The sequence below is a fragment of the Dermacentor silvarum genome, chromosome 8 (genome assembly GCF_013339745.2).
Source record: "Dermacentor silvarum isolate Dsil-2018 chromosome 8, BIME_Dsil_1.4, whole genome shotgun sequence".
Classification (NCBI taxonomy): Eukaryota; Metazoa; Arthropoda; class Arachnida; order Ixodida; family Ixodidae; genus Dermacentor; species Dermacentor silvarum.
The window spans coordinates 15119474-15242197 of NC_051161.1; the positions used below are offsets into that span (position 1 = coordinate 15119474).

Sequence of the window (122724 nt, forward strand, 5' to 3'; positions counted from 1 at the left end):
CGGTAGAAAAGAAGCCTCCGAGTGGGACACTCAGCTCCGAAGACGACTTTAAACCTCCGCTTCTGATGACAGTGAGAGCCCGGAGGCCATCCTTTAGCGATTTTCGCGAGAGCCACTTTCAGCTGTCAACGTAAAGAGGCAAGAGAAAAAAATTTAATGCAATGCGGTCGTACGGTCATCGAGGAAATAGCTCTTGAGAGGAGTGTAGGAAAGAATCCGGACGTCCCTCTACTTGAAAGGAGAAGATGAACTATCTGCGAAGTGTCTGGAAACGGGTCCTGCAGCCAAAGGACGTGGATTTCTACTTTTTTTTTTTTTTTTTTTCAGCATAGCCGGGGACTTTCGCGGGTTTTCCAGTAGTTTCGAAGCGGAATGACGGGTCAAAAAATGTGCTTCAAGACTTGCGAGTTTCGTGTGGTGAAACTCAGCTACAGGTGTCAAGTGCGAAACATTCACCTTGTTCCCGTTTCCCCCTCCCCAAGTGTAGGGTAGCCAACCGGGCACGTCCTTGGTTAACCTACCTACCTTTCCCGCTTCGTTTCTCTCTCTCTCTCGGCCTATATAACGCATTGATAGAGTCGGAGGCGACTATTCGGAAATTCCAGGACGGAAGCCTCGTTCGTTAACTATCTTCTGGTATATAAATCCAAGCAATGCACTACTGAACTACATACCTTAATTAACCAGATGATACACGGTGTTTAAGTGACAAAGTGAGAAGTTGAACGAACTCGGAACAAACAAACACACTCAAACATAAACACACATACACGCACACGCACGCACGCATGCGCACCGCCGCGCTCAAGCTTATTTTCAGGAGAAAGACAGGAAGGATGGGGAGGAACTATCTGTAAGAAATAATGTTTACTCTAAATATGTATACACCCGGAGCAGAAAGTCGGCAACGGATTGAATGCTATTTCACACGGAAAAATCGGTGAACAGAAGGCGCCAAGTTGTAGACGATGCGTCGACGACAAGGCGGGTAGGAGGACAAGGATCGTGACAGCGTCCACGTACAGACAGCTGGAAAAACAAAACAGAAATAGAACTCTGGGGAGGATTGAATGGAAGCATCTTGCACGAGCGTGACAGGGCGCTATGAATGCCCAGGCTATACGGAACCAAGGCAGAGTCTGCCGTGTTTCTGCGTCCATATTTATGCGAGGGGAGGAGCCGATAAAAGAAAAATGACTCGAGTGTGCGTGTCATAAACAGGGGCTCCGGCAAACGGCAGTCTGCGACGAAAGTGAACGGAACGGCATCGACGCTTCGAACTGAGACGCGTGAAGGCGAGCGACGTGGTAAAGTGGTTGCGGCTGCTTCCGCGAGTTTCCACGCTCTGCCGGCGCCGAAGCTATATAGCGTGGAACGAAGGGAGCCGAGGCGAAGGGAAAGAGTGTGTATTGAGCACCGCTCGATGGAATCGACTCGTGCTGAACGGATGCGGATGCCACGTCATGCAACCGCAGAGCCAGAGAAGATAAAGCCAAATACAAATGAGAGGAAAGAAAGACGCTGGCTAGAAAAAGGCACACTCGAGACTTTAAATCGATAAAATAGAAGTCAGGGCTGTCACTGGCCATATAGCCAGCATGCTGTCAGCGTTGGAATAACTTCTTGGAACGCGGGCGGTAATCAACGCGACATGTATACAGTACCTTTCACTTTCCTCGCGCCGCTGTCATTTATCCGCTCCTTTGACTTTTCTTTTCATGACCACGTGAGCGTGACGTTCTTCATACGTCGCCTGTCGAGTTTACCGGATTCGAAGCAGGCAAAAAAAAAAAAAAAAGAAAGCGTAATGAAGCTCCAGAACCAAGTTCACTCAAAAGAAATTTGTACGCACCCATCGCACGTATACTTTCTTAACGTGCCCGGATCCACCATACGGTGCATGAATACACCACGATGAAAGTAAGAACGAAAGCTGCGAGGCGACATCCCTTTATTTGATTTTTTTTTTCCTTAATAATGGAGTAAGTAGAAACTATTTCGTTGTTCACAGCTGAGAATGCAATTATCATCCGCAGCCTTACGGTGGTGCCGCAGTTTGACCAGCTCAGTCATTAATACATAGAGCCTCTTTCTAGGCAATGATTAACATTTTTATTTCAAAAACCCCAACTTCATCTAACCGCGCGTGACTGCCGCATCAGCTGCGGCGCCTGCGCAGTTGTGGTCGTAGCGACAGGTATCAGTGCGACAGACACAGGCAAAGTCAGTGTGCATGTGTGTTCGTGCGTGCTTCGATGACCTCATCACCATTCTTTGACCTCTCGGAGGTATTGCCGAAGCTTCGGGCGTGAAAGCCAGCTGCTTTGGACGCACAAATGATTGCTGCCCAGAGAATCCGAGTTAGTAATGAACGCCAAGCTGCAGTCAGTGTGCAGCTTCCTCTATATATAGCCTTAATTATCAAAAATATAGGTAATGCGACCGCGCTCTGAATTTTAAACGTGCGTCAACAATGGAACCACCCCGACACAAACTTTGTTTGCTGAACTCGGTCCACTTTCGTGCGACAATCCGCGGACGTACCAGGATTGGAAACGAAAACGGCTCGAAAAAGACAAGCTGCCTCCAAATTACGTGCTGTCAGCTTCTACTGCAATCGCCGTGGCAATTCAATCCATCTGTGACCACACAGAAAACGGAAACCATTGAAAGTTTGCGCAGTAAAGCCGAAGTTCTTGGAGCCGACCTGACTAGATCAGTGTGGCGTGCAGCTAGCAACTCTCGATATGCGACCCGCTAGCGCTGCAAGTGCATGCCGGTAAGGTTGTTAGTGTTTGACAACCGCATGGACATGTTTCTACACGTCGCGACTTTACTGACAACTTTCCTTTGATGCGAAAGCATCAAATGGCCCATTGAGCGAAAAAGCCGGCGTTTGCAGAAGCGAAACGGCTCCTAAATTCCCATTGGCTGCAACGCCACATCACGTGCGTGCCTCGACGGAGCAGAGCGGGCGAAAGGGAACACGCAAAGCCCCTCCATGAGCTCGAACACCTAGCTGTTACCGCACTGGCACACCAGGTGTAGCGTGAGGGGAGAGGGCATCACTGGCAACTAGAATGTACTCGACATACAGGTGATAAGCCCGCGAATACACGCAAAATTGCCGCGTGACTGGCCGCTCGAAGCACCTTGCGTGTGTTCGCAGGCTTCTTTCACGCTCGGAAAAAACGCTTTTATGTAGCACGTATTGAGCAACAGAAAGCTGTATCGGGAGTTTTTCATGGTGCTGTGCAATTTTCTTACTGACACTTTTCATCTAATTATAACATTTGAGAAGTTGATTAATTACTTAAGGTTAATTATGTAATTAGACATAATGCAAAAAAATAATCTCAGTATCTCCAAGCGACAGCAAACAACATTAGCTTCGTTCTGTCCAGCTACGTTGCACTTCAATATTTTTTAAATCTTGGTGCATGATAGTTGGGACACCCTGTACTTAGAAGTGAGTGAGTGAGTGAGTGAGTGAGTGAGTGAGTGAGTGAGTGAGTGAGTGAGTGAGTGAGTGAGTGAGTGAGTGAGTGAGTGAGTGAGTGAGTGAGTGAGTGAGTGAGTGAGTGAGTGAGTGAGTGAGTGAGTGATGAGGAGTGAGTGAGTGAGTGAGTGAGTGAGTGAGTGAGTGAGTGAGTGAGTGAGTGAGTGAGTGAGTGAGTGAGTGAGTGAGTGAGTGAGTGAGTGAGTGAGTGAGTGAGTGAGTGAGTGAGTGAGTGAGTGAGTGAGTGAGTGAGTGAGTGAGTGAGTGAGTGAGTGAGTGAGTGAGTGAGTGAGTGAGTGAGTGAGTGAGTGAGTGAGTGAGTGAGTGAGTGAGTGAGTGAGTGAGTGAGTGAGTGAGCGAGCGAGCGAGCGAGTCAGTGAGCGAGTCAGTGAGCGAGTCAGTGAGCGAGTCAGTGAGCGAGCGAAATAACTTTATTTAGGTCCAGAGAAGAGGCGTAAAGTGACACACATACACCGAGAAGGACGTTCGAATGGGGCGCGTCTTGTCTGTCCTTCTCTGCGTACACGTGCGTATACGCGCCCCTCTTCTGTAACAGCTTCGCTTGTTTGGTTTGCATTAAATACCTCGAGCAGCGCGCACGTAATCGCAGCCGCGTCACCAACTGCGTGGCTCGTTCGCTGAACTGTTCTCAAGTGTTGAAAAGTGCTCGGAACCTAATAACGAAACCCTGATTCGAGGTAAAAATTTGTAACCTCATTTACGCGTGTGTGCGCGGGTCGTGCGCTCGTGTACACACTCCCGATTTTCGTCACCGTCCGCCAAACACGCGTGGAAGTTACTCACAGCGCAATGTAGGGCAATGATTGAACGAAGCGAGGGCAACGGGTGTGTTTGCCGAGCTCGCAAGGTCGTAATTAGGTCCAAATATTGGCTCAAAATGAAGGCATAGGCACGGCCTAGCTGGTAAGGACCCGTGTTTTTAAGTCTGGGTCAAAAGGCAATGCGCCTTACGGAATTCCCGAACAATGACGGTGGAGCAAGCACACCGTAGAGCTAATAGAGAAAAAAAATGTCACCGTGTTTGGACGATAAATCGTGCCCTCTCTAAGCTCTCGAGATTTCATAAACACGTATAAAACAGCTCGTGTTTTTTTTTTTAATTATTTTCACTCTTATTTTTTCCTGAGTTATGTACACGACTTGTAGCTTGATGCATTCACTATACGCGACATGCAGACTTTTTTTTTTTTTTTTTGCTAGAATTCATGAAGGATGCAGCCTGCGATCGAAGGTTCATTGCGGCAAAGAATTTTGAAAAGCGAGAAAGGAAAAGTTGGCGCGATGTACTGCTTTGTCTGTATGAATTTTATTTTCCCTGTGCAGTTCTTATTAATGCGAAAGCATTATATGCCTCAATACGCGAAAATCCGGCGTCAGCGGCGTGACCGCGCGATGGTACAAAAAATGGCCGACGGCGCAAAAATCACGTCGAAAATTTCTCAGGGAGGTTCCTGTAAACACAGTAAATCAATGGCTTTGAAAAGAAAATGTGTACATCTTGGTCTGGGCGGGAATCGATCCCGCGCCTGCGGGATGCGAGACGAGCACGCTTTCCATATACGCCATGGCGGCTCTAGGGCTGCGACTGACTAAAGGTGTGCCTAGTGCGCGCGTGATTGCCACGTCACGTCGCAGCCATGTGGTATGGACTAGTGCGTGCGTCATTGGGCACGTGATGGCACAGCCAATGGGGAGGAAGTGGCGCCACGTCATGAGTGTATAACATGAGCGCGCTGCTCCCCGCGCGTGACTTAGTTGCTCTTCGGATTTCATCGGTGCTGTATCTACTGCGATGGACTCTGAAGCATCTACCTCAGCGGCAGCTCACAAAGCTGTGGCCAGCGTATACGCAAACATACACACACACCGAATCAGCAGGAAGAACTTTAATGCATGTCGAAAACATCAATCGAAAACATTTCACCATAATGCTTTCGCATTCCCATACGCAAGTAGTCTTCAGTGTCGCTGCCGAATTTATTTTTTAACCTCTGCGTTCGCCTCTCTGTCGAGACATCGCCACAGAGCGTGTGTTGTTACTCATCTTGGTGCAATGTATACGTAGTAGATCGATCGTCTTCGTTAATTTATTCTCCTTGTGATTGGCTTGCTCGAAAGCACGCAATTGAAATCCATTCTTGCTATCAAGTGTCTGTACTCGGAGTAACAGATATATTTATTTCAGATACAGAAGTGATGGCTGCTATCATGCCGGAATGAGACACGAATTGAACAGAGCCCGTGGATTTCGGTACTTGTTGCGCAATCTAACCGCGGCCGCGATAAACTTCTGGGTGCACGTTAAGTAACCTCAGGTGGTCAAAATTAACCCGGAGACGGCATGATTCATAATCAAATCGGGGTTCTGGCACGTAAAACCCCAGAATTTATTTATTATATTGCTACACGCGTGTGGTATTTGGTTGTTTGAACGATGCGCGCGGGCGCCATCACTCGAGAAAAGAAGAGGAAGAAGGAGCTGGGCACGCGCTGTGAGTCTAACCGGTCAGCGCTGCAACCGCTGTTGTAAATACAACCTGTAAATAGTTGGTTGTCTTACTGACTGACGTCATTCGCGTAACATTCTGGTGGAGGTGGAACGTTCCCCGTCCTCGCCACGGAGCTCCGAAGCGGCCGCACCGTCGTCTTCTCAGCCATGGCTTCCGATGGAAACACCTCGTCGCCACCTACTCATCTCATCGTTCAGTCGACCTTCAACGTCCTTGAGCGAAAACCGTGTCGTCGACGCGAAATCGTACACGATGCCCTTACTACACCAACCCGGCATCGTGTCGTACCTATACGTATGTAAACGCTCACGCAACAATTTTGATAGTCATCGTCCTTTTTATAAGCATTAGGAGGGATGACTCACCGAATTAAGTTGACTAAGCGATTAAAGTGGAAGACTCAGCAAAAAAAATATACGTCATGTGTCTGCCTTCATGCATCGCACTTGGGCTTTCGCCTTAAAGTCGTCTTAGGCACATAAGAGACCCTGCGAATTTATTTATTTATTTATTTATTTATTTATTTATTTATTTATTTATTTATTTATTTATTTATTTATTTATTTATTTATTTATTTATTTATTTATTTATTTATTTATTTATTTATTTATTAACTGCTCTGCATACGCACTTAAGCTATGAGGTACCAAATATTACGGAGAACGAAATATTAGTATATAGAGCATTTTCCCGCGTTCCATGTGCGTATAGCAAAACGCAGGCCGGGAATCAAACCCGCGACCTCATTTCCACACGGCTGAGTACTACAGCCATTGACCCTTCGCGGTGGCGCGAAACAGCTGTCATATAGCAAACTTGCGAACGTACTAACGGGAAAGGACTTTTCTGCGAACGGCCAGCTCGATCAGCGAAACACATGCGAACGCTCCGTCGTGGCTGAGTCCTGCGCAAAAACTTCGCTTACTCAAATCTCGGGGAAAATCTCGGGGAACTTATACTTTATACCAAAAGTAAAGACTGGTGCCAACACACATATCTGTACCTTGAAGTATCGCGCTTCTAAGAGAAAGCGCCTGCTACAAAACACGGGCAGAAATTCAATACGGACAGGTACTGGGATCGATACTCAGCACTTCTATATACCAAATATAAGGAGGTTTATTCTGAAAAACGATAACTCGTGAAAGGCACTGCTGTCAGCAAGTAACACGGACTTTCATGCAATCATGACACGGGACTTCTTCTTCTTCTTCAATGTGTCACGGAAAACATAGGGGTGCGACTGCTTCGTCACACTTCAAGTGAATGTCGTTAAGAAGGGCGCCTTGGTCTGTGCACAGACTCCAAACTCAGGGTCCACTGCATTCTTGAGAAGTGTATAACAGTGATGTAAAGATATGCAACTCAAGCAGAAACGTGAACGTTTACAGTGTATACCATGCCAGATTTTTTTCTGCGAAGTCCGAAGAAATACGAGACTTTTAAAGCAAGGAAAAAACATACGGAGCGCCTTCTATAGTGCCCTGTCCGTCGCGCGCGCACGGCAGAGTATAGTATATACGTGCTCGGCGCGGCAATTTCATGAAAGGGCTATACGGCAAAATCTCAGTTTCTTCAGCAAGCCCTGCATACAATATTCACGTCACGACACTTTGCATGGACACAGGTAGCCTCACGCAAGGAAAGCCGGAGAGCAACGCCACGACACTTACCGTGATTGAACCTTCCCAAGTCAAAGAGAAGAAAGCCAATCACGTTAATGCTTCACTGGAGCCACCACCTCTCTCTATCGAGCTGTTGGTGAATTCTTCTGGAGGCGGCAACAGTTATCAGCGCGAAGAAGGCGTATAGATAACGTAAAAGTACGGAGCGTAAAGTACACGACACGGCCGTGTTCACTGTTCTACAGAGCTGAGACAAGAGGTCACGATTTAGTGAAACACACTGCAACCCGACCGCAGACACGATTTTGCATGCACGGGCGCACGCTGAATGCACTCGCAGAGTCGTGGATTGCGAACGTGAGCCTCCTGGTGAGGCGCAACGGCAACTTCGACGGACATCTGACATTGTTCGATCGCATTACTACCCAGCCGATACAATAGAGCTACCCTGCGCTAAACTCGGTCTCATATTATATTTCACCGACCTTCTTCGCCGACCCCGGGAAAGCTTAGTAAAATGTGCAGGACTATTTGGTTTCCAGACCGAAGAAGACTACTGAAGTCAGAAGCACGTGATGAGCATTCTCAGTACACTTCAAAAGAGGATGGGTCAAATAGCGTGCCGCCACATGTATGAAACCAAAACGCCATGTAGCTGGGAGAGGATTTCATCTTGTATAACGACTATGACACTATAATCACTCGCGGTGTAAGAGTAGACCCCTCCGAGTCGTCATATCTGGTAGGGTGACTAGTGCCTCGAGCTGCGAAACGCCCTTGCCCTTACAGAAAGTATGCATGGTATTCAATTGCATATCAACAGATATGCTATTGAAGGCAACATAAAGTCAGTGGAAACTTAACAGCATATCTATAATGATATTCGTGAGGCTGGACCGGGAACTTTAGGTGCATGCCGCTTCTCCATAGGCACGGGATAATCAGCATTCGTATGTAAAATACGTGCAATACATTGAACATTAGCGTAAATGGTCGCCTATTCCTTCTTCGGAAGTTCAGTTCGGCCACATATGCCACTACAGTAGGACCATCAGTATAAACTGCAGCAATAAACTTCTCAGTAACCATGCCCTTGATTTCCTGCAGCATAATCTAGAATACTTTTAGCATAGTAAAAAAAAATTGTCGAAGGAACACGTCTCAACTTTTTCGGAAGCCTGCCTTAACACACAATACAAGGATAACAAGCGCAAGTATACAAGCAGATTTGTTTCGTTAAAGAAGTCCTGTAAAGAACTGTAGAATAGTCTGAATCGTGCGAGATCAAGTGGATGTCCAAGGCGAAGGCCTGCCGAACAGAAGTGGCGAAGGCGGGCTCGATGAGGTCGTTGACAAATCCACGGCAAGTGCGTCACATTCACGTTTACGATAGAGCTGTTGCGGAGAACGAGCTCGAAGGAGCACATGGGCCAAGCTATCGTCGTGACCGGAAGGCGCTCACAGCCGGCACTTGCGTAGAGTTTACACACAGTTCAAGGACGCGCATTGCACAACACAGCATGTACAGGTTAGGGTGAAAGAACGAATATTGGACTGATAACGCATTAGCCTTCGCGGCATCTGGGTCCCGAATAACGAAACGTTCTGTTTCTCAGTTTTTTTTTTTCTTTTTTTTTTCTTTTTTGCCGTACTTCAGGACATCGCTAGGATTATTGAATATTTAAGCAGAAAACTTAAATATTCATTCAAGTTACGCGTGATAAAGAACAAAGATAAAACATCGAAGCAGCTTCTTGTGTGAATCCACGATAATTAAAATTGATTAACGACATTTCTTTTACGAAAGAGGAGTTGCGTAATTATCGCGTATACACTCGAACACCTTTAACGAGCCTAGCCTTTTAAGCTCTCAATGCGTTCCGCAATTCCATGGATTCTTAAATATGCAGAGCGCCTGGTGGTGCCACCAATAATTGAAGGCCGGGCAGCCGGAAAGGCAACACAAAGGCAAGACGCCGGCCATGCTCCGTCGAAAAGCATTAAACGACCTGTCGCGCCGCACTCCGGCCACAATGCGTCACTCCGGCGCACGCGAAGATCCTTTGGACGGAGAACGCGGGTACACGCGCGAAACTTCGCTCCTCTCACTTCGTTCAGCGGTCCACTCTGAAGCGATCGCAGAAGCCATTTATATTTGCTACGCCCTCGCGCGCTTGCGAAGCGTCCCCCATATAGTCACCGGCAATTTAACCGCGCCCAGTGCCCGAGAAACGGTCGACTATAGCACGGAGCTCGAACTGGACACTTGGCCCGTTTCCTTGTGTCTTGGGTCCCCGCTTATTCCGCACCGCTTTTCTTTCCTGTTCCCTTTTTTTTTTTTTTTTTTTTTTTTTTTTTTTTTTTTTCAAGCGCGCCGGTGCTTCTTTTCTAGCAATCCATTAATCATGTCGAGCGTCCGGCTTGGTCACTAAAGAGAATGAATCCTATTTCCCCTTCAGCTTACTTTTCTTTCTTTTTTTTTTTTCTTTTTGACAATTCAAAAGATAGTCGTTGCGATGCATCGCGGAAGGCGATCAGAAGGAAAATAAGGAGGGGGAATCTGGCGTGAATGCTGAAATCCGAAGCGCCGCGATTGTCACGTATCGCCAGATAGACAGCCCGTAGCCAGAAGGCGATGGTAAAAGCTGAAGAAAATTAATGTGGCACGGAGCGGGGATTGAACGATCTAAAGAACGGAACCAATAGAATTCGTAAAAGACGAAAAGAACGCAAGGAAGAAATCGCGGAAGTAGCGACGTAAAATTGTGGGTCCGTGCTGGTGAAGTGCCAACTTAAGCGCCACGTGGAAGAGTCCATCAGCGATCGTGTCGATCACTCATGCAAGTGGCATGATTGATTGACGTGGCCTTGTTCGGCATAATGCACGTCAGCTTAACGCGATTCTGTACGGCTAAACGATCTCGGATTTCCTTTAATGAAACAAAGAAGAAGAAAATGACGAAATCATTTACAATACCGCAGTCCCAATTCCCCAGCAACCCTTCTGTATTCTCCCACCTTTATTATTATTATTATTATTATTATTATTATTATTATTATTATTATTATTATTATTATTATTATTATTATTATTATTATTATTATTATTCAAGAATATGTTAGTGCCAGCACGTGGCGCTGCAGCGATTCTTCTCTGATATGATAATTGTGCTCAAAGTTATGATCCTAATAGAAGCCATGCACGATCAGGAAAAAAAATACTTGACATCATTCCTTAACTTCGCGTAAAAAAGCGAGCATTCAATCATATTTAAAGTTCACGTAGAGAACAAATGCTCCCAGGCGTTCAAGTAATACGAGTGTTCATGGGCACGTGTAAGTGAGATCCATCTTGAGTGCCACATTCCAAGCACAACACATCGCGACCACGGACACTCAATACACGAAGGCACAAGCGAACACTGAAACAAGCATACATGTGCAATTCCAACATGTCCAAACTGTCCCTTTCCAGTGAGAGGACCACGTGCCTACCGCTTACTATGCACGTACCCAGGCATGTAAGCGGAACGCTTCCGTCTCCTACTGCAAGCTAGCCTTCGCTACAGTGCCGTAACCAGCTGTGATCGCTGGGTTGTTGTGCAACCCAGCGTGCAAACATGCAAAGATGTTAGCATGTAGACGGCTCCAATATCATATTTGAGCCCTTGTAAAATACCACATGTAAATTTGTATATAAAAACCCCGTTTTCTGATCTCACTGGACCTCTTCTTCTCCCGGTACCTGGCACGGCACCATCTATATATGGAACCTTCGTGGCCGCTCGGACCCTCGGACTTTCCAACAGGGTATATGACAAAACACATACCCCAAAATACTGCTTCAATTCATATGCAACACATGCCTTACAGCACAACTATAATGCATACCATACATTACGTCTCAAGAGGTCAAGTATACGTCAAAATAAAATCGAAACTTCCAGAAGAACATGAAGAGCTATAGAAGAACAAGAATGCGATGAAGTGTACCATAACCAGATGTAACTTTACGGCGAAGCATTTTTGTGCCTCTTCCTTCGAATTTTCCGCTACTGCTCTGTTTCCGAATAGCTTATACCCAAGAACGGCACTCCTACGTCCCTTGTCGTGACGCCGTCATTCCATCGTTGTCATGTCGTGATGTCGTCATGCCGTCGTTTTCGCACTGTCGTCGACATACATGCGTCGTCGTCCTTCTAGCGCCATGACACCTTTGTCGCCGCGCTGTCGTCGTTGTATTATTGTTATCCCTGCAGGCTACAGTCTTGCACGATTGGTACCGGACATAGTGGCAAACAAACTCCGGATACAATGCAAATCGAGGCGGCCCGTGGCAGCAGGTGGTGCACGTAAGCGCGAACGTGATCTCCAACAACCGTCGTTGTCACGTACGCCGTGGTCGTCACTTCATCGCCTTAATTCGGGCCGTTGTAATCATTCCTTCGTGGTCACGCCATCGCCATCATTCCGCAGTCTTCACTGTGGCGCCATCACTGCTTTGTCGTATCGTCATCATATCACGCCACCATCCGCGAGCCGTCGTCGTCATATCATCAGTTCGTCGTCGTCATTCCATTGCTGTCATGTCATTTTTGTCACATTGTCGCCGTTGTGCCGTAGTGGTCGTTCCATCTTCTTCATTCTGTCGTACGGATTCCACTGACGTCATTCCGTCATTCCACCTTGGTAATCCCGTCATGACGTCGTCGATACGCCGTCGTTACAGTACAGCCGTCGTTACAGTACAGCCGTCGTCATTGTCGTTGTGCTGACGTCGTCATACCATCATTCTAATCATTTTATCGTCGTCGTGCATCTCATTGACATGACAACGTCGTCATACCATCGGCATCATTCCAGCATCTGCATCAAATTGTCGTCACGCCGTCGTAGTCACGCCGCCGTCGTCACTCCAGCATGGTCATCCCCTGGTCGTCATTCCGTCGTCGTCACGTGTGGTGTGTGCATGATCGAGCACCTCAAGCTTATGTTAAGCGAAATGTGTACAATGAAAATGTGGCCAACTCGGTCGTGTGGTCTCTACTTGCTAAGCAGCAACAGCATTCTTTACAAACTCAAATGAAAGCTTGAAAACCGATTCCTACTGCGCACAATTACTATCACAAATAAAAACCGGGAAGTAAACTGCACAGTGCCCACCTGTTGTCTTTAGGGATGCGGTAGAATTTCACGTCGCATGGCTCACTCCGTCTTGATGTGTTCGCACGCCATCGAACCACACACGAACAGCGACAGCTGCGAGAAATTGCGGGGAAAAGCCGACAAACGTGCAACGGTAGGGTAGTCCAGTGTGGTCCAGACGGACCACACTGCTAGCGCGGAAGGCGAAAGCCGCAAAACTGACCGCATAATGCCAGAAAAAAAAAAAAATTGCTGCCGTTTTTGCCGTTATCAGCACGGCCGACAACGAGCGCGGGCCGCGCCAGACGCGCCGCTGATAGTTGAAGGCGAGAGAGGAACGACAAAGTTGAGAGAGGGTTGACAAGGAAAAAAAAAAAAAAAGGAAAAGCGATTTTGGTTTCGCGTCCATCTCATGGATGGCGCTGCAATTCGCATGGACAAAAAACCAGCGGAGTTTCCGAGGCCTGGCAGCACCACTAAATGGCGCACAGTGTCCAGGCGGAAGCGTGAGACAGGTGCCCGGTTGCCGCATGACGCGTTTCTCAGTTGTCGCACGCACCGGCGCGCCACGCATTTCGAATGCCACCCCGGGCTTCGCGGCGCCGCCGCTAGATAGCGCCTAGTGTTCTTAGGGAATAGAGTCACTGGAAAATTTTTTCACGTGACTCTATTAGGGAACCGCGAAAGTTGAGTCCCACTGAAGTACACGCCTCATACATAACTCCTGTCGACGGTGGCAATACCTTGTGTCGCTATATTAATTCAATGCTAACGCATTACCGTCGACAGTAATCGCGAGATGGGTTCTGCCAACACCAGAACAAGACCTCCGATCTATGACGTCATGCTACCTGGCCCGACTGCCATAGAATCTAATGGGGATGCTCCCGCGTAAGCAACAGTGATTTTGACGTCACCGCTTTCGTCACGCCAGCCTTGGCAATGGAAATTACGAGCCAGGTAGCATGGCGCCATAGATCAGCGTGCGTAGGCCTTTGGTTCTGCAGAATTGTTTTTCAAATGCGAATAGCATTATTGGGATTGTCAGACCAGTTTTCTTTCTTGCTATCTATCTAAACAAAAATATGGGCCGATCCAGAATGTAGTCTAGCTTAAAAATATAGGCCGATCCTGAAGGTAGTGCAGTCTAAAAATGGGTAGTCTCAATGCACCTAGTAGGTGGGGACAAACACCTCTTTCCAAGCGCTAATGTCCCGTAATGGCCGAGCACCTGGCCTGGAGCGCGCGTGTACCTATTTTACCGGTATGTACCTGGCGGCAGCTCTACTCTGCCTCCCGGTGGATGCTCTTCTACAAGGCCGTCTGTGGTTGGACAAGGCGCGCCCAGTGACCACGCACATAATCTCTATAGGCACCTTTTCGAGATGCGAACCCCCGCAAGTAGCCGAGAACCAAGCCGGGGAACATCTCTACCCATTAGAAAACGGCTGGGTTTCCGGCGGCACTGGGATTATGAACCCAGTACCTCCCGCATGCGAGGCGGATGCTCTACCAGTAGGTGATACTACTAAGCCATCACTGCTCGAGTGGCGGCCTGATGCAGAGCGCACGTAGGAGACTGTCGCTTAGAGTGGCATTCCAGGGCTGTGGTCACCGCTAAAAGCATATAGAAGGGTGATGGTTTGGGCTAGTTAGTTGTCTATATAGTTGAGTAGTGCAGCGCGAAGCAGGACAAAGGGACATAGAAATAACAAAGACGAGCGCTTCTAAAAGCATCTCATGCGAGCGGAGCTGGATGACCTCCCTTTACAGTTTGCACAGGTCACCCACGCGGGAGGTGTGTCGACTCTCCAAGTGAGCTAGAAGAGCCTTTCCGTCCGGTGCATGGGCCAGCCTGTCGATGTGAAGGAAGAGAAGTGGATATTTGCAGTAACGAACAGTGGTTGAATAAGGGCAGGAGCCAACGTATTGACAAGGAGACTTGCCTTCGTCAGGACAACAAATGCTCTACTTGGCAGCCATTTATATAGTACCTCACTCATCCCCAACTTTCAATGTGGGAGCAGAATAAGCGGGTGCATAAAATAGCATGAACCCGCTTGTTCTCCTCCCCCATTGTGGATGGAGGAGAGTGAGCGAGTTTTGTAAGCGCTGCCAATGACAGCAACCGTTGCCTTGACAAAGACACGTCGAAGCGTTGGCTTGAGCTCTTGTTTGACCGCTGTTCATCACTGCAAGCCGAAACAATAGAAGCAGTGCCGATCAGTCTCGGCCTCCAGGGCCTTAAATGAATCCACCAGTGCGCCAAACGCCCTATAGATCTCGCTTAATTGCTTGTGAAACTTCGATAGTGAGCCATACATCGCCCTCTTCCCCTTACCCAGTTCACCAAACAGTTCTCGAGACATGATATAAGTATATTATCTCTCCCTATGCGTGTGTTTTGGAAGTCAATTTTCCCGTAAACATGACGTCAAGCTGCTGGAGTTGCTTCTATAGAAACGCGATATACTGCAATGTGCTCACGGTTGCGAATAGCGCAATTTCATTCGTCGTTTCATTTCATCGCCTCATTCTACTACATCATATCGCATCATTCTCTTTTACTTTGTTCTTCTACATATAGGCGATACTTCATTATTTCGACCACTATAATTCATTCGTTGGCATCTTAATCTGCTCGATAGTCAACAAAGCACTAACGCCGCTACCACCTCTGCTATGTGCTTCTGATACCTTCTAGCAACAGGATAGGATAGGTAAACTTAATTAGAAGAATAATCAGAGTTTCTGAGGGGCATCGCTAATGGTCGGGGCCCCTGGTCCAGGGAACCGCTGGCTCTTGGTATCTTCTCCGCTCTCTGGATCAGCTTGAGCTGATCGTCGAGGGCCGAGCTGGACAGCGGTGCCTCCCATTGCTCCCTCGTGGTGTTCGTGTCGTGGTGTTCTATGTTGTGTAGCGTGCACTCCCACGTAATGTGGTATAGGGTTGGTGTGGCCCCGCACCACGGGCATTCGTCCCTGTAGGCTGTGGGGTGTATGCGATGGAATATGTGTAGATTCGTGTAAGTACTGTACCTGTCTGGAGCCTACGCCAGGCAGCGGCATCCTCCGTCTATAGTTTTCGATGGGGTGCAAGCAGTCGCATATACCATTTCTTCCTTCCCACACTACCGATTCAAGCATGCTCTGACTAGCTCAGATCTACACGATCGACTATGGGCAATCCAGTGGGCCCGGGCAGCGGTGGAAAGGCTATGCCTCACCGCAAATAATGCCCGGTTGGCCTAAGCCCGCGCCGGCAACCTCGCACGTACTTTTATCAATAAAGTTTTTTTCCGTCCGTCGTTGAACGTTCAAGCATGGATTTAAACCTGTTCGAACTTCGCGCCTAGACCTGCGCCGCGGGAATGTTTTTTTAATTTAGTTTTAATAACGTGTTTATACTAACAAAGTTGTCATAAAACTAAGTTTAAATTTAGCAATTTCTTATGTTTTGCTGATTTTATTTTTAGTTTTTGTTTTTGTAATGTAAATAGTTGAGTAAGTGCGGTTCAGTTATTGTTTACCGTCACCTCCAAAAATGGCGTCCGCGGGTTGCAAAAAACTGAAGTATAGTATTCACAAATGCTCAAGTTACACGGGATCTTACTTACCAGAGTAAGTACGCTTTTATAAGTACTCTAGTAACTTTCGGCGTCGTTGTAAAGGCAATGACGCTTGATTTGCAGTGTTGACATTCGTGTAGCAATTCATTCAAACTTGGCTGGTGTCGTTCATTCACTGCAGGATGGAAGCCACCGTTTACAAGCAAGCATTACCATCTGCATTTTATTTCACTTTTGCATTTAACTGACGTACCTTTGCCTCTGACTTACCCTTAGAGCACACTATGCAACGTTACGGTGGCGACCAGTGTTTCAGTCGGCTGCGCGTTTGTATTGGGTTCAACTGTCTTACCTCCACTTCATGTTACCTTTTAGAAACATACTCGTCGACAAGCCAGGTGACCAGTATTCAAGATGGTCTTCCGATTCCAATTACCCTCCCCAGGTCAGTGAACTGATTATTTCAAACCGCCCGCTTTCTGTCTCAATGTTTATTTTCAAAAGTTTCGCGCTGCATCCCTTGCCTGCGCGCTGTGTGTTTAAACCTGAAACGAAAGATGGAACCCCGCATATTTTCAATGTTATGCACGTACTATCGTAAGCGCTTTTCGAATGACCTGAAATAAGCTGCTGTCTTCGTACGTCCTGCAATTCAGTTGATGACTGAGTGTAAAAAAGAAATAATCAACTTTGCTGTCTTTATCAGAACACGTCCGTTTTTTTTTCATTTGCTAAGGTCCGCTGCGGACTACATGTGATGTCTTGTAATATCGTCGTATAAGCAAATTTGTTTGCTAAAGTGATCAGGCATAGTAATACAAGACGTATCTTTCGTTGTAGCGAGGAAGCTGCGGATCACCGTCGCCCTTTATATATATACAAAAGTTTATACGTTGCTCGAGAAACTAGAGAATTTTGAACTTTAGCCGGAATGGTGTAGCTTGAGTAATATATAACTTTAGTCATGCATTAAAGACAACACCGAATCTTTGACTCCAATGTGAACAAGGGCCATGGGGGACAGCGATTTCCTTTGCTGGTCGTCAGTGTTCAAAAATATAATGAATGACATTGCACGTTGGCTTGCATGCTGATTCATTCTTTTAGTGCTTCTATGCCAAAGTCTTTGTACTTAAGGCAGTGTTGGGTGTCATTTCAGTTGTACATTTCAAAAGGCCCAATAAGAATGCTATGCAACGAACTACAGGGCTACCTGGCCGTTAGTGAATTTGCTAGTCTTAATTTATATGCTATTTTAAAGTTTGTAGCAGTCTCAGACCATGCTGCAGTTTGTGCCAGATGACAGGATGGGGCCAGTTTTGAAGTAACACTCCTTCATTTTATATCTGCACAATTTTTGTCGCAGTTTCTGATCCTGAAGCTGGAGCGGCCTGCAATAGTTCATACGATAACTTTTGGCAAGTATGAGAAAACGCACGTGTGCAACATGAAGAAGTTCAAGATCTACGGCGGGCTGACTGATGAGCACATGTTGGAGCTTCTTGACAGGTATGGATCTCCCCTTCCAGTGTCATGTCCTATGTTGATATGTGTCCTATGCAGTTACTGCATCTCTCTTTTTCTCACTTGCCAGCGGACTCAAGAATGATCACCTGACGGAAACATTCACCCTTAAGCACACCATCAATGGCAACCAGTTCCCTTCACGTTACATCAAAATTGGTAATGAGAACATTTTTTGCTGACCGTTTGTATGTTTGGAATCCACCCAGAATTGACACCAAATGTAACTGATTATTTGTCAAGTATCATGGTTGTGCCTCCTGCATGTATTATAAGCACATTCAAACAAGTTAATCAAGACTGGGCTTTATCATGTTGTGTTGTTGTGTTGATTATGCTGGGCTTTATTATGTATTATGCCGGCACTGTATTAGTGGAAAAGCACTGAGGAATTTCTGATGCTGGTTTCTTGCATTATGTTCTTATTAACAGTAATCACCACTTTAACAATGTTTCTTGGGGCAAAAGTCCAACTCTTATGATCTGCTTCTCACATCCTTTAAGTAACAGGCACATCAGAAGGCTCTGATTGTTTGCAAGCTAATAATTTTAGAAGCTGCCGGGAGAGTCTACTTAAATTTGAGTTGTACATTGTGCAGTGATGACTGCAAATAAAATACTTTCAAGGCTGCTTATTATAAACAAAACAATTTGCATGCCCACTGTTGCATTGTTAAGTGCTATAGCTGCATTATGTATCTCAGTAGTTGGCATCCTGATATCTTATCACAGAGTTGCATAATAGCTTGGCCTTTACAAGTTGCCACACTGCAGAGAGCGTGTTTCAGTTCTAGCTATTGACAGATTCCTGTAATGTCTGAAACCTGCTGAGGTGACTTATTTATTTATTTATTATTACTACAATCCCTTCTAGGGAATTTTGCAGAGTGGTTCACAAAAATACAATAGTAAACAAAATTTAATCGACGAAACAATAGAAGTTGTAAGCAAGCATGATAGCATGACAAAATGCCTAAAGTAGTTAACCTAAACTAGATGTAACTAGACACTGAAACAGCTGAGATGGAACACGGTGCATAAAACAAACATATTGCAGTGCCCATCCAGTCTTGGGGCCCCAGTTTCAACTTCAGCATATGGCATGTCGAGCTCCAAGGAAATGAAGACAGGGACCTGGTGATGTCTTCTCTACGATGGTTCAGCACAGTAAGTTTCTTCTTCCCTATTTTAATACACAGTGGATAGCACCTGCTAGCGAAAGTTAAAAACGTGTTCATCATGCAATCATCTTGTTCAGTCCAATGTTTGGGCAAACAGTGCACAGAAGCATTCACAGGAACAAACAAATTCACAAAATTCACAGCCGAGTTTCAGAAAGATTTAAAAGCTGTCACAGGATGCCCATAGTAATTTTATGGCACTTATGTCATTGATTCAAACAAGATGAAAGGCTCATGCGAAGATGGAGACAAAAGTGATTATCAATAATTTGTTGGGTTTACCGTCCCGGAAGTGCACTGTGTGTTGTGAGAGATGCCATATTGGCGGGCTTCGGATTAATTTCAACCACCTAGGATTCTTTACCGTGTGACAAAATCAAAGTGCACGAGCATTTTTGCATTTCGCCCCCATTGATATGTGGCCGCCGGATAGCCGGGTATCCAACTTGCGACTTCATGCTTGGCAGCTCAACACCAATTGATGCAGTTGATGACATTAATATTTTAACATTTAGTAAGGTTGCCTCTGGCATTTCGATGGAACAAGCAGTGGCAATGCAGAAATGTATTTACACGAGTCTCACAAGGTCAAGCTTGGCCTAGCTGTGCTACCAATTAACATGTGTGCATGCATCTTTGTGAGGCTTGACACTTACATTGGTTGTGTATGTGTTTCAGTACCGGGAGAAAGAGGCCATCCGCCTGTGCCTCAAGCACTTCCGGCAGAAGAACTACTCAGAGGCCTTTGAGTCCTTACAGAAGAGGACCAAGGTGCAGCTGGAGGACGCACTACTGACGAAGTTGCATGATCTCTTGGTATGCTGGGTCCACACAGCAGACATGTTGTTCCTTGCACTGCTCTTAGCATTGTAGTGAAAGGTTCAGCAACTGTTTCTGACATTAGTGTGTCAGGGAAACTAACAACAGCAGTCGTTGATAAAAGTGGGTGTTATTTGCTGTTTGAAAACCCGAACAAGGTTCCTAGTTCATATGAATGAAGTGCATTCATATGTCAGCCTTAATTGCAACTGCATATCAATAGACAATATGCAAAAGTCTGTAAGCAGGCTTTCCCACGGAGCCAACTCACATGCTACCAGCGTGTGAGTTACCAACCCGCATGTTGATACTTCAGTAAAGATTCTAGCCCGAGGTCCGTCATCTTGGTTGCGTCAAAGAAGATGTGTGGTGAAGCACACTTGCAGGTTTTTTATTAATGGCTACAAAAGGCCTGTAATGGCTGCCGATTCACTGTCAAGATCCATGGAGAGTTACAGATGGGAAAAGGCATAGTGATTATGTTCAAACGTAAAAAACAGTTAAAGATGAAAGTTAACAATAATCTCTGGTTACAGTTTTGCAAAGCTTTTGCAGTCAAATATTACTGTAATTATGGTAGGTAGGGGTTAATTGTTCTTCCTCCATTCTTCTTTGAGATGATCTAGTCAACTTAATTGTACATTACTTTATTGTAATTGTCAACAGAGTGTGCTATTTATTATTATTATTTATACACGGTGTCACCCATAGTCAATTCCGAAAGCTTGTGGGACACAGGTTCCAAAAAAAAAAAAAGCGTAATTTTTAGGTAGTTTGGAAATACAATGTATAAGCATGCATGGTACCACAGGTGCCATCTGCTAATATACAGTCTGCAGCTATGAATTCTAGTCTGGATTTTCAAACTTTCCAGAAATATTGCTTTTTTAAGGTATTCACCATCCTAAACTTTTGGATCCTCTGGTGCTTGTTGGATTGCAGTGTAGTTCGGTTTAAGCTGGATTCTGACAGCATATTTTGTAAAACAAAATAAAAAGCATACAAGAAATTCTACATGGAAGAAAAAGAAGGGATGTCCCCTGCTGCTTTCATTCATGCAACATTAATAGACATGTGGTTTAACACAGCCAATGTGTATGCCACGGTCACATGCTACTCGAAGTTATTAGAGATTGAATATTACTGTCCCACACTGCATATGCTTATTCTAGCTTTGAAATGGTCAAGTGTGTTATGCAGTAGTCGAATCTGGATACTATATTGAACTTGGGTATATCGAATTATTGCATGCACCAAACAGTTGCAACATCCCCTGTACTGTTAGAACATAGCACTGTTCTACGCGTATATGACCATCACATTTGCTATATCGAACCCTGAGCCCCTGCAAGCGCGCTTCTAACGAGACTGTTATCACGTCTCACGTCATCAGAAATATATGTTGACAAAGCAGCAGTTTTGGCTGATGTTGTCAAGGCATTGAATATTGAAGGCATTACATGCCATGGAAGAAAAATTAGCAAGGTGTGTGCCTCAAAATACAGAGGGCTCTTGCAGCAAGGGTCTTATTTGCATTCCATAGTTCCGGGTTTGCTTTAGTAATCTTCACCGCATCACAGCAGTGTAATCTGGTGAAGCATACTAACAGTGGAAAGAACAGAAAGAACTAACTGCCGTGCGGTGAAGTATGCTACCGGCCGCTGTTCATTGTTGGAAAGAGGATTGCCACGCTGGTTCAAGAATTAAAAAGGCCTCGTAGTCCAATACACACACTCCACAAAAACTGGATGGCACTCAATCATTTCATTGAGTGGTTCTGGGCATGGAATCGGTTAATTCCCGCTTTTCACGTTCTCAGTAGGGGTGTGCGAATATCAAAATTTTCTAATACAAATACTTAGCTTCAAATATCAAATCGAATAATGATATGCACATGCATTTACTAGCAAGTTGGGTTAATTTATTATGTTGGAACATTGAAATTACATTGGTAATGTTAAAAAGCTAGACTAGTAAGGTCGTTATACTAAAACATTGTGTATTTGGCTCATGTTAACTTGGAAAATTTAATAATTCCCACTAGCTGTCCTTGCCAGCCTGTGCCTTATTATACCGCATCAAATGTCCGTAAACTCGGAGGAATTTGACCCTGTGCCAGTCATCACTCATTGCACTTGCTGTCAAGCAATGAGCTCAAAATTGGAAGTAGTGCTGCAAAAATAAAAAAAAATAAAAATAAAAAAGTTTACTCTCATTTCCAGCAAACCCGTGCTCCTTGCTACTGAGAGGCTGGCTTTCCCGCGAAGTTTATTTGTTTAGTGGCTAAGTGTTCTTTACTGGCAAAATGGTGCTAGCAGCACGAAATAACAAAATTCGACAAAAGATCGCCCCAATATTGTTAGATTAGATAGAAACAAATTCTAAGAACCGTGTTTGCTCCCGCACAGCCAGCAATATATTCGATTTGATACGAATATTCGTATCCAACCGAATATTCGAACATTTTAAATATTTTTTTAATCGAATACAAATATTAAAAATATAATATTCAATAAGATTTGAACTTTTCAAATATTCGCACACCCCTAGTTCTCGGGAGACTGTCTGAGACATACGGAGTTTTCAGATTGACAAAGGGATATCTTAGTTTTTGAATTATCGATATATGAGCTGTTCTGCAATCCCCTTCAAATTTGATATGTCTGGGTTCGGCTGTGCTACTAGCAGACATAGGGAACAAAATGGGATGGGAGATGTTTAAGATCGTTATATAGTCATGCACTTAGTGTTGTTGGTTAGCTAGAGTGGCTGGGGACTATTTGACCTCCCCATTTCTAATGGTTACAGGTGCAGAAAGGTGACTTTGCTGCCTGTGAACAGCTTCTGGAAAAGGCAGCAAACGGTAAGCAAAGTGCATTACACGCTGTCAGTGTTTGATTTACTTCCATGTTTAGGTGGGAATCTTTCATTAGCTGCCTTCAGCCAAGCCAACTTAAGTCAGAGGTTTTATTTTTCCAGCTTTCTGTCAACAACCAGAGCTTCCCACAATAACATATGACAAATATCCTGTTTCTTTCTGGCATGAATGCTTCGTTCATTTATGCTTCCCAACATAGCTGTCGGTCCCTCAACTACACAAGCGTAACATAGACTATTATACTGTAATTCTGCACATATAAGCAAACATAGAAGGTATATTAGAAATTAATAAGACTCTGGACAGTTTCTGAAATGCAATGATAATAATTTGATTGGAAAGAGGAAGAAAAGAATTTTCGAAATGGTGGTGTATTTCGTGCCTTTAATTCACAGGTGACCTATTTATTTCTTTAAATGCTCTTGCTTTTACTGCAAGTGCACAGAAATATGGACATGAATTTGAAAACATGCTAACTAAATATAGTGTATTTGAGTACAGTGAAGAAGAAAAGACGGGACAAAGTGAGGCGAGACGTACAGGACAAGTGCTACTGTCAACTGTGAACGTTAATTGGAAAAAATTTCCTGCAGCAAGAGAATGCATACATGCGCCCAAGACACCCTGAAATCAGCAACATGCAGAGCAGGCACAGAAACTAAGAGATACGGCAAAAAACTTTCTAGCCTGTGTACAATCTATTCATGACATGTGATAAATGAGAAGCATGAGTACTCTGTAAAATCCGCATAACATGCACAGGAGGTATAACAAACTAGAGGCATAAAAAAACAAAACGAAAGCAGAAGTAACGAACCAGCTTAGCTGTGGCTACCCATGAGTCGCGTTTCTTTGTGTAGAAGTGCCACCAAAGCAACGCTAACGCACTTATCAGATCCAGAATGTTCTATTAACGCTGCTTCCAAAAGTTGCTTTTTCCACGGCCTACCACTTCCATATACCTCAACGGTGGATTGCAACCACAGCTTTTGCAGTGTAGAGCAAGAGTCGACCCTTCTCCCGATTTCCAACACCTGTAGTGTTGTCGCAACGGTCGTTCAGGCACTGGCCGGCCTGTCCCAAGTAAAGACGACCGCAGAAGTGACGCATGGATCCATACTTATACATGTGTTTTGTAGTACAGCAAATTCTTTCCATACTACCCGTGACATGTTTGCATAGTTGTGGCAACTTGCATGGTGCAGAGAACACAAGATCCACTCTGTACTTCCCTGCAACTTTCCTTAAGTTGTGCGAAACCTTGTGCACATATGACACAACCTTGAATAAACGCCTGTTCTGCGGAGTACCTACAGCGTCTACCGCTAGCTCTTCAAGGAGCCAGCGGTAAACGTCTTGAAAGAGCAGACACGGGAAACCGGCCTGCTGTAATCTTTCTACTTAGTCTCCGAAGCTTTCCGTTATCCTGTGTGGGCAGGACTTCAAGAAACCGACCTGAAACATGATTTTGCGGTTCCCCTTTTACAGTAGAACCTCATTGATACGATTCCACGTAATACGTTTTTTGGCATGATACGTTTTTTTTTTTTCCTCCCGATAATACGATTTGGTTAGATAATACGTTGAATGATATGATTTTCGGATGATACGCTTTATTTTCCAGTTCCCATGAAGATCGTATCAAAGAGGTTCCACTGTAATGAGTTTCGAACATGAGGAATCGAAGGGTAGAATGGCTTTCTTTGATCTTGGCATGCAAGTCCAGAAGATGTGGTCACTTTCATTAAAAAGTATACGAAGGTCTAAGAACTGAATGGGATGAGTTAGCTGGAGCTCATATGTGAACTTCAGCGAGGAAGAATATACACAGGGTATAAATTCAGCTTCTAGTATTAGGCTTTAGATGCCTTACATGTAGCTTGCAATTTGCCTCTGATGAGAGTGATGTTACACGCTCCAACCAATGCAAATATCAGGTGTAACAATTGAACGCAGTCAAAGTTGCAAGTCTGCTTCAACATCAGCTCAGCTTGTTCTTTTCAGTTAAATGTGGGTTAACATGCAGAATCAGCTTGGCAGGATACAGTGCTGTGATTCCTTCGTCAGGTGGCACACTTGCTTTTTTGATGAAGGGCCTTATTCTATGCGGTTGCCTAAACCTGGACGAACTAATGGGATGGTGTTAAGTAATCTTCATGTAAATATAATGTTGTTGTTGGGACCTCAATGTATGACATGTTAATAAACTTCTCTTACCTTTCCTTGAACTGCCCGTAGATTGTTTGTTCAAAACTGAAGTGCTTTTTGGTGCGCTGTTGTAGTTTCCCATCATACCAGCTAGCCCAGTCACCAACAGTTTCATTGGGTTCGTGTCTGACAAGTCATGGGCAACTTGTTGCAAAATAACTTTTGACAGCTTGCAGCATGCCTTGCGCATGACATGCTTAACGGCATATTTCTTGTTTCAGAGGGCGTCTTTAATGAATACCTGAAGAACGAGGAGTACAGGCCCAAGTGGACACCGATCCTTTGCACCGACAAACGTATGTCTACATACATGACTTATTAAAAGTGCCGAGCATTTGAGGGGTGGACTCCACCTGAGAGCGTGCTGCAAGACAGCAAGAAAGCATAACATTGCAGGAAAGAACAGTTTATAGTCTTAGCATTTCCATAGTGGTTGCTTTGTTTTCTGCCTGTGTCGCTTTGCTTACACTAATTAACAGTGGCTGAAAAAGGGAAGCCTTAGGCTTGAGCCGTTTTGGCAAAAGGACTTGTCTTTGTCGAAGATGAGTCCTCTTATTAGAACTTTGATTTCAGCGTGAGGCTTCCCTTGTTCACCCACACTTCTCCATCTTCCAGTGAACCTCTGTTTGTTTAGATTTGCTTACACAGAGTTATTTCAAAGTTTTCTGCAAGTCGCGTCTCCTTACGAGCTGCAATTTTATAAGATTCGCAGTGTTGTTGCAAGTACTTGATACAGTTAAACTTTTGTCTAACAAAGCTGAGTGAGGCATTAGTTGGGGGAGGGGGGCCATGCTATATTTTTATTTCCTTTATACCCGTGAAAAATTGGGTGCACGGGTTAAAATCGGGTAAATATGTTAACTCTGGGAAACTTTATTATATAGCTCTCCTTTTAGTATTCTGATCAGGAAATCCATAAAGTTAGGCCCTGTGCCAAGATTTGGGAGTAATTGTGAAGTCTCTTGGTCTGTCACATTCAGGTTTACCAAAGGCAATAGATCTCAGAAACCATAGGTTCTTTAGTTGAGAGCAAACGACTAGCGTAGAAAAGACCTGGAAACTGGGCTGGTTTTCATGTTCTTTCAACTTGTTACGACTGTAGACAATGTGCTGAACTTCTTCGGCCTGGAAGTGATACTGCTGTATTTTCCGGTGCATAAGATGCTTTTTATTTAATGCAAAGCATTTCTTGGCAAACATTTGCTACTTTGACAGTATCTATCTATCTATCTATCTATCTATCTATCTATCTAGCCGCCTATGTCTTTGTGCTCTCATAGTCATTTCGTTAACTTCGTATGTACCAAAATTGGCATACTATGACAAGAGTATATGACGAACATAAATGGTATGTCATGACATGAATGCCAGGACATGTGTGTCATGTAGGTCATGAAACAGCCGCCTACGTCTTGGTGCTCTCATGGTCGTTTCGTCAACTTGGTAGGCTCCCCGCACTCTGCTTCGCATAACATCGATTCCCACAGGGCGTGGGATCTGCCGGCTTTTTTTCCTTCATGATAGTTGATGAGTCTTATACAATGGTGCGTCATATATATATATACAGTGGAATCTCGATGATACGAATCTCACGGGGTCATGAAAAATATTCGTATTAGCCGAAATTCTTATCATCGAAACACAATTAAAACTAACAAAATTATGGGGGGATCAGGGGATCAGATCGCGAAAATCGCGAGAAAAATTGATTTTTGAAAACCACGCGTTTCGGTATCTGCGCCTAATCTATGCTGTAGCAAAATGGTTTGGCTGAAAACGCACTAAAAGTGGCCGAAAAAGATTTATTCGTCAGTGCGCAGGGCGAGAAAACAGCTTTAAATCGCGCCAGATCACCGCAATTCACGGAAACATATCTCGTATTTCCCGCCACCGAGCGCCGCCATCTTGGTATCGTTCGAAAGCTCAAAGTTTCGCCGTTCCGCTTCTCAATTCGTCCGTCGTCGCCATCTTGTAACAAATGCGCAAACTCAAAAGAAGCGCGGGTCTGCGAAAGGTAGTCACACGGGCCCTCCGATGAAAGCGGGCCTCCGATTGGCTGCCGTGCTGAAAGGCGTCTCTCCATTGGTTGCTGCTGTGGCAGGGGCAAGATGGCAACCGCAGTTGTCTACTTCGTAAACCACGCCGGCGTCTTCACTTGACACGCGGAATTGTGGTTAGTGATGGATCGTCGCTCGTTGGAGAAGAAAGGCCAATGTATTGAGCCTATTTTGTGAGTGTAATGCAATTTGATTTGCATGTAGACATTTTGTGCCCTCTTTTATGGTGTCTCGATTCTCTCAATATATGCTGTTGTATTTTTGGTTTCAGCGGAAGGCAAGAATCGTCCTGGAATGCGTGGTGGCCATCAGATGTGCATTGATGTGCAAACAGGTAACGTAATTCTCAACACAATTTTTCTTCACATTTTCCTATGTCATCCACCAGTAGCGCACCCAGGATCTCTGCCGGGGGGGGGGGGGGGGGGGGGAGCAAGCCCTTTGCATAATATGCAATTTCCTTGCTTTAGCCAGAGGAATCCAACAGCAAATAAAATGCCTAATAAATATAATAATGACACCAAGGATGATGACGATGTTTATTTCTTCTGCGTTTTACTCAGAGTAATTTAAGAATGAATGAATAAATACAAGCCAGTGATAGAGCGTTTTTGTTAGCAGGCAAATTAGACCTCAAGCCACCTCCTGAATTGTAATGACAATGTGAACAGAGCGCTGAAGGTACACGTTGGGCTGGACGCTGGGGGGGGGGTTACAACACCCGAGACCCCCCCCCCCGTCGGTGCGCCACTGTCATCCACATATGTGCATCTTGCTAAGTTGAGGCATTCCTGTGTGTTGAGTATTTTTATTTAGTACTTAATTGGTGTATCGTACCCCCACTGTCAAAAGCTCTGCCTACCCCCCCCCCCCCCCCTCCTCCCGCCCTCCTTTTTGAAAGTGTGCATTGTCGGTGGCTCACTGACAAATCCAACAACACAATAACTGAGGCCATATTTTCTTTCTGAATATAGTGTCCAAATAAATAATACTTATCTTTATTATGTATTTCCTGCTTGGGCAGCAAGGTTTGTCTTTCGTCCCTTGCCACAACGCACTATAGCAGACGACGCACAGGATGCGCCACGCATGCCCTCATTGCGGAGAAAGCTGGCGCTGGGCAGTTCCAGCCATAACAAGTTAAAGCTCATGCTGCCTGCATCGTCATTGGGGCCATCTAACTACATTTGAAAGCACAATCAACATTGCTGTGTTTAACCTAAAGTGGAAAGGATGGGTCCAGGTAAAGGAGAACAGTAAACCCTTGTTAACTCGAACTCTTGTATTCGAAATATCGGTCAAGTCAAATTTTTTACAGCCATGGTGTCAGCCTATGCGTTTTATATTTTTTTCACCTCTTATCTTAATGTTTTTGCGCTGGACTCCGGATATCTTGACATGTTGACTTCGAAAATAACAGGGAAATGGCAACGGGTCAGCTCGCTAGTTGATCCAGATGCAGCGCTGAGCCGCTTATCTTTCCCTTTTCTTTCTGTCTGTCACCGCTCACGCTCGCTTGCTCAGCTGCTTGCTGCCACTTTGTTGTGGGTCCATGCAGCAGTGGCGAGCTGGGAGTCGAAATCTCTCTCTTTTAGATGTCATTCCAAGGAATAAATTCAAATAATTTGCGGCTCCCCAATGATTCACCATGTAGGATTGATGATCAGTTACGTTAACTATAAGAATACCGTATTTAGTTGCATAATGAACGCACTTTTTTTCACGAAAAATATGCGCAAAGTTGGGGGGGGGGAGGGAGGGTGTTCATAATGCGAAGTAAAATTTTGTGCGTTTTTTTTCTTTCCGCTGCCACCTCTAATTAAGTCGCAGTTTCCCCCGATAGGCGAACCATCAGTTGTGATAGCAAATGCGTAGACAGCTACACGAAGTAAGAATAATACAGTGGAATCTCGATGATACGATCACGGCTTATACGAATTTTTCTGAGGTCCCGGCCGAGCCTCATTACTTTGCAACGTGCTAGAGAACGTTTGATACGAATCAATTTTCGACCCGGATCGGTTGATACGAATAAACGCCGCCCCACCGACTGCCGCGAAAGAGAACATCGCGCAGTAACGCGCATTTCCCTTTCTCTTTTGGTGTGGAGGCGCGGTTGCGGCGCCGGACAGCGCGGAAGCCGCGACTGGGCGCGAGGAGTTAGAAGCGGTGGCGCTTTTGTTGCTTTTCTTTTTGTCTCTTCGCTCGCTGCGGCGGCCGCGCTTCCCCACGCGCAGCCGCCGCAGCAAGCAAAGGTTCGTGCGGTCTATCACTTCAACGGAAACAGAGTGGCGTAAGCACAGCGCATACAAAGGTCAGAGCCGTGTGGAGATCGCTTTCAAGATACGGTGCGCGCGACAACACCGACAGCCTGCACAGGCGCCGCTACCCCCCCCCCTCTCCCTCCCTCCCGCACTACCTTCCCGCTTTGCTCCTTTCGCGTGGGGAGATTGCGTTGCCAGTTACCCTTGCGCTCGGTTGCAAGATACTGGCGCCGCAGCACAGCGTCGCCCCCCTCCCTCCCTCCCTCCCTCCCATACCCCCACGGCCTTTTGCGCAACGGAAGTCGCGTTTGCTTTCCGCTGTACGTGCGTTCGCTGTCCGTGAAGGCGCGCATCCCCCTCACGTTTTCACTCGCACATACGGCGCGCGGTGACGACTTTATCGCTCTTGGACTCTTGCTCCACATCTCATGCTCCTCCTCCGCATCGCCCTCGTTGATCTCCTCTCCCATCGGTGGGCGCACCTCGTGCTCGCTACCGCCCTTGTCGGCGAGATTTTCCCGCGGAAGCAGCAAATTCGTCTCACGTGGCTGCACTGTAAGCGGTATGCGTATACATGGAGTTCTATGAGAGGGTAAACGGGAGTCGGAAAAGGCCGCGTTGTAGCCAGTTCTGCACTATAAACGGTTACGTTATAAGTGGACTATACTGTAAATGCTTTTTATGTACGTGTGCCTGAGTGAGTTCACCTCTCGACTCTTTAATTTAGCTAGTATTAATTGTGTTTCGATGATACGAAATTCGGCTAATACAATTTTTTTTCGTGACCCCGTGAGATTCGTATCATCGAGATTCCACTGTAGTTTTATCGGCCGTATAAGCTTGCAGACATTCGCTAACTATGTAAATTAACAAGCATGGTGTCAGCGCGCAAAGGCAAACATGAACCCATCACACTCAATGACTGCGGACACTCACTGTCAAAACGTTGGCGTGAGGAAGTGCGGCAGCAACAACGAGCAAAGTGACCTTCATGCTGTGTATCGCTTCAACGCAAACTGAGAAGCGAGAACTGAGCACGCACAAAGGTATAAGCCGCTGTCACACCTAGACTCAGCCCCCGACGCAAATCGCTTTCAAGATAAGGCACGCGCTGCTGTGCAATGCACAGTGGCTGCGCCGCCCACCTCCCTGCCCTCTCCCCGGCATCATGTGTGCGACAGCATACACCGCGTTTCCTCCCCGCTTTCCTTCCTCGAACACGGGAGATTGAGGCACGATCGTCAGTGCACACGGGAAAAATGCACCTGGAGTGTCCATATAATTGCTATCGCAATAAAAGTAAGAGACACAGTACGATTCGGCGTCCAATACGGCGTCTGACACCATAGCACCCGCCAGACACCATATCAGACGCCGAATCGTACCGTGTCTCTCCTACTTCATGGCAGCAAGTTCATTATGCGAGTAAATACGGTAACTGTCACTGACATTTTATCAGCATCCTTCTCTTAATGCAGTAGTAATTCGCTATCTATATAGGCCCTTTCAGCCAGTTACTTCGCTCACTATAAACAGATGGCGCTTGAACCGTGCCTGTGCTGAGCCACAGACGTATCACTGATACAGATGTGTTTATTTTTAATGTAATATGCCTCCAATAATTTGTGTGCCAAAGCATCTTTGCATCTGCCGAGTATGCTGATGCTAAAAAGACTTGGCTTACACATGCAGGAGCCACAGTGCATAGGCAAATATGCAGTAAGCTTATTCTTGACAGAAAGTTAGTGCTCCCTTATCCTGTTATCATGTCATTCACGCAGTGGCCACTTTGGTCAATAGATACCTTACTGCAAATAAGCGGGATTTCGTACACCACGCAGGCATTATGTGGCCTAGCATGCTTTTGTCCTCACAGGGATGGCTTTTGCGGTACTGAAATGCATGGGCTTAAAGCAGCCAGCGTCTGTGGTGCCGATTCGTTTCGCATCTTATCACACTATAATAAGTGTGTTTCAATATTCACTTTGCCAAATGTCGTCCTTTTACATGCATGAAGCATGTGGTAACGATCGCAGGTGTGAATGGCCAAAGGCAAAAAAACCAAGATGTGGTTGGCACACAGCTGTTGCTTGTTCTTGCTCCCTCTGCAGAAACTCTGTACCTGTTTGGCGGGTGGGATGGCGTGCAGGACCTTGCAGACCTGTGGTCGTACCAGACATCGACAGGCGTGTGGACGTGCTTGTCTAGGGACACCGAAGCTGAGGTGGGTGCTGGCTAAATGCCGCTTGAAAGAGTGCTGCACTCTAAGTTTGCTGTAGAAGCAGCAAGAGAGAAGAGTGCCCTGTAAGAACCTACCCACAAGGCTCAGTTATGTACTGAAGGTTATGTAAATAGGAGCACCAGGTATACTGTTACTCTTCTAGCTAAACCGCTGGCTTATTCACACTCAGGTTTTGCACATAGCTTGCTTGTCATAGTGAGTTGAGTTCAATACCACATTGTGATGAAATGTAACGAGGTTTGGGCCCAGGACCACTCACCAAGGAACGCAGTCGACCACTCAAGTACACACAAACACAGAATCTATATTAACAACACAAAGTACAAGCTTGACGATGGACAGGTACTTAAAAGGTATGCTAACTAACACATGCAGTCTTGAAGCTGCTACTAGAGTGTCTGTTGTAGAATATAAAGTCTCTCGGCGTGTGTTCCCTTTGCGTGGAGCCCGTTGACGCGTAGAGGCCAATGTCGGTCTCGAAGGGTCGGCTGACGGCTGGACGACATCACCCATGGCATCATGGGATCTGCAGCTGCAGCAGCGACGGTAGCATACGCAGCCGTGGTAGCCGCGCAACAGCTCTCAGGAACACAGGCCTTTGAGGCTCCCTGAACGAGTTGCCCCTCTCGCCTGGCTCCTTGGACCAGTTGCCCAGCAGGAACACAGGTCCTTGCCGTCCGAGGACGGCGTGGTGGGCCGTCTGTGTTCTCTGGACCGGGCATCTAGCGAGAACTGGCTGGCCTTCACTGCCAAGCAGCTCATAACACCGGCACGCACCACGTGCCACGCGATCACACCACTTCGTCATCGCCCCCGCACGGCAAACACTACGCAATGGTTCTTTGTTTTTCGCATGCTTCTGTACATATCGTGACACACATTTTACTTGACTGTTTAATTCTCAATAAATCCTGAAATGCGAGTCCTCTGTGGCAGCACCGCTCAAAGAATACCCGTTTCGCTGCAGTGGAATGGTGGCACAATCTGTTAACGCTACTGTGAAACACGGTGCACACAACATCGGGCAGCATGTTTCGCTGTTGTTGTAACTGAGTTTTAGAGCAACACCATCAGGTAACCTCGTGTGCAGAAGTAACAGACCTTCAGTGCCGGTTTAAGAGTACACTTTTTGCCTCGACTAGCAAACCATTACTGTCATTTCTAACTGACACATTCAGGACACAGGACTACTGCATGAGCAGCAAGGAATGGCACCTGCACCAAGAGGTGATGCACAATCACAATCCAAAAGTTGGTTTCTGTTACTATTGCACCCTAGTGTACAGATGGTGCACTGTTAAAAAAATTTAACGCAGGAGTGCAAGGCATGTGTGAATTTCTTTCTCTGTCAAGCATTCAATCACCCAGCTTTACAGCAGATGACTTGTGGTTGGTAGTGCTGGCACCTTTCTAGACCACTGTGCAGTGTATTGGCGTTTTTAGATATCTCTAGTGTTACTGTTCTAAAGTCGTAATATTCTGAAGTGGAATTGATATTCTGAAGTATTGGCATACTTAGCTTCAGCTTACACTTGCAACCTATGCGCTAGCGAAGTGAGGGCTGCACATTGGCATGTTCTTTACCAGTGGGCCACTTTGTATGTTTTAAACGAGGAGCACATTGCTGGGGGGCAACTGTGCGTCCCACACCAGCCAAGTTATGCTCAATCATAATCTCCATTACGCTCTCTCTCTCTGTGTTGCGGTTGTGGTGCAGGGTGGCCCCAGCGCACGTTCCTGCCACAAGATGTGCCTGGATCCAGAGCGCAAGAAGATCTTCACGCTGGGCCGCTACCTTGACTCCTCTGCGAGAAGCACAGACTGCCTCAAGGTGGGTGAAATATTTTAAGAAATTGAAACATTACCTTAAACTAACTTTAAGCTTGATTGTTTTGCTTTAAAATATTTTGTTTCTGTATGATTGTTCTTAAATGTATTGTCAACATTTAGCTAGTATTGTGCGTAGTAGTACATTCTGTTTTGATTATTTAATAGTGTTATTCTACACCTGTCCTGCTTGTTAATTCCAAGTATTTGTTTGCAGTGTACCTTTATATTTTAATTATATTTATCACTGACATTGACATTTATTGAAGAGATTCCACCTAGCCAGTGGTTGGGGATCCTGATGTGATGACACATTTATGTCTTGTAAAAACTCTAATGAATGAATTAAGAAATGAAATCACCACATCAATATTAATTGATGACATTGTGTGGACAGTGCAGAAAAAAAAAAAGAAAAACATAGTTCAGGTCGCAGAGCAAGAGATTAGGGCAGAACTTGCTGCTAAGTTTATGGTAGGGTTAATTGCAGGAGTCATGAGGGAGGTAGTGCCTGAGTACTGCACCAGGGAGGTCAATTCCTGTTCCGGTGAGGGAGTGAGTTTGTTGAAGCTTAGTGGGCCTTCCTAATTTGGTTGCACAGGGGCAATTAGAGATCGCAGGGCGATTGCCTTCGTTCTGCAGTGGACATAAATATAGGCTGATGATGATATTGTAGGGCTGAATGAATAAAGCGCAGTCTAGTTGTTTTCAACTTCACGATAATGAAGTTTTTGTATTGAATAACGCAGCATTTGAGCCAAATGACAGCTTTACAGATCTGGGTGGGATGCTTTTTGTAGGTTTCTGCATGACTAGTGGCTCTAAAATTTAGACTTAAGAGTCAGCTATTTTTAAATGTGCAATTTCGTTAAGGGGATCTCAGACAGCAGGACTCTTATGAAATATGTTCTTTGACCTTTTATCATGAACATAAAGAGCAGGGAACTAATGAGCATATCTCATGGTTGAGATAAACATGGGAACCTTCTTCAGATTGTAAGTAGCAATATCTTTGTACTGCCATGTTTTTTGCTATCATGAACACTACATAATGTTGGGATTCTTTCCGATTCTTCTCTTATCCAAGTCCTGAGCTTTGAATGGTAACACATCATTTTGAAGCACTCCTAGATTCTTTTTAAGACCAGTTCTGTTAAGGTGAATGCTCTTATAAGCTTAATAAATTAAGGGACATATGCTTAGCTTCCCTAGATTTATTGTACTTTTGTTAAGCAGAATTACTGGTTATAGGAGCAGATGTCTGAGAACCCTTTATGTTCATGTACACTTGAAAGCAAAGTGTTGTGCTGCAGTGACGATGTCGGTAATAAACATATGTAGCAAGCAGTATTTAACATCTTATAACCAGCTATGCTAATTTTCTTCTAATTTGTTCATGCAGCTGTTCTTGTTGAACATCCCGTAGGCTCATTGTGCCTCAGCTAACTAAACACCGACTAAACCACGATGTGAAAGCTTAGCAGCAGAGCATTTCTTACAACCTCTTGAACATTCACTGCCATGTGTGTGCATTAATGCTGAAGATGTTTTCAATGCAGAGTGACTTCTATGTGTACGACATCGAGAGGAACAAGTGGACGCTCATCACGGATGACACTGCGGCAATGGGTGGTCCAAAGCTCATCTTTGACCATCAGATGTGCATGGATGTGGAGAGAAACACCATATACGTCTTTGGGGGCAAGATCCTCACAAGGTGAACTAGAAAAAAATAATTATGCAGATCCCGTGTTATGGTGCCAACTTGGGCCACAGATACCACCGGTGGCAGGTGCAATGCTTTGTTATAGCACCCACCACCTGTAGAGCTTATTTGATTTAGATGCTCATGTTCCAAAGGTGTTGATATTCTATGATGGTTACATAATTTAGAAGCTGTGTTGATGTCTTGCATGTCATGGATTTGCTTGTGTTGAAAAAATTCAGGAGAATGGATTAAGTTGTAGCTTTTTTAAGTGTTGTGCCTAGCACTGCTTTGCACAATGATTAGCTTGGGGCCATATGTTCAGCCAGTGACTTTGAGCAACTGATTGGTTGAAACCAGCATCGGTGGGCAGTCTTCCCATGAATGTAATTTTCACAGCATATTATTTACAAGCGCCTCCGTTGCTAGGCGAAACTTGTCTCAGTGGAGCATGCGCTCGCAAAACTTGATGCGTCGTCACCTCCACAATGGAAGAAAAAAAATGTCCACTCCCAGCATTTTTCTCATCCAGCGCGTATTGGGTTTTCCGAACCCACGTGCTGCAGCGTCCGCTTTCAGCGCCTTGTCGTCTCCTAGCCTACTGTTCACACTGGCGTAAAGGATACATGGAAATCTAAGAATCCCCAGATTTCATAATAGTATTAATTCGTAGTACTGAGGCATTGTTAACATCACATGTAAACTGAATAACGATCGATATTCTGAAAAGTTCTGTATTCTGAAGTTTGTGGTACTGTATAACCAGATTTCACTGTATAACCTCAAAAGATGCTCTTGAGAGCCTGAAACCTGGCTTCTTAGCTGTAGCCTTCATGCATATCCTAAAGCTTGAAAATTTGCTCTTATTTAATGCATCATGTGATTTGCACAACCTGCCCTGGTAAAGTTAGCCGAGTAGCTGCCAGGTTTGGACACTGTTACAGTAGAACCTCGTTCATACGTTTTGGGGGGAAAAAAAACATGAGAAAAAATTTACTGAGAAAACCTACAATCCGATCTCCCTAAAACATTTGGCTGACTCAGCTGTAGTTGACATCTACGTAATTCGTTCAGCACAAGACGCTGGCGCGCATCGAGCTGGTAGGACTTGAGCGGCCTGAGACGCATCTTGTCGTTTTATATTGCATAGTGTTTTACAGCAATGGGAAACTGAAACGAAATGGAGCTGGTAGGCGAAGCCAAAATACAATCTGCCAGAATGAAACATAACTCTCACTTCGTGCACCTGCACCAGGGAGCGAAGGTGCATTTGAGTTTCGCCTATACGCAATACGGCAATATGCCACACAAGCTGTGAAACAGAAAGGTGAAGGTGCTTATCGCAATACAGTCGGCAGCAATAGCTGTGAATGCGACGTGCGACGACCCACGAGAAGATTTGCTGGCATCAGAAGAGGAAACTGAGTGCATGCCGGCATTTTCACATGACACGGGCGGGCGCATACTGCGAGGAAACTGCCCTGGCGAATGCCTACTGCTCTTGATCGCACGTGCCTCAGGCCTCTTCTTATTCACATAGGATCTAGCAGTGGGAAAATGTATCATAAGATCACAGTTTGGCTATGTACTGAATGTTGCTGCCAAAAGATCATGTTTACCGGGTTGGTATTAACTGGTAAAAATTAACTGTAACTGTATTGAGTCATTTTTTGTGTTCTCGATTGTGAACGTTGGCGTAGGGCAATCGCACGAAACCGGATTATACCAACGAGGTTCTACTGTATTCACTGTATAAACCACACTGTTGATGAAGGCCTCGTAATTCAGGTTGGATGAAAGCATTGTGCTGACTCGTGATTTTCTGTATGGATTGTGTGTAAAGTGTGGTGTCCAACAATTTTCCTCCTTACCTTCCCATGCAGTTCTCTTCCTGTGGAAGACAGAGCACTTGAGACTGCATTCAGTGGACTGTTCACATATCATGTGCCAACAAACACGTGGCACAAGCTTCGAGATGATTCACCTAGTAATGGACTTCAAGATGTTCGGGCAAGAATAGGGCACTCAATGTTGTTTCATGAGGTATGTTGTGCAGAACCTTGAAAATGTTGCATAGGATTTATGCACTTGTTATTTCATTGATGAATACAAAGCCAGTGTCCTTTGTAGGATGAGGTGATGCTTGTAAGGCCCAGTAACGTAACACCAGCTATACCAAACAGAGCCAGTCAGTGTATGCCATCTTGCTGGAAGTATAGAAAAATTGCTAAGCAGAGCACGAAATTTTCTGTATGGCCAGAAATAGATAAGATTTCATTATAAACTACTTAATAAGTAACAGGAATACACAAAGAGTGCAAAAATAATGAGACGGATTGTATTAAGTGTCATAATTGCTGAAGGAAATGCATTTTAGGCTAGTACTTATCAGTTCTTTCACTCCAGAAAAGCTATCAGAATTACATTTTATTACTATATACGAAGTTATTACAACATGCAATATACAGGAGGAGGTCCTGGCATTAGAGACTGAATTGGGACCTCCTGTACATGGTATACACAAAAGGAAAAGTAAACTTAGTTATAACAACGACAGTAAAAAAATACAACTATGAAAACAATTATAAAGGCAGCAATTATGAAAACTGTTTTGCACAAATTAAAACAATTACCGTATTTGCATGATTTCAACGCACCCCTTTTTCAAATAAAAGGTGCATTCAAATTTGCATGCGCATTACAATCGTAACTAATTCTACTCAAAATCAAAAACGAAATCGCTTCTTACTTTAAAAAAAAATAAGTTCAATGCAAGGTAGCTGGTCACACTGCCATCAAACAGGGTCCTCTGAAGAAAGCGACGCTTGGAGACACCGCAAGGTGTGTCCATGGTGTGTGAAATGCCCTCCCGGAGACCATGGTTGCACGAACCTTCAAGAAGTGTGGCATTTCTAATGCATGGAACTGAAGATTACTTTCTGTGGCGGGTAGACAGCAAAAAGGAGGTGTCCTCGGACTCTGATAGCAACTAGCCGCTAAGATTCAACTATGTGCATGTCTGTGTTCCTTTGTTCCATAAAAGCATTTCAACACGGTAAGCGTCAACTCAGGTTTCGTTACTTGATGTGCGCTGTAGAATTGGCACCATTTTTTTTTTTTTTTTTTTAATGTTTGGGCGATAATATAACTGTGCGTTACAATCAGTGGCGCGGTAGAATCGTGCAAATATGATAAGCAACAGTTGGAAATGTGAACAGATTGAACAAGAAGTGGGCATGTTTAAACAGTTTCATACGCGATCAATAAGCATGATATATTGAACTCTAATATGTACCAGTGAAAATGCAAATGCATACATTATGTGGCATATACAAAAAAAAATTTTATGTAAGACTGGGTTGGTTCAAAAGAAACTTTTTTAATTCTGTAATAAATGAGTGTAGTGTCATTAATATTAAAATAAGTGGTAGTGAGTTTCATAATAAAAAGAGCTGAAATGAACAATTTGCTTGCCGTAGTTAGTTCGGACTTAGGGCAAGATGAGGTTCTTCTTAAGAGCAAATCTTGTGCTGTTAGTGTTGTCTAGTAAAGAAGACGGAATGAAAGAAAAGGGATATTGATTGTTGATATAACCAGATACCTAGATTATATTTAATTTGTCGGGATATCGGGGGGGCTGCCAACGGCCCTCTGCCTCGACACACCGAGCCCCGCGGTAGGCGCATGCCTGCGCATCAACCGCGGTCCGGTACAAGCTCGAGGAAACAATAGACGACAACCACGTGTACACTCGGAAAGCATTTATTACGACTGCAACTAACACTACGAGCAGGCCAGCTAGCTATAGTTGACATCGCTGAGGGTTCCCTCGAAGAGAATAATACACTAGGTAAAGAAGGGCTTCCGACTTACCAACTGGGGAAATACGGGCGTCCGCGGCGATTGCCGCGGCAAGAACGCGGTTGACTAACCACGTGCGGGAATACGGGAGCAGCGGCGGAGACTTCCGCCGTCGCCGCTTGCTGGAGACCAAAGAGACCCGGGTGATATCAGCGGGATCTCACGTGACCCACCCGGTGGCGCTGATAGCGCTTGCGATTCCCGCGCGCCGCCCGCGGAAGGAAAGTTTCCCCTCTCCCAACTCTCCCTGGCACGCATGCGCTTGACGCGACGTTCGCTGCTCGTGCGGCGGTTATGGGACCCGAGGATTCCCACAAATTATGTCGGGCACTGTACGGATAATATGGGCTTGTAATAATTGTTTGGGGTCAGTGTAGCATAAGCTAAATGTTATTATTTTGATAGCTCTGTTGAGACTACATAATGTAAAAACCAGCATACTTTGTGTTGCTTTCACATTTTGCCTTGCGGTTTGCTGGATTGAGCCAACACAGTCACTGTTCAGGAGACAGTGTTTAACTTGAAGGAAAGTCTATTAATGTTTGTCTAGATTAGATAGGTTTAAAACTCATGCATTGCTTTGGCTTCAGGCCTTTTGTTGTTGCCATTCTCACTTATTATGTGCATGTGCTGTTCCCAGAAATCCCGCCTGCTGTACATTTTTGCTGGGCAGCGTTCCAAGGAGTACTTGACAGACTTCTTCACATACAATGTGGATACAGACCAGATGAACATCCTCTGCGATGGCCAGAAAGTGGAAGGTAAAGACCGCAGACTTATTTTTATGGCTTTGTACGCCCTGCACTGGCGCTGCAAGCCACTAGCAGGCCAGCAAGCCACTCGGCGGGTGCTTTGCTTGTGGGTCATTGGCTTGCAGTGTCGATTCATTTCATAACATTTGCACTTCTTTTGCACAGATCCAATGGCAAATGTCTTTTTGTAAATATTTGTAGTGTGTATGTCTGTAATGACATGCATTTTAATGCCTGATGTGACTTTGTTAGATAGTCAAGGTCTGATATAATCAAGGTTTGACTGTAGTTAGTTGTGCTGTGTTTTTTTGCCTATGTTTCTTCATTTGTGGTATCGCGCAATCTTTACTGCAATGCCATGTTAAATTCTCTTCTTGTGCCAGAGGCAGTGCAAGAACACAATATGTTCTGCCATGAAGATTTTTAAAGCACAGGGAAAAGAGTCACCAGCAGCTGGTGCATGAAATTTACCTTGTGAAATATAAAGTGATTTGTAGAGCGCTTGCTCGTGGTGTATTGAATGTCATTGCAGTGTTGAGTCATAGGTCAACGTATTGATAATGTGCAGGTGGAACATTAGAGAACTTGGTGAAGAGTTCACACATAAAGATTGTCTGAACATTAGGAATGCGTTTTTTTTTTTTTTTTTTTTTTTCTTTCATGCCCAGTGCCAGCAGCAGGGTTCACGCAGCGGGCAACCATTGACCCAGAGCTAAACGAGATCCACGTGCTGTCGGGCTCAAACAAAGACAAGGAGAAACGGGAGGACAACGTCAAGAACTCTTTCTGGATCTACGACATCAACCAAAACAAATGGTAAGTGGTCACCTACAAAAGTTGAAGTCAAGCATGATGCAGATGACTCCTTGCATTTTCAGGTCATGCATCTACCACAGCGACTATGGACAACAGGCAACGTCAAAGCAGAGCATGCAGGAACCCTGTCCTCGATTCGCCCATCAACTTGTCTACGATCATGTCAAAAAGGTTGGTTCCTTTTAGCACCTGTTTTTCTAAGCGCACCCCAACTGACCTTGAACAGCTTGAGCATTATTCTATCACATGCACTTGTTCAGATCTTGCAAGTGCCGCGAATTTCAAACACGAGAACAACCCAAAGAAACTCCGGCAGACTTTTGCCTTGGGTAATTTTATAGCTGACATCACCACAGTTACCTTTACCAAATTGGGCTGTGTCGTGACTTCATAACAATGCAGCAGGTCCAGCATATGGAAACTGACTTTATTATTGAATTACAGCTATGTTTTCTAGCCTTGATACTTCCAGGGTGCAATCCCTGTACACCCAAGAGCTATATGATATAGTTTCTTTGACTTTGATCATTTGTATTTGTACTGCATTAAGCCTCAATTTTTTAAGTTATTGATGCAAGTTATTATTTCTACCTCCATTTGCAGGTTCACTACCTCTTTGGTGGCAATCCGGGTCGGCCAAATTCACCAAAAGTCAGACTAGACGACTTTTGGTCACTCCAGGTGACTACTTGTGCTTCTAAGCAGCTCAGCTAATAATTTCTGGGGTTATCTAAAACATTGCCTTTCTTCATTGCACCAGGACAGCGTAGGCTTTAAGAATGTAAGCTTGGTGCTACTCGCAAACATAGTAGAGTTTCTTGTGTCAGCATTGCTGGAAAATCGTGATTAAAGTGTTGAAGAAGAGTTGAAACATTTGAAGTACAACTTCAAGTAACTGGTATAATGAGCAATGTGCTTTGCACACAGGTATTGTATAGCTGAATGTAGGACCACTCTTCTTGTGCCAGAGTATTGAAGTTAACACATTTAACTGTAACTTGCGAGATGCACTTCTAGGCGCATCATGTAACAGATTGTGAAAAGCAAATCTTCCCACTGCTATTGGCAAAAATATTTGTACCCACACAGCTTGTACACAGCTTGCTTCCAGCCTCGACTGCAGGAGAAACCAAAAGGTGCTTAAGTCATTACTTCACTATAACCTCATTATGCATCTTGGCAACTATCTGTTATTCCTGTATTCGCACGCGTGCACATACTGCAAGTGCACAGCCCTGATGTCTGCAGTGCTTATCTAGTACCTCCACATAGCAAGTTTGCGTGCTTGAGCATGCAATGCTGTGAAGATTGCAGACACTGGAGCTTTTCGTATGGCACTATGCACTCTTAATGCGCGGAGCGCTACAACGAAAGATGGAAGGTGAAAAAGTTGGATAGAGTCTAAGGATTTTGGTGATTTTGACAGTGGCTGCACCCTCTGCTTTTGTTGTTGTACACTGCACTACAAGAATCTGCAATCTTGGCCTACTGCAGCTATGTCGGCCGTCCAAGGAGCAGCTGCTGAGGCGATGTAGACAGCTAGTGCGTCAGCACTGCTTTCGTGAGATCACCTTCGAGGACCCTCTGGCAGCCCTAAGGTACCTCCAGACCGAACTGGCTGATACGGTGGACCACTCCAATGTTGAAGAAGAGAGACAGGTGTGAATGTCCCTGGGTACTTGATCCCTCGACTTGGAACTTCACTTCCTCTGTTGCTTATGTTTCGACACTTGCTTTGAAAAATGTGTCGCATGTGTCAGTTGCCTGCTCCTGAGTTCACTACTACATGACGCTTGCGGTTTAAAGGGCAGTTGAAAGCAGAACTGGCTAACAATACTGGGGTTTAGTATGGATGTTACGATAAGCGAGAGAGAGAGAGAAAACATCCTCTCTGGACTGTTGTACAGGGGTACTAAGGCACACACTGCAGCTTCTGCAGTGCTATTGTGGGGGGCTCACACATAATTACATAATTACAACAGTCCGGAGGGCATCATGGCGATGCCCAGAGAGCTTTTAATGTAAAGGTCTGTAGTACTTGTAGCATAGATACCCAAGAAAGTATATGAGGGGACAGGTACCACTGTAGCTCAATTGGCATAGCATCACATGCGTAATGCAGATGTGTGCTCAGCTTCCACCAGAGGCATGTTGTCTTTTTGTCCACATACGTTTCCCAAGGCCCATACAAGGCTCATAGAAATGTATGGGCACTGGCTGGGACATCTGGTCGGGATTGAATTAACCGATGTCGAATCGTAATTCTAGTGTATCCAGTTAAACCTTGTTAGGTTACAGTCACACTGGATACAGTTGACTTTGGTTAATTCAGTCACGACTGGTCAGCACGCATGCACTGGCTGATCCCAGTGGTAACCCGAATCATGACCCCAATGGCTGCAGCGCCAGTCTTGGCAGCACTAAGGAACACCAAATTAGTCTAATTCACATTATCTCCCACTGAAAATGACAATTTTTGGTCTGCCTATGGCAGTTTGACTCAAGAACAGCAGCTCACAGTGAATAATACCTATCTACGTATTTACCCCATTCCAATGCGTGCCTTTTTTGTAAGAAGAGTGGTCAGAAAAATTCTTGCAAGGGTTACAGTTTGATATGAAACCTAAACCACGCTTGCGATTTAACGAATGTCAACTGTACTGAGTCAAGCTATGCACGCACATTTCACCAGCAAACTTGTTGAAGCAGCGTCATCTTTCCAGCCATGTTTAACCAATTTCTGCCATTATTGTTAGGTGCACTGACCAATGCCATCAATAATGATGTGCCCATTCGTTTCATTTTCCATGTTCTGCACACTAGTAGTATGTTTCTATTTTATCATGGTTGTCATTGTGCAAGTTCCAGTGCTCCGTCTAATGGTCTTTCCCTGTAAGAGTCACACAGAGTCTTGTACTATTCCAGGCACCATTGTCTTTTAGCACATGTCGGGAGCAGTTAGGAATGGGGAGCATAGCCAAAAGCCACATGGCTATTAGATGATGGACACAAATTGACAGATTGAATTGGTGCTCACCTTACCTGTCTTTCTCTGTATGTGCTATGCTTTGTGCCCACCTTCTATAGCTATGTTTCACCAACTAGCCCAAGAAGAATTACGCCACATGGCCCACAATGTGTTTGTGTCTGATGATGCCTGTAGGATCAGTTTTTGTTGTTCTCTACTTGGTTTTTCAGATGGAATGAGCGAACTTCTTGTGTCTGTTTAGCTGCTCAAGGATTTCTTTTTTTCATCTTTTTTTTTCCCCCCCAGTTTCAGTTGCAAGCATCTAGTCTCTTCAAGCACCCCGACACTGACCGTGACGAGATCACAACAGCAGCGCCTTTAGGAGGTACAGTTAGTCTGTCTGAATTGGGCATGTAATAGTCTAAACTGGCATTCATGCCTACTCTAGAGAGCCATTCAGTAGACCATGTTTGTGTGTTTTGTTTAGTGGGATGGTGAATCCTCGACCACTGTTGTGACTAATATTAACCCTTTGCACTCGTGAGCATTTACTCATTTTGTGGTTCCGGTCAGGAACTACTTCGCTCGTGTTGGAAGCCGTGCAGAAAGAGCCGTTATGTGAACAAACATGTAGTAAGTGTAGTAGTTTAAGCACTTCTTAAACTTTTATTTCCGAGGCTCTTGGACAGTGTACAGCTTCCAGCCAGTATCACATTGAGGATGATCACCACCAGAACTGCCTTCTGTAAAGTCGTCATTAGTGCTTTCTTCAGTACTCTCATCCAAAGATCTTGCTAGTCAACTGATGGTGGAATATGTTTCTCCTTATCACTAAAATAGTTTTCAGATTCACTGTACTCGCACCAATTGCACTGTGTGACTTCCTCGAGCAGTCGGGCCTCGCCACGCGGCTGCTCTACGGGACCTAACAGTGCTGGTGTGCGAGGCCAGGTGACAAACTGTCTCGAGGAAGTCGCGCACAAGTGAACTATGGATGTCTTTTTTTTTTTTTTACCTAGTCACTATATTGTACATATGTAAATAGTTATCTTTTACTCTATCCTCTTTCCCCCTCCTTCTATGTGTGTGTGTATGTGTGTGTGTGTGGTATGTGGTGCAACTGACGGTGGTCCTCGAAGAGGCAGCTAGGACATGTGTCTAGTGAGCTCCTGAACAACACTTTGCAATGTTCTGAAGGCAGTTTAAATCATGGATCTGGGACCTCAAAGATGTGCGACATAATGCCAATACATTCTCTCACATTACTGCTAAATCAGCGGTGAATTTTTTTTTTACCTTTCTTTTTTTTTCTGGATTGTGCATTGACATAGTCACTATTTCTGCTTGTTACTGTAGCTTCTTTACGCACCCTCACTCTATTTCATGTAATAGTACTCCAACTCTGGAGTGAGAGAGATTTTATTGATTGGAAAGACAGGTCAACCTGAGCTAGTGCATTCTAGTTTGCTACTCTGCACTGGAGAAGAGGGAAGGGGAGTTAAAGTACGGGGATGGATGATGATGATGATGATGATGATGATAAGAGAAATGGTGAGTGCTTATGTACATTAGACGGTGGCCCTACTAAAGCCGCTCGTCTAGTTTTGTGTCATGGAGAAACTTCAGCAGTGCTTTAGTTGTCCGCATTGAAGTTGCAGTGTCAGGCCATGGGCTGGAGTGTATAAGGCTTGTGGAAAAGGGGGAAAAAAGATGCAGTGTTGGCTCTGCCGTTTCAGACATGGGTGACCCTGACTACAAGTTCTATCTGCGCACCAGTCTCTTTGACACCATTGTAGAGTTCTTCCCCGAGTCCATGACGCAACCAAAGGGAAATTTGGTAGACCTGGTGCTGCTATGAGGCCTCCTGTGAACGATCGGTCAGCCAGCAATCAGTCTGTCGAGTGGCCACGGTATGTTTGCATGTGTGGTTGACTAGCATGCTTCCTTAACAGGAAGCTTTTAGCTCGGGGCCAAATCCCATTTGCTCATTCAAATACATGTAAAATGCCGAAATGCTTCGTTGAGACAACGGCTGGACTGATTTGAATTAATTTTTTTGCATTTGAGAAAGAAAGTTACTGTATTTACCAGATTGTAACACGCCCCCAAACATAATGTGCACCTAGCTTTTGCGGCTTTAATTAAAGTCAGAAATTAAAAGTGCACCTTATTTTGCAATGCTCTCCATTTATAAAAGAACAATATAGCATGCCCACCGATGTTCGTAATCTGGGGAGAAAAACCAAGCGAGACGTGCAGAATTTACCTTCGCAGAAGGTTTTTTTTTTTTTTTTTTTTTTTTTTATGAGCTTTCACAATGAAAGCGGCACATTGTCATTGCCATATGTTCTTCATTGGCCACAGATACCAAGCACACAGGAGCAGTATTCTAAAGCAATCACCTTTACAGATACTTACGTGACTCTGAAACGGACTTGTCAAAGTATGCAGCTGACAGCGTTCCTGGCATTGTGTGCAGATAGCGAGCTTGGCAGAGCGCCAGAAACACTGGCAGCCATACACGCCGGCACATCCACTGCCAAGTGGGGCAAAATCTCGCGAAAATTATAGTATCTCCAAAAGTGAGTTACCAAGAATACCCCTTCAGATTGTAGTTGAGCACAAAATGAACTCACCGTAATGTTCACAAAAATATGTTGTCGCACACAATCTTGTGATGGTAATGAAGCTCTGATGGCTCTGACAGTAGGTGCAATAGGCTGTTGCCAATGCCACAAACACGGCTTTGGTTTTGGATTCGATTGTAACATGCAGGAAATAGGTGGTGTCCAAATTCGCCGGCATGCTCTGGATTTAAAATGCGGATCTTAAAGGCTATGGTTTTGCAAGTTGAAAGCACCGAACACGATTTCAGGTGCTGGGAACATGTCATAGACGTTGGCTTTTGCACACCACCTATTTCAGGGCACATTTTCTAGAAAAAAAGGTGCACATTAAATTTGGGTAAATACAGTAAATTCTAGCAACTCTAGGGAGCAGAATGTTTATTTAGAAATTTGATTTTTTTTAAATAAAAATGGCTGAAAATCTGTAAGGCTAAAGAAAAAATAGAAGCGCGAAGTTTGCGAATTCCTAACCCTGCACCAAAGACCGATATCGCAGTTCTGTAAACAGCATCTGTTAAAGCATCTGAAGCAGACAATTTTAATGTAACAGTTCACAGCTTACATGAAATTTTTACAATGCTATGAAATTTTTGCAGAAGTCCTGCATGAAAATCAGTAGCATCTTCGAGACCAATAGTATATAATAAATCAATTATGTCTGCTATAGCTGTATTATATTAGGTGCAGTTTACAGAATTGTGATGTCATTATTTATTGCTCAGTTACAGAGTTTTAAATTTGATTCCCTTTCTTTAAAAATTTTCATAAATTGTAGATTCACTTCCTACAGTTACTAGAGTTTAACATTTCCTTTTAAGTGCAACAAGCCTCATAAAATTCGGTGCAGTGTTTGCAAAAAGACATGATTTCTAGAGGTGTGCAAATACCCAAATATTACCAAATCGAATATCTACTGTTCGATTTTTCAAATGCTCAGTATATTCGGTGAAACACCAGGAGTGGTTGGTGCCTTACGGCAAGCAACCTTCTCGCGGCACGCGATCTCAATCAGCACGTACTTCGTTGGTCAGCAGAACCGATCGAAACAATAATGCGACACTGACAGACGGAACGGCAACAAATACAAAAGCAGGGCATATTTTGGAAAGCATTAAAGCATGTGCAAAGCTCGGGCCTGTTAGGTGCCAGCAGGCACATAAATCGTATTGGATACGCATGTTCACTAGCACATTCACACACTTCGAATATTTCTGTCCACATATGAGTTTAAGTGCACAGATGAACTTGGTACGCATGCCTGCAGATGCTAACGCCGCTTCAACAACTGTCAATCAGGCCATTAGGCCTCATGGGCTTTGCTTCATCAGGCATTAGCGACTAAAGTTGCGGTTTTGTGCCGAATCAACGCAGATTTATTCGCAGCAGCCACATGATACTTGGAAACTCAACAAACCGCCTCACCAACAGTGATGTGATTGCTGCTCCAATTGCTCCAAACTGCTCCATAAGGCCAATCCTGCTACATCCTGATACATTTTCGATAATGTGCTCCAAAGCTGCTCCAAAAGGTGTTTTCTGCTATTTTAAAAACCAACTAATCTAACCAGTAACATAATTCATCACACGCGCTCGTCATGTGTGCACATGGAGGAAGTAAAATGTGGGTGCGAGAGTAGGGCTGCTACACGCTTGAAATGTGGCTTCAGTCAGGGCTGAAATGGCACTAAGAGGTGCGAGCACGCAACTTTCGTAATAAACGCTATATGGAAAAGCGTTCTGCTGGTACAGCAAAACCTTTTCACAGTGTGGTTTTCCTGTGGTTTGGTCAAGGGGATGCATGGTGGTAGAAAATTTAGTTAAATGTGGGCAGGCTGTTGTACATGCTACTGAGCTTGTTTCTTTTCGTTGCACTGCTGCCGTTTTTGCTGTTTTCGGCTGGTGTAGCTTAGCGAGCAAGCATTGCGCACTCCTAACGCTCTTCCGTTGTCGAGTTCCCCAAATTTCCGTCTCTATGTGCACTTCTACAGTTTCCGCATTTTAGCGCCCAGCCTCTTGCAAATTGGAAAGCTAAAGTAGAGATTAGAGAGGTTTGTGGTCATACTATTGTGATGTTGTAGTGGTCATACTATCGTCATCACAGCTTCATCATCTAATTTGGTCGTCATTACTTAGCCATGCATGGGATTCGCATGTTTTAGCGCCACAACTTTATGTTCAGGTAAATTCTTGTAAAAATGTGCTTGTTTCCTATTGGGCTCCCTCCTTCTGTAATCTCTCTTGCATCTCTCAAAGGCAATTTTTCCACTTGGAAATATGCATTTAGATGCTCCAAAAGCTTGCTTTTCTGCTCCAAAACGCACTTTTGGCTGTTCCAAGAAGCTGCTCCAAAACGGTCTCGGCCAATCACATCACTGCACCAATGAAAGCGAGTGTATGGGATGGCACCAAAATTGTTCACGGCTGCCATCTTTGCGACACCTTGTATGGTGGCCTCTTGTTCCCGATGCCGTTTGTAGACCCACATCTGTCTCTTATTTTTTATTTTTTTGTAGCTTGGAGAAACGCCTCATAAGACTAGCTATACATTTACAAGCGCGAAAATGTCATGTGACTAGGGTGCTTACCGCCCGGCCATCTGCACAGTCGGCGGATGGTCACAAAGAGAGGGGTGCCTTGTGCAAATTTGCCATGGTCCTCCTGATTTCAGAACCTCTCACAGGTGGCAAATGATGGTGAGCCTGACAATAAAAAGGCCCCTGCTCTTTACTGTCAGTGCAATCGCAGTCGACTCACGCTGCGCCAGCGATACACGTGAAGCGATGATAGTCAGGTGATGCGCGGTCTGCGCTTTCATATGTCATGCAGATTGACCTTCATGAGCTGACAATAACCCACAAAACCGGCCTTCCCGTAAAACTAGGAAAACCCTTCTCTATTTTGGAAGAAAACTGAGAAGGAAAACCTTACGCAATAAAGAGTGCCATAAAACAGAAATTCACTAGTAAACTGAAAATCTCATAAGATGTTTCAAGAGCTTCAGAGAGAAAAAAGCATTTGATTCTATTCAACAGACATTGTATCGATAAAAAAAGTATTTTCCTTCATATAGAACTGAGCTGTAATAAGTGCTTGCATACTAATTTGGTGTTCCCTTTAATGAGAGTAGACCATTCTGTACAGGGTTGTCCACTCCTAGCATAAACATAGTGCAGCGTGACTATGCTCTGTGGAGCGCAGCCACGCTACGCTGTGTTCATACCAAGGAGTAAGATAAGACAGGAGCGCCGACTCCACTCGACTGGAAGGGACACATTCTGAAACGCCGGTTCCTGCTTCACAGTGTGTTCGCCAGATGGCGCTACGAATGAGGAAAAACTCTGCAACGGAGAGGCGGGCCCCACAAACCGAAGGAGCAAAGGCGCGGGTGAGCTAAGCCTAAAAACCATAACAAGCTCGGGACTCTCTCGCGGCACCTGCTTGCCTATCCGTTTTTTCGCCTGCTCCGCGCACGCCCTGACGCCTGTAGCGCGCATAGCTCTTGCGGTTCACGGAGTGACGTTAGCAGGAGAAACAAGTCATGTATCATTTTATTTAATTCATTTTATACAGGCCAAATGCAGGGCATTTGTCAGGTGGCCTACATGGAACTTTATAAGGCACAGGAACAGAAAATAAACAAATGACGGAAACTAAGAGGGAAAGAAAAGCTATAGCAAATGGTAAGGCGATATAACGGCAGTTCTGGTGGTCTCAAGCAATGACAGACAGCGAAAATAAGCTTTTATGCAAAAGCTGACGTTTATCACTCATTTTTATCTGATAACGCATCAAGTGCTAAGATGCTTCACTTGCTTCTTTGTTTCTCGCGGTGCTTTTCGTGTCGCCCGGTTCTCTTGCGAGCAGAATCGCCACATTCTCATTAAACATAATAATTGGGAATTCCTGCCAGTGTTTCCTGCTTATTATTTCCCAAGTGAAGCTCTGGTTATGTGTCTGCATAACTGGGGGAATCATCTCGAAGGCAAGGCTGAGAATTTACAGGGTAGCCAGCCGGTATTTACACTGGCTAACCTCCTTGTCTTTCTTTCCCTTTCTTTCTCTCTCTCTACATTATGGCATGTCTCTGGACAAGGAAAGGCACCTGCACTGTGTGTAATTGTAGACAAATTTAAATTGAGCTCCTTTCATCATCATTGAGCATCATTCAGCATCATTGAGCTACGCCAGGCTTCCCTAAACAAATTGAAGGAATGGCTCCGCTTCGAAGTCGAGGCACTTTCTTTACATCTAGTAGGACATCGCCTTTGTCTTTGCTGAAGTAACTATCAAAAATAAGCTGCTTCTCGAAGTGTCGCGCACATATTTCGTCCATTGCTTTAAACACTCGCTTACTTTCAGGAATTTTTTGACTCCACTGGTGCAGTAGTTGAAGATCAGATGGCGCCGCGAAGAGCGAAAACTTCTCGCGTCCTTTGCCATACCCAGATTTACAGCCAGGAACAAAACACTGTCCTGTTGCTCAGTTTGTACACGCACAAGTATCAAGATACCTTGTTCTGTCAGGCATGAATAAACATACTGCAGACATGGTAAACAAAGCGAGGACGACGAAATTTTCGCACCTTCACTTCCGCGCAGACGTTGAGGAGTGAAAAACAAGTACTTCTGTTGTGTCTTTTTGTACGGCATCATTTATCGTCTGTTACCTCTAAGGACTGTAGGGTCTCACGCATGCTCTTGGGACAAAGGAACGACAACAGAGTAGTGCAAATAATCAAAAGGGCATTTCTTGCACCTTTCATACACTAATACACGCTAGCCAAATTACTATGCATAGAACATTCACATGGGCGCGCTACAAATCAAGGAAGTCCGACTCACTGCGACCGGATAGCGAGCGAATATGTTCGCCCCATGCCATCACCTAGTCGTTCACGTGTACGGTCACGCAACGGTGGCGCGTTCGAACGATCAGTGTTCGTCCATACCGGTGCCCTCCTCCTAGCCACGCAAGACGGTATCGCGAAGCGTAGATCGGTGCACGCGCGGGACGTCCGCATCGCTCACTGATCCCAACCCGAAGAGGAAGCGCCTTCGACCTTTTTCTCCCAAGTCACCCCGCCGTTTGGTGGCATTAGCATCGCGACGCTCGCGCCATCTCTCGCAACGCGCCGCAACCACTACGACCGCCTCCGGGCGCTTAGCCACGCGGAGAAGCCGGACTACAGGAGACAAAATCTATGCGGAGAAAACAACATCAGGGGACGCGCGATAGTCGCGAATTCCCACATCCCCCCAACCTTAAATCACTACACATACTCCGGCAAAACATGTCACACGGTCTATCAACGCGCGTCGCGAACAAAAGTTAGTACATGCGACAGTGGCCGCGCCGAGGAAATGTCCACACGTTATCCACAACATGTGAGCCGACATTGTCTCTGGGGTTCACTGCTGGCATCCGTTGGTCACAGCACCACCTCTGCAGATTCGATGCACGACTCCAGCACAGGACTCCAGAAACGGCGCCGCAGAAGTCAGGACGAGCAAGCGTCGCTCGTGCCGACGCACCCTGCTGGCGAGAGCCACAGTAGCCGTTGGTGACTGCCGGCTCTTTTCCCAGCCGCCGAGGGTTGCGAGCCGGACACAGGCGGCCGCCGAACTCGCTGCGCCGAACTGGCCACAGGCATGTCCATCACCTGGGGTGGCTCAGTCGTAGTCCAGGGCAACAGCGCAGACGATGTGCAGGTGACAGCAAACCAGGGGACTCCGCTCACACTACGTACACTCAACGCACTCGACAAACACTGAAGTAATGCAAGGGAGAGGAATTCTGTATGCGCATCGCCCACATGGTACGATGTTCAATTCGGCTAGCAAAATTTCGGGCGGCATTTCAGATTCTAAGTTCACGTGAACAAAGCTCGCTTTCTTGAATCAAGCGAGTAATTTCAATTCGTGCGAGGCTAACTAAAATGAGGGAAGCAAAGTGCGACACCTCAACACAACGATCCACCAGGTTGTGTCCCTCCACGTGCGACAGGTGGCTTCGTAAAGCCTTAGGCCTAATGTGTCGCTACCCTGACAACAACCGGCATCCAAAAAAAAACACCCAAAATGGGCACAAGAACAGGCAGCCGCGAGGAGACGTTAGCTCTGTGAGGTGGTCCTACCCCGCTCGGTGCACACAGCATCCGAGTTGGTGGCGCCCACCATCCCAGACGGTGTCGGAGCGCCCGGTGCCAGGTCGCAATACCAGTCAGCCTGTAGCGGCACCCGTGGCCCGCGGCCACCTGGCTCCCTGAGTCGCGACTTCCGCAGTCAAAGATATAGAAGAAGCTATTTACATAAGAAATTCGGACCACCCACGAGGCTTCCGTACTCACTCACTTCAGGCTTGTCAATGCTCCGCGGGCGCTAGGCCTCGCTCTCCCAGGATGCAGACCACATGGCTCTCCTACCGACCAGTGTACTTCAACAAAACACCCGCGAAAAGGCTTAGCATGTTGAAAAGTTCAAACACGCTACACCAACCGTCGCCTCGCTCAAGAAAGCACGCCGCAGACACTAGCGATCAAAATCCACGCTAGGACTATGCTTCGGTTGAAACAAAGGTTGTCTCGAACCGAGCAAAACTGTTAAAATTATCGTCCGATGCCCCAAGAGGTCCACGTTGGGCAGCCATATGTGGGGTCTCACGCATGCTCTTGGGACAAAGGAACGACAACACAGTAGTGCAAACAATCAAAAGGGCATTTATTGCACCTTTCATACACTAATACACGCTAGCCGAATAACTATGCATAGAACATTCACATGGGCGCGCGACAAATCAAGGAAGTCCGACTCACCGCGACCGGATAGCGAGCGAACATGTTCGCCCCATGCTATGACACCATCGCCTAGTCGTTCACGTGTACGGTCACTCGAACGGTGACGTGTTCGAACGATCCGTGTTCGTCCATACCGGTGCCCTCCTCCTAGCCACGCGAGACGGTCTTGCGAAGCGTAGATCGGTGCACGCGCGGGACGTCCACATCGCTCACCGATCCCAACCCGAAGAGGAAGCACCTTCGACCTTTTTCTCCCAAGTCACCCTGCCGTTCGGTGGCGTTAGCATCGTGACGCTCGCGCCATCTCTCGCAACGCGCCGCAACCACTACGACGGCCTCCGGCGCTTAGCCACACGAAGAAGCCGGACTACAGGAGACGCGAGCTATGCGGAGAAAACAACATCAGGGGACGCGCGAGAGTCGCGCATTCCCACAAGACATGTAAAAATGTTTCGCATACATACATTAAAGGACTACCATGTGTTTATTTGCGCTTTTATTATTTGTGCGCATATATTTTTTTGTTTGATATTATTTGTGCGCATATATTTTTTTGTTTGTCACATTGAGGTGGACGAGGGCCCACGTTTCTAGCAGACAAGCTCTACGCATGCCCCCCTGCCGGTTCAGCGCTGCCGTCGCCACCGGCTTCCACCACTCAGCACATGCGCACATGGAAGCAAGCTGTTGAGTGTTTTCCACGCGCCTTAACAGATGGCGCTACGCGATGACTAATTTAGCATTACACAGTTTGTCCCGAGCAAATGCGTTGCGCGGCGGCGGAGTTGGCACTCCTGTTTATCTTACTCCGTGGCTCATACTAAAAGTTGACAACTCTGTACATCTCTATACCTAGGTACCTAAGTCACTGATAGCTTGCAATATTCTTGTTATGAAATGCTATTAGACTACCGAGCATGTGCAACACTGTGTTTTCATGCACAAAATTTATTAGTATTGAACTTTGGGAAAACTCTTCTGATATTCAGTATTCGATTCGATATTTGGCTTCTTTATTTCTTGGTTCGATTTGGTATTTGATTCGAAATCTACTATTCGTTATTCGCACACCCCAAATTATTTCTCCGTTCCCATATATTAAATAGGAGCTCCCGAGCTAGCGCTTCCTCCTAAAGCAAGCTAAAAACGAGCTTGCTTGCAGGATTTTTGGCATAAGCGGTTACAGGTACAAAGCTCGGATCTGTTAACACTGAGTAGGGGTGTGTATGGCCAGCTGCACTGACTGCACCATCTGTTAATAAACCACTGGAACTATTGGCAAGTGCACAGCATCGCCGACACAGCATTGCCATAGCAACATGCTGACATCTGTGAAATCGGCTTTGGTAGCTATGGCGTCTTGAATGCAGCATTCAGTTTTTCCTGGTACATTCGCTTTGTGAAATGTCTGAACAATGTGAGAAAGTCTGTCGATACACTGCAGACACACACTGTCTTCCATTTACATTACTTTTGCTCGCGCTGCTAATTTGTTGCCATGAGTTACCAAGTAACACAAACCTACACTTTACTTACAGTGCACAGTAACATTAAAGAGAATACCAGTCTTGAGCATTGCTTTATATAAGCTTTCATTCAGTCGTATGACCGGGGTCAGTAGATATGTGATGGGTATGTTGCAGTGGAACTGCTTAGCACAGTAGTTGATTCGGGGCTACGGTTTTCATAGTATCATCACTATCATTATAAGTGGATTCAAGTGTAGTACATAAATCTCATACATGCAAATACTAGTGCTGAATATTTTCTAGTATTTTGTACCTTTTCTTTACTTCCCTCTCTGGTTCACCTACATGTATCTGGACAGTGATTTCATGCTTCGACTACACTTACACACATGTAGTAAAATGAAATTTAAAGCAAGAAAGACCCTTTTCTTAGTTGTAAAGCTAGTTTTCCTGTGGGGCAGCATGCCCAACTAATGGCGGCGTAGTCATTTTTGCAAAGAGTGTCCACTAGCACAGTGTCCTTGTATTATGACAGAGAAAATGTAGATGTGACTCTCGTGATGAAATCATGTGCAAGAGACAAGCATGAGCATGTGCAGCTAGAATTTCGTCTTCACTTGAACCATGACTGGTGCCGCCATTAGTTGGGCAAATGTGCACTGCAAAAAAACGCACTTGCCAATTATGAAAAAGGCCTTCTCTGAAAGTTGTTCGATCATCGAGGCTGCCGTCCGGCCAGCATCACCATTCTTCCTTTGCGACTCATTGTGAAGCCTCATTGGCTAAGGCATCTATCATTGGCATTGATGTTTATCATAGCCCAAGCGTTACTTTGGGATGTTGAACCCAGGTATTTCTAGGAGTTATTGTACTGCATAATTTTGAATGTACTGCTGTCGGTGGTCAACTGAGACAGTGCTCCCACCCTACGTTTTCCAGGTTAGGAAAGCTGAGGTGTGTGATGCCGACAAACGAGCTGTGGTGTGTTCGAATGCTAGTCCCGTGTTTCCGCCCGTCGTGCAAGCAGTGCCGAGAAAGGACTGGTCCATCGAGACCTACTCCTGTGAACGCAAATGTCCGGTTGCAGTGCCTCCTGTGGACTCTTCTTCTGGCCGGGTGCATGTGTCAAAGTCTGTGCTTGTTCAGTGTGGTTTTCTTTTTCGATGTAGTGGTCCGTTCGCCTCATTTTATGTTTTGCGTTTTAGGATTCCAAAGACATTTTCTCTGGCGTTTTATAGAAACGATGGTTTTTAATTTTATTTTTTACTGTAGTCGAAATTTTTAGCTGTGCGGAAGAAGCTCGAGGGTCGGTTGCGTTGTGCTTTGCTTAGTAAGCTGGTGTACATTAGAGAGGAAGTGTCAAGAGTTGTAAATATGCGTGCATCTAACAGAACTTCAATCGTCGTGGTCAAGATGTTATAATAAGCGCACAAACGCATGCGACAGTCATCACTGAGATCGAGTCACTGGAATTCCTTTTTATTTGTACTAACACAGCCGAAGATTCCAGCCTGCATTTTTAAAAGTGTTGCTTGTTTAAAAGCTTAATTTATGTATCTGTGGTAGATTGCTAGAAGGCACTGCATTATTGAAATGAAGAGCTTACATTGAAAGCATTCTGAAGTTGGTGTGGAAAGCAAGGAGGTTGCACATAGACTTTAAATTAAAGCCTTTTATCTGTACTTAAATAAGTGTTCTTCAGAATGTAAAGCTAATCCTTGAAGTACAATGGTTGCACAGTGGTTATGGCTACTATACTGAGCTGGCCTGAGCAATATCTGTGCACTACAGAATCAGTGGAAACAGCTTGTGCTCATCATTGCCACTCAGGATCTTGAAGTGCAGCGCTCACTTCTGTTGCATATGTACAGTCCACTGTGTCCTCACGCTCTGCCTATCATGATGCTGCCCTGTTGCAGCAAGTTGTTTTTCTGAGCCAAAATAAAAGTCGCTATATCTTGCCACCATTGCCCTATCATTGGATTCTCTACTGTCTATGCATTCACTTTTGGAATGCATCGTAACACTCGTACGGCCAATTGTGGCTGAAAGTAAGTAGCACAATATAACTCCCAAGATACTGATTTGTCGGGACCTCTTAAAATATTTGTGTCATTATGTTGCTGTCAACCAGTGTACATGCTTTACGAAAAACTAGGTCATGGGCAGCAGTAACAATGCTGGTGGTGATATCTTGTGACGCTTTGCCCAAAGAATGAGTTTTTTGTGTTGCTTGAATGTGAACATCGAAGGTAAAGAAAAAAAAAAACATTTTAACGATTACATCGGTGCCGACACTTCACAACAGCAGCTAAATAGAGTGTGGCTGATCACTGCAATAATGACCGTCTCTCCTCTGGTTAAACTCCATGGCAAAAGATGGCGCCACCAACGTGGCTTTTCACCTCTACGTCTCTGTGAAACCCGATATACCATGGCATGAAGGGTATGCGTATGCAGACGTGCTAAAGCTAATATGTTTCCTCTGTGTTATTACACTCTATACTAACTTGGGAGTCCAGTACCCCGCTTAGTACAGCACGGCGAGAATTTCCCAACGGCCCCTTACAAGAACCAGACGGCGCGTCTACGGCGCCGTTGTCTGATGCGTCCTCCGGTACTTAGGTGTACGCCTTATGCATGCGCGTCTCCGTAGGAGGCCAGTGAAGCACAGCTAGAATGATCCGTATTTACGACCTGCCACCTGCAGGAGGTAGAAGGCACGTCTTCGACGCCGTTGCCGCCCTTTCGCGATGGAGGGCGCCGAACTCTCCGTTATCCGACCGTCATCGTGTTCGCCCTGCCTGTTTACGACCGACCGTAGGCCGGTGCCCGTCGTCGTCTGCGCTCCATGCACTCCGCTATCGCGCAGCTCGCTGCTGCCTCCGATAACGGCACGCCAGCCCTCCCCCACTGCTCTCGTCCTCGTGGAGATTAACCGGGACTTGCTAAGAATTGGAGAAGGCGACCAAGGTGACCTCCGCGTGGCGCTCCCGCTCGACTTCGCTCTATGCGCTAACCTGTTTCTTGAGAAATTGGACTGCCGCTTGCATCGCGTTTTTTTTTTTTTTTTTTTTTTTTTTTTTTTTTTCTGGCTAAGCCAAGTTTGTATTTTCTTTATCTTTAAGCCCTGCAGAATCGGCGGAGGAGGTTCCTTCCGCCAGACATTTAGCGGGGCTGCTGAATTTTTTAGATCGGTACGTGAAACCCACGCCGTGGTGGCTCGATGGCTGTATGGCATTCCGCATAATAGCGAGCACGAGGACACGGATTTGACTCGGCCACAGAAGCCGCATTCTTGTGGCGGTGGAGTGGGAAAGCGCTCGTGCACCGAATTACCGTTAAGTAAATCCAGGTGGTCCAAGCTAATCCGGAGCCCTCGCAGTAAGGCTTCCCTCGATTGTAGCTTATAGTATTTCGACCGTTACATCGCGACTAAATACGATTTCTCTGTTAAAATACATGGAAAGCGTAGAAATGCTCTCATGAGACAGTTGTTAAACAAATTTAAAGTAAATTTGTTACCGTTGAGAGAGATCTAATTTCTTTTGCTGAAGACCAGCAGCTATCAAAAAAGAAAAAGGCATGGAGCTTAACTCCATTTACCAGAAACATATTGCTATTCTGTATAAACTGCATCACGTGCAAATGTTCCAATGTTTACGAAAGCTTTCCAGAAGTCCTAGTCACAATGTTATATTACAGACTGGTGTACAATAGATACATTTTGTCCGCTTTAGCATACCTGCGCCGACACTCCCGTTTTTTTTTTTTTTTTTTTACTATTTTTTTTTATTTACGAATTTCGCGTCGTTCTACGATTTTGCAAATGTGGCGTTAAATTTTACGAAAAGTTATGTTCGCCATAACGTTTCGCTGGTTGGCCTCGGAAAATATTCTTTAAAATCTTCTCATGCTGGAAGGACACCAAGGGGTATTTGCTTCGGGCTAGTTTAATCAGATATATCTTTTATATATAGCAGGTAAAATTGGCGACAGCAAAGTCACTGCTGAAGTCATCTCATGCAACTCTGCTCTTCCCAAGTTTGCTGCTGCTTGTGTGCTCCGTATACGGGTAAACAATAGTTACTGAAGTGCCCATGTGGGTGCATGTCCGGATTTGTAATATCGCTCCCCCTCTCCAGCCAGTTATGTCTGCGAGATTTTTTACGAATTTTATTAAAGTTCGCAGGGGGGAGTGTGGCTTTAGATGTCTCAATAGATGCAGTTTAATAAATTTTGATATCGTTATGTATTGCCGAGTTACGAAGTTGTAAACGTGGAGCTACAGTTATGTTAATTAATTTTGCGATTTTAAAGAAATATTGTTTTAGAAAATCATTAGCCTCAGTTAAAAAATCTCCCTATACAGTCGGTAGGTTCTTACTTTTTTCTTTTAGATGCACCCAAACCTCATCAAATCCAGTGTCGTGGATGTCGAGGAAAACACTTTCTCCATTTCCGCGCACTTAGGAGGGTGTCTTCAGATAAGGACTCGGAGGGCAATCCTGACTTTGTTTTATTCCAACGAATTTTTTTATATTGCATGCATAGCGAAATCCCTCCATCCATCGGTTGACAGGATGTTTTCATCGCCTCAAAGCACCAGTGGGGCGATGAGAAAGGCCGCAGTAGTAGGACGTGAATTATATTATACCGCCTGTCCTACGTTACGCTTAACTAAATCTAAGTACTGGTGTGTCTTTGCATTCGTATCCGTTGGAGTGCGGCCACTGCAGCAGGGAGTTGAACCCGCGACATCGTGTTGAGCAGGAAGACGCCATATCTTCGGAGCCACCCCAAATAGAGCTATTCCCGCCTTTATATTTCTCATAAATATGCACGTGTGTGCTCTCGGTAGCAATCGGTGACGTTGCTTATTTATTCATGGCCATATGAAGCGGTTTACCTGGTGCTTGCGCAGTGCAACATTCTAGAAGACCGGCCATGGGGCTGCATTCATTTGCTTTCTTTTGCACTCGGAAAAAAGTAATGCTACATAATTTTGTATATAACAGATAACTGATGAAGGAGATAATCCTGGGTAATTCTGAGGGAAATCAGAAATTGTATTTTGTTGTTGTTGTTATTCTTTTAAATCGTGCGCGAGAACTCAACTTTTCGACGTTGCGCGATTTTTCAAATTTTGCCGCCAAAATTAATAACGGTACATAAAGGAGACTAAATACACACTGCTGTGCGTTTAGCACGTAGCTAAGTATTCGCAGAAACAATTTCGAAAGAAACTCGCCGTAAGAAGGCACAGTAAAAGATTGCCAAAAAAAGGCCCGTTTTCTAGCCTCTTGTTGAAAAGGCAAGTTTGCCATTTCTTGTTTGTGTTGTGGGCTTGCGCAGACAATTTAGTATTGCATTAACAAAATTGTGTAAAGTAGGTATGAAACGTATCAAAGCATAGATAATTTTATGAATATGTACAGACTCTCTCAAAGTCGTAACATCAGGCGATCGCGTAAACCGCATTGTCAACCTTGTCTCACTTAAATAAAATTAAAGCAAGCCCGGTTCCGATGTGTGGAGAGATTTTGCTATGCCTTATAAAATTTTGGTTGGAATCTAAAAATAGTCGGGACCCCCTCTGACTGTTCTCATCTAAACACACCCAGCAGCTCCTCTGATAAAGTGTCACGGTGGCCGGAGACTTGACTGCATCGGGCGCCATATTAAATCTGCATATTCACTGTGTGTACGCGTCATACACAACCACACATCAATTGCCTTTTTGCTTCTTCTGCGGAGAATGCTGAAGACTTCTGGTTTGTATGACTTGAAAGTGTTTACTTAATACGTCTTCCTTCCGAAGCATTCTGTGTTTGTCTTCATTGTTCTGGTTAAGTCTGACGGCGACCTTACGGAAACTACGACAACCGCTGCAGCATCTGCAGCCGTTACGGCTATGCGTCAAATGGCGGTCACTGACCGCTGTTTTCATGACGACGCGCTGCTGTTTACGCGAGCGGTTGCGAAATAGGAAGCGGACCCGTCATGGGAGTATCGAAAGAAGGTTTTTCGGTGACTTCTCTATTTTTTTTTTTTTTTCACGAGATGGTCGTTTTCTTTTTTTCTTTCTCTCTCACTCTCTTTCGTGAACAGAACAGACAGTTCCTCGGTACTTGAACCACATAACGTAACCGTGGCTTCATTTGGACGAGAAGCAGCTGTCTCTTGTGGATGCGCCTCCCAACTGATTGGAATGGCGCCAAGAATAAAACGATTCTCGGAATAGTGCTGAACCAGTAGCGCACCCAGGATCTCTGCCAGAGGAAGGGGGGGGGGGGGGGGGGGGGGACAGTTTGCCTTAGTTTGCCACTACCATCTAAACAGCACTAATTTCAATTTCTTCACGGGAAATTGTCAAAAAATGCGCTTTTTGCGCAAGTTTGCGAGTGTGCAGACGATTGCGCGTCTGACATCTTAGTTGCAGTACTAAAAGGCGCATTGAAAGAGTTAAACAAAAAAAAAGGGGGGGGGGGGGGGCGCTAACTCGGCCTCAGAGACCGAGGAAGCAGCAGCGACCACCAAGGCTGGCAGGCGTTCTCAATAGCTAAGCCCAGTGGCGATGAGAGCGAGAGAGATACGGACCGCGCGCCGGCTTCCAAGAGCGAGGGTGGCGTAGCGTCGATAGATGCTCTCTCCCCTCGCGCAACACCTGGCGCGTAACGCTGCAGAAGGTGTTCCCTTTCGCCCGCTCTGCTCCGTCGAGGAGCACTCGTGACGTGGTGTCGCAGCCAATGGGAAATTAGGTGCCGTTTCGCAGCTACAGACGACAGATGCCGGCTTTTTCGCTCAATGGGGCCACTTGATGCTTTCGCATAAAAAATTGGCGGCTAAAGTGCACAAGTATCTGCACCTGAAAAGCGTGGACACAGAATGGAGGAAGAGATCAAGAAAGCTGGCAAACAAGTACAGGGTAATTGAAAGTTTAAATCGACAACCAGGAGTCATCAAAAAGAAAGTGAGAGAAACCAAGACAGTGAACTGGATGTCAAGAATGGAAAGAAAAAACACCATGGATAATTTACAAGAATGAGAAGAAAGAAATCAGAAGGGAAAATCTGTGCGATAACACAAAGGGCAGTGCTTTGCTATTTGAGGCTCGAGCTGGTTGCGTAAGGACAAAAAAAAAAAAAAAAAACATACCGGAGCAAATATTCGCAACAAGATGAGGCATTTGTATGCTGCAACAAAAATCCGGAGACCACTCAGCACATCCTAATGGAATGCGAAGAGACCCACCCAGTGAGACACGTAGGTAACGTACCTTTTCCAGAAGCGCTTGTATTTAAAGTGGACGGAAACATCAACCGGTCAGCAGTTGAGATAAGCAAGAGACGTTTAGAGTATTGGTAGAACAAAATGCAGGGAAGAGATTGACACGACCGGATCCGTTGCAAGCATAGGTATCGGTAAATGGAGAAGTTTTGAGGAAGAGAAAAAAAAATTAAGAAGGCATAAAAATGCTAGAATAAAAAGCATGTATAGCATACCAATTAACTCAAGCAGGCTATATAGGTGACTATTTGTCAGCGCCTGCAGTTTCAAAGGGGATGCATTAAATCATCATCATTGTCAATGACATATAGCGCGGGGATTTCAATGTGGCGTCGCCACTAGTGTTTCATTTTAACCTCCTTCTTTTGCATACTAAGCCTGCGATCACGGTAATTGAGTTTGGCAAATGTGCAGTTTCAGGAACGCAAATATATATTTGACAAAAGAGTTTGAATTTACGTTTGTATTCGTTAATGACGTTAAGTATAACTACCCGACCAAAATGATTCGCTGTATACCCTTCTCCATTCAAGGTTGGTTCGCTTGCTTCCAAAGTACTCGTATTTCAACTAACAGCGATCCGCGCTCCCGTGTGCTCCGCGGCGGCTTCGCACACGCACCGTACACCAAATTCCGCGCAGTGCAGCGAAAGCTACGGGTCGCCAACCAGAAAGGAGAACCAGAAGAAGGGCTCCTCTGTTGTCCGCCTCTGGTCTCCCTGAGCGCGACGCCATCTGGATGAAAGCTTTGCGCATGGATTAACTCTTTTTCCTAACATGGGGAAAATAGGTGCTTTTGTATGTTACGGCATATGTTTTTTTTTTTTCTGAAGGAACTACTGCACTCAATATTTTATGTAATACATAAACAGAAAGCAAAATTAATGCACTTTTCACGCATAAAGGTTTTATTAACGAGATGTATGTCATAAAAAAGAAATTGTTAAAATCAAGATTGTGCAATCTGCTAAGAAAAAATGTTATGAAATTTATGAGATATACAAAATGTATTGCCGTCTATTAGGCACTATCTCCTCCCCCCCCCCCCCCCCAATTTTTTTTTTTTTTTTTCATTGAACAGGTATTTCGCTACAAAAATTTAACTGCAAGCACTGCAGTTGGGCGTGCCGGGCGCGGCCACCGATGTTCCGGGCTGGTTTGCGTCGTCGTCGCTTTCAGAGTCCGACGAAAAGTCAGCGTCCTCTGACTCGCTGCTATTCGATGTATCGATAAGATCAGCCGCAGAGGCAGCGGAATCGCGATATCTAGCTGCGATCTCCCGAACTCCCGAAGCGCGCGCGCCGTTTCCGGAGCCGGACATTTTTGCGGTCTGTTTTGACGATCGCGAAACTTCGGAGCCCGTTTAAAAATCACCGCTTGGCGGGAAAAAAGTGAACTGCTTAGAAAACAAAAATATAATTTCTCCTCTTTTACGTCCAACGGCGCAGTGTGTCCGTGAGCGGCGCGGAAGGTCTCGAAAGCGGCGTTTCAAACAATCTCTAGCCATGCCCAATGGGCGCGGTACGGAAAGAGTTAATAGCGCGCGATGGACGAGCCCTCGTCTGTTTCCAGGAACACGTAATCGACTCAAGTCATACATGATTGGCCGACACGACCTTCGCTGTACTGCAGCAGCGTTACAAGGTATTTCGGCGCCCCGGGCAAAGTCGAATTACTGCGCCCACCTCCGCTCTCGCACCAAATTTAAGCGTATCATTCTGAAAAAAACTTCACCGACCATTACGATACTCTCTAATGCGAAATTTGAGCAGAGCTATATACGTCTTTTCATTTCGCGATATATTGGCTGGCGTGCACGATCTCGTGCGGCACGTTCCAAATGGAGCGAAGTGTGGCGCGACTGCCTCGCAATCGGGAGATCGCGAGAAGCAGCGCGTGGGTGACGCGTGGGCGCGATTCACAGCAGCCGCCGCAGACAGACGACGCGCGCTACTCATCTCGTAGCCATCGTCGCCGCAGTGCGCGTCTTGCGCGGCACTACGCTTTTCTTCTCACGCTTTCGCCATACCGTCCTCCTCCGCAGTCCTCCTCGCGCTTTCTCCGCTCTCGCCGCTTTTTTTATCACCGCTGCGCTCGTTCGCTCGGTTACGCCGACGCTCGACGCAGGAACGGGCGCCTAAGAGCTGCGCTCTAAAAGTAAACCTTGCTTTGTTAGGCATTTTATTTACCAGTAATTGTCATGGAAAAGCGTTAGCACTTTAGTTTCCGGGTATCAGTTAATCAGTGAACAACCAGCCATAAAGAGAGTGAATAAAAATGCAAAATGAAATACAATTTGCGTGCAACGTTGCACCCAACTTAATCCAACGTTGTCTGTGGTACGCTGCTAAAAACGTGCTGCTGAAGCGGGGTGAGGGGCCGACAGAGGTACGCGGCGCCCTTCCCCAAGTGCCGCCTCGCCTGTTTCGTCTACAGGAAGGAACGCCCCTGGTCGCGGTAGCGGGACGCAGCAGGCTACTACAACGCGCTGAACACTATCTCACGTACGAGAGACGTGTCGGCTTGAACTTCCCTGATTCAGTATCAACGAGGAGGTCTTTGCGTGCGCGCGGATTCCGCAAGTCGCACCGTCGGCCCTGCAAGTACACTGTATCGCACGTACGCCGATCTACCATGGCGCTGTCGAGCAGCTTTCCTCGTCGTGTGCTCGCGAGGCAACGGGGCGTCATTTGCTGTCGCCTCGCTCCGTTCTTCGCGTGCGCCAGGAGCGGATCGGTATGCGAAGCGGTGTCCCGTGTGACCTGCACATCGGGAACGCCGTGTGCTGCCGGAAGTAAGGCCGCGAGCCTGCGAACCTGCTTCCTGCGACGTGCCGCCTTCCAGCCAACAGAGCTCGACCCTAGCAGACTCTTCAGCGGAAGCAAGGTGAGGCTGTCCTATGTGGGAACGTGTGATTATAATATATATACCATAGAATCGTATAGAGACCGTAAACACAGATCCTGTGCTGCCGGCACCTACCAGGGAGAATCCCTCATAGGAGGTGTCAGCGCACGGCGTCCTGTACGGCGTACGGCCTCGGAGCTATGTACTGCATATGCCCACATCCGCTTGATGGGACATGTGCGCACGTGCAGTGGTGCTTATCTCCTACCCGACTGCTCTGCTAGGGCCGCATTTCAGCTAACGTAAATGCCCATTCTCCGCCGTAATAAAAGCTCCCGTGAACGTCGTTTGGATGCAAGGGCTTCTAAAGGCCCAGCTCCCCTCCCCCCCCCCCCCCAAAAAAAAGAAAGAGAGAGAGAGAACTGGATAAGAGCGCATTAGAAGATAACAATTGAATACATGACGTTGCAACTACGTCGCCGGCGCCGTATGTGCCTTGGTATAAAGTGAGAGTTAGTGCGCAAAATAAAATAAAAAATTGGCTCATTTCCTCCTTGAATGAGCATTCTTTTCCTGGGGAAAAATTGACGAGGAACTTTTGAAAGAACTTCCTATCAGTACAGACTGATTTGGCGTTTCTCTTCAGTGTTCATTACGTGTATGTTTGTTTTTGTTTGGCAATAAGCTCCCTGACTTTCGCATCTCATTTACCTATCTATCTCTCTTTGTTTGGCAATTACAAAGTATGCCGTTATTGTAACGTTCTCGGTTACAGATACAGTGAAGGAACTTCTTTAGTTGGGCTTCTCCCCACAAAGCTTCTTATTGTGGAGGAGCCAGCTTTGGCGAGCTTCAGAAGAACCTGTTCTTGGGCTAGTTGGTGTTTATGCTTGCTAAACATGTTGTTCCTGTTGACAGAGAAGCGTCGACTACCAACTGTTTATTAATGGTCGAAGGCACAAAACAAGGAAGACTTCCAAGCATGCGCAGTAGAGTGAAAGCGTGACGCCAAACATGTCATCACAAAATATGTTTATCGAAAAAGCACACGTCTGAGGTATACAGGTTGATCGAAGTGTCACTAATACTAGCGGGCCCTTTCCTTCTTATATGGAATGCTTCTAAAAGTTCCCTCGCCGTTCTATATCTGCTTTTGCCAATAATCTTGACTTACGCAAAGCGCGGCACGCATGAGTAAGTTTTACATTGCGCACTGTAAATCTTGTGAACAGCATGTTTGGCGAGCTTGTTTTGGTGAGATATGCGCCTGTAAATTGCAATCGCTTACTATCCACACACATAGCCCCTGTAAATTCTGTATTCGTCTCGTCTATGACTTTTTGTTTAGAGCGCCATATATTTACCAAGCCGGTCGTGCATAAGTACCGCTCGTATGCATGGTCACCAGTTGGTAGTTATGGCGGTTGTAAATTTGTAGGCCGATGGTAAACAGGTCTCGTTAACGAAAAAGCTATAATATGAATACCTATCGCTTTCACAGGCGTTTTGGCTTTTATACGTATTACCGTACGTACCTCAAACGCTGTCCCTGCGTGCCTGCGTAGCTCGTTGAAAAGTCGTCAAAGGTGGCTTCTCCGCAATAAGAGGCCTTGTGGTGAGAAGCCCACTTTACTCTTTTTTTTTTTTTTTTTGCAGATAAGACATACCGCCCGTATGTTAGTGTTGTTAGTGTTCATAGTCTGAACGCGTGTACGTATTATTTTGTTACCGCCGTACCATAACGCCGGAACACTGCCGGACGCAGTAATGCGACGTATAGTGACACTCTGCAAAGCCAGCGTGTGTGTGCTGCGGACGTTCGTGTTGCCGCCGCCGCGGTTCATTGGCTATGGCGGTTGCCAGCACGAGGTCGCGGTTTCAATTCAACAAAACGACAAAAACGAAAACGACATGGCATCTTGATTTAACTGTTTACTTCTTAAATTGTCCGCACTTGAGTCCGGCTCGTCATCTTGATTTCACTGCTGGCATTTCAAAATTATGTACAACACCCGTGATCAATAGATTTCGGACCACGGGCTCCTGGAGAAAGTTGAATTACTTTGCAGCGTATAGTTAATGCAGCCTAAAATCGATAACTGTGGTCCAAACATCCCCACACGAACACCACAGTGCACTCGTCAATTTTCTGTTGTGCGTCTAAGGAACGAAGAAATTATTATTTTTTTTTCTGGCCCATACACTTTTGCTCTCGAGTGCACATTAGATTCCGAAGTTAGAGTTTTGAAAGACAGCCATTGGGTCCAACATAAGCGAACAAGAAATGGAGGACTTGACGTTGCTTTGATGGGGAATGTCAGAAACCTAATATGAACCTTCGTGTCAAAGGGCCTTGATGGACTGTTGCCATATTTGTCCTGTATATACCCGGGTCGACCTATTTCACGACCAGGAGATCGAGCACTTGAAAGCGTTGCCGATGTGTCGTAAAATGCGCGCGTGGACTACCTGTTATCTTGACTTTTCGTGGGCATAATGCGAAGAGCACTAGTGACAAAACTAGGTTATCGTTTATCAGTTGTCAAGGTGCGCGCTTGGTTACGTCATCCTCCTCGCTCCTGTTATGTCTACCAAGGTATCTATATGAATAGGTATCCGCTATAAGTGCATACGCTGAACAGCTAAAACAGTAACCGCATATGAGACATGATAAATGTACAGAGCAAATGTGCCGTTTATCTTTTAGCTACAGCATGTACCGAAGAGTGCAAGTTATTACTCTCTGAACAGACACTTCTATATCAGCGAGACGGTGGGCTGGGCCGTTGACTGAAAGTGCGTGCCGAACGATCGTCCCGTTAGACCGCGTCCACTGCCGTGTTGGCGAGAGAAGAATAGAAACCAGATCAATGGAGCTCGGAGAAACCGAACATGCGAGGGGCCTGCTCGGGCCACTTAAGGGAGCAGTCTGAAAAGCACATTGTCATTGTTTTTTGTTTTGTTAGTCGTTGCCTAATAAATTGACCTTAGGTGTTATTTTCACCGGGGCAAGCATCTCGAGACGAACGTTTTTGTTTATTTTTCATATCTTTTTTTCTTCTGACACACACACACACACACACACACACACACACACACACACACACACACACACACACACACACACACACACACACACACACACACACACACACACACACACACACGCGCGCGCGCGCGCGCGCGCGCACGCACGCAGAGGGAGAGACAGACAGACATATATCTCTACTGGATAGATAGTATACACATGTCAGCACTATCCTTCCTTTACAGCCGGCGTTAACAGTTTACGGACCGCTGGACTTGAGCAAAATCTGATAATTTCCGCAGCCTTGTATTCGGATTTCCAACCTGCAGTATAGAAGACCATAGTGACACGATTTTACTGGCAACGGACACAAACTGCTCGGAAACTCAACGTTTTCTCAAATCCCGCGCTTCGTTAAGTTTTGGCGCCGAGTGCACATGAACGTTCGTAAATGTGATGCGCCGCCCGCCTTCCTCGTATCTATAGCATACGTTCGTGCTAGCGTATCGGCTTTGCATGACTCGGCAAACCGAGACCGTTCCTGAGAGCTTAGTGCTAGCTGATTACTTATCACTATCACAGGCCGTCGCGCATCGCCGATTGTCGCCGTGAAGTGATGCCGGTCGCCGGCGCAAATTTAGCAGCCACGCGAAGATAACGCCCCGGTCACATCTATCCCACGGCAGGGTCAGACACAGTGCGTCGAGTTTTACACGCAGCACGAAATACCGTGCAGTAGAGGGCGTTCAGTTCATTCGCAACGTGTTTGAGAGTGCTGATGCTTTGTTTCCTATAGGAAAGCAGAGGCGAAATAAACATATTTATAGTGTTATAGTTTTGCTCGTGAGCTTTAACGTCGCAAGGTAACGCCGGGGCTTTAACGCCCTCCGTCATGTCAAGCCCCAATATATACATCCAGGCCTCACACGACGTGACTCCGTCGCACTTACAAGAGTAAGATCAGGGACAGCAATAACCCCAGCTGTGACACATCGATGGCGACAAGTATACCGAGCGGCCTTGCAGCTGATCCGCCACAAGAGAGAGAGAAGTGCCCCGTATATGTGGCCTTCAAACTGCACATTTTGTTGAAGTGCGGCCCAGAGGCAGCAGGCCCTAAGGGACTCTCTCTCTCCGTGGTGCAGACGACGAGTTCTAGACAGAATGGTGCACATCCAGCAGCAAGCCCGTCTACACGAGTCTCCTTGGTTTTATGAGGAGCAACGAGCTTTATAAATCCATTTAATGTCCAGACCCCGAAGGCCATGTGTACATTTACTTTCTTTGTTTTCCTGTTGTCTTACTTGAGGACGACTGGCCTATGTGAACGCCTTTGGATTGCTCAGGCCCTCCGCGTGCGTGCGCGAGCTCACCGTGTCCTTCCTTCCCCCCCCCTCCTCTCTCTATTTCATCTTTCTATTCCCTCTTTCCCGTCCCCCAGAGTAGGGTAGCCAACCAGACGCATTTCTGGTTAACATCCCTGCCTTCTCTTTCTCTCTTCCTCCTCCCTACACCTACTCTCTCTCTCTCTCTCTCTCTCTCTTAATGTATTTTTTTTTTTATTATTATTAAAGGCGTTTCAGCACGCACTCGGAAGAGGCTTTTGGCCGGTGGGCTTCGTGTTTGTTTGTGGGACAGGGAGGAGGAAGGGGGGGGGGGGGGGGGTTCAAGCGATTGTTAAACGAAGACGAGACGACGTACTGAGCAGAAACTTTCCAGTAAACAAGCAGACCGTGCGTACATGTCGGTGGGCGTCGTAACTTAATTTTACAATCGCAAGCATAGAAGAAAACGGAACAAGTCTTAGCGGTAGAGTACCAGACGCGGCCCCAGTGGCTATGGGGTTGCGCTGCTGAGCTCAAGGTCGCGGGTTCGGCCGCGGCGGCCGCATTTTGATGACTGCGAAATGTAAAAAACGCTCGTGTACTTAGATCTAGGTGCACGTTAGAGAACCCCAGTGTATCCTCAAAGTTAATCCTCAGTCGCTAACTACGGCGGGCCTCAAAATAAGATCGTGGTTTTCGCACGTAAAACCCCAGAATTCAATTAAATTAATAGCGAAAGAGCGGAGGGTGCAAGGCGCATGCATTCGCATGATTCTGCTACGCTTTTGCTTTTTCTTTCTCTCGCTTTTTTATTCATTGTCTGCAGAATTCATTTGCTAATGTTGCATCATTCGAGCCCTCGTCACGTTATTCTTTTTTGTTTTCTTAGCTGTAGTATACTTTGCAATAGCCGGAATTTTAATAACGACGCATCCCCATACCTCTGATCTGTTATAGAGAACATTTAACTAGTGTTTAATTTAATTTAATTATCGGGTTTTACGTGCCAATATAAAGATCTGATTATGAGGCACGCCGTAGTGGGGGACTCCGGAATTACTTGGACAACTTGGGGTTCTTTAACGTGCACCTAAATCTAAGTACACGGGTATTTTCGCATTGCGCCCCCATCGAAATGCGGCATGCGCATAAATGGTATGTGCATGGTATGTGCATGATGCGACGTGCTTGCTGTGCGCATGGACGATAAGCACTGCGCCGTGCTTAATGAATCTGCCGTGTTTTCAATGAATTGAACAGGCAACTTTCAACGTTATCGCGCTTTCACGCGCCTCCGACGAAAGTCGAGAGGGAATCAGCGCACACTCCTCGTTGTTTTCGTCTTTCCATAGTTCGTTGCACTCTCCCGTGCGATTGTTTTCCCTATGGTTTTCCCGTTAGCGTCTCATTCGTCAAGTCGAGCTGAGGCTGCACGCGCGTGCGCGCGACTTGCGGGAGGGAGGAGTATATACGGCAAAGGAAGCTTTGCTTTAAAAGAAAACCTTGAAAAGAAATGCAAGGACGTCGCTTGTGCTCGAACAGGCTGCACTATATGCAGGGTGTTTCACGTAACTTGAACCAAGGATTAAAAAAAAAAAAAAGAAAAGTCGTTAACCGCAGCTGAACGACAACAACGACATATGATTTGCCGTCATGTGGCGCTCCTCAAAGTATTTTCTATATCTCGCTTAATTGTCGTGGGATCAAATCCCGGCCACGGCGGCTGCATTTCGATGGAGGCGAAATTAGGAAACACCCGTGTACTTAGATTTAGGTGCACGTTAAAGAACCCCAGGTGGTACAAATTAATTTGAGTCCCCCAATACGGCGTGCCTGATAATCAGGTGGTGGCTATTTTGGCACGTAAAACCCCATAATTTAATTTTAATATTCCGCTTAAATAGTTAATTAAATGAGATCAATTATATATGTTTGCATGTGCGCTACTTGCAAAGCACGGTGGCGCGCTGTTTTTTCCTGCTCGAAGGAGAATTGACACAAAACTTTTTGTCTCGCTTTCTTTCTTTCCTTTTTTTTCTTCTTCGTTAGATAGCCGCCGAATTACGGTAGAGTGGCTCACGACCACAGTATGACGCCTCCATTCCTCGAACGTGCAACAAATCATGGAGTATAACATCTTTTAATGGGAGGAAATCAAAAACCGCGCGAAATTTCTTGGCCTAGGGCTTGTTTACAAGTCAGCTGTATACGACACAAAAATTTCGGGGAGGGGGAGCTCAGGTGATATCACTGATGTGTGCAGTCGGCGCAGTAGTCGAAACCGCACTGTGCGCGCGCCTTGTCGAGCTTTGGACGACGGCATAATATGGGAGAAATACGAAGGGCGTTGCGCGTTCTAACATTAGCGGCAGCCAATTCCTCCTAGTATAGAGCGACGACTTCAGAGGATAACAGCAACAACAGCAGAGGACCGTGAGAAACGCGGACAAACGCAGCATGAAAGAGGGAATAAGGGTTTATGCGGCGCGCGTCCAGCTTTCGGCGAGAAACGGTCACATTGCGGCTTGCGACCACAGCTACCGTGCTGTAACAGTACCTGTAACCGGTGCACTGTAACAGTATAGCGATAGACACTCTCCTCTCCGTTATCCTCTCTCCCTGTCCTTTACACTCACCCCCTGTGCTGAGTGATGTTCAGGTGTCAGCAGTCTGCGCTATAGTGACAGTTACAGTGAGGTTAGCGATAAATATCCTTTTCGTCCCTTCCTTTGAATTTAGCTATTTAGTATTTAAGTCTGTTAAATAAACAACAAATTATACTACTACTGACCAGCGCGTGCGTCAGCGGTTTCTGACCACTACGGATCCGATTTTATTGACGTACATTGATAACTTGCAAACAAACAAGAAGCCTTACTCAATTTGGCGCGCACTTTGAGAAGGTCATTCTAAAAGAGGATATCATTGTTGATGTTTTGCGCGTCCAAGGTATTCTTGCATGACACTGTATATAGTAGTTAAGGAATCGACCGCTATCTGGTAAAGCAAGCAAAGCGGGACAGAAATGTTTTGTGTCAATACTCCTTTAGAATAACTAGCCCAAATACGTATGCTTCAGGAGATGTCCCCCTCCACCACTTCAAGACAAGCACTATGTTTATGTTCTCTCTCTCTCTCTCGATCCCTCTCTCTTTCTTAGTCGACTAAAGTTCCATGCAGCTTTCTTCGCTGTAGTGCGCGGCGTTATGAATGTCGGCTAGCACGGGTAACTCGCGAGCACTTCCTTTCGCTGTTGTCATTCGTGATGAACGTAGATGCCTCGTTATTGATTTTCGCCGTGTGTGTGTGTGTCTTTTTTCATCAGCCCTGCCATTTCGTCCGTTCCGACGTGGCCCACAGAGACATCAGCGGTGCGTTTCTCCGATACAAACGAGCTCCTTCCAACCGCTTTCTTGTCCTCGTCTTAATAGCTTTCTTGTCCGTGTGTGTTGGACGGTTGACAATTCTTTCTTTCTTTCTTTCTTTCTTTCTTTCTTTCTTTCTTTCTTTCTTTCTTTCTTTCTTTCTTTCTTTCTTTCCGCTAAACACACCGCGTTTCATCGGCTGCGTACCGTCTCCTCGCCACAGGTATTCTCGTTTCACCGGTCGAACCTTTGTTTCCTGACATCTCCACCTGCACCCAGTCGTTCACTGACGTGAGTTGGATCTATAGTCACTGTAGTACAGTCTTCACGCAATCGAGTCACGCAGCGAAGCTGCGGCTTTCGGGCATTATCCGCTTTGAAGAAAGAAACGAGCTGGCCGGTCGTGGCGAGGGCGATCGAGCGTCCCGCTTTTCTACGGGGTGGTTGGGTTGAGGGGGTCCCGTTGCCGCGATATCCCTGCGAAGGAGCAGCCACGCGTCCTCTCGCCCGATTAGATAAGCGGCGTCGGGTGACGCCTGATGCGCTCTCTAGGGCTTGTGTGTGCCAGCCTTCGATAACGGAAAACACGCGGCGAAGGAAACATCGTCGGGACTCTTGTCTCTTCTTAGGTATAGGGGTGGTTTCGTGCTTAGTCATGCAGCGGCGGCGTATCGGCCGCGAAGTCGCCGTTACCCGTGCGTACATACTTGGTGCGTCAAAATAAAGCAGTTATTATATGACACACTAACAAGCGCTACACTTGATCAGTTCAGCCCTTGTAAACTACTCTTTGAAAAGTTCTGTCTTCAACATTTTGAAGGGAAAACGTTGATTATTACAGGAGAAAATGAAGACCAAGCCTCCCTTTCTTAAATTTCGCGCCAAAACATCGGCGTCGATACGTCACTGTGACGTCATGGGATATCAAAATATGTTACCGTGTTTTGGTAGCTTTGTCAGCTTTGGTGCAGGAAAATGTGCTTGAAAGTTGCTAGGTGGAGTAACTATAGTTATTTTATAATGCAATGTAGTCCTGCTATACCAGTACACAAATAACTAGAACAGTGAGATGATGTCAAAATTCGTGACGTCACTGCGAGCTAGTGCCGTAACTACAGGGTGGCGTCGCCATCTGCCTTTTGTCATGGCTCCTTTTCTGGCCTCATAGTAAGCCTCTTTGCACGGTCAGAGTCGTTTTGCTATCGCGGAAACGTAACTCACTGATACAGAAGCGACTTTCAGTTTTCATAATTATTTTGTTGGATTAAAGCCGCTGCTATATGGCACCTCGCGTACAGAAAGAGAGCTAGACTTTAAAAATAGAGACAGACTTTAGCTCGGGGCCAACTCCGATTTCCCTGTCTATACACGTAAAACGCAGAAATGCCTTTATCAGACTACCGCTGCACCGATCTGGATGAAATTTGTTGCACTTGAGAGATAAATTCTATAGTGATCATAGGAATCAAGATATTAACTTGGGACATGAAAATTTCAGTAAATTGTAAAATTTAAAAAAGAGAGAAATTGAGCACGAAGTTTACAAATCTGTAGCTCTGCACCAAAAACACATATCGCAGTTCTGTAAACTGCATCTGTTACAGCATCTAAAGTGGACAAATCTTATAATGTATACGGGGGTTTCGCATAAGTCATACTCACAAATTAATGGAATATGTCAGGGCGGTGTGTAATACATAAATTTTGTCTGCTTTTGATATATTATTAGGTGTAGATTGCAAAATTGTGATATCGTTCGTTATTGCTGAGTTATCGGGTTGTAAATTTGATACTTTAGTTCTTTGAAATTTTGCAAATTTCAAGAAATTTTCTACAAACGTTGGCAGTCTAAATAAAAAAATATATTTCCTAGAATCAGTAGATTTTAAATTCTCTTAAATGCAACAAACCTCATCAGAAACGGTGCCGTGGTTGCCGAGAAAAACGATTTCTTTCGTTCCGTTGTATTTATAGATGGGTGCGGCCGAGCTAAAGTTTCTTCTTAATAAAAGGTGTCAGGCCCACTACTTGCAGTGGGGCTTGCTACTTCAGGTGGAGATTATTGAGATATTAAATGAATACGGAGAGAAAAGGTTAAGTGCAAATAATAAGTACAGCGACAGTTTACGGTTGTACGAATGTCAAAGGGAAAGGCATCAGCTCCGTGTGTCTTTCGAGCTGCGATCGAGAGCTGCAATACTGATAAAGGGTTTCTTCGTGACAAGTGGTATTTCAGGGAAAGACCGATATACGCTGCGAATCTATATATGTGACGGCGGAGTTTGACCCGTCCCAAGGACGCAAATAAATTACGTATGATCAAGAAATAAATATAAACTATAGAGACAATACGTCCAGTCACAGTTCACATATTCTTGCAATATGCGGGAGGACATGCATCAATAAAAGCTTGATCTTGCGGCCACTTCACGTACACCACACATGGCCACTGAGCGTATACGCCGCGGATCAGGACTCGAGCTACAAGGCGTACAGTGCGGGCCACTGTTAAAAGGGAAACACTTTATTTCGCAGTTCTCACTTTGCCGGCCGACGCTGTCAATGCACAGGTGTGTAGAAAGGTGTTGGAACCACTGACCACACAATTAAGTCATCTGTTGCAACGGCGGGCGATTGTACACTTGCCAGAGGGAAAACTTCGCACATAATCAACACGTGTGTTCCTTTTAACTGTAACCCGCTCTGTACTTGGGCCATGAAACAACACTACGCGTATGTCGCCGCTTCTATCTCTCCTCCTCTCTCTCTCTCTCTCTGTCTCTCATATTCTTGGTTGGAAAGTAGCAGTACGTTGAAACGCAGTATATGAAATGGAAAGAAAGCCTATCAGGGGGGCATCGCGCATCAGCTCTTCTCTTGGAAGTGAAAGATAGGAATTCATTAATTTTTATTTTAGCATTGAAGGCACAATGTCGTTCATTGTTTCACACATTTGATCGATGGTATTGGGGGGAATGTCCGTTCGTTGAGCACGCTTCTTTCGTTGACTCTAGCTGCGTTCTATAAAGTCTTCAATGACGTTAACGTCGTTATTTGTGCTATTTTAGCGCCGTTTTCGGCTGTGCTGAATTCAGGAATTTTGGTCAGCTGCACAAGGCCCTGCGCGCAGTTTAGTATCTTCACTGTTATTTCATGTTTGACTTATCTTTGTTACGGGACCCTAGCTGTTTCTCTTTTTTTCTTTCTTATTTGCTTTTCTTTCTTCATTTCCTTCCTCCTTCCACAAATACCACTTCATCGGCCGATATGAATCGACCACTCCTTCCTCATCATTTGGCGTGCACGTTTGCCTGCCAACTCGTGGTAGGTCAGCCTTGTTGCAGCGTGGTAGGTCAGCCGCGAATGCAACGTGTCTCCGTAATGTGTCAAGTAAATTAGTTGAATCTTCTTAATTAGTAAACTGAACGTCGAGATTCGTCGTGCAATGTCTGCCACTATCATAGTTTACCTAGAATAATATATTCTTAATTAATCTCAGTAGTATATTTATATTTATGAAAGCCGCCTAATTATCGGCCATTCCTCCTGAATGGACAGGTGCCAGTACTTTAAGGACATCATAATCATCATCCTCCTCCTCTTATTCATCCAGAAATGAACTCACAAGTGGCAAGCCCTATAGCTGATGATCCCGTTAGGATGACGCAGTGCAAATTGAGGGGGCTAAAAAAAATAAAAAAAGAACATAGCGAATTAAGCTTATGTAAGCGTTCACGTCAAGTCCTTCGAATTATTTGAAGTATAGGTATATATGTAAAAGGTTAACTGGGTAATAAGGAGAAATAGTTGTCAAGCGGTATTTTGCTTCTTGCTGTACTCATTCGACTTTCTGCGTGGACACGAAAATTCAACTCCTATCCCGATATATAACCCGTTGTAGACCTCTTGAATGTTGTGATCAAGGCAATTTGCTCGCAAATACAACAGGTGGCAGACTGGTATAGCCGCACGTGAAGGCCAGCTTAACAAATCATTATTAAAAAAAAGTACTCCAATTTGAACGCACTCCCACTGTAAATACCATATATCAGGGAACGACGGGGGGGGGGGGGGGGGGGGGGAATAAGAATTAAAAAAAAAGGAAACAAAGAAATGCGTATTGCACACAGTGCCGCTTTGCAGTAGAAGATGGTCAAAGAATATAATCTAAATGGTGAAATAATTTCCACACACATTTCCCGTCTCTGACTTAGACCGGACAGTCTAGTAGCACATATTAATAAATCGCCGGTAGACAGCACGAAGCTAAACAAATAAGGTGCCGCGAAGGCGCAGTCATGACAACGCGTAACACAATTGGCGCATTCACATTCAGCTCCTGAAAATGGCCCAGCTTGCTCTGTAGATAGTGAATGTAAACTTGGTTGTCTATAGACTTGCTTTATCGGCGCAAGGAATCGGTTGCCCCTCCAGCCCAGTGGTTATGGGGTTGCGCTGCTGAGCTCGAGGTCGCTGGTTCGATCCTGGCAGTGGCGGCCGCATTTCGATAGAGGAGAAATGCAAAAATGCTCGTGTACTTAGATTTAGGTGCACAAATGCTCGTGTATTTAAATTTAGTTGCAGGTAAACAACTCGAGGTGGTCAAAATTAATCCGGCGTCCCCCACTACGGCGCGCCTTATAATCATGCTTTGTCAAGTAAAACCCCAGAATTTTTTTATTAGCTGCCCCAAGTGCGACTTTGAAGAAAAGGACGAACGCTTCTCTGATATCGAAAGGTATTCCACGTGGATATACGGCGTTCTGTTCATTGTCACTGACGTGCTAGAAATAAAGAAGCCGATGTATTTCCGTGGATATAGCGGTGCTTTGATATATACCAATCAGGCAGCGCGTAAGCACCGTAATTCACGCAACTAACCAGCACGGCCGCTGCAGTGAATGTGCACAAACATGGTTTGCATGAATTATGGTACAGGGGAAAAAATGAAAAATTAACATAAGGGGGGTTTCGTGCTGTCAGCGTGTGACGCAAGCGTTTACCACGAGCGCACCCTGCGCGATAATGCGTGAACCGCTGCAATAAAGTCATTCAAGTGCACCGGGCCGGGTGAACGTCACTGCACCGCCATGCTGCGTCCGGTTATCTTCAGACGGGGACGTAGACGTGGCCTCTGCAAGCAGTCGTTATCGTATCAGCAGCAGGCAGGGGACGAGTGCCTGTAACCGCTATTACCCGACTTAAGAGACACGATAAACGGCGCGCTCCTACACGTCGCTCCGTGCTGTATAACGTCTACGAGCGCCTCATTACAATTCCTGGCGCGCAGCCTGGTTAAAAGAAACAAGAAAGCGCCGGAGGGCGAGAAGGCAGGAAGATTCTTTCTCGGAGAATGAGGAATTTAGAGAGAGAGAGAAAGTGACGGGATGTGCGTATTAGCATTTACGGGTCGGTAGCATTGGTTGGATTAGAAATGCCGGAACCTGGGTCTCACTTTTGTGGTTCTAGAAAAAACAATGCGCGCCTAGTTCGTTACAGCGACGTGTGTATTTAGAAACTCACTTTCCTGCTTTATTTCGCGGCCATTAAAAGCTGCAGTTATCGCGCGGCATGTGATCAGCGAATGTCAGTCGTACGTAAACAGCTGTTGTGTCGTTTCGTGCGACTACGCGTATTCGTCTTTCCAGCAGCTGCAGTCGTGTTCTAGAGGGGTGGATTACAAAAACTAAAAAGAACCATTGCATCTTGGAATGCACGAAGCCTTGTCAGTCAGGTTAAAGTCGGCCTACTGCATATGTTTCTAGTTCCAGCCACGGGACACTTACCCACTGCGTAATAATAAACAAATAAACGAAAACTTAAATTCTGGGGTTTTACCACAACATGATTTGGAGGCACGCCGTAGTGAGGACTCCGGAATAATTCTGACCATCTGTGGTTCTTTAACGTGCAACTAAATCTTAGACGAGCGTTTTTGCATTTCGCTCCCAGCGAAATGCGGCCGCCGCGGCCGGGATTCAACCACAGAACACCTATCAACCACAAATACAGACGAGATATAACCAACATTATGCCTAGCTCCTGCGTGAGAGGATGCTGCTGGTCATGTTCCTTGTTTTGTTCTTGACAAATTCATGCGTATCTAGCTCACGTGTATTTCATTCCAAATACGAGCCTGCCTGGTAGCGCGCCAGTCTGCGAAACGCAAACAGGTTACGCGCGCGAAGCACCGCGAGCTTTCGTGACGTCATTCTAGAAACCAATCAACTGCGCGCGCAAGGCTCGCCGCGCGTTGACCGTGCTCTTACCTTGATGCTGTTACGGTGGCGCCATCGCAGGAGGAGGCGATGGTTGGCTGCCAACTCCCGCGAGAGGGAATGCGGGCACATGTGCGTTTTCACGACTTGCTTGGGCCGATAAGCTCACTTCACTTTGGGACATTCAGGCGTCGGCACCGTCTGTGACCATGTCGGAAAAGGCGACGTTTCACGAGGATGGCCTCACCGCCCAGCAGCTAATTGGACACGGCGACGGGCTCACCTACAAGTACGTCTCGCCTCCGGCGTAAACACCGCTTCTGACTGTTGTGCAGCCTTTCTTTCAATCTTTATTTTTTTTTTTCATTATGACTATGCGTGCCTTCTCTTGTTTTAGTGTAATCTGTGCGCGCATTTTCTTCGTATAGAGCACCTTCACTTACTCAGCACAAACATGTCCATCGCAATCGAGCCCACGCTAACGATAAGCTCCCAGCCTCTCTGCATCTTCACGCGGATACCGTGCGTCATCGCCACCTGAGGAGCACGAAAAATAGCAAACATCCAAACGTGGGCGTTGCTATGTAACAAGAAAAAAAAAAAAAAAGGGGGGGGGGGGGGGGGGGGTTGCTGGTAAAGGGGGTATAGCGCCGCCGTTTAAAAAACGGGGCACTGAATTCGCGTTGTCAACTTGTAACTGCGTGCTGCATGCTGAAATATTCCCAGTTGGCGGTTTCCTAATCGCTCTCGCTGCTTGCAGTCAATGCCATCTTTCTACGCGGCGTTGAATACGGTCTTTGAACCTCGACCGGACTCGGTAAAACTCGCGTATTTTGTCTTTCCGAAGAGTGCTGCGTCAGCCGGCTCCCAGTTTCAAATCGCGCGTTTCGTGCCGCTGTCCCAGACATACGCGAGGGGGCAGCCACTGTGGCATATTGCCTCGGGCACCGCTCGTGACAGTTGTATTACTAGGTGCGAAAATTACGCTGTTGTCGGAAACAGTTGTCGGTGCCGCTTTAGTTATTCGTTCTATTAAAAGAAAAAAAATGTTCTTTTTTTTTTTTTTTTCACCGCCTGGTAGTACGACATCGCCTTAGCGCAGCGAGTCGTATCCTTTCACAGACTTCGCGGCGAAGGATAATTTGCCTGATTTGCATACTGTTTTAACGACAGTTGACGATGAATCCGTTTCCCGCGAGGATTGTTTGACTCCATCAATGATGTTGACTTTTCAGTAAAATTTACGTGATACTTCATGAAAATCCACGCTTCTCCTTATCTAGTTCTGGTGCTGCTCAAATTGTTTTCTAGTGGCAGGAGTCATGTACTATGACATTTTGTCCTTGTGCTCCTGTGCAAAGCGTTATCACAATTAAGGCTGTGGCCTGAGTTCGTGTGTGAAGCTGTTACGTTAAAGCACCGATAAATGCTCCATGTTTGCAATTGCACCAATTTTGCAGCGCTATCTCGTGCATTTTTTTTTTCTTTGATCTCGTCAGTATTTAATTGTAGCTTTTTATAATTTTTAGTGTTCTTGTTTTCAAGCAGTTTTCAGTGTTAGAAAGCTGTGAAGTGTTCAGAACCAGTGTGCGCTTTGAGATAAATGATGCATAAACTGGTTAGTATGATGGCGAAACATTACTGAAGCACTGGCATCCGAATATTTGACATATGAGCTCTGTGTTTACGGGCGTAGTTAAGGCAGCACGTAGATGCAACCACACAGTACACATAGACGCACGTCGCAGACGCTGCCTTAATTTTGTGAGCACTAACAGTATCCCCCTACGGTATAGACCTATGTCTGGTTTTGTCCGCTACTAATACTTGGTAGCACATGTGAAGGCATGCTTGTTTCCTTGAGTCCTTGTTAGCTGGTGAAAAAATTCATGCTTATGCCATGTAACAAGCAAGCTTGAGCTTCTATTCTGTCAGCATTTAATTAAACACCATATTGCATGCCCATATTTCACTCTCAGTAGCCTATCAGTACCAGAAATCTATTTACGATTCGTTGGGAGGGGGTTCTTCAAATGAAAAGTTCTTGCAACCTTGAAAGTCCCTGATGTCCCTTCAGGACAACTTGTGTGCAGGAATGAAAAGGGTACATGTTTCCTGAAACTAGCGTACAGTCTATCAAACGTATTAGTTCTGTTTCTGAAAGAGCGCTAATTACATAGAGATCAAAAATAATTACGTGCATAGCCACTTCATACGACTAAACAATCAATACATACAATTAGGGGTGTCCGAATAGTGATTTTGGAGACTGAATCGAATACAAATCTAATAGTGACAGAATTAAATCGAATATCCAATACCTTTCAAATTGTTTTCGAATAATGAACAGTCGTCACAATTAATATAAAATGATGCACCCATGCCAGCATTCTTAAAATTAGCAAGTTTCTGTCATTACATAGTATGTTATGAAGCACTTACTAAAAGCACAAATGAAGCATTAGGAGCAACCAAGTAATTCGTTCACATGCACAGGGCTCCTCAGAGTGCGAATGATCGCTTTACAGCCTTTAAATTATGGCTACTTAAGTGATGTAGCCTACTCCACTGCACAAGTTCTCATGTTTTATGTCTTTACTATGCCCGGTGGGGCAAAAACGTACCGTCCTTTTGCTCCAATTTTATGTATAGTTGGGCATAGTTCACATTCCGAAATATTTCAAAAATATTCGTGTTTATGAATGGTGACTATTGGATTCGAAGACAGAATCGAATAGAACACTACTCAATTCGTTATTCGAAAGTTTTGAATATTTGCATACCCCTACATACAATAAATATATTAAACCCAAATTGCCATGACTAGCGTAGGTGAGTGAGAATGCTTCCACATGTGGTCAGATAGGGGCTCGCATGAAAAAAAAAATGTTGAGATAGTTATCATTAACTAAATAGTCTTCTACTAAAGCACTGAAATACTGCACTTATTCTGGTAATGCAATAGTAGTTTTGCCTGACTAAGCAATATGGCATGCACCTGTTTGTGTAGCTGCAGTTCTTACATTTTTCTTGCAAACTATTCTTGAGTGATGTTTAGCGCTTTGCAACTGCTCTCCCTATGACCTGACACTTCACTATTCTGACCAACACTGGTTGTTTTTGTTTCAGCGACTTCCTCATCCTTCCCGGCTACATTGATTTCAATGCCGATGATGTCGTAAGTGCTGCATTAGTTTGACTCTTCACGCTATATACTTGTGTAGTGTTAACCTTGGCTGTTGCGATTACAAAACGATCAGGCAATGCTTTACGCAAGTAGTGCAGTTATAAAAATGTATTGCTGAAAGCGTTTTGTGAGAAAGTGGTTTTTATCTCCAACAAGATCTTCAATATATTCAATATATATTACAGCTATGATGTATGGAGTTAAATGTCATGTTGAGTAATGTCATGTGTTTGCATTTTCGGCTTTCGTTGTGGGATCAACAGTGGTTATTTTGGTCACGAATGCAGGCAATGCAAAAAGTTGCTCTAGATTCTACAGTGTTGCCAAACAAGTCTCTTAACTAAGCATAACCAGGTACAAAAACCCTGCTCCTTCATATTATGTAGCATTGGAAGCATATATACCTGTTTGTTTGATTGTAGTTAACATTTCTAGCACTGTTTTGTCAACTCTTTTGGTATGCAAATGTAAAACAACTAGGATTGAATAAATTTTGCTGACCATCCATTGCATACCATTTTTATCAACTCATCAGGAACATCTTTGAAAAACATGCAGAAATCTACCTGCTGAAACACCTATTGTCCTCCGGTATAAGGAAGTGCAACCAGGATAAAATACTGGTCCTAGCTTGTCAGCATTTGGCCTTGAGATGTGTTGTATATTAACACATCTCAAGCTGAGCTACATTATTTACAATATTTATTCAGGTCGCCATGATGAGCTGTACTTAGTGGTACTGCAGGGGTTCAAGCAGACACAAACTGTACACTTGCCTTGTTCAGATTGCAAGCTGCTGTGCATAGATAGCAAACATTCTTTCTGTGAAGACTCTTTGAAGCACTGTTATTATTGAAATTCCATAAAAGAAATGCATTGGTGGATTTGAGTATGGTACCTGATTTCTACACAGGCCTCTGGCTATTTCCATCACTCATATGGGAAAAATATGGGTCCCTTAAACCTGGGAGAATACTGCTACTGGAGTGTCTTTCTAGCTTATGGCCTTTTACACATACTCTTTGGAATTGTTATTCAGTTATGAAAAACAACTTTGCACAGCATAAACTGTTGAAAAATCTTTATTCTTGCAGTTTGGGTTGTTAAGCATGGATTTGTGATTGTGTTGATTGGACCAGTTGCCTAATGTCTTTGTGTTTAGGGGCCATGTTTATACTTTCACTTAATCAATTTCTATGTGTGTGTCTTGTTTTGACTCACAGAACAGAATGTAAAAATATTTGTAAGTGAACATACTTCTTCTCAGCCTTAGTTTCATGCTGTACAGCCAGGGAATGCATTGGCATAATGGCCTGTAGGAGTCTAGCAGCATCAGCAAATTCCCCTTGCTTCAGTGCAGTGTCACGCTAGTTTTATGCCAAGGTATTGTTAACTGTAGTTATGCTAGAATGAGGTCTTACTTTAGAAAAAGAAAATAAGTGACACCAAGAAGTTGAAAGATGGCAGTGTGAATTAGCAAGTGAACATGCAGGTTGTATTCTTGTTGACATCTAGAGCAAACTTAGCTGGGCAGCTCATGGGGTGTGATGCATACGACAGATAAACAGTTGCCTATTTTATGTGATTAGAAAATTTGCAGGATCAGTTTAGTTGACACACACGAGTATAATTTGAGATCACTCATGCAAGTTTCTGTCCTGTAGCAGAATAGGCATGGTAACAGACACTCTTTTATCATGAGAATTGTGTGGATGGTGTATTCTGTGGACTGAAATCTGGGGCGCGATCGGAGATCTTTGTTCGTTTCGTGTTCTGTTCAATTACTGCAACGTCACAAAGTGGCTGTAAGCGAAATTTGTGACAACGGGAGGGAGAGAGCAGCCAATTGGTAAGTGGTGAACTCGTCCGGGGATTTCATCATTTTTGATGACGTCAAAATCGCACGCTCCTGTCAATCATTTTGATTACGAGCACGTCGTCTGCTAGGAGCAGAACGCGATGAGAGATGTGAAGTTCGAGCGGTCATCCGCTCGCTACGAGACCGGCTTTGCATGGCATGTCTGGTGTATTGGATTGGATTCAAACGGCGGCTGCGGCTACAGAATGGTTCACCACTTGCCGATTGGCTGCTCTCTCCCTCCTGTTCTCAATAAGTTTTGCATACTGCCACTTTGTCATGTCGCAGCAACTGAACAGAACGCGTTTCGAACAAAGATCTCCAATCATGCCCCTGGTTTGTTATAAGGACATGGTCACATTTTCTGAGAACATCATTAGCCTATTCATAGTGTTTTGAGAGAACGAAATGGCTATTGGGATTCATAGCTTTGTGTCAAGGCTTATATTGAGTATTAGAAGACCATATCAGGCTTGGCATTGTGAAGCTATGTGGAAGCACTTTCTGCAGAAAAGTTTGAAAATTGGACAGCCTATGCCTAACGTAATTGTTTTTTCTTTCACATATAGGAACTTACATCCAAACTCACCAAAAAAATCACCCTCCAAGCCCCCTTGGTATCATCGCCAATGGACACGGTCACAGAGTCGGAGATGGCCATCGCAATGGCGGTATGTGATCACGAAGCTGGCTGTCTGTAGGATTTTCTGTTGGTCATCTTTGTGTGGCCTGTGTGCTACTGGCAAACTAGTCATGTAATGCGAAAATTCAAAATGAAATTAATCTTGAATTCTATTGATATAACTTAATTCATGCCTTATTCATATGTGGAGGTAGAAAATAGTATTTACGGTCTGATGTTGGAGCCTGTGAATGTGGATAAACTGCCCCTGTGCATGGCTTTTAACAATTTCGTGCACTTTGTACTGTGCAAATGCGACGTGAAAAAAGAAAATGGGTTGTTGTTAGAACATCATTCTTTATTCTTCTGCTCTTAGGGTCAGTGCAAACTAGCCTTACTTAACCTGGACAGCTTCTAGAAAAGGACTTTTGTTTTGTGAATGCTTAACATTCTTTGTGAATACAATAGAATGCTTATAAAACAAACTGTGTCAAAACAAAACTCTCTGACAAGCTGAACAGTTTAGGGACCTTTAGATAGTTTCCCATAGATGCAGTGGCATTTCTGTTAAAATACACTTCTGTGCAGACAAACTGATTTCCTCAGCTCCTCCATGTTTATCCTAATGCAAGTCTACTGTAACTGCAATGATTTGTTGTCGTATAGTATTCTTTTAACTGAATGACCCTTTGTGACCTCAGAGTGAACATTGCAGTAACAGATCTGCTGTTAATAACCTGTTTATGCAGCTGTGCGGAGGCATTGGGATCATTCACCACAACTGTACTCCAGAACATCAGGCCAGTGAGGTGAACAAAGTGAAGGTATGCAAGAACTCCCAACAATTCATTTGCCATTTTTCTCGCTTTTTGTTATTGGCTCTGACGTGACTCTGGACTTTTCTTGGATGCCGCCATTATTGCATATATCGGCCTCTCAGCACACCACATAAGAAATGAATTGAAAATGAATAGGAACATTAGAAAATAGAGCCCCCGGACTTTGATGCCATCCGTGAAGGTTAAAGTACACCAGAGGCAAATGTTGGGTTGAGCAAGAGTACTGTTTTTCTATCGTTTAATGGGGAAACCCCTCAGTGACTGTGTGACTGTTTTGTGCAAAGACTAATGGTAAATAACATTGCAATTGAAGGCTTATGTATTTTCTTGTTGTTCCCATAAAGAAAACGTATTGGTGTTGTTTTGAACGGCCAGTGGGGACAGCGACCTTCAACCCTCCCCTGCTTGGCGTTGAAAATACGTCCCACGGTAAAGACCAGCAGCGGACACCATGGCAAGACACGTTTCAGGGAATATTTGGTTGCTGGATGCCACTTTGTCGCCGACCTTTGACGCTGGGACCGAGAAGCTCTCGGGAAAGTGCGTTCTGCGCACGATGTAGTCTCCTCAGAGGTAGTAGTGCTGACCCGCTACGATGTACTGTGCTCCGTACTCTGGCCAGTACAATGATGATCTCCTTGTTCTGTAAATAAGTTTGCCTCTTCTATGTAAATAAACCCCCTGTTCCGTTTCCCCTACCTCTCGACCTCGTACTCTTCACGAACGAAGCAGACCTCAAGTCTGCTCGGACGACAGCGTGGGCCAGCTTAGTCTCTATGTGACGTCCCGGTAGTGTAGGCCAGCTACCCATTAAGAGACGCACCGGTGGCATAGGCTAGAGAGCGACCCTCAAATTGACGTCTGACTCCGAGACCAAGACTCCTGAACCCTACAGTGTTCTTCTGTATTGCTACTGTAACAACATGCTCTTTCATGCCCAGTTGTCGTATAACAATGACAAATGTATTCTTTCAGCATAACAGACTATAATTTAAAAGGGAATCACTTTGCACTTTTGTTTCAGTTTACCTGGAGGTTTATTGCACTAGGTAACGTACACCATGTTTTCCATAACCAGTTGTGCCACCTTATCTATCACGCTGGTGTGAAATGACTACATACTATTTTGTTTCTTCAGTGTGTCTTGTCATAAATGTCCTGTTTTTTTCTCGTACTTGAGTGCTTAAATTTGTTCTCATTGAACTACAATTCCTTGCAGAAATACAAGCATGGTTTCATCCACGACCCGGTTGTTCTAAGCCCTAACAACTGTGTAGCCGATGTGTTTGAAGTGAAGAGGACGCACGGTTTTGCTGGTGTCCCCATCACGGATAGTGGAAAGCTTGGTGGCAAGCTTGTAGGCATGGTCACCTCCAGGGACGTCGACTTTATCCCACCCGAACTCCACAACAAGCGCCTGTCTGAGGTGGGGGGCCTTTCCATATGCATATGTTCCACAGCAAGGCTGAATGACTGTTGTACCTTAGTTACACTTAGAGGTTTAGAATAAGGAGCAAAATCACTTGGCTGACAACATTCACTATGCTGTTCCTGGCTATGTTGTGGGCTAGTTTGATGGAATGGCGAGACGACGTATTGCTTTGCATTTGAAAAGCAGCACTTATAGAACAAGTTAATTCAGCTTCTTTTTAGTGCACATTCTGTCAAGCACGGTAAGATATAATCAATTATAATATTGAACAGTAATCTTACTGATTTGTTATAGCTGCTAATTATGACACATTTCAATTCACTAGTTGTAATATGTTCCGATAGTCATGTGTCCCTACTACATTTAGAGACACTCGGAATACTACTATTAATTGAATCTGAAAGCTGACATGTCTGGCCAGTGATCAATGCGAGAAGGAAAAAGTATGAAATTCTGTTTCACTGGTGAGCTTGGTGCACAATGTGATAGACTACAAATGTAAGATAAAGCAGTGGGACAGACACCAGTATGTTGCCAGGCTCTATTGATTCCAAATGCAGCCCAAAAAATTGTGGGGCTTCCACTATTCTTGAGTTTGTGTTCACATGAGCTTAAAGTGCAACAGCTGCACTTGGTTCTTTATTTTGCATGGTAGTGACCCACCATTTCTGTGGTTCCTCAAGGTGCTTGGGTGCTATGTTCCAAATATAATAATTGCCGCCATGGTAATGTTAAGGGAACACTCCTGCAGTTCTTGATAAGTATTTCCTAGTTTTTCCTTTCGTCATCATTGTGAGTGCATTGGACTACGCCTGGAACATTGCATTCAAGCACACTTAAAGTATGGCAATGTGTGGCTTTCAATTGTCATAAATATTGCATGCCAGCATCACCACTGCAGAACTGTGCTCAAGAAATATTCCAAAAGTCTGAAAGGCAGGAAAGGGAAACAGACATGTTGTCCTTCACAAGTATGAACCGGAGAAGAACTTGATGTCACAGCTGAAATTAAGAGGATGGAATGAATGTCTTTCGGTGAATAGTACTAGTGTATCATATGTAGGGATCCAGTGCCTTTGTGCAGAGTTGCAGGGTGGTTTCAGTACAGCTGTTTCCCATGGCAAAATTATAAACTCTATTAAAAATGTCTGTCACAGATGCACCCAGCGATTCTGTCAACTTAAAGCTAACTTAAAGGATGGCACACTGTATATAAAACTTCAAAAGTACTTGACACTGCAAATGCTTTTCACTTGATTTTCCTCAGGTGATGACCACACTAAAGGACCTGGTTGTGGCACCCTCTAAGGTCACCCTGACTGAGGCTAACTCGCTGCTTCAGAAGAGCAAGAAAGGTGACTTGAAGTTCTAGGCTTTAAGTAGCACATTCCAAGATCATTTAACAAGCTTACAATGTTGTCTTTTATGTCGAGTATTCAAGTAGGCTGGGTTTTGTGGTCTGCTTGTTGGGTATCTCCATGATTGTGTTGTAAAAGCTGAAGTTCCACTTGATATTGTCAAATGAATGATACTGTAAAATTAAACGAGTGGCATAATAATGATAAATATGCAGGAGTCTCTGTGCCAGGAAAACAACTTGATTGCATTTCCAACATTACTATAACCTCTGCTGGGCTTACTTACCTGGCGGTTGCTGCAATGAGCTTGTTTCTCAGTAATGAAAACCATGCTCTGATGAGGACGCAATGCTGAAATTCTTATGTGCTGACATTTCAATAGATTTCAATGCATATATCAGCTGACCCATTTAATCTATTCACAAAGTGGCTCATTAAACTATCTCACCTCCGCACGAGGCATAAAGACACATCAGTCACAAATTGTCTATAACACAAATGTAAAACAGGCATTTTGTGAAACATTCATTCGTTCCTCAGTTAAATGAAGACTTCTACCTAACTTTTTACATACTCTAATGCACAGCCTTTGTCACCACTCAAACTATCTCAACCTTTTGCTCATTTTTTCGGGAATTGAGATACATGGAGTAGTACTTGTCATGGCTGAAGCATCTGTTTGTCATGTCTTTTAATGTGCTTTCACTAATGCCAAGAGCTAAAAAATATTTTCTTGCACCAATGTAATTACATGCTGGCCTGCTTTATACCTCGACAACATGTATTCAAGACTTGTACATAACGCATTTTTGCTGGAGCCAGGCATAACATTCACATTAAGGCACAGCATAGAATTGCCAGTAGGCAACTCCTGGCGGTATGGAGCATGATTTTCTGGTGCTTTTGCTACATTGCAGGCGTAGTCACCATCATATGCATGTTTCAAGAACATGAGCCACTGGCAGTTGATTTCAGTGGCAGTTTAGGCAGTTGATTTGGTGTCTGCATTAATCTTGTAATACAGTGGTGCTTTGTGCAATGCTTCACATGCAGAACAGATTTTGGGACACATGTGCCAGTAATATCTGAATGGATGAGCAGTTGGGCAATGTTTATGTATTAGGTGCTGGCTTTTTCTAGCCAGCATATATGCCTCTGCAGTCTCCTTCAACAGGAACGGACGCGCTTCTGAGCTGATTCTCCAGTATGTATGGCTGTTGAAGCTTAAGGAAGAAGCAAACTGGTATTCAAGCCCAAATCCTACACTACATTCTCAACTTCAGTAATGCTGCCATGCATATTTTGTTCAGTACACTGAACCTCTCTAAAAGCAGTGCACCAACTGTCGCTCTAATTTTTTTTACATCAGAGCAGCAGCTTGGGAAGACCTTCAGCACTGAGTTTTTGCACCATTTTGTGAATTCACATATTGTCTGTTATGCTCAGTAATTGTACCAGAGGTTTAATTTCAAGATGTTGCATGCATGTTCAATGTTCATCTAGTACTCACCATTTGACAGCTTCATGTGTGCCGCCTGTTTTGGTTTGAGTTGGTCTTGCCCACTAACAGTACTCATTCAAGCCTTGGAGCTGTGAATTCAGCTTGCTGTTGCAATAGCTGAAAGTCGGCCAGTATCACTGCACAAGAATGCTTGAAAGTGCAAGTTTGTATTTTGTAGCTGCGAATGCTACAAAACTTGCATTGTGAATTCATGAGCATTCAGCTGCACTTTTGCTTGCACTGCTGTGGATCACACATTTATGCTTTCACCTCTTGCTCTGTGCAGGCAAGCTTCCCTTGGTGAACCAGCAGGGCGAGCTGGTGTCACTGATTGCACGCACTGACTTGAAAAAGAGTCGAAGCTACCCGCTGGCCTCCAAGGATGAAAACAAGCAGCTGCTGGTGGGCGCAGCAATCGGCACCCGGGAGGCTGACAAGCACCGACTGGATCTCCTGGTCCAAGCTGGCGTGGACGTCGTTGTTCTGGTTAGTGCTCAGCTGACATTGACAACCATATGTGGGTTTGTCTAGCCATTGCCTGCTGTCATGCTTTCACAGCAAAGTAAGGGCAGGATTAGAATGAAAGCTAGTTAGTGATTTATCTTAGTAAGTGAACAGCTAAAAAGGTGGACCAGGTCTTGTGCACATCCTGGTCTCCATTTTGCATTAACTAGCTAAGCAACACTAGTAATGTTGCACTGTACAAACAATGCACAAGTTCACATTTCTGTCTCCATTTTTTTGCAGCATTTTATTTCGCAGCCTAGTGAATAAATTTTTATTCCTTTATAGTTTTTTTTTTTTTTTTTCTCTCTCAAGGATAAGCTTTGAAAGCAACAAAGGTTGGAAAAAAATTTTGGGGGTGAACCTTCTCTTGTGGCTGAGTGGGGTTGTAAGGGTAGCACTGTTTTCATTGTTAATGCAGGACTCTTCACAAGGCAACTCCATCTACCAGATCACCATGGTGAAGTACATCAAGAACAAATACCCGAACCTACAAATCATTGGCGGGAATGGTAAGCCATCCAATACCTTTTGCTGCGTGTACCAGTGCATTAAGCAAAGTTGATCTTTCATGTATTGCGTTCTGTTGCTTCTGGGTAGCTGGTAGTATACTGTATTTATACAGGCTTGCTTAAGAGCTACAGACTGTGCATTCTTATCAAAGCACATTCATTAGATTAGGTAGAGTTATATTTGACGATAAGTTGCTTTGTCTTCATGTTGGTTCAGAGAAGTGTCTTTTGCGGCTCGCTTTCCTTTGCTCCCTGACACGTTCACACACTCTGCAGTTGTCACATCTGCTCAGGCAAAGAACCTCATTGATGCTGGAGTCGACGGTCTTCGAGTTGGCATGGGCTCTGGCTCCATCTGCATCACCCAGGAAGGTGAGTCTATACTGTATTTATTCGCATAATGAATGGACTTTTTTGGTTTCTCGTAAGATATGCACAAAGTTCCGGGGGGTGCATTTATTATGCGGGGTAAAATTTAGAGCAATTTTTTTTTCCGCAGCCACCTCTAAAAAGGTCAGTTTTGCCCGAAAGGCGAACCATCGATTGTAATAGCAAATGCGTAGACAGCTATACGAAGTAAGGATAGTAGTTTTATCGGCCGTATAAACCTGCAAAGTAATTTAACCAGCTTGGTGTCAGTGCGCACAGGCAAACATGAACCAATAACACTCGATGACCGCGGACACTCACTGTCAAAACGCTGGTGTGAGAAAGCGCGGCAGCAACAGCGAGCAAAGTGACCTTTGTGCCATGTATTCTTTTAACGCAAACTGAGTGGCGATAATGGAGCGCGCACAAAGGTATAAGCCACCTTTGCATCTAGGCTCGGCCCCCGACGCAGGTCGCTTTCAAGGTAGGGCACGCGCGGCTGCGCAATGTGCAGTTGCTGCGCCGCCTCCCTCCCTCCCCTCCCACCAGCACCATGCGCGCGACGAAATACGGCGCGTTTCCTTCCTGTTATCCCCCCTCGAACGCGGGAGATAGAGCCGCGATCGTCGGCGCCGACGGCAAAAATGCGCCTAGAGTTTCCACATGATTGCTATCGCAATAAAAGTAAGAGACACGTAGTGCAATTCGGCGTTCGATACGGCGTCCGATACAATCGTACCCGTCGGACGCCATATCGGAAACCGAAGCGTACTGTTTCTCCTACTTCACGGCAGCAAGTTCAGGGTGCGTTTATTACGCTGGAGAAAAAGAAAGTGCGTTCATTACGCGAGTAAATAAGGAATTTACAATGTACTTTTTCTTACCTAACTCCATGCAATGCAGCAAAAAACTGAGTCATGTCAAGCCATCCCTGATGGGGAACCAGGTGAAGGGCTCCTCCATTGTCTCTCTGATCAGTGGCTCACAATGGGCAAGCCATCCTCATCATACTGCCTTATCACACCGTAGTACAGACCTTTCCAAGCCCCCAGGGCGTTGCTATAATATGCTGTGGGCTGTTGTGAAACCATACTAACCCCCCACTCAAATGCACTGCGGATGCTGCAGCATATACCTTTGTACTCGCACGCAACATTCCAGGGGGGGACCTACTCCCTCCTCCCAATTAACAGGTTTATAGTTGTGAGCGGCACAAAAGTGATCAATCTAAATCCAAAAGTGAAGTTTCCTAAACAAAATTTATATTGCTCTTTGAATGCCTGCTGTGTGTGCCAAATGAGACCAAGCGTGCTCTTTTCTGCAGTGATGGCATGTGGAAGGCCACAGGCTACAGCGGTGTACAAGGTGGCAGAGTACGCAAGAAGGTTTGGCGTACCTGTGGTTGCGGATGGCGGTGTCAGCTCTGTAGGCCACATCATCAAGGCCTTGGCCCTGGGTGCTTCCACTGGTGAGCTTGTGGCACTTATAACATTGTCATTGCTCTTCAGTGAATGTGAATGGACAAGGGCATTTTGTTCCATCTTTCATGGGTGAATATACTGAAAATTTTAGCCTTGTGTCGAATGGAAGATATCACTTTGGGCTGTGTACCAGGTTCTCCCGTAGTATTGTGAAGTTTTATATCTGTAATAAACTGAGTGGGATCAACTAAATGCTTTATTTTTGCAGATTTTTCTGGACCTAGAAATGTCTTTGTATTCAACTGCACATGTATGACTGGCTATTATACAGCTTCTTTTTTTTTTTTTTTTTCGTTACGGCTTTCAGTGCCCCCAAATTATTTCATATATAATTTATTCTTTGCTCTTAACTAGGAGCTAATTATCGCAACATGCTTGGTTTACTGTGCTGCCTAAGTGTTGACTGTAGCCTTGTGCAATTTACATCCAAAAGTTGTCTGTGGCTGTAGCTGTTCTTTCATTTGTTACGCCAAGCGGCGGATCTGAGTGACTGTGGTGGCATCGGAGCTAATGAAGAAAGGTGAAAACTGAAAATGAGATGGGGATTGTTGCATAATATGATCACTGCTTACAGTTGCGAGTGCTATGTTAGCAACATATTTGCAGCTAGCTTGCAATGTTAGCAACGTCGTTTGCAATGCTCCCTGATCAAATCACCGACTTGATGGCATGTTTGCTGCAGTCATGATGGGTTCCATGCTGGCGGGCACAACTGAGGCCCCCGGCGAGTACTTTTTCTCCAACGGGGTACGTCTCAAGAAGTACCGTGGCATGGGATCCCTTGATGCGATGGACAGTGCCAAGGACAGTGGTAGCCTGAACCGATACCATCAAAGGTTTGTCAATTGCTGCACTGTACTCATATCCGTGTGCTCTGAGGGAAGGCAAGGAAAACAATGCCCCCTCTTTCCCCAAGCTTGCAGAAGGTTGCCCATCTGTTTCCAGATATTGGTTGGCTTTGTGAAGAATAAACAGATTACCATGAACCTGAATTACAGATTACCTGGACAATTGCGTGCATTGTGAAGTTGAGAGTACAAATGAAGCAGCACAAGTTTCATATTCTTTATTATGTGACGAAATACACTTGAATGGCTCTAGTTCAGTTGCTTGGCAATTTCACAGGTAGCTAGTATAGAGTTGGTGTCAGCTGGAGAAGATACAGGGTTAAGTTGTAACATGTATTCTTGGTGAATTCAGTACAGGCTCCGTCCACAAAACCACAGTGCATCTGCCCTTTGTGCCTCTGGGCCGGTATTTTGTCGCGATGCCTTTCCGGTAATAATGCCTTTTCGCGCTTTGTCAGTGGTCGGAGCGACGGTCCGCTCGCGTTATCAACGGGATCAGCCGGCCGTGAGTGTTGGATGGTAAGACTAAAGTAGAATAAGTCATAATGCATCGCTACAAAATCGCGGCCCTGAACTCCGAAGCAAGTGCCTGAGAAATGCCAAGGGGAGACCCTGCTTTCACAACCTGTTTTCTTATTTCTGAGTCGATTTTGATTAACCTTGTGGAGTTTATGTATTTCCATCTGCTAATTTTAGATATGCATTCAGTTTTCTTACATAATAAATATATTTCTAAAAATTTCAGAAATTCATAACATGCTTGGAGGTGGGCTATTTGCTAAACTATATGTGGTGTAATATATGTCGACATATAAAAATTATCTTGAGTAATCGGAGTATGCAGTGATACAAGTATGAATGCTCTAGACTGATTGGAACCAAAGTTGCAGCATGTCAAACTTTTTAAAGTCTGGACTCGTAGTAACAACCACGACAAATTATTACTTTTTTAATATTTCTGTCATGATATTTGTTTATATTATATGCCCACTGCAATCTATATTTGTCTACCTTTCTGACAAACAATTATTGTGATAAGATAAGTAGAACCATAGACATATTAACTCCAAAGCGGTCACACCACCAGAAATGCTGTTTTGAAAAAATGAGTAAAAATATTCCACAACCAGTTTATGATGATTATAACAAAGGCTAAATCAAGCAAGAATAAATGCTCTACACCAATCTGAAGCAATGGGACGCATAAAGATATCTGAGCCAATTTTCGGCTCCCAAAAGCAGGGTCTGTCTCTGCCGCGACATCAAAGACATCAAATGCTTTTCGAGTTGGACAGCGGTACGTTTGTCGCTGTAGTCTTGAGTTGTCACCAGCTATAGTTGTCATTGACAACTACAAGTTGGCAGGCATGCAGCTTCCTGTGGCAACTTTCAGACATGGCAAACCACTTTCTACTTGCCGTGGCCTCGGCGGCATTGGAGAGTCCTTTCTTTCCAAGCCACAATGAGGCATGCTCGTAGCAAGCTGGAGTACTAATGAGTCCTTTGCCTCTGCAGTGAACAAGACAAGGTCCGGGTGGCGCAGGGAGTGACAGGCACTATTGTTGACAAAGGATCAATCCACCGCTACGTGCCGTACCTCATCACTGGCATCAGGTTTGGCTGCCAGGACATTGGCACTCGCAGCCTGGACATACTCAAGTGAGTATTCCATGAGCCCCAAATGAGCTGGTTCAGTACAATGGAAACTCCTTAAAGTATAGGGGCAGAGAAAGAGTAAAAATGTAATAATTTGAAGAGTATAGGCCATAGCGAGATGTTTCTTCCAAGCCAGCTTACCTATTAGTGCACCTACCTAAATCCTCGGCTGTGGTTACTCCACACAGCATCAGGTTGTGTTTTTCTTTGTCTAAGCCTCGAAACATTTGTTAACGTTATAATCACGGTCAAATAATAATCATGCAGGTATGGGAATTTAATTGCAACCTCTGCGAGTCTCGATGGGAGAGATGTGTAGCATATATTGAGCACACAAGTGTGCCCCTTCGATCCAATTTCTGCCCTTATACTGCAAGTTGTCTATCACAGCTACAGTGTTTTGAAAACTTTGAGCAGCTGCACATGCCCACATATCTGCCTCAGAATTCAATGGCACAGGAGAGCTTTTTTACCCATTCAAATGTTGCATCTGGCAGCTGCGAACATGAAGGCCATTCGTGCTTGTACGAAACGGTCTCTGCAGTTTTAGTGTCCATGTGGAGCAGGTAGTGAAATATGGGAGGCTACTTGTTAATAAATCTCTATGCTTTCGTGCTTGTCATATTGTGGCTCTTCATGAGAGCATTAGACTGTTGCTTCCATGGCTGTTAATTTGCTCCTGTAATTTCATTGCAGGACAAACATGTACTCAGGTGACATCAAGTTTGAGAAGAGATCAGTCTCTGCTCAGGCTGAGGGTGGAGTGCATGGCTTGTACTCGTAAGTAACCTTTTCCTTTCCTGCTGTGCTATTTTTTTTTTTATGTGTGGATTGTTTTTAAAGAGAAGCTTTCTATGTCTCACTGATTCGTTTGTGAGCGCCGAAAATGCACTGCAGGAAAGCCAACTTACACAATGGAACTATCTGCGCACACAATCATAGAACATTAGTTTACATTTGCAGTTGTATCGATAAGAGCAATGTGAACTGCAATGCCACGCTACCCAGACGAACTGTATATAGTATCTGCATTGCATTACGCGCGTCACGCAATGCATTCCCGGCCGTCACCATGGGCAGGCCACGGGTGCAGTGCACAGCAGAAGAGGCTGCTGTACACGAACGTAAGCATGAGTGCGATTGTGTCCGTAAGGCCGATCCCGTGTATTGACAACGGCATGCAGTCCGTGAAAATGTGAGTGTGTGCATGTAATCAGTGGCTACATCATCTAAAATAAAGGCTATGCAACTTAACGAAATGTGTTTTCATTCAACTTCAACGTTCAAAAAATGCAATCCTAAACAAGCAATCAAATCACGTATGCATCGCATCGGGTCTCTCAGCATTTCTTGGGTTCATTGCGTGGTCGTTGGCTTTGGACTTTGACTTTGATTCAGTTTGCATGGGTGAAAGCTTCGCGTTCAACCATCTTTCTTTAAGAAAGGGGCTTTCTTCAAGTGCACATTCTTCAGTTTGCGCATGTGCCGTGTTTCTTGTGCTTTAAGTGCAGCTAACTTAGGTTATAATGTTGCAGAAATCTTCTCTGTGTGCTGTTACTTAACAGTGTGAACTCCTAATCGGTTCATCGAATAGAAATATTGAAGTTGTACTAATGTGTTACATTACACTAAATTGTTATAGTATTGCACTTCCACAATTCTGAAGAGAAGTGTGTACTAGGAATGGATTGCAGAGGGCTATTTTTAAGTGCCACCCATAGCAGCAGTATCTGGCCTGATGACAATGACAACAGCAGCATGGTGACTCGCATGTCGTGGAACCAGGAAAGGTAGTTCACAAGCTGCAGCACTAAAAAGGCTAGAATGAAGAGCAGATGATCAAAACAAAGGCGCAGACTCTCAACTGTTGTGATCCTCTTCGTTTTTTTTTTTTTTTTTTAGCACTGCTGCTTGTGAACTATGAACTTCCAACAACTTGCCCATGTTTCTCTACTACTGCAGCAATGATAGATCCAGAAACAAGTTCTGGTGCAAGTGTTTCTTTTATCCTAATGTTGCTGTTACTGCAAAACTAGGTTCTATGTTCATTATCATAAAAGAAGCCGTATTGTTGAAGTAGGACTTACGAAAGCGATGGGACCCAATGGCAATATTAAGTTATGCTGATGTATGTTTTCGTCTTGTAAATAGTGCAACTACAGTCGACTTCCATTAAATCAGCCTTGGCGGAACCAAAGGAATAGATTTAATTATCCAGTGATTCAAATTAAAAGGCAGAAAAAATGTCCATCAAAAAAATAAATAATCATTGCTTCCTTCGGCAATATTTTATTAATTTGTTCAGGCAGAACATACATTTCTTAATGTTCCAAATTATAGCATTCGTAGACAATATACAATACACAAGGCATTCCTCTGTCAGGGTCCTCTGCATTCTTTCCAGAGGAATACGAGGCATAAGGTGTCTCTATGCCTGACGAGGCCTCGCAACCAAATGGAGCTCGGCTCTTCAGACAGTTTACAATTCAATCTGAAACTTTTATTCACAAACCCATTCCAGTTCTTAATCCCAATTCATAAACCTGATCTTTAACGCTTGCCCGTATCAACATTACGGTCATGCGAGCAAACTTATTGTTACTTGCAAGTGCACTCCACCATACTGAACGTCGCTTAAGCAGTGTGCTGCTGGGAAAGTGTCATTTGGAATTGATGGCAGTGTTCATGGGTAATTCAGTAAGCATGTTATGTTTGGTATTTTTGTAATGTTTGTAAAATAACACTGCATTGCAGTTAACAGTGCTAAGCATGCATTTTACCATAGGAAAGGAAGTATGGTGACCCGCCGTGGTGGTTTAGCGGCTGTGGTGTTGCGCTGCAAAGCATGAGGTCGCGGGATGAAATCCTGGGCGCAGTGGCTGCATTTCGATGGGGGCAAAATGCAAAAACACCCATGTCCTGAGCATTGGGGTCACGTTAAAGAACCCCAGGTGGTCAAAATTAATCTAGGGACCCTCACTACGGTGTGCCTCATAATGAAATCGTGGTTTTGGCACGTAAAACACCAGAATTCAAGTATGGCAGTTTAAATTGTAAAGGTCGCTGAGTACTTTGATCTTTAACATTGCTATTGAGGCTACACATTTTTACAAAGCGAAGTGGGTTCTCCAAATGCAGTCCTTAGCAAATGGGTTCCACAGCGTATGTCATTAAACCTTTCTGTGCGATGTCCTGCGAATGACTCGCACAGAACCGCACTCGTTCAAAGGGACACTAAATTTGCTCACCTCTCAGGGGTATAACATCCACGCAGCTTTTGTGGGTTTAATAATAGAAAACACTGTTCACCCAAATATAACGTTCACCCAATTTTATAACACAAGAAATACCACCTGCCTCAGATTCTGGTAATCAAAAGCAAGGTGAAACAGTTTACTTTCACAGAATTTAAATTTGTTTACACTTACTGTCCAACATTGCCATCTATGGACCACCTTCATTGCGCCTTCCTTTTGGTGCATCGAGCTTGATAAAAAGATGCACATTTGAATTGGGTCTTTACAGTACTTAATCATAGTGTGCTGCCGTTTTGGTTATGGACACCAGCCGGTACCTTCAGTCAGGATCGAGTTCACTGGAGCTAAATTAATAGAATACTTCGTATTGCAGTGAATGATAGCGGTGCACTAACTACATTGCAAGCACGCATAGTCACAGCCAATATTGAAAAATAATTTAGAAAGGGCCAAATCAATTTTTCTGCCATGCTTAAGCTATGCATAAGGTTACCACAGAAAGAGGCACATCAGTGAGCCACAACAAGAACTCGATGCAAAAACCAAGCGGGGCGCTGGTTCTGCTGTCAAGGATGGTACTGAAGTTTCCTTTCGGCGGCCATATATTTACATGTATAGTACATTTTCACAGCAGTATGAAACAAGAAAGGGAAAAATTGTCATCCACCTGAATGTAGTACGAAGCTACAAAAGAAACCCCAGAAGGAAAGCTTCACAGTTGAGGAAAACTTTGTCCTGGTCCAGGATTCAAACCCGGGACCAACGCCTTTCCGGGGCGGTTGCTCTACCATCAGAGTTAACCAGGAGGCTAGCAGATCGCAGCGTGAGGGCGAATTAATCGACAACTCGAAGCACAGGAAAACAGAATATGGCAAATCAGTTGTGCGGAATCCCGCAAGGTGGAGGAAGTGTCATGAAAGGGAAAAATTGTAATTCACTCGGAGGCTTCAGTGGACCCATATAGCTTCGTGCTACATTCGGGTGGATGACAATTTTTCCCTTTCTTGATACTTCGTCTACCTTGCACAAAGTAACTGATTAGCCAGTATGAAACAAAGTTCTGCAACATAACATTCCTGTTTCAACTCATTTTTCTAGGTTTGAGAAGAAGCTGTACTGAGCCAGGCCCCTTGGTAAAATGGCAAGAAGTCCTCTGAAGCCGCCCATGCTGACCAACATTCCCACAGAGCATCGACGCCATGAACAGACAGACAAACACAAAGAATTCATGCCATGGAGAGAAGAAACTTTTGGACATGCGTGTTTAGAATAGTACTCAATTTTTTACTACGGCCAAACCGTGTGGTACAATGCCCAATCAACGTGTTGCTGCAAAAATAGCTTTCTACGCGGTCTATGCGGAGGAAAATCGAGCCACAATGTTGATATAGTTTTATTGTTAATATCTTTATTTTTAATGCGTTGCGTATGTTTTGGTTCACATTCCATAGTCCTGAAGAGCTGAATTTTTCGTTTCTGCCCTTGCACTTACGTTTTCTTGACGACAATAGGTGACGTAAAAGAATCATGTGAACAGGTGAATATGTTAACCGGTGTACACTGAATCTTTATGAATTTCCGCGAATATCTTGCTCTTTCCATAAGAGCTGCGACGTGAAGCAAACGACGTCAATTATAGATGACATTGTCCTCAGAAGTGTTATGTTCAGATGAAATGTCAATCTGCTGAAAGCTATGGCTTGTTTTGGTTATTTTGTTAATAGCTGTACAGAGAAGGCACTAAATGTGCAGAAAGGCACAAGGCTTGGTGTTGAGGCAGCTGGGAAGCATCCTGAAGTTCACGACGGCTGTACCTACTGTTTCGTTATTTTTTATATTGTGCCATCCGAATAAAGTTTACATGCAATTGAAAATTTTTTGCCAGAATATTTTTCGCCAGCAGCTTAGCATCTTTTTTTTCAGGCTGTTGGTGACCCTGTGCAGTAATTGATTAAGAGCTGAGTACACAGATGTAGCAAGCCATAACATTAGAAGCCATGACTGTGATGTGAATTATAATACAAATCGGTCATTTTAGGAGTGACATGAATTGCAGTGCCTTAGAAAAGGAATGGCCACAGAAACAAGGTGTCCCGTTTCTGAAATCGTTACTTGTCTTGTACATTAGGATTCGCCTATGATGCAGGACTAACTAGCCTAAATTTCCTATCTAGTGAAGCGTTGAAGTTGTGATGCATCACAGTGAAGGTTTGTTGGCATGTAGTGATCCTCAGGAGTGCTTTATCAAAAGCAAGCTTGTTAAAATTACTCGGGCTAGATTGTAGCTCCATGTTGGAGGGGCCAGCTTAATACAAAGTGACTTCAGCCTGGCAATAATATGCAGGGTTGGGATAATGTAGCTATCCTATTTTACTCTACCTCTTTCGTGCTTAGTCAGTGGTTGGAATGGCCTTGTGCCTTCATTATCCCAAGTATTTTCATGCCATGAGCAGTGGATAAGAATCGACTGAAAGGTACCCCAACATTATACCAGCCCAGGTTCTGACAGCTACTGTGACTATCCACAGCAACCTGGTTGGTATTACACACCACATCAAACACTTGTCAAACTGTTTAATTAACATTTATAAAAGGCTCTTCATATTTCAACACATAATTTTCAGTACTTCATATCACTAGTTATCTGTTGTAACACACCCGCCGAGAATGTTTCTTTGCCAACTCGTTCAACCGAGCATGTGATTGCATGCCGGTGCACAAGCTAAAAGCAAGGCACAAAATAAATCGCAAGTTGCGGCACAGCTGGCAACCTTATCTTCTGAACATGCTCCTGAAGCACACAACTGCATCACAACACAGGCTGTTCCAATTGTTCGCGTGCACCCTCACCGTTGCCAAGCAGACTGTCGCAAGAATCATTTGCTACCATGCATCTTATTTGCCTCGATAAATTATAGTATATATACACTATGTAGACATCTTTTTCTATCAAGATAGCTCGCGGGACAATGGCCGCAGCTTTTCAAGCTCGTCGTCAGACCGGTATGCACTGCTAGTGGGCTCGTCGCTGGACTCTGCAATAAAGGCCCACATGGCGCTCGGTTGATCGTTCCCAGCTTGTGCGTCACGTATGGTTTCGTAAGCGTCGACAAAAATGGCCACGAACAGGCTGACCACGACGTAGACGAATAAGATCACGAAACTGTACATATAGACCTGCGCGAAGTACCATATAATCAGGTCTTTGCCGTCGAAAAGCATGGCGAACGTCGCAAAAATATCGTCTCCATTGATGATCGAGAACAGACATTCGGCGGCGGTGGACACCGTCCGAAACTTTATGTGGTGCGGGCCAATGACAACCCATCCGCAGACGACATAGCCGCAAAACAGAAGCATAGTGCACAGCAGGAAGCGGATGACGTTAGGGACTGACTTCTTCAGCGTGAGGATGAGGATATTGTACACCTTAAAGTAACCTACGTAACGGAGTAATCCACACCAGCACAGGAGGCACCCGCAACCCAGTAGCAATGAGCACGCAGTGTACATCAGGCTTGGGACTAGCCGCTCTTCGATGCGGATCTTTACGGCGGATCCAGCTACCAGCAGCACGTCGTCCACGATGATCACGATAAACCAAAAGTCAACGAAGTCGATCTTGTCCTTCCACGACAGTTCTCGGCGTAAGTACTCGGTGAAATATGCCGACGTCTTCCGCATGAGTTTGTGGCCTCTGTAGAGCGATCGGACGCACAAGAGCGTCGAGAAAGCGCAAGTTACTATGATGAGGACATTGAGACACTGGCGCAACGTATAAGCCGTAGGTGGTACCATGCTGGCGACGCTCTTGCGGCAGTGGGCACAGTTAGGGGTCAGATGCATTTGGATGGCGATCACGCCGTCGTGCTTTGAGTTATCGTAAATGACGGACAAATGGTACTTGTAGCACTCTGAGAACATTGTCTCGTCTGTCTTCGTCAAGTACAGTGCCTTAAGGAAAAACGAAATTCTGGCCTTGATAAGTTCATCGAAGGAGACTTGTCTGCCCAGGAACTTCACTAAGTCAAAGTCTTTCCAGTCGCCGCCAGGCGTAGGAGAGGTAATGTTAGTGCAGTTGGTTACAGTTTCGCTGTCAAAACTAAGCGTCGAGTTGAATGGCCAGACCCGGCCATCCTTGTACGTCGTTTCGCAGTAGACGGCCGGCTGCAGAGAACCGTCCGGTGAGGCGTACTCGAAAGTGCCCACCGGTTCGGTCGTTATGTTACTGTACCGAACCACTACGTTTCTGACGTGCTGGTAGAACTTGTCCTTCGTTTCCACCACGTACGGTCCCGCGGGAGGCGGATAAATGAGCACATCCCGCGATGTGTCCCAACCCATTAGCAGAATGTGCTCAAGAGCCATGTAAGTGTTCCGATGCTGGCGCTGAAAGGTGGCGCTTTCCACGCCAAACAAGATCACCTGCGCAGTCACCACAACTAGTTTGAATATCTGCAGCGTCAGTTTCCAAGGGAAGCCACCTCTGTGGCGCCACTTCTCCAGCGGGTTCATGAAGAATCGTCGCAGCTTGAGCCGCATGTAACGCTCCATGGCGTGTGGCTGGCGTGCCAGTTCCTCGTGAACAGCGTCGCGCACACATGTTTCCGAGGGATCGACGTGACTCACTAGGCTGTCGCACCCACCGCTAACGTTGATCGACGACCCGAGACTGTAGCGTTCCAAGTAGCGGCTCAATTTCTCGTCGAAGCCGCCTATGACGGAGCTGCTGCACGACGGTAGCTCCTCGATCGACGAATCGTGATAGTCGCCGTCCATGGACACCGCTGTCATCGCCTGTCACAACGTGCTCGCGGCGTCGACGCTAACACAATGCTTCGCACATATCGCTTTGCAGACCGCTGGCTCTGTTCAAACAGCGAAGCACGTGAGAGGGCGGCGCCCAGCGTGATAACTGGCAGTTCTCGGACCACGGCAGATACTGCGCTCTGCTGTTGCAGTCACGTACATGTTCTCCCGGCGTGTAAACATCGCGCACACATTTCAAATCCCATTCGAGATTTTATGGTCAGTAACAGGTGAGCGCGACGCGCCTGTTTTTTTATAGTTTTCCGCCTTGCTGCAACGCACCGTCGTTCGCGCGGCGCAGCGCGCACCACGTGACGCAAACAGCACGTGGTTGTGACGCGGCACGCGGCGAGGACAGAGGGCGGGAAATTCCTCTCGCGTCTAAATACCCGCAGCCGACAAGTGATCCGCCACAGAATGTTCCGCTACGGGCGGATGTATATTCGCGTCCCGCCAGCTCTGCACAATTTTCCGGTTCGCGAGCAACAGCGCTTCACTTTCTATTTCAGGTTACACAATCAGAAGAATAACGTTTGATTCGAACGTCTTCCTGGACGTGGTTTCGCAAAGTCAACGCGATTGCGGAGAGTCTGTCTATGCGACCATTTTTTCGTTTGCACGTTGACCTAGACATCATGCGATGATCATTTAATCGTTCCCGTATATATATATATATATATATATATATATATATATATATATATATATATAGTATATATACGTGTGTGTGTGTGTGTGTGTGTGTGTGTGTGTGTGTGTGTGTGTGTATGAGAATATTTCTCATTAGTTCGACTTTCAGCTAGGTAATAACCTTTGTACGAAATGCGCATTACTCCTATATATATATATATATATATATATATATATATATATATGAGTAAATATAGGAGATGGTATAGCAGTTTGCCAATACCATCTAAACAGCACTAATTTCGATTTCTTCACGGGAAATTGTCAAAAAATGCGCTTTTTGCGAGTGTGCAGACGATTGCGCGTCTTACATCTTAGTTGCAGTACTCAAATGCGCAAGGAAAGAGAAGGGGTTAAACAAAAAAAAAAGGGGGGGGGGGGCGGTTAAGTCGCCCGGGTTACAACCCCCCCCCCCCCCCCCCCCCGTCGGTGCGCCACTGCAAGGTGACATAGTAGGGCAGAGAAGTGATTATACGGAAGAAAGGGGTCGGACAATAGTATGACTTAAGTCGAAGGCTGCTTCTTGAAATGCGTTAAAGAGTCAATCAGTCACTTAAAAAGGATAAATTGGTTTGTGAATACGGCGTAATTGTAGTTGAAGTGAAGTATGTTTGCTCGACCCAAAGTCCTTCGCATTTACTGCGACATACCTATGTTCTCGACAGACCCAGGATTCAGGAAAGGTTGGACAGGTCAAAGTGCAACGATAAAGCGAAGAGTACACGTTCTCTCCGTGTGAGCGAATATGGTGCATGACAAAGTAAATAATAATAATAATAATAATAATAATAATAATAATAATAATAATAATAATAATAATAATAATAATAATATAAAAAAAGAGGGACGAAGACAGAAAGATGCAAGAGTCAAGAAGGCTGGCCATTTTAAGTGTCTTAAGAATAAGAACTAACTTCATAAGGGAAGAAACGAGCACAGAAGGAAGGGGGCAAGCATTAGATATAAAATAAACACAAACACATCTGTCGACGAGTTTAGAAATATGCAAATATATAAAACTATGCAAAACACTCTATAAGACATATAGTGTCAGAACATCTTGCGATAATTCTGTTTACAAAAATACAGAACACGAACACCCTAGACAATTAAAAAATATACTCAAATTATTTTTCTATAAATGTCGTACACTCTACAAAGCGGAATATCAAAACATCTTAGAACAAAATTAAGCTGATTTGCAAAGATTTGAACAGTCTATGAGGCGGACAAACGGAATATGATACGACATGAGGCGTAAATAGTGCTATAATCTAACAAGAAGGATAGTATACCGGTGTTTTCATTTACGCCTGCTAATACTGCGCTGAGTTTGTGAATAAAGATTGACTCACGAATTCCTCTACCAAAGTCAGATCTAAAACCAGCTTCTAGTATTTTGGCACAAATGTCAAATGAGGGGCCGAAAGTGTTGAAATGTGTTTCGACAGTGGCAGATAAGGCTAGGACGCTTTCGTGCACCTCATGGTTGTTGTCGCAGTCCGGTTAATGTATCGTAAACGTTCGCAGTGTCACACGTGAAATTACTCTTGGTTTTGAGACAAAAGTCGGAAGCGGTGCTGGCAGTGACTCGAGAGCAATTTAGATATGGGCACAAACTTTGCAGCGCGTTTTCCTGCAGGGGCCGCAATCCAGCTGCTTGGGTTGCGCCGGTCTTGGGCAATGTGAGAAAATTCCGCACATTTTTGGACCGTCGATAGACCGGTCGTATAAGGGTTCCTAAATATTTGTTTGAGGTGCTCACTTTGATCTTTTCTTGGAATAACAAAAACATTAATTGGGTGATGAATTTCGCCAGCTGACTCATTGCACGAGCGAGTGTATGGTAGTTCTACAGTTTTACGAGACTGCTGTCGCTGCTTCTTCTTGGGCACAAATACATTAGGTTCTGTAAGGATACATTATGCGCATTCCATATTGGAAAACATCGAGCGATTAGGACTAGGGCAACGGACGTATAACTATATCAAGAGCTTCCTATCAGATAGGAAAGCAGTCTTCTCCGTCGGAGGACTCACGTCACACGAGATCGACATCGGGGGGGGGGGGGGGGGGGGGGGGGGACGCCGCAAGGCTCTGTCATCTCCCTGATGCTGTTCAATCTCGTCTTGATGAGACTCCCCGAAGAACTAAATCACATAGAGTCCCTCAATCACACAATATACGCGGACGATATTACTATCTGGGTCTGTGATGGTAGCGACGGATCAATAGAACGACTCCAGACAGCAATAAACACAGTAGAGGAACGCCTCATAGGAACAGGCCTCACATGCTCTGCAGAGAAGTCCGAACTTCTCTTATACCGCCCCACACTTAGGGGCAGGCCTCCCAAAGGATACGACGGAAACGAGGTACATGAGGAAATCAAGTTACACACAAAGAACGGGCGGAATATCCCAATAGTCAATCAGCTCAAGGTACTGGGTCTAATAATCGAGAACAAAGGTACAAACGGGGAAACCATAAGGAAGTTAGACATAAAGGTAACGAATACCATGCGATTAATCAAACGAATTACTAACAAGCACCAGGGTATGAAGGAAGAAAGTATCATACGGCTCATACAATCATTCATAATCAGTCAGATCACATACATAGCAGCCTTCCACAATTGGTTTGCAGCTGAAAAGACCAAAATTAACAACCTCATAAAAAAGGCATACAAACTAGCACTAGGGATTCCAATCAGTACGAGCACAGATCTCTTCCTAAAGTTAGGACTCCACAACACGCTGGAAGAACTCATAGAAGCGCAACAAACATCCCAGGTGGAACGACTAACCAAAACCAAAACAGGACGGCATATACTACGCAAGCTAGGAATGAATTACCACAATCAATACGGGGAAAATAGGACGATAACGAGAGAAATTCGCGACAAACTCCTAATAACAAATATACCCAAGAACATGCATCCCGTTTACAACAAGGGCAGACGCACGAGTACAGCAGAGAAAATGATCCGAAGCTATGGCTCAGACGACAGAGCAGTCTTCGTAGACGCGGCTGAATACCCACAAGGAAATAGCTACCTGGCAGTAGTCGTAGATCACACCCAAAAGCCCCTTACAAGCGTGTCAGTTAATACCAAACATTCCGAGACAGCAGAAGAGGTAGCCATTGCACTAGCATTGGTCTCCACAAACGCTCAATACATAATTAGCGATTCTCAGGCAGCCATTAGAAACTATGCTAAGGGTAGGATCTCTCCTGAGGCGTGGCGCATCATCATAGTCAACAAAGCAAAATTCTCTAACGCAGAGAAGAACGGCAGGCAATTGCTCTGGTTCCCAGCACATACGACTCAAGGCATTCACGCAATCAACCCCAACGAGGTAGCACACCGCGAAGCTCGAGGTCTTACTCGCCGAGCTGAGCAAGGAGTGACTTCCATCGGTCAGGGGAACGCGGAGGAGGAGATCTGGAGAGAGAAAGACAGATTAACAAGATTTAGCGATATTACAAAATTCTATTAAAATCAGAGGCGAATATTACCACCGCCTCACACTAAACTGAACAGAACTGAGTCCGTTGCTTGGAGGCGATTACAAACAGAAACCTATGTGAATCCCGTGCAGTTAAAGACTTTCTACCCCGAGATATACGCCAGCGATATATGCAAGCTATGCAAGTCTGCTAGAGCCACCCTTCAACACATGTTGTGGGGATGTAAAATATATCAAGAAAAAATGGCAGTCTCCCCGGAAAATCTACGGGCGCGGTGGTCGGCCGCGCTGCTCAGCTCAGAACTCCTAGACCAACTTTGGGCCGTCCAGCGAGACATGGATGCCGTGCGGGAGCAACAGCTCCCAGTGGCCATCTAGGCGGCCCCAGGCCCGGGCCTCCCAATCGCTGGATTTCAAATAAAGTTATGTCACTCACTCATTATTTTGAAACGGTAATTAATTATAGACACTTAACGTCGAGCCTACACACTTATTTTTACTGAGCACGAAATATTTAATGGATGCTCGAAAACAATAAGCCTCGCTGGATATCATACTTTTGATTTATGAGGGGCACGCCAAAAATATGCATAAATTCGTTTCTTGCCCTTTCCAGTGGTTTAGTAATAGGCTATGGCTTTCTGCTGCTGAGCCCGAGGTTGCGGGTTCGATTCTCGCAGCCGCCGCGACTGCATCTCTCATAGCCCCGGTGCTATATGCTTCAGGTGTTTAATCCCTATGGATAAATCAGTCAATTCGTTCTTTGAGTATGTGAGACTGAGGCACCGAAGGTGCTCCATGTGCTGCAGACGACAATAGCTTTTTGCGCGCGATCAGTTTTAGGCAGAAGAAATTGAAAAACCGTTATTGCGTGCTATCTTAACGTTATTTGTATTCCCCCCTCCACACAGTATATGCTTCGATTCGCGGTACTCGTGTCTCTATTGTCACCGGCTCGAGCAATAAATTATACAACTGCATGTCTAACCTCGCGCTCCCGACGCGTATTCCTTCAGCTCTGCAAAGTCCCTGGCCATTTGCCATTTATTGTGTAGCACCGCTACGGGTGTCATGGAATTGCTACGCCCGCGCAGCTGTGGCCCGCGTTAGCGGTATCTCGTTTCTCGTTCGCTTGGACCCTTTCCAGACCCCGAGAGAGTTTTGTGTCGCCTTCTGGAGCGACATCGAGCATTTCGTTGGACTGGCAGAGGGCCTCACAAGCGTTCCCTCGAATACGGTGTACTGTATAGCACGCACGCTGTGCTCTCAAAATACACTCCGCCGGGTACCCTTGACATTGTAGCAGGGGTTTTCGAATATTAGAAATTCCTTATTCGGCTCGAGAATTCGCTGTCAGAAGTTGTTGAATTTTCGTTTCTGTCCCAGTATAAGTAATAAAAAATAAAGCCTCCTGGAGTCTGCTGGGAAAGTGAGAGGCGAAGTGCATACGCGGTGACTGTTCCGAATGGTTCTGCGATGAGGGGAGCCGCGGCTGCTGCGGAGAGGTACCACTTGCTGAGCGAATAGTGCATGGATCGAGGATATAGGTATAGCTGTACTTCTGCTCAATCATTTGCCGCCTTTAAATATAATGGTGTCATGCATGCAGCTATACCATTTCGTTTTCTCGGTTTAGGCAAGGCGAGCTTACCTCATGTTTCACTATTGTCATTGTCTTGTTGCTCCAGATACGATTTCTCTCCCCCAGGGTGTTTGTTTGTGCTTGCGTGCGCGCGCGCGGGTGTGTGTGTGTGTGTGTGTGTGTGTGTGTGTGTGTGTGTGTGTGTGTGTGTGTGTGTGTGTGTGTGTGTGTGTGTGTGTGTGTGTGTGTGTGTGTGTGTGTGTGTGTGTGTGTGTGTGTGTGTGTGTGTGTGTGTACGGTAATACGCCATGGCTAAACCCCTACAGCTATGATGGTGGTGTTATCTCGTGACGATGCGTTTAAACAACCTGCGAATAACTTTTTTCTGCGACGACTAGCAGCACTGTTATTGATTATTATTATAATTAAATTTTTTATGACGAATACAGGAAAAGCATGCCAATTTTTGTGACATACATTTTCTGTTCTCTTCTGTTTTCTGTTAGCTCGTTTTTCTGTGATGTCACCAGAATAATCTGTTTATTGTTTGTCTGCAATTTTACAGAAAATAATTGCTAGTTTATTCAATAAGGGAGTAACTTTTACTCCCCGCATGACTGCAGCGCTTTCATGAAGTACGAGAGAGCCAAATGTTGGGATGCGGTTGTTAGCAGATTATACATGTACAGATAAGCACGCCACGTAGAACATAGAATATTGACCACCTGATAAGATATATCTGGCGCCAAGACACCCGGCACTACGCGACACCACTTTACAAGTTTATATCATGTGTCCCAGTTAACGCTAGCCAAGCTGTTTACAGAAAAAATATTATACTAAAACACAGTGCAAGATATGATTATAAAACCTACGGTGCTAGGTTGTCATAGGCCTGACTACCGAACATCGTTGGTCTTATATAATCGTATGCTGCACAGTATTGTTAATTTTTTTTCTTTTTAGGCAGCTTGGCTAAAGTTAGCTGGGACACCATATATAGCCATGCTGTGAGCGGCATGAACACGCCGCGATTGCAGCTGTATCTTATTCAGAAACTATAAGACCAATCGGCTCAGTCATTCGAGATCTATCTGCCTATAATTGCGTGGCTGGTGAAACTGCGCACAGATGTTAATTGAGGAGAGTAAACAGACGAAAAAAATCTTATTTCGCGAACAGTATTGATGACAATTTTTTTTTTCAGTTTACCGTTCGGAGACTATTTTTTTTAACTCAAGAAAAAAATCAGTCTTTCACCATAAACAGAATAAGTCATTTTTTGAAATGAAATAATCTGTTTCTTCCATTGAAATAAATTTTCTCCAGTGAAAAGGGGAAAAAATCTGTTTCTTTATTTCTTTATTCTTTCACATTCATTTTTTACAGTGTGCATTCTATACTGATTTGCTGGAGTGTGTCTGACGGCAGCGTCCTAATTGCGAATTTCGCATCTGCGGAAATCGCAGCTGCGAAAAACGCACTGCAAATTCGCACCATGTGAAACGGGCTTAACGCACTGAACATTCGCGAATCACGGCCGTAAAATATGCCGTGTAATGCATGATGTAGGACAAGATGCAGTAGCAGCTGTGAACACAACACTTTTACGTCACTTTCACATTATTGTAGCTACAGCCAACACATGCATGAAATGAGCGCAGAACAGTTTTTTATTATTACTTTTCTCTTTGTCTGCCTTCACAATTACCAGCTCGACTGTCTTGTCTCAGTCTCCTGCTGTGCACACCAGTGCATATGTGACACTCTATTCACGTAGAACGCACAGCTGCTCACCGCTCCGAATACTGCCCCGGGAAGCCTCGTATATGACGCCTTATATAGGACGTCTGATATGACCTCTATATGACGTCTATATGACGTCCATATGACGCACCCCTCTTGCCGCCTTCCTGCTCTTTATTTTAATGTCCGTGAGGGGTACGCAAAATTGGCCTGTCAAGTTATGGATATCGTAGTCAATTCCATGCAGATGCATACTATAGGGATTGTTCAGTGACGACGCTGTGTTTACGCGTTCGACGCGCATGTCCCTCCAGCCCTCACTTGTCACGTGAGCGCAGAATATTTTCCCACAAGTTTCAACTGCATTTTGCATGTTGGCTTTCTTTTCCTCCGTTTACTCACGTTTGCATGCGCGTCGGACCTGCATATTCGCTTAGCTGAAATTTTCTATTTGTAACAGTTACTGTAGCAATAGCGAAAAGCTGCCTGCGAGCTGCTGTTACTGATGTAACCGTTACTGCACGGTTACTGAGAATCGGGACATAAAATTAACTACGTATAGTCTTTTGTTGTGTTCCGTCTGACCAACTCGGTGTAGTGCGACGAAAGCTACGTGTTGCATCATGCGTATCAGGAAGGACCAAGAACTGCTTCTCAGAGAAAGGAGTGCATATATCGTCGACTGTGCGTCGCTGATCCGTCCGTGATCCGTCCACGCGAACACAGCTGTAACTGCAACGCAAGGAGGGTTGGTCAAACGGTGATACAAATTACTTTATAAAGAGTAAACAGTAACTTATTTGCAGCTCTGTTAGTAACATTCACTATAGCTTCCTAGCTGCTACTGCCACCACAGTTGTGGCAGAAATTGACTAATAGCGGAGCTGTTCTTGGTCGAGCGTGTGCCGTCGATGATGAATTCGTCACGCAGGAGCAGAGCTGTAGCAGAGCCGGAGAGGTCACGTGACCCGCATCGCCGGGAGGAGAGGGCCGTCCAATCGGAGCGCGCGCCGGGGAGGAGGAGGAGAGGTGCAGGTGTTTGCGCCGCGCGCTCTTAATTCGCAAGATGGACGCCGCTCGGCGCGAGCGGCGTCCATCGGCTAGGGTGCCTCGATGCCAGCTAGGGTGCCTCGATACAAGGCGGCGTTGACATCGAGGCACCCTACCATCGGCCACGAAGCGCCAAGTGGCGTCGAGAACACGTGCCACGCAGTTAAAACTGTCGAAACAGTGCAGATGTGGTCGTTCCTTTGGTCTAAAACGAAGACTACCACAGCGAAAAAAAAAAATATGTCTTCTTCTTTCTGTGGTTTAACGTGCCAGAACTAGTTCTGATTATGAGGGACGCCGTAGTGGAGGGCTCCGGATTAATTTTGACCACCTGGGGTTCTTTAACGTGCACTACAACGCAAGCACACGGGCGTTTTCGCATTTCGCCTCCGTCGAAATGCAGCCGCCGCGGCCGGGATTCGATCCCGCGATCTCGTGCTCAGCAGCGCAACGCCTTATGCGAAACTTTAAGATGAATCGCTAAACGTATATGCTAGCCTTCGTTCAACGTGCGCATTAATTCTTGCAATCGTGTGACGTCTGGCTCAGTGGCGATTTGTCGCGGCAGATTATTCCATTCAATGAAAGTGCATGCGAGGAATAAATGACATAGAAAGGTGACATGTTTTGTACCTTACGCGTTTGATTTTAAAAGGGTGACCTCGGCGTGAAAACGTGACTGCCGGTTTCTGGAAGAAATCGGGATGCATTGGCATAGTTGAATGGTGATAAAGCTTGTCAAGGTGAGCAATCTTTTGAGGCAATTCAGCACGTGTTTTAAGAGCAGCGACGCTAGTGAAAATTGAGTATTCAGAGTAAACATCATTGCTTGGCTATGGGTCCCCCTGTGCCTGATTCGATAATCACCTGGTCATTGCGTAGGCTGCGATCATCACATGAAGCCCGCAGCTCGCGATCAGTGGAAGTCAACACCAATTCTGACAGCTTGCCACTTCCGGGCGATAGCCGAGTCAGGCAGTGAGCGTGGTTGGTGCATTAAAATCATTTTTGGGACCGCTGGTGTCGTGGCGCGCGGGCGCGTAATCACGTGACACTTTGTGCATTTCGGGTGCTACGTACGAGTAAAGCACCGAAAAAAGTTGGAAGGCGATTGAAGGTCTAGTTGACGTCAATCAAAAGCAATGTCTTCCTGAGCGAGCTGGAGGTGAGAATGGGGTGGAGTCACTGGGCCTCTTTGATTATCCGTCCCCGACAGTCCCGGACTGCCCGAGGCAGTGCTTTCAGCCAATGAGCGTTGCGTGTGCAGCTTCTCGGACAGTCCGGGACTGTCAGAGACGGATAATCGAAGAGGTCCACTGTGCACGGCACTCTAACGCGTCACCTCTCACGTGAGGGGAGCAGGAGGAGCGTCGGACTGCTTAAATTTTTTTATGTGTAAGCATTTCTTGGAGAGTACCCCAGCAAAATCTGAAAAGTGTAATGCCTCCTATCTGCACAAAAATGCGCAATTTGCGATGCATTTAATCGCTATAATAGTGTAAACGTAGATGATTGGTAGATTTATAAGTAATAAGGAACAATTAAAACCAGAAAAATAAAATAAAATTGATGAGAGAGAATACCCATCTGATCAGATTCGTCATACGCATTGGGAAACATAGGGCTCCATAGAAAATGCATGGGGAAGCCTATAGTAAGGGTGGGCCAACTTGAAATTTGGCAGGGGGCCAAGTTGAAATTTAGGGATGGGCCAACTAAAATTTGTGGGTGGACCAACTTACAATTTAGGGGTGGTCCAACGGAAATTTGGGTGGGCCAAGTTGAAATTTGGGGGTGGGCCAGGTGAAATTTTGGGGTGAGCCAACTTAAAATTTGCGGGCGGGCCAACTGAAATTTGGGGGTATGCTTACGCATAATTAGACAGCTCCAGTGGAGTTCCTGCATATTTCTTTTTTTTTTTTTTTTTTACTGCGCTTTCTTCGGATTCGGGCCACACTTTATACTGCACATTATACCCACGAGAACGGGCCACATTTTACTGCACTACACCTTGGGAATGGCCCACTTTTTAGTGTGCTCTGCCTTCGGTATCTGCCCACATTTTAGAGTACACTATCTCCGGGATAGAACCACGCAAGAGGCTATAGAAAGTTTAACAGGTACCCGATACGGAAAAGTGTGGTTAACTCGCTAAGAAATACATTGTTTTAAAAAATAAATATTTACGCAGGACATTTAGTGCACCGGACTAAATTTTAGGACTCAATAACAGCTTTCCCACGGGAAGTGACACCCTTATTTCAGAATTTAAAATCTTGTTTAACTAATCTTATTAGCCTCGTAACTAGAACACTAAAGCTGTCCCGATGGTGGAAGAAGACTTAGGACCGAACAACGTAGGTGCCGTAATCGTAATTGTTCCAGTTTTTTTCCTTCTCTTTTTTTTACAGTTTGGCTGTTGTTCATTGTACACATTATCGCTTTAAGTGCATATTTGTAATTTCGTCTTGTTATTTTGACTTGCACATTACAACGCAACTTTGTTTTAACTATGTTGTATATTGGTATGTTGCAACTGAATTATTGATGTGTACCTCATACTCAAGAGCCAAGGAGTAACCGGCTCCGTAATTGTGCGCCAACATCTCCTTATACCATGCCAATAATAATAATAATAATAATAATAATAATAATAATAATAATAATAATAATAATAATAATAATAATAATAATAATAATAATAATAATAATAAAAGGAACAGCTTGGCCTACGTTAGCTGGTACACCCACCTCGTATATCGAGCTATAAGCTAATCTTAGCCAAGCTGTTAAACGAAAAGAAGAAAATATTTAGAACCAAGGTGCAAGATATGATTTTAAGACTTTTACGGTGCTTGGTTATCAGAACGCTGACGACCGAACACCGTAGGTATTATAATTGCGTCTTGCACCATGTATTTTTTTAATGTTTCTTTTTTCATTGTACAGCTTTGCTAACGTTAGCTGGGACGCACGGTAGGTGTACTTCGTTCAGTAATGCCAACACGCTTCGTTTGAGCGCGGCAATCAGCTGCACGTTGCCTGATAGGACCGGTGTTCTTTGTATCAAGCACAAATCGTCAAGGACCAGCGTTCTCTGACCGCATAAAATGGAAAGGTTTATTATCGCTATCAGGCCGCGTAATAGCAGGTGGTTTTAATCTTTATGTACGGAAACTCGCCTGCCTTGCATCGAGAGGGTATATGTTGCAAGCGAGGAACGATAAGGCGATGACGCGGTGACGTGCGCAAGAGACAATACGCGAGGTCTTGCATGTGTGAAATGCACTGGAAATACGTATAGTAAGCTGGGCGGTCCATGTCTTGCGCTTGTTTCTTTTGTTTTTGACTTCGCGCGTCACAAAATAACGGAATACTCCTATTCCAAACAGAGCTCGTTGCAAGGAATAGTGCAAATAAACATGCGAACTGAAAAAGTCCTCAACATATGCGCTAACTTCAAGAAATGGTCTTATTCGAAACAAGTTGTAAACACAGTTAAAGCTCAATTTAACGAAACCCGATTTTACGAAATTTAAGATTTAATGAAGTTACTGTCGATACTTAGTATTCATAGAGCCTAATGCGTTGAACATCTCCTAGCTACGAAGTAAACTCAACGTCTCGCTCCGTATAACGAAGTTTTGGGGATAATATATGAGTAAAATATGATAAAAATATGCGATGGCGGGTTTTAGTTTAGGTGACGGTTACCATTGGCTTGCTAAATATGGGCTTGCCGCTCCCATGAAGGAACGCAAGACGCGTTTTAAGGGCTGTCTACGATAAGTGCGATTAACATTCTTTTCTTCTTTCAGGCACTTTGAGTCTACCTATCTATCTAGCCTCTTACGCTGACCCAATGAGCCAAGTTGTACCCGCTATGGTATGTTCTCGTGGTCGTGATGCCGTTGTGGCCGTTCCATCGACGTCATTCCTCCTTCGTGATTTCATCGTCGACGTGCACTGCGTTGTCTTCATACACTCGTCGACCGTCATGCCGTCTTGGTCATGGCTGACCCTGGCGAGCGTCATAGCAAAGTGGATCGATCCCTGAGACAGCTGTATGTTGCATATATAGTAGAACCAATCGAAATCTCAGAATTACTACTACTGAATCTAAATAACGGTGTAGTCAGCGATGCGGTGTATCGCTACACCGGTTACATTGCTTGAATGGTAATTGCATTAACGTCAACATGGTTAATTCCTGCCGGAATTTTTTTCTCTCAAATAAATATAATTTTAATCGCCTAAGTGTTTAAATATGTCGTACTAACATGGCCGAATCTTTACCATTTGAACTTGAGAATCATGCATACACGGCTCGGAAGAGCAAACATAAATTACTTCTAAAAAGAGCTAGTAGACATTGATTTTCAGGTTGGCGGCACTTGGAGGCGCAACGTACGCGCACGAATGCAGCGCATATACCGGCTCACTATCACGGCCAACTCATATCGCTGAAGCGTAACTTGACTCTTGATAACATCAAGTCGCTCTCTATGCATGGAACAATGCGTCTACATGTTGATCAGGATGTCTGATGTAAATGGAAAAGTAATGTTGGCTCAAGTTAGACAGGGAGATTAATATGATGCTGAGAGGTTCGTAACAGCTTTCGCTGTCATAAATGGCAGGTAGGCCAATGACGAACACCAAATAATCATTTATTCTTATGTAATTACTTCGTTGAATCTCTGTCCCTGTTAGCGCGTAAAACAAAAAGAGGACTTTAGTAGAGGAGAAAATTACCAACTTTACCGAACGGTGACGCAATGATATCGTCCCTGATTGACTACGACGCACCTGCAAACACTGAGACGGTGCGAAATTTTACGAATTAAACAATGTGTCAGTAATAAATATTTTTCAAACATGCACGAATTATAGCGATCACACGCATGTCTATACTTCAGCCCGCTTTCCCCTCACGGGCACGAGCGGCATGATAGTTATAAGTGCAAAGCTTAGCAATTAAAGACACAATTTAAAAAAAAAATGCATTCAACACATCTCCTTTACCACGGCCGGACCTTTGCACACCGGCAGTTCGGTAATGGCAAAGGCGAGGAATGGGAGCAATGCTGTTCCTGTCGCTGGGAATAACACGTGTGGGGGAACTATACGGCGACACGACATTTTGGGAATAATTATCGCAAAGCATTCGATCGTGCTCGCGCTCCTCCCTGATAGGAACGCGCTCAGAGGGAACAACTTATAGGTAATAGCCCTACCTGTCAAGCGTGCAAACTGACCCCACACGCAGTACGAAGCAGCGGGTATCATTCATCACACTCATATATACATATATGGCTGCACGATTTTCATGAGCTTTTCGTACTTTTCTCGAGCTTGGTAGGATACCTGGTTTTAGGCTCACACGAAGCCTTTAACCGCATGTAACGTTACCCGTGCGCGGTCAACAGGCTTTGCGTAGAAGAAAAAAAGTGTTTCAGTAAGTGTTGCTATTTATCACTCGACAATCACTTTACCACTTGCTAGATCGAAGTAAATTCAACCGACCAAGGTTAAAATGTTTAGCGTTGGCCGCTTCAAGTAAGCGCTTAAGTATATAATCGCTACTGATCGACGCGTACAGAATGTCTACACGCAGTCGAAACTCGCTTCCATGGCACGACAGCAATCGCACTAATGACCTCGACGAAGCTGATAACATATAGGCGCTCTATGCTTGAGTGAAAGTTAAATAGTACTAGCCATGGATAAAGATCAATGCGATCTCGTCAGGGCAGAAGAGAGAAAACAAACTCTGGGGTATGTTTGCCATTTCACTGCAAACGACTCCGGAATGCGATAGCAATGGTGTGCAGTGTTCATCGAACTTTGCCATGCCCGACTGCATACAGCCACGGACGGTCACGTAAGCTGCCAGCCAGCCTGGTAGATTAACAGTTACTGAGAAACACTTCGTGGTTAGCTTCCCCATATGCACGCGGATCCAGGGGTGGATTATGGTCAGCCTCAAGGGAGAGGAGTGGGGTGCCCATTTAAACTTCTTTGCCAGCGTAACAACTACGTGTTGTGCAAGGGCTAGGGCTGCCAATTTTGTGTTAAGGAAGCCGAAGCGTAGGGGCAGTGGAGGAATGGCTCCGAGCCTCCGGTAACGAGGTTTATATTTCCCCGATGCCTATTATTTTTCTTTTTCCTTTCCCCCTTTTTTTCATTATTTTTTTCTTTTTCGTTTTGCTCGGCGTGTGTGCCCTAAATTTTCTTTGTTCTGCACTGAAATCTCCACTGATCTACACTATTGACGAAAAAGAGAGGGGAAAAAAATCTTTTCACCAGCTTCCGGACGTTTGTACAGATGTGACTCGTATGTTTATCAAATCACGGGTGCATATATGCACCCGTGATTTGATAAACATGCGAGTCATATGCACCCGTGATTTGAAAAACATGCGAGTCACATCTGTACAAACGTCCGGAAGCTGGTGAAAAGATTATATGGTACACGCCTGTGCTGTTAACATCAGAACCGTATCTACAGTTGTGAATCTCGCCAGATCTGAGTCCATCGGCGCATGCCTGTCTCGAGCGGGTCAAGTCGGGACAGATTAATGGTATTCGGGAAAGTCCAACGACATTTAGGAACGTTGGCGGTCCTAAGCAAGACCCGAAGCAAATGTGTTCTAGATATTTACAAAATCGCCGAGCCCGTTCATTGACGCTCTACGGAAAAAAAAAAAAAAAAAAATATCGTCGGCCCTTTCACTCCGTGAAGATGGTTAACCAGTGAACTTGAAACTTGCGGCCCCGGTTTTTATCACTGGGTTAATCCCGAGGGTTCATTAAAGTATTTCTCAATTATGAGATTACACACACGTTCGGCTGCGACGGAGAGAATGACGTCACTGACGGTATACCCGCAGTCCGCCGTTGTCGCTTGCGTTCGATGTCTCGAGTTTGCTCGGCGGCGTGCTTAGCAGCATTCGCCCGCCATTGCCGCTTGCGATTCTTCGAAATTAAATTGCTTCAAAATTAAATCTCTCCGTTACGTAAGACAATGCGTGGCTCATACCCCCTTAAGCTATGGCTCATACCCCCGTAAACGCGGCCTCCCCATTACGACGACAGAAGAGAAGTGAAATTCTATGCTTGAATGTTGCGGCAACGCAGCCAGCTGTGGAAGACGACAACGGCGACGACGATCGCGGGAGCAGTGGCACGAGCGCGTGCCAAGCACGAGCACGAGCGCAACCCGAGGGGCGCCAACGAGCCAGCTGCGGAAGAAGACGACGACGCTAGAGCCATTGCTGATGATGATAGTTCTCTACACAGGCGATTTCGCCTAGCCATATAAAGCTTCGCTTTAAGAAGTGAGAAGCACGAAAGGAGCCTTTTCTGGCACTTAATTGTTCTTGGTGACAGGGTTTTTGGAGACAGCTAGCGGCTCAAGGATTCGGCCACGGTACCATCGCTATTTCTCGGAGCAGGTTTGAGAGTTTCGCATCTTAATTCCCGTCAGAGCGCGACGTTTGGAGCAAGGGCTGTTTTCACTAGTTTTTCGCACTGAAGTATTTATTGCGTTAGCATCAAGTGTCAAAGTGGGGAAAAATGTATGCGTGATATATATATATATATATATATATATATATATATATATATATATATATATATATATATATATATATATATATATATATATATGGCAACTGGCAATACGGTGATCTGCTTCGGACCACCGTCTGTTGTACTTCGCTCCTCGACGAGGAAGAACACGTGTGCCGAGTGAGCTCCTGAACAACATCACTTTACAATGCGGTGAACGCGGTTGAAATCGTGGATCCAGGACATGAAAGAGGTGCGACGTAATGCTAACGCATTCCCTCTCATTTACCGCTAAATCGCCACTGAATTTCTCACTTCAAGTTGATGGGTGAAAAGTTTATTTTCACCACCCAAAGGAGTCGCAAGGGTGTTAAATCTCTAAATGCTCTTAAAGACTGCACCCGGGCGTTGCAAGGGTGTAGTGATAGGTGCATACCACGGAGTGGTGCATACAGATGCCCCAATCCGAATCCATGCATGAGTCGCAATGGTGCCACATTTGTCGCCACTCTTACAGAGCGCACGTAAGTGTTGCGAGGGTGTGTTGATAGGTGTAGACACCTCATAGTGATTCGGCCCGAAGCCGAAAGGGTGATCTCTAAAATGCGGAAGGCGTGTTTAGTTAAATCAAAAGGACGCCCATAGATCGCGCCGCCAAGCTTGTGAACTTCGCGACTATCCTTGGGACGGCACAGGGATTTGATCTCATCACTTACAGCACACGACGCTGAAGCTCTGCTGCAATATATTATGTCATCGACATCCCTGTAATGCAGGACCACGTACCCTTTGGATTCGTTTGTTTGCGTTTGCAAGTTTAAGTTTACACGCATTTGTTTGAAAACGCGGTCTCCTTCCCCAGGTCGTTCACCCCCGGAAAACGATCCGAACCGAACGTACCGGGGACGCTCGTACCCAGTATTGCCTATCGGTAATAAACAATTAAGTGGCAACGGCTGGGCCTCAAAAGAATTCCCGCCGAGTTGCACATGGTCACGCAAATGAACAATAACTGGCTATGTACAAATGTACCGTAAATGGCTATGTACAAATGAAAACGACAAAGTACGTCGTACGTTAATAGTGCTTACAGTATCGATAGATGCGCGCACGCACGCACACACGCACGCGCGCGCGCGCACACACCACACACGGTTAGATTGCGAACAACTGAAGTGCCGTTACTTGATTTTGCAACATGTGGAATGTGCCAGTGACAGCGAAAAACGGCCTGTCGCAGACAATGAAATGCCGCCAAGGTCATTATACTCCCGATGCAACATTTATCGTGCGACGTGACGAAACGATGAACTTCGCGTAAAAATAAAGTAATCTTTCTCTTAGCATGAAGATCAAGCGATCACGCGACGGCAGTGTATTCGATACGCCGTCCTTGGCGAGTTCGAGGGCATTTTGCTTCGGCAAAGCACCTATTCCGTCATTTTTATTTTTTTCCTCGCTATTGAGAGCATCTTGTTTCCTCTATCGGTCATGCTGTCTGTAATCAATGTCACTATTTTAACACGAAACTCATGGAATTAGCTGTGTTTGCAACCTGGCGGTTCACTGCTCGACCTCCGACGATCGCGCCTACTTTACGCACACACAGCACTATTTGTACACCTCAGTGGATCGTAATGCCGGCCGAACATGACAGGTGCCGGCCAAACAAGTGCTGGCCAAACATGACAGTAACATATTACTGGCAAAGGCAGCCAGCCAATGAATAATCCTTGCAAAAGAAAGAAATGCATAATCCACTAATTGCCAACGTTTTGCTAATTGACTTTTAAAGTAATTCCTTTACAGCATGTATTTAAATTTATGAGATGAAGCCAGTGAGTTCTCAAGGCCACTTGGAAATAATTTTGATAAGCGTTGTTAAACTTGCGGTAGAAATGCATTGTTGATCCCCTTCATTTTTTTTTTCCACACGCCTTTTTTGCATTGAAGATGCAAAATAACTGGAACGCCAATGTATTCGTTGCACATTTTGAGAATGCGTATTTTGAGACACGGTATCGTCAAATCACCGGCCAACTTCGCAAGTTGCAATATATGCTGTAAAGCAATTCATTTAAAAGGTTATTAGCAAAATTTTGTTAATTAGTCGATTATGTCGTTTTCTCGTGCAATAGAGTAGTCCAGCTCAAGGAATAGAATTCTGCTACATGCCACAGGCAATTTTTTAAAATTATGTCAACACACACACACACTGACATAAAAGAAAAGAAAGAAAATTAAACAAAGTATATTTGAAGCTACAGTGTATCTGCAATGGTCGACCTCTCTGCCTTTCCGGCAAATAAACCCTACATTCTCTTTCATTTGATAAGTTGCGCTAGACATTTACACTTACTGGCCATTCGTCTACTACAGTAATAATTTGACGATTCCATGTAGAATACAAAGCTGCGACATAGATGGATGACGAGGCATGACTATATTAATGGATAGTCTTTCGAAAGATATAGTGAGCGAACAGTGTCAAGAGATTAGCCTCAATGAATTTCATGCTGGAAAGTGCAGAAAGAATAAGGGTCCAGTGCGATTCACTGCTATGGCCAAGAGTAGTGATGGATAACACTACCAGGGTTAGGTACGTTATAAATACATGCACATAAATGTGCATGAAAGTGGATGCAGGCATAGGAACGTCGTTGTAGCTGCTAGAGCAAAGCACGAGTCATGCCGAGGTTGTGGGATCAGTTTTCAGTGGCAGTACAGTTGTCTTTTCTTTCAATGAAAGAACAGCTTATCTATGGTTAAAACTGCAGAATTCCTGGGACATTTTCTCTCACTCTTCAGAGTTACTTCACTGACAATCCCACAAGGTGGAAATTTTTCATGAAAGAGAAAACTTGTTATGTACCCGACTAGCATGAAGCCAAAAAGCTCATGCTACAAAGAAGCTGTTTCTTCATGCTCATGCACGTAGCTCATGCACATGCCATGTAGATGCCAATTTTCCGTTTCAGTAAATTCACTGCATCCAAAATCAAGTGGTAACCGAGATCAACTAGGGATGTAGGAGTAATGTTTTTGAAATGAAATTGAATACAGGTACAATATTATGGGATGGGAGCTCCACAGGCGGCTTCAAACAAGAAAGTCACTAATGAGGCAGACTCTCTTCCACTCCGCCTCTTGGCATCTCAGGCGTTGCTGACGCAGGCTGGGCGAGTCCTGCGCAGGCACGGCGCTTCTCCAGCGGCTATGAGCAAGGACTCGCTCACATTTACATGCGGCGCTGAGCACTTTCCGATTTTTAGGATTGCAATGGCCTAAACGAAGTCGCCTTGACCCGCCATGGTCTTTTACGGACGTTACCTGCAGCCTCAGTGTACCCCACTTACCGGCGAAACGCACCATTTCAACTGCAGAAGCAAAGTTTATTGTGCTGGAACACTTGAGCACAGCGTTTCAAAGCCACCTACAAGTGTACACAGACGGTTCGGTGTGCGCACAAACAGATAGCTGTGCAGTGACATTCTGCATACCATCCCATGATGTATCTTGGTCTGGCCGACTGGATCGTGTAGTTTCCTCTACAACAATAGAAAGCGCCACAATCACTGCAACTTTGCGGAAACTACGGGCCTTTTCTGCACGAGATGTCGTGGTACTGACGGATTCCAATTCAGCGTTACAGAGACTACATCGTGGCCTACCTCTATAGAAATTTACAAGGCAACCTCTGGCACTGATTAACGATCTAACAAGCAAAGGATTTAACATAAGGTTCCAGTGGATACCATCACACGTAGAAATTGATGGAAACGAGAAAGCTGATGCCCTTGCACACCTAGCGCTGACATGTGTCCCAAAAGTGAAAGCTCCAAAAGCTTTTCAGAATCCTAAGGGTGCAATCCGCCTTCACTTTAGGGAGATCCACAATAATCCCCACGAAGCCTGTGTGACTCATCGATTTACCCGCGAAGAAGTGA

General features: G+C 45.1%; 3 protein-coding genes across 5 annotated transcripts; 2 read left to right on the forward strand and 1 right to left on the reverse strand.

The window, feature by feature from the left end:
- The first annotated feature begins 16308 nt into the window (after positions 1 to 16308).
- On the forward strand, positions 16309 to 56326 carry LOC119460662 (muskelin-like). Of its 3 annotated transcripts, XM_037721698.2 has the most exons (22): positions 16331 to 16422; positions 16552 to 16572; positions 16746 to 16815; positions 17737 to 17879; positions 17965 to 18053; positions 18952 to 19061; positions 19754 to 19891; positions 22703 to 22757; positions 25202 to 25276; positions 27309 to 27371; positions 31413 to 31525; positions 33261 to 33374; positions 34930 to 35087; positions 36959 to 37118; positions 39577 to 39697; positions 40357 to 40504; positions 40567 to 40675; positions 41108 to 41185; positions 41999 to 42163; positions 43779 to 43857; positions 45209 to 45382; positions 55302 to 56326. In XM_037721698.2, exons 1-21 carry the CDS (start codon positions 16346 to 16348, stop codon positions 45328 to 45330), a joined length of 2208 nt encoding a protein of 735 aa, XP_037577626.1. In that variant the 5' UTR covers positions 16331 to 16345; the 3' UTR covers positions 45331 to 45382; positions 55302 to 56326. The 3 variants fall into 3 exon arrangements, with proteins under 3 accessions (XP_037577628.1, XP_037577626.1, XP_049527707.1); XM_037721700.2 differs by lacking the exon at positions 16552 to 16572 and having other exon boundaries at positions 16309 to 16422; XM_049671750.1 differs by lacking the exon at positions 45209 to 45382.
- Positions 56327 to 78527: 22201 nt separating this feature from the next.
- LOC119460664 (inosine-5'-monophosphate dehydrogenase 1) lies at positions 78528 to 99737 on the forward strand. The gene is made up of 14 exons (XM_037721702.2): positions 78528 to 78723; positions 81564 to 81612; positions 84049 to 84150; positions 84851 to 84925; positions 86160 to 86366; positions 87640 to 87727; positions 89518 to 89717; positions 90157 to 90247; positions 90524 to 90619; positions 91941 to 92084; positions 92780 to 92933; positions 94461 to 94604; positions 95298 to 95381; positions 98957 to 99737. Exons 1-14 carry the CDS (start codon positions 78644 to 78646, stop codon positions 98976 to 98978), a joined length of 1536 nt encoding a protein of 511 aa, XP_037577630.1. The 5' UTR covers positions 78528 to 78643; the 3' UTR covers positions 98979 to 99737.
- On the reverse strand, positions 99291 to 102929 carry LOC119460663 (mucolipin-3). Its single transcript, XM_037721701.2, has one exon. It carries the CDS (start codon positions 102650 to 102652, stop codon positions 100808 to 100810), a length of 1845 nt encoding a protein of 614 aa, XP_037577629.1. The 5' UTR covers positions 102653 to 102929; the 3' UTR covers positions 99291 to 100807.
- Between the last annotated feature and the right edge of the window lie 19795 nt (positions 102930 to 122724).

What these genes read in the sequence shown, in the direction of transcription:
- LOC119460662 (XM_037721698.2), top strand. Translation starts at nt 16,346, where the DNA reads ATGGCGTCCGCGGGTTGCAAAAAACTGAAGTATAGTATTCACAAATGC. An exon ending in CTCTACGATGGTTCAGCACA is followed by an intron (nt 19,062 to 19,753) that starts GTAAGTTTCTTC and finishes TATGTGTTTCAG; the next exon opens with TACCGGGAGAAAGAGGCCAT. An exon ending in GATCCTTTGCACCGACAAAC is followed by an intron (nt 25,277 to 27,308) that starts GTATGTCTACAT and finishes TTTTGGTTTCAG; the next exon opens with CGGAAGGCAAGAATCGTCCT.
- LOC119460664 (XM_037721702.2), top strand. Translation starts at nt 78,644, where the DNA reads ATGTCGGAAAAGGCGACGTTTCACGAGGATGGCCTCACCGCCCAGCAG. An exon ending in GGCCCTGGGTGCTTCCACTG is followed by an intron (nt 92,085 to 92,779) that starts GTGAGCTTGTGG and finishes TGTTTGCTGCAG; the next exon opens with TCATGATGGGTTCCATGCTG. An exon ending in GGAGTGCATGGCTTGTACTC is followed by an intron (nt 95,382 to 98,956) that starts GTAAGTAACCTT and finishes TCATTTTTCTAG; the next exon opens with GTTTGAGAAGAAGCTGTACT.
- LOC119460663 (XM_037721701.2), bottom strand. Translation starts at nt 102,652, where the DNA reads ATGACAGCGGTGTCCATGGACGGCGACTATCACGATTCGTCGATCGAG.